Source organism: Anolis carolinensis, chromosome 3 (genome assembly GCF_035594765.1).
Source record: "Anolis carolinensis isolate JA03-04 chromosome 3, rAnoCar3.1.pri, whole genome shotgun sequence".
Taxonomy (NCBI): domain Eukaryota; kingdom Metazoa; phylum Chordata; class Lepidosauria; order Squamata; family Dactyloidae; genus Anolis; species Anolis carolinensis.
In genome coordinates this window covers 248,091,433-248,235,611 of record NC_085843.1, presented here as the reverse complement: position 1 = coordinate 248,235,611, position 144,179 = coordinate 248,091,433, and the positions used below count along the sequence as shown (strand labels likewise).

Below are 144,179 nucleotides of genomic sequence, written 5' to 3'. Positions count from 1 at the left end.
AGTCATAGGGAGGAGGGAGCAAACTTGTTTTCTGCTGCCCTGGAGACTAGGATGCGGAACAATGGCTTCAAACTACAGGAAAGGAGATTCCACTTGAACATTAGGAAGAACTTCCTCACTGTGAGGGCTGTTCGACAGTGGAACTCTCTCCCACGGGCTGTGGTGGAGTCTCCTTCTTTGGAGGCTTTTAAGCAGAGGTTGGATTGCCATATGTTGGGGGTGCTTTGAATGCGATCTCTTGCTTCTTGGCAGGGGGTTGGACTGGATAGTGAGATATCACTATCTCAGCCAATTATGTAAAACATTTTAGATTTTGGAGTATTTCAGATTTAGGAATAAGAGATGCTCAACCTGTATGCACTTGGTGAGGACCGAAAAAATTAAAGTCAGCTGCAGAACTTTATATACACTATTTGTAATGATGCTGGACACATCTGCTTGGACCCTGGAAGGAACAGGGTGTTAAAGAAATGGTCCCCTTTGTGTGAAACAGCAAGACTCTTCATACATTTCAAAACAGATGGGCTTGCTCTTCAGCACAGTAGCACATTTCAGCAGGAAGCCAAATAGTTTGTATTAAAAAAAAAAAAACCTGGAATGGTGCTAAGACCACACATTAAGAACAATGTATTTCCTGGCATAAATTTCCAGATAATTAGACCTTCAAATCTTATTTATTTAATAAGTGCAATAAATAGGTAAAGATGTATGGTAACTAATGTTCAAAATTAGTTACCACACTGTTTTGATACATCTTAGTAGGAGATCCAAGTCAAACCGAATGATAAAATTCTAGAAACAAATCACCAAATTTAGGGTGATCTAGACTTTTCAGAATATTCTTTTAGTGAAGCAAGCTATCAATTTATTGGAATAAAAAAGCTAACATTTGAATGGGTATGCTTTTGCTTAGATTAATTTTGATCACAGGGAAACCACTTTGGAGGCATTTGGAGTTATCCAAAGTGAAGCTGCTGGCCACATCTGTCTAAATGGGGTTGTATCTCCTTCTAAAGCTTTGGAAGTAACTTAAAGAGGCCTAGGAAAACAGCCTATCTACAAAAACATGTATATTTCAACCCATTCTCCATATAAAGGAGAGGAATTTAAAGGGGATGAAAAGGCAAGGAAAGGTGGTGATATACTTTAGGGAGAAAAGACCAGTCTACATGAGCCATATATCCTGAATCAGGCCAAAAGTTGTTTCTGGGTGTCCACACGACATTCAAGGACTTCTGATTTACCCCACCTTAGCAGAAGTCTAGGAACATTCCAGGGCTTCCTTGAAACTTTGGTGCAGCCCCACACTTCAAGGTTGGTGTGAAAAGTTGGCCTGGTTTGAATTCGAACTGGTCCAGCTGTTCTCATGGGCCAATTCTGATATCCTCTTTTCCTTGTGTTCTATGGGAAAGGGGGGTAATTAGCTTTTCTGTTGTTCCTCAGCACAACAGCAGCCACAGTGCTCCAGAGAGTTCCTGGTTGTCACTGAGTGCCTTAGCTGATGTGTACAAAAGGCACCCATATGACTGGGGACAGGAAGGGGAGTCACTTCCTCTTTTCCCCAGCAAAGGCACCCAGAGATAGTAAGAAGCTCCCTGGAGCTCTGCGGCCACTGGTGTGGCAATAAACAATGAATCAGTGACCATCCAATCGTATCAATCCTTCTTCAGCCCACGTGGAGAGTTAGGCCACCACTGCAGTGCTTCAGGAGCAGGGCATATGAACAGCTGCTCAGAATCTAGGGCTGGAGCAATACTTCAGACAAGCCTAGGATTGAGATGCTTATGTAGATGAGCTCTAAGAGGTCTTTCCAACAAAGGAATGCATTTATTATATTGTATTCCATTGCACTACTGCTAACTACAGGACTTTTGGCAGAAATATATCAGACATTATTCCTTTATTTCCACTATTCCTGGAATTGTAATCTGGCAGACAAAATGCAACCTTTTGTGGTTGGACTAAAATACTTGTGTATCTTTGGCTTTTCTGGTCAGAGTATATGGAGCAGCAGCTCAGCAACATCTGTAGAGTCAACATATTCTGGCCTAAATTCAATTTTTAGTACCAACTAGCATAGACTTATCGAAGCTATAAACCAATTCTTATGTAAATTCAGTTGACTCGGTGGATATGCTCTAATTGATAGTAAGGTATAAGTTTACTTACACACACACACCTTTTGCTGATTTCCCCCACTTCATGTTATATGTACCTGTGTCAGCATTCTCAATGATCTTAGTTTGAGAGACAGCACTGAGAAATACCTTTTTCACCTTTCAGTAGGTATTAGATGCTGCTGACACGAACTTGCCAACCAGAGACCCATTCAGACTAGGAAATTATAGCAATATAGTTCCTTTTTAGCTATCATGGCAACACAGTGCTTAGTTTTGGCATTTGTAGTTTCGAAAGGTCTCTTTTGCTGATAATTCTAAATACGGCTCACTAAACAAGAATCCTGGGATTCCACAGGATGGAACTATGGCAGTGAAACTGGAATCATAGTGCTATAATTGCACAGTATGAAAAAGCCTATGGACTTCTATGAAGTTCTCATACAAAATTTTTTTTTAAATTGTGTCAGAAGCGACTTAAGAACATACTTCAAGTCACTTTTGGCGTGAGAGAATTGGCTATCTACAGAGACATTGCCCAGGGGCAGGACCAATTTATCATTGAGGCTGTTGAAGCCACCGCTTGGGGTGCAGCCCTTGGGGGGCGCTCTCTAGGCAGCGGCAGCGACGACCATTCGGTCGCTCGCCGAGGAACGAGGAAGTCCTCGATCTTCTCATGAGATTTTGCAAAATCTCAAAGAGATCTCGTGAAATATCGTGAGATTTCTGCAAGATTTTGTGAAATCTCATGAGAAAGCGAGGCCTTCCTGGAGGCCTTCGTAGTTCCGCGGCTGGAGAGCGTGCCGCCGCCACTGCCCCAAGTATGTTGGGGGGGCTTGTAATTTTTTTTGGGGGGGCATGGCCCTAAGTTTGCTTACATAGCGAAAAAACCTAGGGCCCCTCTGCCCAGGGGATGCCCAGATGTGTCACCATCCTGCTGGGAGGCTTCTCTCATGTCCCTGCAAGCTAGAGCTGACAGAAAGAAACTCACCTCATTTTGCAGATTCAAACTGGCAACCTTCAGGTCAACAACCCAACCTTCAGGTCAGCAGTTCAGCCAGCACAAGGGTTTACCCATTGAGCCACTAGTATACAAAAAACTTATACATATGAATTCACTCCCTCCAGAACCTTTCCCCAACAGTCTGGTAAAGTGAAAAGCAAGGAACTTTTTCTTGTAAAAGACACTTTTTGTCATAAATACATAACAAAAGGATGCCAGTTTCAGGTAAACAATGAGGCAGTATAGCAGGTAGTGGTAAAGAACAGATATTGCCCCTTTCCTTTCTCAATCAATATGTTTCTGTAAAATCCTATGATCCTTCTCCTAAACACATATCCTTGAAAGAGAAAATGTGCCACTTGCATGGTCTATGTTATGTCTGTGATCTCAGGTCCTGAAATTATAGGATTATTCCATACTTTTATATTACAAATGCCCCCTTTCATGAGGGGTGCAGTTGTAAAAAAAACCTTTGCATATGCAAAAATAGGCTAATTCTGATAATGAGTAGGCAAGACCTTAAACCAAAGGTGTTCCATTTGCACTTCCATGTCAGCAAAAGATGGTAAGTCTGGGAAATTGCTTGAATGCCATTTACTTGAAACCTCTGCTGCCTAATTGTGTTTTCCCTATAAGCCATTTTATTGCAATTCTATATAAACAGCTCTCTTTGTTTATAAGACTTTCCGAGTTATTTTGAATGGAATGTGCCTGAGATCATTCAAATAAATGTAAAACTCTCCTAACCAAAATCATAATCTCTTCTACTAGGAGGAGATTTAAAATCTGCAAAATAATATGCTCATATTATGAATGTAATTTTTGTAATATTATTGAAAATCATCTTTTGGTAATTATTGAACCCACAGTTTGGTGTACATTTCAATTACATCATTAGAACTAAAGCTTGTTCTAAAGCCCTTTAAAGTTGAAGCAGTCTGTGCTATGAGAGGAACAGTCATATGTTCAAGCCCTGGCAGAAGTATTTGCATTTGCTTTAGTTTAAGAGAACAGTAATTGCATTGAGTTCCTTTGAAGAGAGGAGTTAGCTACTCCAGGGACTTTGGGGGGGGGGGGGGGGGGGAGAGAGAGAGAGAGAAAATTCAGCTCAGAAGCCTGAGTAACATGTAGTGGGTAAATCACTCTATTTGCATTAAGGATGATAGCTTCAAGCCAGCACACAGTTAAATGTGCTTAAATTCCATCAAGATCAGTTTGCAGGATTGAAGTCCACAGTTTTCAGTGAGTAACTGTCCTCTTTATATATTTTTCAGCAGGTTATGTGTATTTAATTTATTCAGGAAATACTGGGTGTTTTCCCCCCAAAGGTTTTCCATTCTTAGTCAAATAGCCATTTTTCAAAAAGAAGTGATAACCATTCCCTATGTTATCCAAAGTGCCTGTGTGCACACATGCACATATGCATATATATGGAGCTACCCTTTAAAATGTACCTGTTAAAACCTACATACAAATTCAACTTAAGAACAAACCTATAGACCTTGTTTGTAACTTACATAGGACAGCCTACATAGCTTAGCTGACTAGGACACTGGGAGATCATGGCTTGAATTTTTGTTCAGCTGTGGAAACCCTCTGGATGACCTTGGGCAAGTCACATTCTCTCAGACAATGAGAAATATCCTCTGAAGACATCTTGCCAAAAATCAGATGATAGGGTCATTATAAGTTGGAAATGACTTAAAAACCCAAAACAACAGTGGGTTTTTGCTTCTAAATTGATATGAATAGGATTGCACAGTCAAGTAAGTAAACTCATGATTGCAGTGGAGAAAAGCGAAAGCCACAAAACACCTCATGTGATAATCTCCTCTGTCAAAAAGGAAATCTGTCCTACCAACTCCTCATTTTCTCTGGAGCTGTGATGTCTCTCAAAAAATGAGGGTGGGAGAGTCCTGTAAAGTCCTCTCCCTCTGTGCTGTTTTTGGGAATTGCGCATGCGCGTCCGCCATTAACGAATTAATTTAGAAAATAACGAATTTTCGTTAATTTCGATTTTTTTGGGGGGCCAAATTCGGAAATACCATCAGAAACGAAAAGCTGCCCCCCTCTAGTTTTGAAACGAGTTTAGAATCAAATTTTTCGTGTATCGATCAAGCCTAGTATGTATAATCATAATAAATTTCTTTTAAACAAACCATAAATGAAACAAGATAATAAAGGCTAAGCATATTTTAATATAAAACTCTCTATTTAAGAAAGTTAGGAATCTAAACCACAGATGTCCTTGTAAATAACTGGAATATATTAGTTGGTACCTCAGTTTTCTTAACTGTCAGCAAGGAATTATGATACGAGGAATAATCCAGGTATGCGCAACATCTTGTAAGATTCAGACCCCAGTCTAGGAATATTCTCTCAGTGCAGAAGAAACAAACATATCAAACTGCTACAAATAGAAAATGTCATACACAGAAATTCAATTATAATCCTGTTATAAAATAGGATATTGCCACAAAAAATCCATTGCTTAGCTTGTACAGTACATAAATTGCTGACTGAATTTGTGCAGAAGATGTAGATGAGGAAAAGCTACAACAGTAATTCTGAAGGCAAAAAGTTTTTTTTTTGGTGTGGGGGGGATATTAGCATGGCAAAAGAGGGAGAAAGAGATGGATTTGCCTTATCTCCCTTTTGTCTGTGATATTTTGAAAGAAAGTCATTCAATAACTGATTCAGTCTGCCCAGACTATCAAGAAGCAAACATTCTCATAACTGGGCATTGGACAGGTACAGAAAAGGGCCGGAGAGTTCAGATGCTGCAAATTCTGATGTTACAGCATCCTTAGCAAATGCTACAAATCACCATCTGATGTGATTGACTTCTACTGCCTAATGTTGAGGATGGACCTGAATATATCTCAGATATCTGAAATTTGGGAAACATGGGAGTAGAGTAGGTACATGTTTAATCCCTATGTTAATTTAGGTTAATTTGGAAATAATTTCAAGCATGGTACATCATAGGATCATAGAACCACAGAGCTCCACAGGCAATTCAGTCCAACCTCCAGCCATGCAGAAACACACCATCTAAGCATACCTAAGAGATGACCATCCATCATTTGTTTAAAAACCTCCAGAGAAAGAGATTTCACCATGCTCCAAGGAAGCATATCCCATTGCCAAACACCTCTAACCATTAGGAAGTTCCTATAAATGTTTGTGTGAAATCTCTTTTACTGCAATTTGAATCCATTGATCCTTGTCTTAGTGTCTAGAGTAGTAGAAAACAAGCTTGCCGCCACTTCAATATAGCATCTTCCCAAATGTTTAAACAAGGCTATCATGCCCCTCAATCTTCTTTTCTACAAGCTATAGACTTTAAATCAGTATTAGAGATACTAATATTGCCAATGCTATATTGCACTTTGTCCATTTCAACTGTGAAATTACCTTCCCCATTTCGGCCCATTTCGGCACATGTTGCACTTTGCCTGGGTTCTATGAATTAGTCTCCAGTGTTAATATTGTATGTTTTATGTTGATTTTAATGATTGTTTTTACTGTAATTGATGTTTTTATTGGATAACTGTTTTATTGCTGTGTTTTGATATTTGATTGTTTTATCGGGCAAGGCCCCATGTAAGCCGCCCCGAGTCCCGTTGGAGAGATGGGGCGGGGTATAAAAACAAAGTTGTTGTTATTATTATTATTATTATTATTATTATTATTATTATTATTATTATTATTATTATTATTAGAGATGCAGTCAGCCTTCTACATTAGTGGGTTTGACATTTTCAGGTATGATTATTCATGGATTTCATTAAATTGTTCTATTTAGGAATTTTTCAGTGTAAGTCTATAGTCAGTTTTGATAATAATAATAATAATAATAATAATAATAATAATAATAATAATAATAATAGTATTTTGTGTTGTCAAAGGCTTTCATCGCCAGAATAACTGAGTTGTTGTGAGTTTTCCGGGCTGTTCCAGAAGCATTCTCTCCTGATATTTTCCCCACATCTGTGATAGGCATCCTCAGAGGTTATGAGGTAACTCAATAATGATTTTATTTCTTACCTGTCTCCTCATGGCTCGAGGCAAATTACAGCATTGCTAAGAACACATAATCATCTAAAACATTCTATAAAATACACATATTAAAGCATATTTCTACAATATACATATTAAAATACACAAACCAAAAATTAAACACAAGGCATAAGTTTAAAATTTGTGATTAAAACTGGTTGGGTTTTGTCATAGTTCATCATAGAGTTGGCAGAAGGACTCAGAAATGGTTGGAGAGGGGTAAAAAGATAGGCATTTATTTTCATGGGGGTCCTATGCTCCTAACCACAGGTGTTTCAAATGGTTCATGAAATAAAAGTGTTCATAAAAATTGTCTGGACCACTTTAATTTTAATTTGTATCACTTTGTCACAATTGAGAGGCTGGGATGGTATCAAGTTATTCTGTCTATACAATGGACATGGTATACATATCTGTGTACAATATGCACATAAATCCGCACTCAAAAATATAAATATTTGAAATGATCTATGAGACTTTGCTGCTACTGATAATTAAATAGAAAGGGACAAGGATCAAGATCAGACCTCAAACATGAATAGAAATTAAAATTAATGCTCCTACATAAAAGCATCATGGCTCCATTCATCATTTTATTATGTTTTCATATAGTCATATGTTGGCTCAATATGAAATAAATTTGATTCTTTTAGCATAAAAAAGGAGATTTCAAACAAGGTGGTATGTATGAATTATAGAATAGTGACTCTTCTGAACAATTATATTCCTTTCCTATTATATATTCCACTGTAGCACTTGATGTCCAAAAATGCCTTTTTCCATTTATAATAAGAAATATAATTCTTCCCTTTCCTAGGCTTATTTATTATTATAAATATATATGTTACAATTATGCTTAGGAGAATAGCGAATGTAGATTTTTAAAGGCCAATGTGATGATATAATCATAACAAAATGTAAAAAAAAAATGGTAAAAATTTGCACAGTATTTTAGACCCAAGATATATATGTTTGAGATATTCTTCATTGTTACTGTTGATTCCAGAGGTGAAACTGTTTAATGTTTAATCATTAGGTTACATACATACAAACAATGAATAATGAGCTTTGTATTTATGCATAATAAACACAAAATAAAAGAGTACCTTTCCCATCTCATGCAAGATTTTACCTATTCATTATACTTCTTTTAAGCCTCTTGGTATTAGAGAATGATCTAGCAAAGATGCAAATTTACCTCTTTATTGTAGTACTGTAATGAAATATAATATCTCTGGCAGCAGTTTCCTGGCAATACACCTCAATGTTCCAGATATGAAGAAAATGGACAATGTTGCTCCAGAACTTTGCAAGGTTCTTGCAGAACCTTGATATAGACCAGGGGTCCCCAAACTAAGGCCCGAGGGCCACATGCGGCCCATCAAAGCCATTTATCCGGCTCACACGGCACAAAGGCAGAAGGGGGGTGGGCTAAATGACCCAAGGGTTCTCTTCTTCGCTTCCAATTATTATTATTATTATTATTATTATTATTATTATTATTATTATTATTATTATCAACACAACGACGTTGTATGGCACAGCAAACAAGATAGATATGCTGGATTTCGTTTCGCAAAACCACAAGTCGAACACTTCCCAAGTGTCTAGGACTGTGTGATGTATTTTCTGATGATGTGTGCAGATCCCAGTAGGGTGGCCTTTTGCAGTTGGCAGATCGTAATTTTGTCAATGTCTATTGTTTCCAAATGCCGGCTGAGATCTTTTGGCACAGCACCCAGTGTGCCCATCACCACCGGGACCACCTGTACTGGTTTCTGCCAGAGTCTTTGAAGTTCAATCTTGAGGTCCTGATAGCGGCTGAGTTTTTCCTGTTGTTTTTCATCTATGCGACTGTCACCTGGGATGGCAACATCAATGATCCAAACCTTGTTCTTTTCCACAACTGTGATGTCTGGTGTGTTGTGTTCCAGAACTTTGTCAGTCTGGATTCGGAAGTCCCACAGTATCTTTGTGTGCTCATTTTCCAATACTTTTGCAGGTTTGTGATCCCACCAGTTCTTTGCTGCTGGGAGGTGGTACTTGAGGCATAAGTTCCAATGAATCATTTGGGCCACATAGTTGTGCCTCTGTTTGTAGTCTGTCTGTGCGATTTTTTTACAGCAGCTGAGGATATGATCAATGGTTTCGTCGGTTTCCTTGCACAGTCTGCATTTTGGGTCATCAGCTGATTTTTCAATCTTGGCCTTAATTGCATTTGTTCTGATGGCTTGCTTCTGGGCTGCATGGATCAGGCCTTCTGTCTCCTTCTTCAGGGTCCCATTTGTGAGCCAGAGCCAGGTCTTCTCTTTATCAGCTTTTCCTTCAATTTTGTCAAGGAACTTTCCATGCAGTGTTTTGTTGTGCCACCTGTCAGCTCTAGTTTGTAGTGCGGTTTTCTTGTACTGGTTTTTTGTCTGCTGTGTTTTGAGGAGTTTCTGATTTTTGACTTCAATCAAAGCAGGTTCTTCACTTTGCTTGACATATTCTGCCAGGGCATGTTCTTCTTCTTTGACTGCTTGATTTACTTGTAAGAGTCCTCTGCCCCCTGATCTTCTAGGCAGATATAGCCGGTCAACATCACTGCGAGGGTGCAGTGAATGATGAATGGTCATGAGTTTTCTTGTTTTTCTGTCCAAATTGTCCAGTTCCACCTGTGTCCAATTTATAATGCCAGCAGTATATCTTATGACAGGTATGGCCCAGGTGTTTATGGCCTTGATGGTGTTGCCTCCATTGAGCTTGCTTTTGAGAATTTTTCTGACCCTTTGTGTGTATTCTTTGCTGACCACAGTTTTCACATGTTCATGCTTGATGTTGTCCAGCTGTAGTATGCCCAGATATTTATAGGCCTCTGGCTGGTGACACTTTATTGTTTGGCCATTGGGCATATTTATGCCCTCACTTTCAATGATTTTTCCCTTCTTCAATGCCACTGTCGAACATTTGTCCAAACCAAACTCCATGTTGATATCAGTGCTAAAAATTCGGACAGTGTTGGTCAGAGACTGGATTTCAGTTTCCGTTTTCCCATATAGCTTCAGGTCATCCATGTACATCAAATGTGAAATTTTGTGAGAATTCTTAGATATTTGATAGCCGAGATTTGTTTTTTGTAAGATTGTTGACAGAGGGATCATGGCAATAATGAAAAGCAGAGGGGACAATGAATCTCCCTGGAAAATTCCTATCCTGATGTTGACAAGTCCATAGCTTTCATTTCCAACAAACAGTTCAGTTTTCCAGTGCTCCATCATGTTTTCAATGAAGGTGCCAACGTTTTTACAAATCCCGATGGCGTCCAGGCACTTGATGATCCAGCTGTGTGGGAGTGAGTCAAAGGCCTTTTTGTAGTCAATCCACGTCATGTGAAGATTAGCTTTTCGGCTCTTACAGTTCTCCAGAATCATTTTGTCAATCAATAACTGGTCTTTTGTGCCCCTGCTTTTCCGTTTGTTGCCTTTCTGTTCATCTGGCAAGATGTTTTTTTCTTCAAGATAGTCTTGAATTCTGTCAGCTATGATGCCAGTCAGTAGTTTAAACATAGTGGGCAGACACGTTATTGGCCTGTAGTTTCCTGGTGCTGCTCCTTTTGTTGGATCCTTTTGTATCAGGTATGTTCTTCCAGTTGTTAGCCATTCACTGATACTTCCTTTCTGCAGCATCTCATTGAATTGTTGGGCCATTTTTCCATGTAAACTAATCAGATGTTTGAGCCAAAATCCATGAAGTTGATCACTACCAGGCGATGTCCAGTTCTTGACTTTTTGCACTCGTTTGCTGATCATTTCAGTTGTTATTTCCATCAGTTCCATTTTGTTCTGTGAGAATTTTCCTTCAAACTCCTTTATCCACCCAGCGTTTTTGTTGTAGTTTTTATTATTTTCCCAAAGTTCTTTCCAGAACTTTGTTGTTGCAGTTTTCTCTGGCTTTATGGTTACTGTGTCTGTTGTTTGGTTCAGACTCTGGTAGAACCGTCTTTGGTCTGATTGAAACAGTTGATTTTGTCTGTACTGGATGATTCTGGCTTCATACCTTTCAATTTTTCTGGCTGTTGCTGTAATTTGTTCTTTCACGATTTCCAAAGCTTCTTCAATTTTTCTGGTGTTCAGCCAGTACTTTCGGATCAGGTATTGCTTGATTTTGTCATTCTTCAGTTTCCTCTCTTTCATATTTTTCAGGTTACTTGCATCTGATCTAAGTTTCTTGATTTTCAACTCTAGCCTGACCTTCCACTTTGGTTTTCCAGTCGATTTTCTTTGGGGCTGCCTTGGTTGTAGGAGCCCAAGTTCTTCTGTTACTATCACTGCTGCACTGTAGGCAAACTGGTTTGTTTGTTCAATTGATGTTATTTGGACAGTGGAGAGTGCTGCATTCACATCTTTCATGAGAGTCGCCAGGTGTCTCTTGGGCACTGTTTTTAGAGTTGGGAGCCGCTGTCTTATTGCATTTGCTGCAGCATGAGCCATGATCTTATCCTTGAGCTCTTGTTGTCTTGCTGTCAAGGTTCCTGGTGGTTCAACAGATGTTTCAAGTGCTGGTTCCTCAAATTCTTGCAAAAGCGCCACACTTTCTTCTGGTTCAATCTGTTCCACCATTCCAAGTGTTGCTGGAGTCTCTGCTGCTGTCTGTGCTGTGGTCTGATGGTAATCTACTTTGCAAATTTTCTGGATTTCTTCGAGTTCAACTTCACTGAACACTTTGTTTCTGATTATGAATCTTCGTTGGTCAGCCAGTCGGGGTTCTGTTATCTGTGAGTCAGGGTACTCTTGTTTCCATAGCTGATGCATCCTTTTTTGGTAGCCACGCCTTTGAGGTTCAGATTTGTAGTAGCATTTCATAATTGTGCGGTTTTCTGGCATTGTATATTTTTGCCGCTTCTGTGACTGTTCATTTGGGTTTTGATGATTCCGTAGCCCACTTGTCGATGGATGTCCAGAATCAGCAGCATCCACCGCGGTCCTTTTTATCCTGGGCGACGACCGAGCCAGTATAGACTTCGTTTGGGTTTGATTCTCCATAATGCTAATGGGTTAGGTGCTCTTGGTTGTGCTCCTCAGCTGAGGCCTCTCTGGCTTGGTTGGACCTGCCGGTAGTTACACTACCGCCAGCACAGCCCTCAGTCATCATTGGAGCAGCTAAGCCCCCCCACCACGTCAAGGTGGCACTTGCAGGGGGTTTATTATTATTATTATTATTATTATTATTATTATTATTATTATTATTATTATTATTAACATTGAGGCTGGGAGGCCATTTGTCAGGGGTGCTTTGCTTGTGCTTTTGGTGCCCAAGGACAGAAGGGGATTGGACTCAATGGCCCAAAGGGTCTCTTCCAACCCTATTTTTTATTATTATTATTATTATTATTATTATTATTATTATTATTATTATTGTTATTATTATTGTTATTATTATTATTATTATTATTATTATTATTATTATTATGACACAGCAAACAAGATAGATATGCTGGATTTCATATTATTATTATTATTATTATTGACACAACGACGTTGTATGACACAGCAAACAAGATAGATATGCTGGGTTTCGTTTCACAAAATCACAAGTCGAACACTTCCCAAGTGTCTAGGACTGTGTGATGTATTTTCGGATGATGCGTGCAGATCCCAGCAGGGTGGCTTTTTGCAGTTGGCAGATCGTGATTTTGTCAATGTCTATTGTTTCCAAATGCCGGCTGAGATCTTTCGGCACGGCACCCAGTGTGCCCATCACCACCGGGACCACCTGCACTGGTTTCTGCCAGAGTCTTTGCAGTTCAATCTTGAGGTCCTGATAGCGGCTGAGTTTTTCCTGTTGTTTTTGTCAATGCGACTGTCACCTGGGATGGCAACATCAATGATCCAAACCTTGTTCTTTTCCACAACTGTGATGTCTGGTGTATTGTGTTCCAGAACTTTGTCAGTCTGGATTCGGAAGTCCCACAGTATCTTTGCCTGCTCATTTTCCAATACTTTTGCAGGTTTGTGATCCCACCAGTTCTTTGCTGCTGGCAGGTGGTACTTGAGGCATAAGTTCCAATGAATCATTTGGGCCACATAGTTGTGCCTCTGTTTGTAGTCTGTCTGTGCAATTTTCTTACAGCAGCTGAGGATATGATCAATGGTTTCATCTGTTTCCTTGCACAGTCTGCATTTTGGGTCATCAGCTGATTTTTCGATCTTGGCCTTAATTGCATTTGTCCTGATGGCTTGCTCCTGGGTGCAAGGATCAGGCCTTCTGTCTCCTTCTTCAGGGTCCCATTTGTGAGCCAGACCCAGGTCTTCTCCTTATCAGCTTTTCCTTCAATTTTGTCAAGGAACTTTCCATGCAATGTTTTGTTGTGCCAGTTGTCAGCTCTAGTTTGTAGTGTGGTTTTCTTGTACTGGTTTTTTGTCTGCTGTGCTTTGAGGAGTTTCTGATTTTTGACTTCAATCAAAGCAGGTTCTTCACGTTGCTTTACATATTCTGCCAGGGCATGTTCTTCTTCTTTGGCTGCTTGTTTTACTTGTAGGAGTCCTCTGCCCCCTGATCTTCTAGGCTGATATAGCCGGTCAACATCACTGCGAGGGTGCAGTGAATGATGAATGGTCATGAGTTTTCTTGTTTTTCTGTCCAAATTGTCCAGTTCCATCTGTGTCCAGTTTATGATGCCAGCAGTATATCTTATGACAGGTATGGCCCAGGTGTTTATGGCCTTGATGGTGTTGCCTCCATTGAGCTTGCTTTTGAGAATTTTTCTGACCCTTTGTGTGTATTCTTTGCTGACCACAGTTTTCACATGTTCATGCTTGATGTTGTCCAGCTGTAATATGCCCAGATATTTATAGGCCTCTGGCTGGTGACACTTTATTGTTTGGCCATTGGGCATATTTATGCCCTCACTTTCAATGATTTTTCCCTTCTTCAATGCCACTGTCGAACATTTGTCCAAACCAAACTCCATGTTGATATCAGTGCTAAAAATTCGGACAGTGTTGGTCAGAGACTGAATTTCAGTTTCTGTTTTCCCATATAGCTTCAGGTCATCCATGTACATCAGATGCGAAATTTTGTGAGAATGCTTAGATGTTTGGTAGCCGAGATTTGTTTTTTGTAAGATTGTTGACAGAGGGATCATGGCAATAATGAAAAGCAGAGGGGACAATGAGTCTCCCTGGAAAATTCCTCTCCTGATGTTGACAAGTCCATAGCTTTCATTTCCAACAAACAGTTCAGTTTTCCAGTGCTCCATCATGTTTTCAATGAAGGTGCCAACGTTTTTACAAATCCCGATGGCGTCCAGGCACTTGATGATCCAGCTGTGTGGGAGTGAGTCAAAGGCCTTTTTGTAGTCAATCCACGTCATGTGAAGATTAGCTTTTTGGCTCTTACAGTTCTCCAGGATCATTTTATCAATCAATAACTGGTCTTTTGTGCCCCTGCTTTTCCGTTTGTTGCCTTTCTGTTCATCTGGCAGGATGTTTTTTTCTTCAAGATAGTCTTGAATTCTGTCAGCTATGATGCCAGTCAGTAGTTTAAACATAGTGGGCAGACACGTTATTGGCCTGTAGTTTCCTGGTGCTGCTCCTTTTGTTGGATCCTTTTGTATCAGGTATGTTCTTCCAGTTGTTACCCATTCACTGATACTTCCTTTCTGCAGCATCTCATTGAATTGTTGGGCCATTTTTCCATGTAAACTAATCAGATGTTTGAGCCAAAATCCATGAAGTTGATCACTACCAGGCGATGTCCAGTTCTTGACTTTTTGCACTCGTTTGCTGATCATTTCAGTTGTTATTTCCGTCAGTTCCATTTTGTTCTGTGAGAATTTTCCTTCAAACTCCTTTATCCACCCAGCGTTTTTGTTGTAGTTTTTATTGTTTTCCCAAAGTTCTTTCCAGAACTTCGTTGTTGCAGTTTTCTCTGGTTTTATGGTTACTGTGTCTGTTGTTTGGTTCAGACTCTGGTAGAACCGTCTTTGGTCTGATTGAAACAGTTGATTTTGTCTGTACTGGATGATTCTGGCTTCATACCTTTCAATTTTTCATATCTTTCAATTTTTTTCACCCCTCCGCAGGTGCCACCTTGACGTGGTGGGGGGGCTTACCTGCTCCAATGATGACTGAGGGCTGTGCTGGCGGTAGTGTAACTACTGGCAGGTCCAACCAAGCCAGAGAGGCCTCAGCTGAGGAGCAGAACTAAGAGCACCTAACCCATTAGCATTATGGAGAATCAAACCCAAACGAAGTCTATACTGGCTCGGTCGTCGCCCAGGATAAAAAGGACCGCGGTGGATGCTGCTGATTCTGGACATCCATCGACAAGTGGGCTACGGAATCATCAAAACCCAAATGAACAGTCACAGAAGCGGCAGAAATACACAATGCCAGAAAACCGCACTCATATTATTATTATTATTATTATTATTATTATTATTATTATTATTATTATTATTGCTTGGTGGCCAACTATAGTCCGGCCCTCCAACGGTCCGAAGGATTGTGAACTGGCCCCCAGTTTAAAAAGTTTGGGGACCCTTAATATAGACACACAGGCCTGTAGTCAGGATTTTGATTTGGCGGGGGGGGAGGGGGGGCTGAGTGTGAGTGAGAGAAGATCTACACTAATCTAAACATGCAGTACTGGAGCTGGAAGGCAGAAAAACTAGTGTTTTCTTTTCCAGAGCCTGTTTTGATTCATGTGGCATCTCAACCAGCTACCTGGGGAAACAGTAGGGCTTAGTCATCCTAGAGCAATTTTGAAGAACTTGGGAAGAGGAAGAGGTATTCCATAACTATAAGAGACACCATTTTCCACCTATTTCCCACTGTTCTTATTTCTGGAATTTGACCTTGCAGTTTCATCATAACTAACAGATAGAACAGATCATTGGTGTAGTTTGTCATAAATGAAAGAGCCAATATGATGTAGTGGTCTGAGTGTTGGGACTACCCTGATTTCCCAAAAATAAGACCTAGCCCAAAAATATGCCTTAGCATTTTTTTTTCAAAATTTTGAGGATATTTGAAATATAAGCCCTACTTCAAAAATAAGCCCTACTTTCATTTAATAAAAAGTCAGTATCCAAGAAGCTGTATTTAAGCCCTAATTCTTTCTGTGATTTCCTAAAAATGTCCAGACTTATTTTAAATAAAAGAATGGTATAATTCCTTTATATAAGCAATTGGACAATTTAATGCTTGAGGGATTTTTTAACAGAGTAATTGTAATTATGCATATTTGCATATGTTTTTTCATAACAATATCACTTGTTTAACCTATTGGTCATATATTTAAATACACAAATAAATGAAAATTGAATTACAGTGTACATTGCTCCTTTTAAACTTTATCTCTTAAAGATCAAATACCAAATATAGTGAGAGCTTGTTGAGTTTTTGAAATATTGTCCCCTGCAAAAGTCAAAACTCTTTCTTGGAGGAGAGGCTTAACTTTGTGTTCTTTGATGATGGGATACTTTCCAGCCTCATTTAGACAAGTACAGCCACAAACGTTGGAGCTAAATATCAGGCCAAGCAATTTGCACCTCATAGAGATCCAGACATTCCAAGTCTGCAAAGAGAAAATTGCAAAAAAAAAAAAAAAAAAAGCCTAATCAATTAGTTAAAGTAGTGAGCTCATCTCTTTCTCCACACCTTCCACCCATATCCTAATGGCTGTCTTCTTAGCATAACTCTCCACACTTCCTCCAGGCTGTGTGCATTTCAACCCCACACACAGAATGGTTATTCTCAAAAACTTTCAATTTCTTGGTGGTTATTTGCTTTAGTTGGTTCCAGTGAGCTAGAAGGGCCCAATCTGGGTGAAAGATATTTGTCTTGGCATCACAGTGGATTGTCTTTAATAAATTGTGTTTGGTCTGGCACAGACCTGGCTTCTCCATCTGTTTCTGATGTTGGTATAGTTAAAGATTTGACAGACATGTCATTCACCCCCACCCTGCCACGTGTAGGGCAAAGCTGGCTTCCTTCGAGAAACCAGGAGTGAGTTCCAATTATGCAGGAGCTGAAAAAGTCAAAAATCATTTTTATATTTGTTCTTAACTCTTGGTTTATTTATGCCCAAGGTTAACAGAGATCTCTTTAGTTGTAGTCTTCAAAACTCGTGCTACTCCTTTTTTGTTCACTTTGATGTTCTGTGTTTTTATTTATTTTAATTGATATAAATGTGTGTATACAAATGGCTTTGAAATTTGAAACCTAAAAGAGCTCAGAAATCAAAGTTTGGATTCCTTTTTGAAAATTATACAGTCAAACCTTCTAGCTATAGAAGATACATTCCCAGTCAGACCACAGTTACTTTAAACTGCATATATAATCAAACCCATTAAATTATCTATCTTGACACTATGGTAACTTTTGGCAGAAGCATAGATGAAATCACCTTGAGAACCTAGAAAGTGCCTAGAGAGACCACTTTTTCCTTGGGTGCAGGTAAGTGAAACTATAGGTATGGCTTTCGCAGTTACAGGAGCTTTACTGTATATTGTTTTCCTGATCAAGAAAAATAGCCATCTATGTAGGTGGCAATGGTGATAAATGCTCTTTCTTACCTTTAATTACTAGGCTTTATCGATCCACGAAAAATTTGATTCTAAACTCGTTTCAAAACTAGAGGGGGGCAGCTTTTCGTTTCTGATGGTATTTCCGAATTTGGGCCCCAAAAAAATTCGAAATTAACGAAAATTCGTTATTTTCTAAATTAATTCGTTAATGGCGGACGCGCATGCGCAATTCCCAAAAACAGCACAGAGGGAGAGGACTTTACAGGATTCTCCCACCCTCATTTTTTGAGTGATCTTCTTCCAACTTGGTACAGTGGTAGAACACATTTAACACTGATAGCTCACCAAAATTTGGAACGTTTCCCTTATCCTCTGATTTTTGGCGAATTTTCATAGCTTTTATAATAAACTATTTTTTAATAATTGCAGAAATCTGTTCCTGGTTTGAAAGTCTTATTTCCTGTTAAATTGGGTTGTCTTTACTGTGAAAGTCATTGTTCTACTTCAGAAACTTTGTTTTTGTGGCTGAAACTTTGTTAAATTGGTGTGTGTGTGATATATACTGTGTATATATATATATAGTCCCTGCATAATGTGTGTGTGTGTGTGTGTATATATAGGTAAAGGTAAAGGTATCCCTTGACGTTAAGTTCAGTCATGTCTGACTCTGGGGGTTGGTGCTCATCTCCATTTCTAAGCCCAAGAGCCAGTGTTGTCCATAGACACCTCCAAGGTCATGTGGCCGGCATGACTACATGGAGTGCCATTACCTTCCCGCCAGAGCGGTACCTATTGATCTACTCACATTGGCATGTTTTCAAGCTGCTAGGTTGGCAGAAGCTGGAGCTAACAGCAGGCACTCACTCTGCTCCCGGGATTTGAACCTGGGACCTTTCGGTCTGCAAGTTCAGCAGCTCAGTGCTTTAACACACTTCGCCATCGGGGCTCATGTATATATAATATACATACACATACACATACACACAATGTGGAGAATATGTGGAAAGGTAGATAGATAAGTTGGGAGCCACAGCGAAGGCACCTTCCTGGGAGCAAGGTCTAATAATAATAATAATAATAATAATAATAATAATAATAATAATAATAAATCCCTTACAATATCCAAGATGGGTACCATTATTGGCAGAGAAAGCCAAGCTGTAGGAGTTGAAATCCAATCATTTATCCTCCCTATAGAATCAATTTTATATGCATTTTTAGCTACAGAAAAGCTAAAATCAGGACAGTAAAAGAACAACACCCAGAAAATGGGAATTCCAGACAGGAAACAATCAGGGCCAGCTAATACCTCCCAACAAAGGATTCCCCCAGGTAGGAAGCAGCCAGGCTTTGAAGCTGCAAGGCTATTCAATGCTAATCAAGGTGACCAATTGCAACATTCACACTTGCCTCCCACAGACAAGAGTTCTTTCTCCCACCCTGGACCTTCCACAGATATATAAACCCCACTTGCCTAGCTTCGCACAGACGTCAAAACCTCACCGCCGGGCCCCTCTCTGTCTCTCTCGGTCTCTCAATTCCCGGCCTCACAGAGAGACACCAGGCCTGAGCTGAGGCGAGGCGGCGGCGGCGGCGGCCATTTCCCCCCTCCGTCTTCCTCCTCCTCCTCCTCGGCCTCCTTCCCCCTCGCCCCCTCCCATTGGCTGAGCCCATGACGCCCCTTTTGCTGAGGGGCAAAAGGAAAGGGCCTGAATGGTGGGAGTTTGGGTGATTTGCAAAAGCTTTTTTTTCCTAACGAAAAAAACGACGACATAACGAAAAACGGCCTCTCGCGATTCGAAACCGCGATATCCAGACGTGTGGACAACCAATGCTTCAAAATTGCTTCAAAACAAACGAAAATAACGAATTAATAACGGTTAACGGGGAAAACGAATTATTTGAGCAAGCCTATTAATTACATCTTGGAGTGTGATTTTGTCCCCTCAGCTTTTAGAAACAGGATGAGCTAAGGAAGTGTCTTCCATGTAAGGCTCATCTAGACAGATTTTTAAAAAAATCTTTCATTTACTAATCTAGATCAGAAATGTAGTAGTGCACTTGGATCAGATTCCAAGATTAGTGGATTGATAGTGAGGAAATTCAAACAAAATATGTCATATCTGAACCAGACTACTTATCCAAACCCTTACTTTCTTCAAAGCTGTTGTGCCTTTTCTTCCTGTCACCACTGCCTGTACTGATATAGTAGTTACAGCATCTTATTGCACCAACAGTATTCTGAGGTATGATCTGACTCCAACAAGAATTTCAATATATCGTAGGGTGCAAAAATGCTATGTCTGCAAGTTTGTGGATCCAAAAACAAGGCATTCTGTAATACCCAAGCACCCTAAGTGGCTGGTTCAGGTTCATCTGATGCTCTGAGGTTTTGGGGCCAAAGCCTGAAACTTAGAAAAAAATACGGGTGTTTTCATTAAGTGTTGTGCATTAAGTACCATTCACAGTTGCTCAGAGCTTGCTATTCAGACATATACAAAGAACATATTTTCCTGATTGGAAATTAAGACAGAAATCTAACTAATGGAGTTGCTCCCAGATCAATGTGAAATCAGGCCATTATTCATTCTTGCTTTCTTAGGAAAATAGGAAAAGGCATATTTAATCTAACCTGCTTGCTTTTATTCAGGAAGTAGCTGCAGAGCAGAGGGTGATCTCTGAAGCCACAAAAAATGCAAGGTAAGGAAGAAGTTAAACAAATATATGAAGAGTTTTTGCAAGTTAGAGCAATAACTCCATTAATCATTCCAAAATGCAGCAACATGTTGCCCTCCCAGCTGAGTTGGAAACTTGCACATAAGCCTTTCCTCTTTTCTGGATGTAAGCCCACCAAAATTGTATCCTTGTCTCCTAATTGGACAAGACTTAAGAAAATTGGAAACTCAGACATCTGATAATCCTAGAAATAACAAGAGTAAACAAATATATTTACATACACTGGGATACAAGTTGAATACCCCTTATTAGAATACTTATATTTGCATATATGTACATAATGAGATCTCTGAGGCCGCGTCATGTCTGGTACCAGTCAATTTTACTAACATCGAGGAGGAATTTAGCACTCTGGAAGGCCAGAGAAGGAAGAGGCTGGAGGAGCAGAAGGTAGTCAATAGGTTAGGTGCTGAAGTGGCTAGGGAGGGGGAGGGATTGTTATCCGGGAGAGCGGGACAGGGGAGGGATGGTTGGAAGGAGACCAACAGAGTCTTTCAGAGGACAAACAATGCGTCAACCACTGAATTGTTTGGACAATCGCTGAACACTCCCTGCAATTCCCAACATCTGTTACGAACTAATAGGGTGGCAGTGGAAGTTTCAGACTCAACATTGAATAGAGGCAGATGGACATCTAAGCGTGCGGTCCAGAGATCTCTATCACAAATTCTATCCGTAAGCCGGTCGGAAGTGAAGATTGAGACTATTGACTGGCTTCGTAGAGATTACCAATCCCGGAACCGCTCCTCATGCCTTCTTATTGGACTGGAAGACAGACTGTTAGTGGAGGAACTGTTTTCACTCATGCCCAAACTACAACTATGGGGCATCACTCTTAGAAGGGTATTAGTAGACCCATTGATTCGTCCCTTGGTCAGTGGGCTGAACTCCAACACACAAGATCTAATAATCTCAAACAATGGGACCGAATGCTCGCCGGTGTTGGCCCCCCTGTCAGAGTTCCACTTTGAGACTCCCTCCCCAATTCTAAGTCATGCCTGTTCCACCTCCCAATCCCGCCCTCAGACATTACCTTTATTTAGCCCCCTTTCAATGTCAACTGACGCCATGTCAGATGATTCCTTCTCTCTCCTACCAATGGAGATGGGCTCCTTCCTTAAACAAAGTAATACGTTTGGAGGCTTTCCATCTCAGGGCAGTTGACTAACTCCTTTAGAAGGAAATCTTAATCAGCCACTCCATCAAGGGGAAGAGGGTTCTCACGGGTGGGGTACCATTGAGGTGGTCTGGGGGAGGAGGAAGAGCGGTCACTTGCGACCCAGGGAGAAGCGCAACAGAGTTTTTGCGACCCTGGAGAGGAATAGGTGTGGTAGTCTTCAGAACAGACCCCTCGGCCTTAAGGTTCTGCTTTTGAACGCCAGATCCGTCAATGGAAAGACAGCTGTTATCCAGGATTTGATCCTGGATGAGGGGGCGGATCTGGCATGCATCACCGAGACGTGGTTGGACGAGCTGGGTGGGGTGAATCTCACCCAGCTGTGTCCACCGGGTTTCGGGGTGCATCAGCAGGTCAGGGCTGGGGGGCGGGGAGGAGGAGTTGCGGTGATCTTTCGGCAGTCCATCGCCCTGATCAGATGCGCCGTTCCGCAATCGTCGAGGTTCGAGTGTGTCTTCCTGAAGGTGGGAGCCCAAGACAGTCTGGGGATTCTGCTGGTGTACCGTCCACCCCGCGACCCAGCAGTCTCTCTGTCCGAGCTAGCAGAAGTGGTCTCTAATGTGGCCCTTGTCTCCCAACAACTTATAGTTTTGGGGGACTTTAACATTCATGCCGAGACCACATTGACAGGTGCAGCTCAGGATTTCATGGTTGCCATGACGACCATGGGGCTGTCTCAAGTGATATCTGGGCCCACACATCAGGCAGGTCACACGCTGGACCTTGTTTTTATTGTGGACGGTGGGATAGTCAGAGTGGAAGAGCAAAATATTCTTCCATTGTCATGGTCTGACCATCATCTGATCTGTTTAAGTTTCGCCGTGTCTTCTAACCTCCGCAGGGGTGGTGGACCCACTAAGATGGTCCGCCCCAGGAGGTTGATGGATCCGGATGGACTCCTGAGGTCTCTTGGGGAACTTTCTGTTCTGGAGACTGGCGATCCTGTCGATGTCCTTGCTGATCGCTATAACAGGGAGTTGGCAAGGGCACTGGACACGATCGCTCCCGAATGTCCCCTCTCGCTGCGTAGAGTCACGTCGACTCCTTGGTTCACTGAGGAGCTGGCTGTGATGAAGCGCACGAGGAGGGACTAGAGTGCATCTGGAGGAAATCTCAGGTTGTGTCTGACCAAGCACGGGCTAAAGCCGCTATTAAGGCTTACTCCGTGGCTTTGCGAGCAGCCAGGAAAGCTTTCACGACTGCCCGCATAGCGTCTGCGGCCAATAGGCCTTCGGAGTTGTTCCGAGTTGTTGGGGAGCTCCTGTGGCCTCCTGAGGCCCGGGGGCTTCTCGATGACTTGGCAACTAGGTGCAGCGATTTCGCGCACCATTTTGCAGGCAAAGTTGCTCAGATACGCCTTGAGCTAGACTCCAGTTTAATTGTAGTCCCAGCGGAGGTAACCGAGGTACCTGTCTGTTCGATCTTATGGGATTCTTTCCGGCTTGTTCTTCCTGATGACGTCGGGGGGATTCTTGGGTCTGTGAGGGTGACCACCTGCACTCTGGATCCTTGTCCCTCCTGGCTGGTTAAGCTGGCCAAAGATGGGTTGTTGGATTGGTTTGTGACCATAATAAATGCTTCTTTGGTTCAGGGGTCAGTTCCATCCTGCTTTAAGCAGGTGGTAGTAAAACCACTACTAAAAAAGACCTCACTTGATCCATCTGTTTGTAACAACTACAGACCAATCTCCAACCTCCCGTTTTTGGGCAAGGTTCTGGAGCAGGTGCAAGATACTTCACTTCGGCAGAAAAAATGGAAATCAAAGATACAGAATGGGGGACGCCTGGCTTGACAGCAGTGTGTGCGAAAAAGACCTTGGAGTCCTCGTGGACAACAAGTTAAACATGAGCCAACAATGTGATGCGGCTGCTAAAAAAGCCAATGGGATTCTGGCCTGCATCAATAGGGGAATAGCGTCTAGATCCAGGGAAGTTATGCTCCCCCTCTATTCTGCCTTGGTCAGACCACACCTGGAATACTGTGTCCAATTTTGGGCACCACAGTTGAAGGGAGATGTTGACAAGCTGGAAAGCGTCCAGAGGAGGGCGACTAAAATGATTAAGGGTCTGGAGAACAAGCCCTATGAGGAGCGGCTTAAAGAGCTGGGCATGTTTAGCCTGCAGAAGAGAAGGCTGAGAGGAGACATGATAGCCATGTACAAATACGTGAAGGGAAGTCATAGGGAACAGGGAGCAAGCTTGTTTTCTGCTGCCCTGCAGACTAGGACACGGAACAATGGCTTCAAACTACAGGAAAGGAGATTCCACCTGAACATCAGGAAGAACTTCCTCACTGTGAGAGCTGTTCGACAGTGGAACTCTCTCCCCGGGGCCGTGGTGGAGGCTCCTTCCTTGGAGGCTTTTAAGCAGAGGCTGGATGGCCATCTGTCGGGGGTGCTTTGAATGCGATTTCCTGCTTCTTAGCAGGGGGTTGGACTAGATGGCCCATGTGGTCTCTTCCAACTCTACTATTCTATGATTCTATGATTCTATGATTCCAGGAGTTCCTCGATGACACTGATTTTCTGGACCGCTCTCAGTCTGGCTTCAGGCCTGGGCACAGTACCGAGACGGCTTTGGTCGCCTTGGTGGATGACCTCCGCAGGGAGCTGGACAGGGGGAGTGTGACCCTGCTGGTTCTCTTGGACAACTCAGCGGCTTTCGATACCATCAACCATGGTATCCTTCTGGGGAGGCTCTCCGGGATGGGGCTTGGTGGCACGGTTCTGCAGTGGCTCCGGTCCTTCCTGGAGGGTCGTTCCCAGATGGTGAAGCTGGGGGATACCTGCTCGGACCCCTGGCCATTGACCTGTGGGGTCCCGCAAGGGTCTATTTTGTCCCCCATGCTATTCAACATCTACATTAAACCGTTGGGAGAGGTCATCCGGAGTTTTGGAGGGTGTTGCCATCTCTACGCAGATGACACGCAAATCCACTACTCATTTCCATCTAACTCCAAGGAAGCCCCTCAGATTCTGAACCAGTGCCTGGCCGCTGTGGCGGACTGGATGAGGAGGAACAAGCTGAGGATCAATCCTGACAAGACAGAGGCCCTCCTGGTCAGTCGCTCGTCGGATCGGGGTATTGGGTGGCAACCTGTGCTGGACGGGGTTGCACTCCCCCTGAAATCACAGGTCTGCAGTTTGGGGGTCCTCCTGGACTCAGCGTTGACGCTTGAGGCTCAGGTGTCGGCGGTGGCCGGGAGGGCTTTCGCACAACTCAAACTTGTGCGCCAACTGCGACCATACCTCGTGAAGTCTGACTTGACCATGGTGGTGCATGCCTTAGTTACCTCTAGACTGGACTACTGTAATGCGCTCTACGTGGGGCTTCCCTTGAAGACGGCCCGGAAACTACAATTGGTTCAGCGCTCAGCGGCCAGATTAATAACAGGGGCGAGCTACAGGGAACGATCTACTCCCCTGTTTAAAGAGCTCCACTGGCTGCCGTTCACTTTCCGGTCCCAATTCAAGGTGCAGACCATCATCTATAAAGCCCTAAATGGTTTGGGACCCACCTACCTCCGTGACCGTATCTCCCCCCATAAACCTGCCCGAGCCCTACGTTCATCCGGGGAGGCCCTCCTTTTGCCACTGCCTTTATCCCAGGCCTGTCTTGTGGGAACGAGGGAGAGGGCCTTTTCTGCTGTGGCCCCCCGACTGTGGAATTCACTGCCCACTGAGATCAGGCAAGCCCCCACCTTGTTAGCCTTTAAGAAAGATCTAAAAACATGGCTTTTCCAATGTGCCTTTGGGGAGTAAATGTAATATATCACTCTTGTTATTCCCCTTGGATTCTATCCTTTAGACTGCTCCACCATTTTACATCCCTGTTCCCTTATTTGTACGTCTCTCTCTCTCGAGTTTTTAATTAAGTGTTCATGTGGCCTGCCCTGGTTTTTATTGTTTTCTCTGATTTGTGTTGTAATGTATATGATTATTTTTGCACTGTTATATTGTGTTATGATATGTTGTTTTATTTTGTTATATTGTATGGTGTCTGGGCATGGCCCCATGTTAGCCGCCCCGAGTCCCCATTGGGGAGATGGTGGCGGGGTATAAATAAAGTTTTATTATTATTATTATTATCTTGGAGATGGGGCCCATTCATAGCCTGAAACATGGAATTTATGTATATTTCATACACTCATTGCCTGAAGGTCATATTTTTTAAAATTATGCATGGAAACAAAGTTTGTGTACCTTGAACCATCAAAGGCAAAGGTGTCACTGTCTCAGTCACAATTTTGCAATTTCAGATAAATGATGTTCAACCTGTGTTTATTTTGACTAGCTATCAGTTCTATTTCTTTCTTTTACAATAAATTATAACCAACACAATGTGTGCCTTAAAAATACTATTTTTTCTATTGAAAGACAACAGCAAACACAACCTCCTGAAACCTGCACATGACTGATATAGTGGCTGATACTTACAGACATTCTTTATAACTTGTCAGATGACAAAATCATAAATGCTAATCTTGCAGCTCAAGTTCATTGAGTTTCAAGAATGGAAATGTCCTGTAGGCTTGAGTAAGGGTTTCCTGTCTCCCCCACCCTTTTATAGTATTTTTGCAAGCATCAACCTGCATAGCCCAAAATGTGGAATTAGCAGGCAGCTACACGGCTTAATAAGAATGTGTTGTGCACCTTCCAAATTTGCCAAGAAAGAACACTTTTGATTCTGCCTACTCTGTGCTGTAGTATTGGGGGACCTGAGGTGAGGGGCAGTCTGGTAATTTGTAAATCTGTTATTTAGGAAGGTAAGCAGATAGGAAGGTAAGTAGAGGCTATCTTGATAAGCAGGCAAAGAACTATGAGAAAGGAGCCTCCTTAAGCCATGGGAGTGTGGAGCCACATCACACTGTAGTAGTATAGTAGTTGAAAGCAGCTTGCTTCCTTCAGAGAATAGATATGTTACATTAGTCTATGGGAAACATGGATCACAGTGAGTTACTGGGTCAAATAGTGCTGTCAATACCACCACCTATATGTTTCACACCCTGAAATGTATACCGCATAACACCACCCTCCTCATCCAACATTATTAGGGTGATGGCATTTCAGACTAGCATTGGACATGAAAGGTGATTAATGATTACTTCTTAAACAGGGTACAAAATTTTATGTACAAATGACTTGGCTCATCAATGTCATTGTGACACTCTAACACACAATCTATATTTACTGAGCATGGGAAGTATTAAAATAAAAAATGGGGACTTCAATTTCCTTGCTCTTCCTAAAATAGCAAATATCTGTATTCCCTTTTAAAGAAAAAAAATAACAAGTTCTTTGAACAGTGTTTAACGGTTCCAGTTAAATTGGCTTGACAGTCACTGTGGCTATAGCCAAATTGTTAGAACCTTTTAAACATCCATAGCAAACAACCACACACAATTTCCTAAAATGCATCTCCATTCAGCTACTTGCAATTCTAAGTACACTTCATAAGGTTACATACCTAACATTTCCATATCATGCTATTTTTGCAAAATGTATCCATCTTTCCTCTCTGTTCTAAAATATCTATTGTGGTGGGGTTTTTTTTTTACTTTAAAAAACTCTCACACCTAACCTTCCCTGGAGCTGATGCATTTGAATTGTTAGGTTCTCTGTCTAGTAAACATTGTGTATGGATTTACTCACTTAAGATTTATGATGTCATTAGTACCTGAGAAAACTTTTCAAGGTCCTCAAAGAATTGAGACACATTGGTTCAAGAGTCACTACAATGTGGGTTTGTATTACATTCTACTTAAATGCTTTAGATAGCTGCATTAGTGAGTTATTACACCCTGGGTTGGGCGTGATCCTTTTAGACATAGCTGCATACAGTGCAGCAGCTTCTTCTTAGCTCCCTTTATATTTCTCAGACTACTTTTAGAATTGTTCTTAAGCAAATCAGTCACATTTTGCAAGGGCCTTCCCTCAGAGACTTCATTTCTCATATTTGGTTGAAGTCCTCTGTAAGGATCTACAATGGCTGTATAAATTATAGATACATGTCTTTAAACTGCAGAAATAAATGAATGCATTGTTTACTATAATACAAAATGTGCAATTGGAAAAGTACTTTTGGATTACTGTTTGGTCTGAGTCAAAGTCACTTCCTTAGGAAATTAATAGCAAAAAGCTTTTAGCATCCGCTTTTTCATGTGGTTAATTATTTTCTTTACAGGTTTATATGTGAATTTAATAGGGATTTCACAATCTATAACCCTGATATAAAACTGGAGAAAAGAAGCATCATTCAACTTTATAGCTAAGCTTCAGGAGCTCTAGAGATTGGTGTGCAGGAAATTATTCTAAACAGGTCTATCTTTATAAGAAGCCATGTGTTTAAATCAGACTTATAATGCAAGTTTACGCATGTCTACTTAGAAGTAATTTTTATTCAGTTAAGTGGGGCGTGTTGTCAGATAAATAAATGTAGCATTGCAACCTTAATGACATAATGGGGAAAGAGGGCCTAAAAGTTGATATGTATATTTTCAGATTAAAGTAAATGGAATTCCAAATATAAATCAAATACAATAGGTGAAAGGGTGGCTTATTTAAGTGTGATTATGAAAACCACACAAATGTCAGTGGTTGGGACTTCAGAAGATCAAAGCTGGACAAGCAGATACTATGGTATTTGTTATTTACTGTGTGAGAGGCAATTCAGCTTATGCTCAAGATGTTTGCTTGGATAGAAGGTGATAAAAGTTTCAAGCTCCTCAGATCGCTAGATTGTCTTTTGTCTGTTTATCTTCTTTCTGGCCTGTATTTTAGAGCTTCTGTTGCTATCTTTCCCCTCTCACAATTTTCTGAGGAGGAGAAAGTGTATTGCCTCTATGCCATGTGAACATAGCTCCCTACCTCAATACAGTTCAAACCAGAACTATTCAATTCCTTCTACCTTAATTGTTATACCCCTGGGCAGTGAGAGCACTGAAAACCAACACAGAGACCAATACAACATAATATCTTTATTGAAGCAAATAAAGTTCCAAAAGAAAATAAGCAGAAAAGTTGAACAAGCAATTGACCTTTCAGGAAAGATCAGAATTAGTCCAATAAGTGAAAGTCTTATGTCCAATATTAAGGTCCAAAGTCCAGAAACCGAAACACACTCAAACTCGACTTGAGTATTAAGTGGGGAAAAGGAGCAAGGAAGCACAGATGAGTTCTCTGGAGTAAATGTCCAAACACAAGATTTCAAGGCAAGGCATGAGCTAGAGGTACTGGAGCTGAAATGCAGTCCAAACTTGGGCAAGAAGGTAGACTGGCGTCCGGTCTACTCAGGAGTAAGCGCACCGTCAGACCGCTTGGGATTCAGGAGCTAGAGACAATGATGCTTCTCAGTAAGAATTAACGTTGACACCACAAAGGAAAGTTTCCAGTGCAATACTTTTATTGAAGCTCATAAGCACCCCCAAGCCAGGTGCCTGACTCCCTAATTCTTCCCAAGAGAACTGAGCTTAGCCATAGTCACCACGCTCCGCTAATCTGGCGCTTCTCCTCAAGCTTTGTCTCTGCGATCTCTCTGCTTTCAAAAAAGCCCTGCGATCAAACACTAGCCCGTCAGGAGAATCTGAGAGAGCCAGCACTGTTTCAAGAGCATCCTTAATTGACACTGGCTCGGAAATGTCAATAGAAGGCATCTGGAAAGGAGTTGAATCTTGCTGACGTGGGAGAAAACCAAAGTCTTCTTCGTCCTGGTCAGCAATGGCCACAGGGTCAGGGGCCAAAGGTGCCTAAGGTATCACATTAATGAAGATTCGCTTTCTCACATAAGTCATTCATTTTTCAACATCTGTTTTAGTTTGTATATAAAGTAGAGTCTCACTTATCCAACATAAACAGGCCGGCAGAACATTGAATAAGTGAAAATGTTGGATAATAAGGAGGGATTAAGGAAAAGCCTATTAAACATCAAATTACATTATGATTTTTCAAATTAAGCACCAAAGCATCATGTTTTACAACAAATCGATAGAAAAAGCAGTTCAATATATGGTAACATTATGTAGTAATTACTGTATTTACAAATTTAACACCAAAACATCACAATGTATTGAAAACACTGACTAAAAACAACATTGGCTACTAACTAATTGACTTCAAATAAAGAAAGAATTGCATAAAATGAACTTACAGTAACAACATTGTCAGAAATTAAATCCATACAAAGTTAATCCTTGCTGCCTAGAGAAACAGCTGTGGATCGGGGCACAAGGCAAACTCTGTTGGATAATCCGAAATGTTTGATAAGTGAATGTTGGATAAGTGAGACTCTACTGTACCTTGCAATCAGCCTCTCCCTGCTCCCTTCTCACTCAGTGCGCTGCTGCTCTGCCTGATATCAGAGCAAGCACCCGGGGGGGGGGGGAAAGGGCAGGTGTCATGTCACTGTTGGAGATGGCCATGGCATGGAATGCCCACCCAGTGGTGCCAAAACATGTTTGGTGCAGCTGAGCAGTAGGAACTCCCTCCCTCCTCCAAGATGGCTGAACGAATCCCAGTCAGGACTCCAGTTGGGTGTGATCCAATGTTCGGCATGCCAGATTAAGCCCATTTGGCAGGTCAGTGTAGAAAGGCTCACACTTGCCCACACTGATTTTATTAATAACAAATTTCAAGAGTGTGCTTTTATTTATCAGCAGCACACATCTTTGAGTTTCGTTTCTCTTTTCATGCAGGTCAGCATTGTTTAATACATATGTGGATATGGGTCAGGATCATCACATATGAAAGTTTCAACCCTCCCTTCCAACCAAATCTTAAATAAAACTAGCTGACAGGTCTGATTTCAGCTCCCTTTTCCCTATGCATGATTGTCCCAATCTGGATTGTGGCTATGTTCATTGACTTGTACAAAAAGAAGCAAGTGCTTTTAAATGGCACACTGTGTCTTTAACATAATGCATAGTTGCTTTGAGATGTTCAGATTGCTCATTGATTCCGTAATCTGAAATATGACAAGCTGCTGACATCAAAGAGATGAGCTATATGCCCATAATTCTGTTGTAAACTGTTAGACATAAGAAAATGGAAGAAAGGAGAAAATATAGAATCAAAGCATTTTCTTCCACTTTTATTCTTAAATACTTAACCTGAGGTTCTCATTATATCTCTTTGGCACCTGTACTTTTGTTATTCTGCATGTCACAACTAGAATCGTGAACAATAGCTAGAAATTTCCCTTCCTTTAAGGCATTCAAGTTAATTACTCTTTTAATAAAACCTCAGGGAGCAGGATGGAGAGGGAAAAAAGAAATACTTTGAAATTGTAACTGGTGGGGGAGCAAAGTTGGGAGAAATTTGTAGCTTTTTATTAATGACAATATCTACCCCTCCCTCAAGAAACAAGTTCTTGATCAAGGTGGGTGGTAACCTTCTAGGATATGTTGGTTGGATAAATATCACAAAGGGTGATACTTCATTAGCCAAGCTATGAAAGAATATTACCGCTATGGATGTAAAGTTCAATTTTTCAGTTTGTGTAACTAATGCTGTGGGTAGGCAAGAAAAAGAAAAGCAAGAATAGAAATAAAAAAAAAACACCCACAATGAAGTGGCTTATGTAAAAAAACCCAAACTATTGAACAATCTAAATACATTCCAGTTTCTGTGGAATAGTGAGATTTGATGTTTTTAACAGTTAATATTTTATTTTTTTTTACTAGGAAAGTGAGGAGTAGAGGGGAAAGGGAGGGACAAAGCAAAAGTTTGGGGATAGTAGATTTGTTAGTTGCATCTTTACAAATGTCTAATATGTTGCAAGGAGAAAACAAAGAGGGTGGGCTTTTTTGGTGGTATAGGGAGTCCTTTTACAAAGTTGTCATTATTACAACTAACACACATTTCATAAAATATTGAACATTTCAACAATTTTCATTTTAAGTCCTTTGATTGTATCTTCTTTTGTCTTCTCCCCTTGTCTCCTGGTCTTCATCTAGTCTTTTCCAATTCTTCTTCAATGAAAATTGATCTAAGTTTTTCATAGCAGATTGTTTCACATTAAATTGTTTCAGTAAGATACAGTATTTCAATCATTTTAAAATTGAATCTGGCTCATAGTTTAATGATAAAAAATATCTCCATTCTCTACCAGTTATATGACTATGTTTATATTCTAGGTCTAATGCTAATTACAGTTTAGTCACCTGGGTGCTCTCTGTTTTACTCTCAACTATTACAAATTGTGGAGGTGTCTATGGACAACGCCGGCTCTTCGGCTTAGAAATGGAGATGAGCACCAACCCCCAGAGTCAGACATGACTGGACTTAATGTCAGGGGAAACCTATACCTTTTATTACAAATTACAAATTGTTTATGAAGCACTTGTGGCTTTTTGCTGCTGTAAAAAGAAATTTGGCCACCTTCTCTGTTGAGATCAGACATAGATAACTATGGTACCAATTTAAAGTTCTTCCTGACCTGTTGGTGAGTAAAGAGGATATTAACCTCTGTCTATCATCTTTGTAGATTGTACAGATAAGAAGCACATGTGTTATAGTTTAGACTTTTTTCTCCCCACAAGGGCATACCTTGTGTCTATATTCAGTCCTTTTGAATCTACACTCTAGCATGGCTAATTTGATTGCATTATATCTGGCCCAGCTAAAAGCTAGTCAAAAATTTTTGATATTTGCATTTTTCAGATATTTAGCACCCCCAGAGAGTTAAAAGTATTACTAATATATACAAAGGAAATTCTACAATTTTAATTTGAAGTGTTATTGAGTTATTTGATTTTTTTTTAAAAAAATAGTAATTTTATGGTGCATCTACACAGTAGAATTAATGTGGTTTGACACCATATTAAGTATTAAATGTATTATTAATATCTACAAAGGAAATTCTACAATTTTCATTTGAAGTGTTAGTAAGTTATTTGATTTTTTTAAAAAAAGTAGTAAGTAATTTTATGGTGCATGTACATAGTAGAATTAATGTGGTTTGACACCATATTATGTGTCGTGGCGGGAGACTATGGAATCCTGGGATTTATAGTTTGATGAGGCAGTAGGATTATTTGGCAGAGAAGACTAAAGACAGTGTCCCATGATTCCATAACATTGAGTCATAGCAGTTAAAGTGTTGCCAAATTGGATTAATTCTACAGTGTGGATGCACCCTTATTAAAAATCAGAGCTGGTTGCTCATCTTCAAAATAAAATATGATTGGAGGGAGGCCAGTTCTCAATATTTAATTTTTTAGATATTCTGCTTCCAAAACTCTAATTGGTCTTTTCCCTTCATGTGTAATAAATCAAAGAATACTGTGACCATATAAAATGTATGAAGTTTATTTATAGCTAATGATGAATAAACATGATGCAAATATTCTGCCACACCACAAGCATGTTTCCCTAGCTTTCCTCGCACAAACAAAGGGAAACTAATAAACAATTCCATAATCCAACCTTTCCACATCCCATTCATATGTGCTATCCATATTTTTCACATTGCATTTTCTTCATGTTGAAATGACATAATGAAAAGGTACCCATGTTGTGTGTGGTTTTGCAGCCTCTCCAGCTATAAAGATAATTAGTACCAAATATTATTCCTCGGGACTAATCTAAAACACACAGAAGAAATAAAGCAACAGATATAAACCCATATCCTTTAGCATAAACAGTACAGACAAAAAGAGTTGGAGAATTAAACTAGCACAAGTCAAGACATTAAGACATACATTCCTCAGGACTAATATAAAACATACAAAAGAAATAAAGTGACAAATGTATTCCCAAATCTTCTATTGTAAACAGTGCAGACAAATAGAGAGAATTAAACTGGCACTAGTTAGGACATTAAGGCATACTTTTTACTTAGGAATGTGTTGCAGTGTGATGATTGCTTTATAAAGGTAAAGGTAAGGTAAAGGTTTCCCCTGACGTTAAGTCCAGTCGTGACCGACTCTGGGGGTTGGTGCTCATCTCCATTTCTAAGCCGAAGAGCCGGCATTGTCCATAGACACCGCCAAGGTCATGTGGCCAGCATGACCGCATGGAGCACCATTACCTTCCTGCCAGAGCGGTACCTATTTATCTACTCACATTTGCATGTTTTCGAACTGCTAGGTTGGCAGGAGCTGGGGCTAACAGCAGGCGCTCATTCCACTCCCGGGATTTGAACCTGGCACCTTTCGGTCCGCAAGTTCAGCAGCTCAGCACTTTAACACACTGTGCCACCAGGGCTTTATATTTCAATATAAAATCTAATTTTTGTGCATACACAAAGTGAAGGTTTTTTTAAAAAAAACAAAAAAAAAACCAGTATGGTTGCTCATCAAGATGCAAGCACCCCTTCCAGGGTTCCTAATAATCCATTTGACAAAACAGGAGTCATTGCAATTTCCAGTTTCCACAGCAGCTTTGCTACGAAGCCCACCAGCTCCCATCACACACTGTAGAAGTACTTCCATGGCGACTCTGTGACAAAACTGCTGTGGAACCAGAGTTGGTGCTGAAAAAACAGCAAAAATTACAACATGGGAGGCTTCCATGATTGCATTGCCCTCAGCGGGGCAAATCGGGCAGCAGACGCTTCCCCCATGTGATAAAATAGGGGAGAAGCCGGGATGATGCGGGGTGTGGGGCAACAGATTCCTGGGGAACATAGAAAGAGCCTCCTCGAAGACTGAGTGAATCCAGTTGGGCGTCCCCCGGGCAACGTTTCTTGTAAACGGCTAATCTTTCCAACCCAAAATCATTGCTTTTAAACTTTTAACAGATTCCCTTGCCCTTGGACATGTACGACAAGAATCGCCACAATCCACGGTGATTCCGGTGGCATGACTGAATTAAACCTCAAGTGTCTGATACTAGAGGAGGTAGTAGCAGCAGTCCACCCTCTGCCTCATTTAGTCTCTGGCCATTTTCTTCTCGGACAGAGGCATCAGTACACACATTGTTATATGCTCCTTAAACTGGCTTATTGCCCTCATTTCTGCAGAGTATCTTTTCCCACTGGCTTTACTGAAGTTTCAACTATCAATCCATTTGATTTCTGTATATGGAATGAAAGGAAGATTACCAGGGACCAAAATGGTTTGGGCTGTTGCTGTTACCTTTTGAATACAATAGATATCAGGGTGGTTATAGTAAATACAGTTTAAAAGATATGCAAACCTCTACAATAGATTCTCAGTGAACCAGAACTCAAATAACCAAAATTCTCAAGCAACAAGCAATGAATTTTGTAAAGAAATAATACTTTAAATAAAAATATATATGTATAATACAGTAAAACTGTGTTACATTAACTTAAATTTTAAAAGTAAAGACAAAGTTATTTTAATTATTGTATTTTAACATTAATATCAAATACAGAGTTTATTGTATGGTATGATATGATATGGGGTATAGTATTAGTTAAACCTATTTTTAATCATAACTCTCAGAAACTATATTTATCTGTCATCTATCAATCCCCATGAGTGTCAGATAACTGAGAGTCTAATGTAGCAGATCGTCATACTATAATTCTCAAAAAATAAACAAAAACAGCAATGCAGATGACAGCAAAATTAATCAAACCCAAAACAGCTATTATACTTTGAAAACAAAACTAAAAACCTTCAATTGGTTGACAATACACTGCCATTTTAATAGTAGATGCCACCCGTACACCCCCACCCCAAGGCCAACAATACATTCAATGTTAAATTAAGAGGGAACATCCATAGTGGCTAGAAGAGCAACAGCTGCCTACATAACCTTTTTAACACTAGCACACAAAATGGGAAATACAGAACCCCCAAACCTATTGGTGGTAGATTTTTCTATTGCACCATTGTTCAAAATTTAATGTTGTCAATTTTTGTCTCATGCCCAGTTTTGCCTGTATTGTTTCATGTGATAGATTATTGAGACACTCAAGTCAACAAATAACACATAGGAGTATGTAAAACTGAAAATCTAACCTGCTGCGAACAAACAAATATTTTCACTTTCTTGATCATGCTAGGTTGGATCACATTACAACTCAAGCAATGCTTTCTGGAGGTCCCTGGAAGTGAGCATTCAGAACAATAATATTTCTAAATTCTTTTGCAGTCTTAAATGCACATTACATTGAATTTATGCAATATTTAACACATGTTTTGGGGATAAACCCACTATATTAAGCAATCTAAAGTAATGTATAATACTTCCTGGGCATTTTGCCATTCATTTCAATAGAAGAGAATCTGCTATTACAACAAATACTTTACATTTAATGATAGCTATTTCCTGTAATTAAAAACAGTAACTTTGGAATTATAATGAAAAGTGGAAATATGCATAATTCTGTTCAGTTTCTGAATTTCTACACCCTCTTCTTGTTTTCCTGTATTCTCTTATGAGATCACTAAGCTGTAAGATAGAGGAGGGCAAAGAATTTGAAGCTCATTCTGTAGTAATGCCAAAGCATATGCCACAATCAAGACTTGTAAGCTCTCCTGGACTCTGCTGTTCCTCACACGGAAGCTACTAAATCACTTTGGGGCTTTTGACTCTAAATTGACTCTTATGTTGAAGGCTCCATGCAGCCAAGAAATCAAAGAGAAATCAATTGGCACCAACAACCCCCCTGCTTGTCAACAGCGGCAATGAAGGGGAGTTTCTTAGAAGATGAATCTCTTGATGATCCTCTATTCCACAAGCAAAAGCAGAAGTTATCAATTTCACTGACCTTCAGGGATGATTTGTGAGTTTCTTGCAACACAGCTGCAAAATACTGCAGACAAGAAAAAAGGAAGGGATGTCTCATCCTATAATGGTGAGGGATTATTTGATTGAGGAAAGAAATGCTCCTTTTTTGCTTTGTATTGAAGCCAGGAGGATTAGCTGCTGCTTTGGTTAGAAGAGGAGGAAGAAAAACACATTCTTCTTTTGTGGCTTCTGCTATGTCTATATAAAAGAAAATTGTAGATTAAATCTGATGTTAGTTTGAACTATAGTATCCTACTGAAATCAATGGGATATGTGAGTAATGATTAACAAGATTAAAATTGCATTCTTCTAGAAACTTTCTACTATAGTACACTTCTTTCAAAACATCCAATGTGAACTTTTCAGTGTGAAAGCTACAAATCTGAACCATTTGTCTATCTGTTTTCTTTTCCAATCCACACATGGGAAAGCAAACAACAAGCAGGAAAGCAGATGATGCCACAGATTGCAAACTTTAGCTTTAGTTTTGCAAGACTGAAGTACGACTATTGCATTTGGGAATTTTCCCCAGTCTATTGGAGAATGGAACTGAGCCTACACTTCAGTCACTTCACACTTTCTTCTATTTTTCTTCCGAAGTCCCTCCAAACCATCTGGCAGGCATCTTCTGCTTTCAGAAGAAAACAGACAGGTTGATTCAATGTGAAAGGTTCATTTGTTGAAATATACTAACAGTAAGCAGGATTTACTCAATGACCTCTCACTTCCCCCATTTGTTCAGTGACTCAGAAATTTGTGGCCAAAAACACAGAACAAATCTCATTGTGCAACTTATTTTGCCAAGGCACAGGACAGTTTTTAAAAACTGATCTTGTTTTATAACAGGTTTTCAAACAGTTCTGTTAGCAATTAGCTGAAAATATGGGCTCCAGTCTCATATGATTATTCATTGTTCTACTAATGTGAACATGACTGTTCCTGAAATGCAAAGTATCCCATAAACAATTGGATGTTTATTTTCCAAACAGATGCAAAATTGTGATGGCTCCATATGCACAGCAAATTCAGAAGATGTGAGAGCTGGCCATGTGGTTAAGCCATTGAATGAATGGTCTAATTTGCTGCCAGATTAATTCCCAGCTCAGGATACCTCTACCTCTTATGGCAAAGCATCTAATCACATGATCAAAATTAAGACTAGCAAGAATGTTTGAAAAATATTTGTAAAATGGTTCAAAAACATGTTTCTCAAGCATTGAAAAACACTGACAAAAAGAAGCCTAGAATGAAGAAAATCTTCAGTGTGAAACTTTTTCTAAGCTGCACACACACATATTGCACTGGAAATAGTACTTTATGCACAGACTGTTTCTCATGTAGAATTTTACCATTTTTGTCCCTGTGATGAGAAAGTCCTTGAGAATTGTACAGCTTTTGAAGACTATTTGCAGATCAGGATGTATTCTGTGAAAAATCCACACCTGTTGTTTCGTTTTGGTTTCTGCACAAGTGAAAGATGATAACCGTCTGTATAGGAAACTAACTTTCTGCACATAAAATAAACTTTCTGCATAGGAAATACAATTTTCCACAGGAAAAATATCTCAAGGCTTTCTCACATTTGAGAAACCTCTTCCCCCCAAGTAAATATTTATGAATATTATTTCGATCCTCAGCAGATTGATGAAGGAAGGAAGAACTAACATTTTAAGGGAAGTAATTCATAAAGAACTTATTTGTTTGAGCTTCATGGATCCCTGTCAGCACATAATAGATATAAAAAAGACTTGTATGAGCAACAAGAAATACACATATGCCAGCCATATATCTATGTTTTATTTTAGAATTATGTTATGGTGAATAGGTGGGTAAATTATGGGAATACCATAATTGTGATTTCTAGATTGCTCTAAATTCTGTCCCATAGAAATTCATTAAAAATACTTGGAATTGACTTGACTCTGAGGAAGAAGCTTTCAGTACTAGTGACTTGTTGTCTGTTTTCTAAATGAATGCCAAAAAAAACTTGACTCAAGCTCACAACTGAAGCCCCTTTCATACAGCTCTATAAAATCCCACATTATCTGCTTTGGACAGGGTTATATGGCAGTGTGGACTCAGATGATGATGATGATGATGATGATAATAATAATAATAATAATAATAATAATTATTATTATTATTATTATTATTATTATTATTATTATTATTATACCCTGCTCCATCTCCCCAAGGGGACTCGGGGCGGCTTACATGGGGCCAAGCTCGGGCAAAACAGACAATATAAAACACAACAATAACGCAAATAACACAGATAACCCAGTTCAAAGCAGATATTGTGGATTATCTGCCTTGATATTCTGGGTTATATGGCTGTGTGGAAGAAGTTAAAGGTGGGCTATGATTGACAAACTCAGCATGTCTAAATATGTGGTTAATGCATCTCTTTCTAAAAGCATTAAGCTCATATTTAAACAAGTGACAGTCTTCTTTTGTACAAGTGTACAGGTAAGTATAATAACTGGAGTATAATGGCTTCTAAAAAGATCATATTCAGAGCAGGCTTTCAAGACTCCTGTTTTGTGCCGAAATGCACTGTGTATTGTTAGATGCTTAGAGACGGGCTTTGAGGTCAAGAACTCTGTCACTTATCCTCCTATTAAGAACATTTATGTTGCATTTACTTATTTGTTCTGACAGGTGTTTGGCTGGAAGGCAGTTATTGAGGTAAACACTTTTCCTCTATAATACTCAATATTGAATTACATCGTAATTCACAGGTTGGAAAACATTTATCAAAAAAGAATTGTGCATTTTGTCCTGTTTCCAGAAAAGAGAGCCAAAGTACTGCTTTGCAAAGAGTGCCTGATAAAAGCTTTGGGCATATTTATGGTTTCATGAGATGGATTGTAAAATAAAATTTTAATATAAATAATGATTGTCTGGAAATTAATGTTAAATACATATAACAAATATAAATGGGCGATTTCTTTGTCATACATTGTGTCATTTCCAAGCTAGGTTTTTTTGATTTCTCAGCAGTAGTTAACATATCCATTATTTTGATTAAGTTGGTTATATGGCACATCACATAATGACATAAACAAAGATTTCAGATATCCATCATACTGGTCAAAATAGTCAAGAGACATGGGATGTTGTGCATTACATGTAGTCTCTATGTTTCAGTATTTTAGTTTTAGATTTCAAGATTGCAATAACAGATATATATTTATTTATTAACTATTATAATATTTGTATTTTACCCTTTGTTGGAAGATCCCAGTACCATATACAATAAAATAAATGTAAACAGTTTTAAACATTTAAAAATGGTAAAATAATGCAAAGACTAAAAGCAGATTAAACTATTTAACACTTTAAATGGGACATTTTAAATGCAGTTGAAGCAATTTAAACTACTCACAATTTGGATGAATTCAATCAGTATTACATAACTGTGTTTGTATTGAAATTTATAACAGTAAGCACAGTGAACTAGAACAATAGCCAAATAAAAGAAACTAGGTAAATGCCTACTTGTAACCTTCTTTTGAGTTTTTACTTCTAGACCAAGCGTTTACCCATTCATAAATGTGAGATATACTGGTTCAAAAGCATTGAAAAAAGTCTTGTGTGATAGCCAAAATTGCCACTGAGAAAAAAAAATGCTGATGGCTTCTTCAACAGAAATACTTCCCTATGAAGTTTGGGGGGTGGAAGTGATTTGCAGGGATCCTTGCAGTTGGAATGTTGTAATTCCTCAAATACAATTTTTTGCTCTCTTTTAGATTTCTGTTGTATTTTCTATTCATTTCAAAAGAAGGAGAAAATGGAAAGATCTTTTGTGGATCTTTTGTAGATTAAAATCTTCATTTGCATAACACTGAACCCTGAAATCCTACATTAATATAGTAGAGCATAGTACACATAGGATTGAATTCACACACATACACAACAATCTCAGTGTAGCACACTTTGTTCTCTCTCCTAACATGTCTTCTTTCCCTCCCTCCCTCCCTCCTAGTCTCTATCTTTTACATATACATGCACACACAGTAGTGCATAGTCCATGTGTGAAATAAGGAGAGGAAGAGACAAACAATTTAAATGCAGACTATATTTCAAGTTGAATTAAGAGATTGACTTAGGAAAAACATGAAATAAACGTAATTATAGAATCTCCATCTCAAAACTGAAAAGTTATTGGGAAGTCTACATTTCTCCCCCAAAATACTGTTTCTTGCTCAGAAAAGGCAATTTTCTGCTCAGAAAAATTCTGCCATTGGGATTTATTGTGCGCAAAATTTTTACCCAGTTGGATTGCACAGAACACATAATGTTTTACATAGGAAGCAGTATTTTTGTTTTATGCAGGAAAAAAACACATTTTTTTGGAGAAAATGTTATTTTCTAAACAGAAAATGTTGTTTTCTGAGCAAAATAATAATGTGCGAATTTTCTCCACAATAAGTTCTGAACTTCTAGAAAATGTGGCTTTCAAATACATTCTTGCAGCAGGAAGAAAATGGCTAATATTACTCATTGCTTCTTTTGTAATGAATTGAACCCCTCAATATCTGAGCTGGTCACTGTAGGCAGATGAAAAACCTAATAAATACTTGTGTGTGTTATGATATAATTTGCGTTATTTAGTTTATTTGGCTACACCTGAAGATAAAAATGAAAGATAAGCTTATGGTGATTTTAGTAGTATAATTTCCTTTAGTATGCCTTTAATGGAAAAAGCTGGTGAATACAAGTTCTAGTAATATAGTTACCTCCTTCTGGGATCCTAATTCCATCAGCTGTGGCTCCGCATATTTTGATGACATTTAGTTTCACTTTTCAAAATGTATTTATTAACTCAATATATCAACTTTGATTAAACTGAAATTCCATTTTTGTCCAAAAATCTCAGAGTGACATACAAGAAGCCAAATCCATTTTATCCATATAACAACCCTGTAAAGTCAGTTAAGCTGAAGAAACGTGTTAGCTCAAGGTCATCCAGTGAGCATTAATGGCTGAACAGGGATCTGATCCCAGATTGCCACATGCAAATCCAATGCTCTAGCTAACCTCTGTAACATGTTTCAGACTTCATAATGGTTCTTGATGTCTGTATATTCAAAATGAGGGAATTGGGTTTCTCTTTTCAAGGTTGAACTTTTGAGATCTATATCTGCAAACAAACCTGTCAAGAATAAGAATGATTAGCAACTCAGAATCTGAGGACCTTAGATTTGATTTCCCCACTGGTCAAGGGTCGGTCATTTGCCATTGTCAATCATTCCATAGGTAAGCCACCAGTCTGCGATAATATACAACAATTTATCTTACAGGGTCAACCTCTCTCCTTCAAATTAACACCTGTGAGAGGTAAGACAGTATTAGTAGCTTTGAGGTCCTTATAACTGATTTTATACAAATTTATCTCAGAATTATAGCATCATAAAGTGCATTCATAACATCATAAAGGAAACCAAGGGCCATTCCGTGTGCATCACTGCTGTCTGCTTATAGATTTTTTGCGCTGGCCACAAGAGAAAAATAATAGATCTGCACAACTCATTGAATACAGGATTTATGCATATGTAATCTGCACTTACATACATACATACAAATCACTAGTGTACAACAGTCAATGCTTGTTTCATATGGAAGCCAAATCTTGAATACTGCAGATCATTGTCCCATGATAGGTAATTTCTTATTTGAAAACACGAAGAAAGGCCTTTCAACAGAATATTTTATTAATTTATTTTTATATTTGTATCCTGTATCTCAAGATTTCAGAGCAGCATACAATAAAATCCACCTAGTCAAAATCAGTTCACAACACTGGAAACAACAAAAATAAAACAATACAAAGCAATAATTTAAAAACATTACATTCCTTAAATCCTACCTGAATTATATCCAATATTTAACTGAGCTTTTTAAGAGTTTTTACATATATCTTTTGTTTGATTATTCTTATTTTAGATTTTCAGTATTATTAATTTGTACACTTAATTGTCTTCATTTTAAAATATTTTAAAAGGCCAAAAACACATTAACAAAATAATTAACATTTAAACCAAATAAAATAGTTTAAAGTAAAATAAGCATGCATACCCACGTACATGAACATTCAGGAAAAAAATATTCAGCAAACACAATTACTCCAATGGCAAAATGCAGTAGGTTCTTTAAATAAGAAGCTTTTTAGGCAAAAGAAGTCATAGCACATTTCTCTTTCCATTAAATAGGAAAATTAAAATATGTGACAAATGGACTTCGCAAGGTTACAAATGTTGTGCTAGATTTTTTGTTTTCCCTTTTTCTTATGTCAAAAGCTTCTAAAAGACAATTACATATATGTTTAAAACAAGGAAGCTACTTTAAATAACCCAATTCTGTGTTTGATACTGTCCATGGATAATACCTCCTCATAATACCAGAAATAATGCTTAAGAACGATGTAAGGCTGCATGGTGAAATTTGCTGAAACTTTCATGAGACCATGAACATAAGATAAGAAACGAGTTTGAACCATTAATGTGTGTCTCACAAAGTTAATTGAAATCGAAAATCTTAACATATTTAGAGCATGTGCTGCCTATAAGGGAGTATTCTTCATCTCAGATGTTAAAAAATGCAGTCCTACCAGAATACGTATCTAAAACTGTGAAATACATATTTTCTTTAACATTTCTGATAATATTTTATGTGAACAATGACCTGGGATGAGGCGTTTAAAACCAGGCCTAGATTTCTCCAGATTCTAGTTAGTGTGCAATGCAAAACAGAACTACATTATTGTAAGGATCTACAAATTTCGGTTAGTTATTATGCCACTTTTATTTATTTCCTAGGCTGGCTTCAAATGTACAAGACAGACTACAGTAGTTCCATTCTGGTAAAATTTTTAGTAGGTCCATACTTATAATAATAATTGCCTTATTTGTGTTTTATTCAGATGTAATAGTACTATAATATTAAAGGGATTCAGGACTTCACCCACATCAAGGTTCAATTCTCTCTACTCCTGCCATTCATAGACTATTCATAGGAGGCAGGGAAGCATATGGGAAGCCTACTTGTGTAGGTGTCTGAATCAAATGCCAATGGTACCAAGTTGTAGTGATAATCCTAAACTTTAACTTATTAACAAGTCACTTATTAAAAAGTCACTCTGACACATTTTGTTGCAAATGCACTTTTGGAACAATTGAACTGAAATGATAGAGGAATTATAGGTACAAGTGCATCATATTATTTTGCCCAGTAAAATGTTTTGGTAAAGCCACTCTAATAGAGCATAGTCTTGCAAAAATCTTATCCATTTTCATAGAAACATTGAGCTGGAAATATTTTGTCACTGTAAAGCTTTCCTTGGAAAAGCATTACTTTCATAAATAAAACTACCAACATTTGTTAAAAGTGGAATTTTTGTATGTGCTTCCTGTACCTACTATGAGGTAATTGGATCACATGACACCTTGTCACAGTATTTATTCCAGTAAGCAAGTATTTTCAGACACATTAATTACAAATCTAAGGATTTGTCAAGGATTCAAATATATATATTGCTAACAAACAGAAAAGGCCCTATTTTACCTCAGTTCAATCCACAATGGGCAACAGCTGTGCACTGAAAAGTGATTATTTTTTAAAAAAATCTTTAGTCCACTCTCACATAACCAACCCATCATATGGACCCAATTGTAGTACTGGCGCCTCACATAGTTTTTAGTGGTGTGAAGAAGCAAAACTTAGGTTGGTTACCACAATAATTTTAAAACATCCCTGTGTTTGGGAATGGCATGTCTGCCAGGAACTGACTGCCCTCAAGTATGCAGTTGAGCATTAAAGCAGAAGTCTAGAGGCCAGCTTGTTCTCTATAGACAGTAGGAAGCTAAATATAAATGAATTGTAATGCATATTTAGGAGATCTGAAATGGCACAAACATAGCCAAAAAATATTGGATCTCAATGTACAAGCTGGGCTTCCACAGGAAGATGAAGACAGTTGTCATGGGTAAAAATGAACATCCTATTGAGGCAATCTGGATGACTGAAAGGTAAGCCTGATTAATCTGAAGAATATATTAAGGACTTTCCAGACAGCCCATATCCTGGACCCTGTCAAAAATTTGCCTGGGGCTTCGACAGGGTCCAAATGACTCCTCATATAAAGGAAAAGCAATTTGAGACAAAGCAGGTAAATCCTGCTTTGTCCCAAATTACTTTGATACTCCATTAGACCCAGGCCTTCCTGAAAGAAAGAGTATAGGGACTATGGGGACAGACTACTGTCCCCACAGCCCAACTTGCATCTTTGGGCCCCAAGAGCACAGAGAAGCAAAGAGGGCACCCAACCCCTCTCCCGGAAGCCTGCAAAAAGGCCTAATAGTGACCTGATAAGTTTTCCTTGATTTTAAGGCTTTTTTGGGAGAAGGGGGGTTGGATGGCCTGGAAGTTACCGTGCTGGCATGTAGACAATCCCTGGGAAAGACTGCTTCTTTTGGGTGCATGTGGGGACAGCAACACGGGTGAACATGGGTTACTTTAACCCAGTTTCGCCTGCAATAAATTGCTGTCTGGAAGCGCCCTAACTTTATTGTCAAAGTTAAGAAGCAGACTATAGTCATTTTCACACAAGATTGTAATAATGTCATTGTGGTTGTTTTATACTACTTATGAGGTTGAATGAATCTCCTTAATGTGGGACAGAAAGAAGAAAAGACCCATTTGTTTAAATGAATGCATATGATAGCCATTGCACAGTTTGCATTTTCGGCACAGATTTTTGGGTGACATGTGGACAAACAAATAAATGAAATAGTTTCAGTTCTTCATGTTTTATAATGATCTGCAGTGTTTTGAGCAACATAGTAATCTTTAGTTAACTCAAAACTCTTTCCTTATCTCTATACTAACCTACAAATGTCAATACTATGTGTGTCCAGTATGCTTTGGAATGGAGGAGTGGAACTATGTTGTGAACTCTTCTCCTATGTCAACTGAAAACTGCATATATACTGTATATTTGTAAATGTCATAGACAACAGTTTGATTATGTTGTGATAGACAACAGTTAATTATATGGTCTGCAATCCGGGATGGTGCTAAGACTTACCATACCAGAAAATGAATGTTCATAGTAATAATTTGCATCATAAATAAACAAACTATTTATTGTCAATAGCTTCCAATAGAAATAAAGTCTTAAGGATAATTACAAAGACTTTAGTTCTAAACTTCATTTAGCACAAAGAAAAAATTCACAAACACAGGAACTTGCCTCTCCGAATAAACTGTTAAATGCATATCAGAATTTTCTTCTAAGTATCCATGATTGTCTGATTTTTTTTAAAAAAAATGTTTATTTGTTTTAGTTTTGATCATGCTGGGAAAGGAAAAAATATCTGAGGTCCCACCTATACTGCTCATTTAATGTAGTTTGAAACAAGTTCCAAACTGCAGCAGCCAGATAACAAATTCCCACAAAAATACATGGAAGATAGGCCTTAATGTGTGTCAGTGCTCTTTGGTTGTATAATCACCATCTGGGCCCAGGGTTTATTATTTAATCATCTGCACAGCAACACTACTTTCTTCAACAGATGTTTGAAACTGCATGACATGGCCAGTGTAGTTGTGCCCTTAGTCTCCCTTTCTAGCCAATATGCTTTCTGATAAACATTCCTACATAAACACACATTTGTAATTAATAAAAGGTAAAGAAGAAAGTATAACTGCAGCACAATCCTGACTATGCTTACTCAGGCCCCTTCCACACAGCTATATAAAATCTACATTGAACTAGATTATATGGCAGTGTGGACTCAGATAACCCATTTCAAAGCAGATATTGAGAATTATCTGCCTAGTTATTCTGGGTTATATGGCTGTGTGGAAGGACCCTCAGAGTCAAACTATATGTTACACTTCATTCATAGCATTTAGTAATTGCATTGACCTTAAGTAAACATGTTTATGATTTCCCTGTATTAGTCCATTGTTCGCCTACCAGTCATTACTTGAATTGGCATTAACTTTGGTGTTATTTGAAAATGTGGCCTTGCAATGAAAGACACATATGGCCTGATTATTAGATGCTTGTTCTTCCTCTGTAGGGCCTGGATCCTGTATAGCAATTTCCCCTCTTGTTCTCTTTCAGTCTCAAGTTACTGTTTGCTGCAGGTGCATCAGCTGCTTTTGTTGGCATTCCCATTGTTTTCGATGGTGTCAATGTGACGGTTCCTGCTTCACAAGTCTCTCTTGTAGTTCTTGATGTTTCCGAAATATATTATATTTCATGAGAGGATCCAGATGGTCTGGAAGCCGAGGAAGGACGATAGGGTCTCCAACACATTGTTTATGAGAGAGCATGCTTTCAGCAATTTCTGTTGTATGGGGTGTTAGCTTCTTGTTAATTCCACACTTGAGATTCAAACTAAGAAGCTCTTGCCAGAAAAAAATGCTTCTCATACAAATGTTCCAGCATGTGCTAAGCACACAGAGAATTCAGGAACCAAAGGCCAAATCCTATAATCCGAATTACTGTTGCTAAGAGACATCTGAAGGCACCAGTTTGCCATTGCCATGGAGAATATTCTAGAGCTGCCAAATGCTTTACCAAGGACATGTGTTGCTTTTATGTTCTTGTTTTCACTCCTGTGGCCTGACTATTCAACCTCTTTTATGAAGCTAAGAGATACGTCCTGTACATAAAAATTTTCATGATTAGGCCCATAGAAAAGAAACTGAGAGTTATGATATATTGTGGGGAAGGGGAGGCAAAAACTAGCTGAAAGTCTAATGTAAAGAACTTTATGATATGAATTAAACTACCTTCACTTTCAAAACTTAGCACTGGAATATGTAAAGTATAAATAAAGATGAAATTAAACCCTATAACATACATGAAATGTGCTACGGAGCTCATGAAACATGCAAACAGTAGAGTAGTCATGCAGTATTGCTTTTGCTGAGTTGTATATGTTCAATCTGCAGTTAGGAAATTTTAAAAAAGTTTTCTGCTGCCAACAAAACAACAACTTACCCACAAATATATAGAAAAAATGTGTCAGGGATAAGAAAAAATGTGTATGTATTAAAATTACCCTACACGAAATTTCTTTCAAATCTATTAGAACATTATAAGAAAAGTGGTCAAGTGGTCTTCATCTGTAATGTAAGAACATAACTCACTTCCAAAGAAAAGCTATAACTTTTCCAACTGTGTGTCCATGAGTCTTTATAAACCAAAGAAAAAGAAAAAGATTTAGAGACAAGCTAGACACAGTGCTGTATGCTCCCTTGCATTTAACATTAACTTTGTAGAAATGCAATTACAATGTACAGAGAGGGGATATTTAATCATTTCCTTCTGTCCTGTTGTTCTAATAGAAATCATTATGCAGAACCTACTGTTTGAATTTGTACAAATTTCTCCATTGGGACCAATACATAAGTTGTTTTTGGATTAGAGATGAATGAGATAACCCTTCTGCCAGAATGGAAAAAAATGTGAGCAAGAGAAATCATTTCAGGGAGATCATGAAATGGGATGGTAGTTCCCTGCCATCCCTAGATTATAATCTGTTAAAACTTACCTTTAGCTTTAGAAGATACATTGGTCTTGAGGAGAGTACAGAGTGGAAGGGAAAGGGTGATTTTGCTTGTTTGTTTTCTTAATCTTTTCTCCTTCGTTCTCCGAATTCCACAACTTATCAGGTCTTTCTGGCCAATGTGACTTAGATTTCGTAGTCTTTAAAAGAGCTGTGATGAAAAATGATTACCAGAAAAGGCTGGAAGTCAAAATTAGTATGCAAATATCATAATCAAAGCTTGGAAAAGCTCCAACCAAATCTATGAAGGACAGCTCCAATGAGAACTGCCAGTTTCAGTGATAACTATCAGAACCTCTCAGTCAACATGACAAGCTACTGTTGATAACATTAACTGTAAGCTTCTGGAAGACTTGACTAAAAAGTTGCTTTGGTAAGCTCCGATTGATACGTAAGAAACACCTTATTGGAACAAGGCAAACATCTACTTAGCTGTTTCCCAGTTGTGGCCAAAGAAATACTTGTGTGAAGCAGGAAAACAAATAGCCTTTTGCTCCTTTCCTAGCAAATGGAATTCAGAACCAAGTTGCCCCAGATCCTCAACATAGCCATCATGACCCATGATAATTTATCCTTCATAAATTTGTAAAACCCCAATATAAGGCATTTAATTTTCTTGTCATCATCACCTCATACTAGAAAATTCCACAGTTGAACTATATGCCAAGTGAAGAAGTCATTATTTTTGTCCACCCAGGATCCACTGTTCAGCTTTATTGGACAACCCCAGGTTCTACTTTCTCCGTATGATATGCAGTTAAACATTTCATTCAAGAGCAATAATTACTAAGCATTTCCTAGAAGTTATTGTTGTTAAATAAATAATGAAATAGTCCCAAAAACTATAAACTTATGGAGACTTATGGATCCTGATGGATTCCTGAGGTCTCTTGGGGTTTCTCCTGTCATGGAGGCTGACGATCCTGTCGATGCCTTGGTGGACTGCTATAATAGCGAGATGTCCAGGGCAATTGACACGATTGCCCCCGAACGTCCCCTCTCATTGCAAAGACTCACTTTGGCTCCCTGGTTCTCAGAGGAGTTGGCAGTGATGAAATGCTCGAAAAGGAGACTAGAGTGCCGCTGGCGGAAAACTCAGGACATCGCTGACCAAGTATTAAGGCCTACTCCGTGGCTTTGCAGGCAGCCAGGATGACCTTCATGACTGCCCGCATAGTGTCTCCAACTAATAGACTATCTGAGTTGTTCTGTGTCATCGGGGAGCTCCTCCATCCTCCTGAGGGTGGGGAGGCACCCGAAGACTCGGCAACTTGGTGCAGCGAGTTCGCAAACCATTTTGCAGACAAAGTCGCTCAGATTCATCATGACTTGGACACTAACTTAGATGCAATGCCAAGAGAGGTAACCGAGGCACCTGTCAGTCCTATTTTGTGGGATTTGTTTCAGCTTGTTCACCTGGATGACGTGGATGGGATCCTTGGTGCGGTGAGAGCAACCACTTGTGCCACGGATCCTTGCCCCTCTTGGCTAATTAAATCGGCCAGAGGAGGGTTGGGAGGTTGGTTTGTGAAGTTAATTAACTCCTCATTGACTCAAGGTAAATTTCCATCTGCCATAGTGAGGCCTATTCTGAAGAAGGCCTCCCTTGATTCGACCATGTTGAGCAATTACAGACCAATCTCGAACCTACCTTTTTTGGGCAAGGGTGGTTGCTTCTCAGCTCCAGGGTTTCCTGGATGACACTGATTTTCTGGACCCATCTCAGTCTGGCTTTAGACCTGGTCATAGTACTGAGATGGCTTTGGTCGCCTTGGTGGATGACCTCCACAAGGAACTGGACAGGGGGAGTGTGACCCTGCTGGTTCTCTCGGACATCTCAGCAGCTTTCAAGACCATCGACCATGGTATCCTTCTGGGTCGGCTCTCCGAGATAGGCCTTGGGGGTACTGCTCTGCAGTGGCTCCAGTCCTTCCTGGAGGGCCGCTCCCAGTTGGTGAAGCTGGGGGACACCTGCTTGGACCCCTGGCCATTGACCTGTGGGGTCCCGCAAGGTTCCATTCTGTCCCCCATGCTTTTTAACATCTACATGAAACCACTGGGAGAGGTCATCTGGAGTTTTGGAGTGAGGTGTCATCTCTATGCAGATTACACCCAACTCTATTACTCTTTTCCACCAAACTCCAAGGAAGCCCCTCGGATACTGGACCAGTGCTTGGCAGCTGTGATGGGCTGGATGAGGGTGAATAAGATGAAGTTTAATCCTGACAAGACAGAGGTCCTCCAGGCAATCATATGTCTGACGGGGGTATTGGGTGGCAACCTGTGCTTGACAGGGTCGCATTCCTCCTGAAGACACAGGTCCACAGCTTGGGGGTCCTCCTGGACTCATCACTGAAACTTGATGCTCAGGTGTCGGCGGTGGCTGGGAGGGCCTTTGCACAATTAAAACTTGTGCGCCAGCTGCGACCATACCTTGTGAAGTCTGACTTGGCCACGGTGGTCCACGCCTTAGTTGTCTCTAGATTGGACTATTGCAATGTGCTCTGCGTGGGGCTGCCTTTGAAGACGGCCCAGAAACTTCAATTAGTCCAACGTTCGGCAGTCTTGTTTCTAACTGGAGCCCAATATAGAGAGCGATCAACCCTCCACTGGCTGCAATTCAAAGTGCAGGTGATTACCTACAAAGCCCTGAATGGTTTGGGACCCACCTACTTTTGTGATCATCTCTCCCCCTATGAACCTGCATGATCTCTTCGTTCGTCGGGGGAGGCCCTCCTTCCGCTTCCTCCACCATCACAAGCATGGTTGGTGGGGACAAGGGAGAAGGCCTTCTCTGTAGTGGCCCCCCGGCTCTGGATCTCGCTCCCCGGGGAGATCAGGCAAGCCCCCACTCTGATGGTATTTTAGAAGAGCCTGAAAACCTGGCTTTTCACCCAGGCCTTTGGTTAAGATCGCCCATCCCCATCATAATCATAACTATATTCCTCCACCTTTCCTGCATTGGTCACACTTCTTCTGGTTACTTGACATTAGCTCAGGGCTCCTCTCATCCCAAATTGACCTCAAACGAATCTGTAGCACTTTATCTATGTTTTGAGTTTACTACCTATGATGTTCACTTTGCTAATCTACTATTACAACATCACTGTTTTTAAATTCTATGTTTTTAATAAATGTGTTTTTATACTTTTTGGTTAATGTGCAAATATTACAATTGGTGCATGTTATTGTTTATTGATGTATTGTATATTGTTATTGTTTTGTATTTGATATTTCTGTGAGACACTCCGAGTCTCCTCCGGGGGAGCTGGTGGCAGGATACAAATAAACCTTTATTATTATTATTATTATTATTATTATTATTATTATTATTATTATTACTATTAATGTTCTGGAGGTTGCCCCCAATTCTTGATTATTCTTGGAAGGAATTATCAAGATGGCACGGAAATAGAAGAACACAAATTCAGTCCAAAGATAAAGCCAGTAACTTTAATGTTTTGAGCAATTGTGTTAGAAGAGGTGTTCTGTCGAAACATTAACAGAAGTCCAGATACATATTATACACAATGTATTTCATTATCTATAGTAGTAAAGATACCAAAGTATATTCTTGTCAATTGCTTGTAGCTTGCATGAGTATGTTTGACTGAGTTCTATAGATTTGTGCTGCCTTAATTTAAAATTGTCTATTTCTAAATGTAAAACACAATTCTCTGTCTCTAATTCACTTTTGATGATTTATAGACATGCAATAACTGACAGCATTAGACATATACTGATGATTTCAATTTTGATGTCCTCAGGATTGACTTTAAAAAGCCAAATAAAGGTCAAAGAAAGCCATTAGATCATTCAGTTGTCATACACTCTCCTAGAACTATCTCTCATGCATGTTCTCTATACTCCTGAAAATATTTTTTGTATTTATGAAAATGAATTTGGCTTAAATGCATAGTTTAAACATAAAGTACCAGTTATCAATTATAATAAACAGAGCAATAGTCTATAAAAACACCGTGGGTGGGATTCAAGGGAAATTCACTAACATTTCAGTCACACAAAGTTTTCAACCTCCTTCCTAGCATTCTCCCGAAGTCTTAAAGAAGCAGGGACATATATTGAGGAGAATTATTGTATGCTACAAACCTACTGCTAAACAGTGAAGGTAAACACTGACAGTAAAGTGTGTGGGTTCCCTTCAGCTGAAAAGGCGAGCTATTGTTCCTGAAAGTGTCCAAGGGCACAGCTACACTGTAGGATTGATGCAGTTTGGCACCACTTTAACTGCCATGGCTCAGTGCTATGGAATATTGGAAATTGTGGTTTTACAAGGTCTTCAGCCTTCACAGCTTAAGAGAGCTGGTGCCTTGCCAAACTACCAATCCCAGGCTTCCATATCATTGAGCTGTGAAAATTAAAATAGTGTCAAACTGCATTAATTCTAGAGTGTAGATGTACCCCAGGAAAGACAACTTCTGCTCTTTTTGCCACAAAAGGGGTATTCTATGGAATCTGGACAGGTAAAGGACTTCAAAATTTGTCTTGATGGGGCCACAATTTGCCCACCTTTGAAGTGTGCTTATTACATCAATTCCAGGTAAGTGTCCTCGTTGAAAGATCCTTTTTCTCCAGCTTCTCAAAATGCAAAAAGCATTCCTTCCATTTTCATATTCTGCATTTAAGATATGCCTGGTCACAGAGATTGGTAACTTAATTATCTCTGGATAGCATTACAGTAACATGCTCTACATAAGGCTATCCTTTAAATGTGTCGAAAGCTATAGCTAGGGCAGAAATGCAGTAAATTGCTCTGCTTGAACCCACAGCACTGTTCCACTTTGTTTTGTTTGTTTTTTATTTCAATGAAAAGTATTAACTTTGATCTAAGCACTAGGCTACTTGAGGCTGAGTTATGTGAACGGCCACTTTCTCCCATGAACTTGCCTGGAATTTGAGTTCTCCAATAGAGGCCCTGGAGCTTTTTCACCCAAGAAGCTGGGTTGGTGGATTGAATTATTTCTGTAGCAGTCTGGGTCAATACTTGTTAGGTTTATTAAGGGCTGCCCCAAACTGGGTTATTATGAAGGTGTTTTATTCTTTTAAATTCAGAATTACCATTAAAAATTAAAACAATAAATAAATCAGACTTGCCCGCTATGGTGGCAAGTGTCTTTTTGTCAGCTGGTCTTGAGCAATGTCTGATTTTTATGTTGTTGATATTTTTTCATCCTACAGCCATTGCTGCTACTATAATTCTATTATTGTTAGATATTTGGATGTGAAATTTCATTCTCTAAGAAACTAACAATTAATTTTAGGCAAAAACTGAATAGCAATTTTCTTCTTGCTGTAAGAAAACTATGAAAACTGTGCTGTCTGCAAAGATTATTTTGCAATTTTGGGTTTATTCTGCACATAATTCACACGTGGTACATTCCAGGCTGTATGGATGTATTCTAGCAGTATTTTTTTCCTGACATTTTGCCTGCATCTGAAGACAGCCACAAATGCAGGTAAAATGTCAGGAGAAAATGCTGTGGGAACATGCTCATACAGCCCAGAAACCACACCACATTCCAGTGATTCCAGCAGGGAAAGCCTTTGACAATACTTTGTATAGACTGTCTTGAATGGTACAGGTTATCAACTACACCAGAATTCTCCTAATCAAAGTCTCCTCTGACACTCAAAAATCCTGTTTTTGAACATTTTTTTAAAAAAGGTATTTTTTCACCCATATCCTTTCAATTATTGTATGAATTACTTATAAATCACCCATGATGTGAAAAACACAACAAAATCCACATGAAACAGTTACTTTTAAATTACTCTGAATGGCTCATTATTTTCTTGTTGCAAGATGAGGGTAGAGAGAGGAGATTGTTGCCTACCGTATTTATAAAGCTTATTTTCATGATCTCACATGAGTCTCTTTAAATAGTAAATTTTGTGTTTTATCTAATGACAGGAAAATCTTGTGACCTCTAGAGTTCAGTGAAGATAAGAACCTGCTCTGATAGATCCCATATCAGAAGGAGTGAGATATTTTCACTTGCTAGCATTATCAACCACACATACATACACAGAGGCGCACACAACAAAAGATCAAAAGTACCAGCCAACAGATGATCTCTTGTTGAAGTGGATGATCAGCCCATGAAGAAATGTGTACAAATCCCTCTTTTGTATTATTTCAGATCTATAAAGTGAAAAAAGACTAGCTCTTTTTTGACAGGAGTGACCACAGAGCAAATATCAGAGTTGGACTAAGATATAGAGGCAGGAAACCAAGAGTTAAAGGTTAGCAATGGGTTATAAAGAAGGTAGCTCACTGCTCATGAGTGCTGTCTCTGTGCAGAGCTATTCTGATGCTCTAACTGAACTTTTATGTATCCCTGTAGAGGGAGAGGGATATAGCAGTACAGGCGTATTTTTTTGGTTTTATGATGAGGAGCGAGCCTATTGGGTAAAGAGCAGATGGTTTATGTGTTCAGAGGGAGTTGTTCACATTTGTTCACACCTCTGGCAGACAGACAGCTTGCTGTAGCTCTAGTTTATGGGAATTGCAATATGACAGAGTATTCACAAGGTTGTTTTGTTGTCGATCTGCTTCTAAACTAAAGCAGAAGAAATAAAGTCAATAAAAATTCTGTTATTTTCCTCATTGTTTAGATCTATATGGAAAGGACATCAAAGTTACCCATCATGCAAAGATTAATTAGACTACTACTACCCTGTTTCCCCTAAAATAAGACATCCCCAAAAAATAAAACCTAGTAGAGGTTTTGCTGAATTGCTAAATATAAGGCCTCCCCCAAAAGTAAGACCTAGCAAAGTTTTTGTTTGGAAGCATGCCCGCCAAACAGAACATTACAGCATGCAGGATCAGTAAACATACGTACCATAGATGGTTGTACATAGAAATAACGGTAGTAACAAGAAATTATTGATAGGATTCACAGTTTGTCTGGTTATGCTGGTTTGTGATGACAACTACTGTACAGTATATAATCAATGTTCATTTTTTTGTTCAACAATAAATATGAATTCTTCTTCATGGAAAAATAAGACATCCCCTGAAAATAAGACCTAGTGCATCTTTGGGAGCAAAAATTAATATAAGACACTGTCTTATTTTCGGGGAAACACGGTAGCACAACTGATACATTAAGATACACAGTGTTAAAGAGTTGTATGCAAAAAATATATAATGATATGCTGTTGCTCTCAGGAGCATGAAGGTGGCCCAGTTTCCAGTTCTGATTCAGAGTCCCCACTCTAGAGGTAGAGAATTCCACAACCTTCCCTCAAATGAATGTTATTTAGATTCCTCTGCATAGCCTTGTTTTCCATACCAGATAGTCTGGGAAATTCCATTTCATTCTCAAAAAGGGAATTCCTCCAAATAAGGCCAAAACAGTATGCTACTAAGGAGGATATATATATATATATATATATATATATATATATATATATATATATGCCTGGAAAAGCAAAGGCAATTGGTCTAGTTCAAACAGACAAGACAGTCTGGTGTGATTAGGCTCATGAACAGGCAATGAGAGGCCATGAGCATAGGCATGACAAGTCTTTGAGTAGCTTCTCTCACAGATCAAGGAACCCAGTCAGGATATGATCTTAATATTAGGTCAAGAAGTTTCCTACTATCACCTCAGGTCACCTACCTCCTACTGGATAGATTGATGGTACAGTAGAGTCTCACTTATCCAAGCCTCACTTATCCAAGCCTCTGGATAATCCAAGCCATTTTTGTAGTCAATGTTTTCAATATATTGTGATATTTTGGTGCTAAATTTGTAAATACAGTAATTACAACATAACATTACTGCATATTGAACTACTTTTTCTGTCAAATTTGTTGTATAGCATGAAGTTTTGGTGCTTAATTTGTAAAATCATAACCTAATTTGATGTTTAATAGGCTTTTCCTTAATCCCTCCTTATTATCCAAGATATTCGCTTATGCAAGCTTCTGCCGGCCCGTTTAGCTTCGATAAGTGAGACTCTACTGTAATTTCCATTCCTAACATTGTCAGAGTGGAGGTATGGAGTAGCAATTGTCAGATTAATTAGTCCCTCCTATAATTGCAACTTGGAAAGTAGAACTGTCTTGACTGTAGCAGAGACTTTAAACTCTGAAGTCATTATAGGCAATTGAAGTATACACTCTCAGTGCTTCATAATACTATACCTAGCAATTGATAGCAGTTTCATGCACTTGATGTTTGACAATGAACTGTGTTATTTATAGGATGTACATATGGAAAAAGGAAATGCTATTTTTCTGACACATCTTCACAAAACAATAAATCCCTCTACTCAGATTAAAGAGCCAACATAGCTTACATTTTGTATTTGCAATTCTGGATAACACTTTTTGCACCTAATACAGTGAACTATGGTTCATAAATATCTCTGATGCATCAAAGAAGGACTTTTTTTAAAAAAAAATTATGCAAGACAGTAAAACCCATTTGGAAGTTATCATTCAAAGCTGCCTTATCATTTTATGCATAGCCTTGTGATGCATATTGAGTCAAATGATCTAACAGGTTAAAGTCACATGCATAGGCCAGCAAAGGGTATACAATGTTCCCTCACTTATTGCTGGGGTTAGGTTCCAGGACCACCCGCAATAAGTGAAAATCCGTGAAATAGGGATGATATATTTATTTTAATATTTATACATTATTTTAGTAGTTATACACTATTTTAAGTCTTTATCAACCAATTGTGTGTTGATAAATTGCCCCCTTTTCCTGTTGCCGCTTTGGCTCATTTTCTCTCTCTTTGGCTTCTCCTTCCTCCCTTCCTTAGGCTGTAATTGTAATTTTTTATGATTTATAATAATCTTTTAGAGTTTATTGAAAAACCGCAAAACTGCGAATCTGAGAAAAGTGAACTGTGAAGTAGCAAAGGGAACACTGTATTGTAATTTAGCAAGTAACTATTAGGCAAAGCTTATATTTGATAAATCATTAATTATAACAGGCTGAAGTCAAATGCATAAAAACAGTACTAAGTGAAATGACCTTAGGATTCCTCAGAATTGCAGGTTGGATTATTTGTTTTAATGTTCACATGATTCAAGAAAAATCCCTAAAAGGTGACAGCAACCCCCCCCCCCCCAAAAAAAAAAACAAAAAAAAAACAAATGCATCAATACTCGTAATATTTTAAAATATATCATAGTGTTTCAAGAGTTTTTTGAAATGTTCAAACTTTTAAAATGAATATCTGTATGGTAGGAGATATGAAATCAATCACAGTTATAGTGTCAAATTTGTATATGTTTCATTTAGATATATAATGCAAAGCAGATGCGGATATTTAATTCCTGAAAAACAAAGGCATTTTGGCTTTCAGTGCTGAAAGATTATGTCCATACCTTATCAAGAATGATAAGGTATTTTCACACAACTGTTGTGGAATCTGAAACCATATATATATATATATATATATATATATATATATATATATATATATATATAATGCATTAAAAACATAAAGAACAAAAGGACCACCAAAACTTTTTTCCTTTACATATTTGAATGTATTTGCTTACCAAAAAATGTTAATTCTTAAAGTGGAATGGATGGTCAATAGTGAAGGAGCTACAACATCTGTATCAGTATTAGAAGAAACTCATTCTTTTCCGTTCTTAAGCACCAAAAAGAAGTGACTGTTTCTGATTGTTCTGAGAATCTGAATTAGCCTCAGTATTTTATTAATTTTGCCCATGGACATAATTATCCACTAGATTATCAATACAATATAACCTCCATATTCATGAGACTGGCATTTGTTATTTCATATTGAATGAAATATATTCTCCCTATGAATTTTATGGCTTCTTCAGCATGTTTGTGTAGTACTTTTGTGCCAGAAGTTCTTAATTTCAATTATCTACAGCTTTGCATAGCCATTTGAAGTCCAGAAATGTATACCATAGATAAAGGTGTCATGCTGGTATTAGCTGTTAAGGGATAAGCCATACTAATTTATGTATATGGGGGGAGTGTATCTTAGAATAAAAAAAACATAGTATATGTTGGAAGAGGACATATGTAGAGGACATTCTGGAATACATAGTAGAAGTGTACATTTCAAGTAAACCCTGTGCCATTTTCAGTGTCTGGTTTTCCAGTGCCATATTCTGATTTTTTTTTTTTTGTGGGGGCTCCTCGAATTCAGGAGGGCAAAATGCTTTTTTTCGATCCAGCAGCTAGAAGATCCATTTTCGCACTGGAGAGATCAGTCCCATTGATGGCAATGGGGAAAATTCCCAGGCTCCCTTTTCCGTCATTTTTAGGGCTATTGAAATAAAAATGGCCAAATGTGGAGGATACATTTACCATTACAAGCCTACCAAGTCTCAGAACATTTGAGTTATCCACTGATTTGTAGGAAATTCTTTAAAAAATTGAAATAAAATCTCCTTTAAAAAAAACGTGGGGGAATCTTATTGAGATTCAGTAGTACCTCTCTTGCTCCCTCTGGCTTTTGCTCCCCTGAACACCTGGCCACTTGACCCGACAGCCATATCTATCTATCTATCTATCTATCTATCTATCTATCTATCTATCTATCATCTATTTGTGTGAGAGAGCTATATTTATTATATTATATTATATTAATTTTTATATTGGGGAATAGGTTCAGGCTTCTTATGTTAGAGAAGAAGCGCACACATATAGAAGAAAGCCACAAGAGAAATACAAGAGTCAAAGAGGTGAGGCAACAAATAACTTTTCAGTTTCAGAGTATAGGTCTTTTTGCCCAATGACTTAATAACAAAGCATGTGAAATGTTGCCTTTTGCTAGGTTTGAACCTGTGATCAATTAGTTCATTGAGAAAGAGAGAGATAATAGATCCTATTCATTCTCTGTGTACCATTCATAATTGTATTTAGCGCTATCATATGTCCTCCTGGTTGAGTTTTCCTTTTATTCTAACCTCTGGCTTCTCTTCAGAGAAAAGATGATCTAACTACCAAATCTTTTTAGTTGTCTTTTTCTATACCTTTTCCATATTTACAGTATCTCTTTCAACAGGACATAGAATCAGGAATGTACTCAGTTTTCTTGGTGTGTAAAGGAAATATGGACTTTGTGCAGTAGGATTATGATACTTAATGTCTTGAGATTCTTCTGGAGGAAACTAACAAACTAAAGGCAACAGTTTTCTGCTGCAGCAGTCATCTGCCTGAATATAAAAAATTAAACAGTAGACTTAGTTAATATACCAGTTAAGTGTTGTTAAGCCATGCATAATGGTAAAGTAGAACATTCAGAAAGCGGGTTGTATTTTAGCAGTCACTACAAATGAACTATTTTAAAAGTATTTGAGTCATTGTAGACAGAAGACAGCAAGGTGAAAGACTGACCTCCTCTGGCTGATTTGAAAATAACTCTCTGCTATTCTAGGAATATAATTCTCCAAATATAGAGTTCTGGCAGAATGAGGCTTAATACATTAAACCAATCATAATCTGCATATTTGTTTGGCTTTAGAGGTCTAAATAATTGTTTCAGGAAATGAAATCCTTTCTAATATATTTTGCCAATATTTGATAATCCTGCTTGCAAATTTCAAGAAAAGAAAGGAAAGAACACATTAAAGAAATGTTGAAATACTCATGGGGTTCAAATAATTAGCACAGAATATGCACACTGTCTGAAAGATTTAAAATAAGTCAAAATCTACTGTGGACATTTGAAAAGATTGTTAGTAAAAACAACATGGTAGTTAAAACATAGAATCTCCTTCTAGTTCATAGGTACAAATTGAGTGGAAAAGCTTTAGTCTAATTTGTGAGGTGCAACAAATTAGAAAAATAGACTCAGGATCAATCATCTAACTGGATTATGAAAAATTATAATTTGCTGCTAGCACTCAGCAATAATCTTCTAAGTATCCTTAGCAGTCACCTATTTTTATTTGGAACCCAGTGAGTGGTACATGTACTATTGAATGTTGACTCAACATACTGTAAATTATTGCCTAGGTCTTGGGTTCAATCTTGAAAAATAGGTCTATGAGGAAGTAAGAATGTAAGTGCATTAAAACAAGACCCCCGTTGTGTATCTAAAAATATTCAATTTAACCACTCTTGAGAAGGAGTTGACCAATCAAGAGGTTGCATCACAGTTACAAGGCCCTGTCCTGTGTCTCAGTCAAATGCACATTTCTTGGAGGTGGAATGCAAGGCAAATATCCTGAAGTTATACATTTGAAAATAGATGAGTCAGGTCCCTAGCAGTAGACATGCCATAACTCTTGGAACAGAGATCAAAACCTTTCATAAACATAATTGTAGCAGTTTTGTAAAGAAAAGCAGGTTTAATGCTCTCATATTACAGATGGAAATGTGCCATGTGTAAAATGTCTGAGACACTGGAGGAAAGAACTCATATTCTCCATTTACCCCATGGCAGGGCTATAATGTCAACTGAGAACTTGCATCAACAAAGGTTCTTAAAGTACTGCATATCTCTTTGTGATACTTATATTGCCATCAGCTTTTCACATGTAAAAACACATATTCTTAGCTATCTTTCCAGCTGAAAACCTGCCCCTGACAGTCTCTCAGATCTCCAGGACAGGTTTCTAAGGGGTCTGTGAGAGTTGCAAGAGGAAGGGTGTGCCTTTTCATCACATGGAATGGTAGGATTTCCTATTGGTCTTGGCAAGTAAAGTTGATAATGGAACTCACAGCTATACTCTCACTTTACAATTTAGCTCTGGAAGGTCTGGGGTTTCTTTTGCTGAAAGAACTCATCACATGACATCAACCTCTAAAATATGAAACACAAGGTCACTGGTAGTCTGCTACCCATTTCTGTGGATTTTTTTTGTTTGTTTCTAGAATATGGCCTGCTGAAATGTGATTGGCCACTCCTAATGGCTTCCTGAATCAGAAACTGTTGTATTTATGTGAATTTGTTTGGGAGGGCTACAATTGAACCCCAGTTATAGGTTATATCACCACATAAAATATTATTTTAACTGTTGTTAAGTTGACTTTAAGCCCTTTTGACTCCATGAATGACAGACGTCCTAGTCACTCAATCATCAACATCCCTGTTCAGATCTAGCACTCAAAATCATGGCTTCCTTGTTTGGATCCATTCATCTGTAATGTGGTCTTCTGTTTCACTACTACTACTACTACCACCACCACCACCACCACCACCTACCATTGTTGTCTGGTGAGTCATGTCCACTCATGACATGTTCAAAATAGTTTAGTCATCTTGATTTCTACAAATAGTTCAGGCTTGCTTTCTCTTGGACCCATTTACTTATGCTTTGGGAAGTGAAGAGTACTTGCAGAATACTCTTTCAGCACCACATCTCAAAGGAGTTTATTATCTTCCTAGTTTTCTTCAGAAATTGAAAATACAATGGAATAGACAATTTTGACATTGGTTTTCAATTACATATTTATACTGTGACCTTTCCTTTGCATAGTACTCATTCTAAGTCTGCTATTTTCTGCTAGAAAATTTGTGTGATCTGTATCATAAATTGTTGGTTCTCCTTCCTTCACTTTTGATGCCCCCTTCCCCTGAGTTTACATGTTTCCATATGGTACATTCAACATAAAAGGTAAACAGAAAGGGAGATCTAATGGACCCTTGCCTGACCCCCTTGCCAAATGGGAAGCATTTTGTTTATGGAGAAACAGAAATTATACAGGCAGAGAAATCTAGCTAGGCTTAGACAAGCATGAGCAATCTAAGGTAGAAGAGCTACTAAGTCTAAGCCCTCAAATGTCATATTAGTACAGCAAAAGGAGGGGAATGCTGTAAAGAACAACATGCAAGGATTAGGACAATTATATTCTGGCAGCATATCAGAAAATATGATTATTTGGAATACAACATATGTAGAGTCTCCCTGCATCAGCCCAAGTCCTTCTTTGGAGAGGACTCTTCCCTCTTTGTGATATCTGTTATTTATAAATGCCTATAATCGCAGCATAACTATTCACTGGAGGTCTAGGATGAAAATGGGCAAGAGAAATAAGAGGAATATGCTCTTGGCTGAAAGGGAAGAGGAAAATGACAATAATAAAAATAACTGGAACTGGTACTGAATGTTGAAAATTTCAACCAAATGCTGTATCATGTTAGCAAAGGAAAACAGTCTCTTTGTAGGACCCCACTGGTATTTCCAGTTGTGCAAGCAGTAGCACATTTGTACTCATGCTGTTAGGCACAATACCAGTTGTACAAATGCATATAACCTATGGCTAGGGTCCGATGATTACAACATGAAAAAGTAGAATAACACAGTTTTTCATTAGAATTTTTCAGCAGATTTTTTAAAAAAAAAAAACATTTCTTTTCCCTCCTTATAAGAAGTCAATATTTCAAGGGCATCCTTGAATTCAAAGATAAAAATGTAGACTGAAACATTTAAGAGCGAGTTTTTAAATAGTTTCCGTAGAGTGATGGAGAGCAAAGAATGTAAAAACCAAAAGCTACTCTTAAACAGAAATCTTTCCAGCTCCTACCCTATTATGCCATAAAAATCCAAGACCCTTTTACACATTGGTCCTTTTAGTATTTTAGAACTGTACTTAGGAAAATCTCTTTAACACAAAATCACTTAGCTGTTCTTTTTATTATTGCCAGAGTAAGGAACACCTCCCTTTAATGCACTGAAGATATCTGAAGGAACGCACTGAAGTACTGCACTTTGATGGCAATCTGCCTTTTCCAATCTACACCTAGTAAACTGCATGCGTTCACTAGGCCGAGGTGGCCATACGTGTTTGCAGCACAAACTGCCCTTGCTCTGAGTGTTAATTTAAACAAAAGCTTAAATGGTTCCCAAAATAGAACAGATGTTCTTTGGCTCTGCAGTGAATTCCAAAAACGTCAGAGTATGACCCCCTACTACTAAAGTTGCTAACATGTCTGGATCCAATTTAAACATGTGTAAACTATGAAAGACCAAAAGCAAGGACCCTGCTCTTTAGAAATATTTGGCCAGAGGGGAAAGAACCCCAAAGTAAACTGCATTGCCCAGTACAGCCATTTCACATTTATCTGAAAGTCCAGCAGAGCCTATAATGAACCTTAAATAATGAGGCCAGCATAAGCTGGAGAAGCTCTATTTGAATGTATGCATTTTAAATATATTGTAATGATTTTAATATTTAAGCTTCTTTCAGTCTCCATTGTCAAGGGAAAGTGTGAAATAAAAAAGGTCATCATCACCAAAGAAGTAAGCAGATGTTGCAGCATGCACTTATCTAAAGGCCTTATCACAAAGACAGTCCCGCTTTGCCTGTCTTCACTGAAAAAAAGGAGGGGCAGCGAGGCAAATCCATCATCCTACACACAGCTCCTTCCCGGCAACACTTCTCCCAACACACGTGTGAAGCATCACCTGGGTATCAAGGTGTCCATCTCTCACTGGACTGCTGGGGAAGCATCCTAGGATGCTTAAAAAGCCCCATCTGGTAAGGTCATAGATAAAAATCATATGCTTTCTTGTTGCAGCTGAAATTAAACACCTTGAGACCCCACTGATTTCTGTGGAAGAGCTAAAGATGTGCTTAAATCACGCCAAATGACGCTCCTAGTTACAAGGCTATATGTCATGTGAGATCTTGCTGAATGTGACTTTGAAAATATAAAGCATAAATATGTGGATTGGGACTGTCACCCATCCCATGAAAAATCCTCTAACTGTTTTCCTTGGAAAATGATATGCTATTGGCACCAACTGAAGCTTCTCTGGGCCTTTGAAGATTTGGTATCAGATGATCCAGCTTGCTATTGAGTCCATTACCTATAGTTTGAAGGAAGTCATTGTTAGCTTGAAATATGAATTGGTTCTCATAGATAGATAGATAGATAGATAGATAGATAGATAGATAGATAGATAGATAGACAGATAGACAGATAGACAGATGCTATGTAACAGTATGGGTCCTTCATCTAGCATACTGATTTTTAAGAGGCATTTAAGTGTATATTTAAAGATATAGCCTAAAGCGATTCCACCTTTTATATTATCCTGCAGAGAACTTAGCTGTACACTTTGAAGGCTTTTTTGCAATCCATGGTCAGGGATTTAGCTGTGCCTTCTGTAGGCACCTTGCAAGGTAGTGTATGGAAAGCAACTGGAATTCAATTGTATATGTATGTTTGCAGACTCTGCATTTTTAATACAGTAGAGTCTCACTTATCCAACATTCTGGATTATCCAACGCATTTTTGTAGTCAATGTTTTCAAAACATCGTGATATTTTGGTGCTAAATTCGTAAATACAGTAATTACTACATAGCATAACTGCGTATTGGACTACTTTTCCTGTCAAATTTGTTGTGTAACATGATGTTTTGGTGCTTAATTTGTAAAATCATAACCTAATTTGATGTTTAATAGGCTTTTTCTTAATTCCTCCTTATTATCCAACATATTCACTTACCCAACATTCTGCCGGCCCGTTTATGTTGGATAAGTGAGACTCTACTGTACTTACAAAACTGTCCAAAGGAATTGCACATGGTCTTGCTCTCTCTGCATTTATCTGTGCCATTTTAGTTATCTTGCTTTGCTTTATGTAAAAGACTACCTCTTATATAAAATGACAAAATGGAAGGGATGGGGTAGATTTAAAAATAATAATAATTATGGCACAGTAACTGTTTATTTCTTGTGTGGCAGAAAAGCACATGGGTTTGAACTAAATTTTAAACTATATGGACCTTCAATCACATTTGAAGTTTACCTTACCACCTTTTTGAAAGCTAAATATTCGGAATGTTTCACATTGTGATATTCATGAATATTTTTCATTAAATTGTTCATCTCTCTGCAGGAAAATACTTTTGGTGTTTGCCTCCTGCTGCATATTCTCATCTAAAATATGAATTTGCCATTAAGCCACAGACACTTGCATTTTGGACATTGACATGAGAATTCAGTATTTCAAGACTCCAAAATCAACAGGAATCAAGCACATTAGAAATTTATATTACAAGCACGAAAAGGACAGCAGTGAAAATAGAGGAAAATCTCCTATTTTAATGGCAGTCTATAAATATTTGGGTTTAAGCAGATCAAATGTTTACTCAGAAATAAGTTCCAAAATTGTCAACAGGACTTCACTTTGTAATGTGCCTTACTATATATCTGAGGGTCTGATGCATGTCAATGTGCCTGAAGGTAGCATTTTTTCCTTCAGAAGCCCAGACAACCTTTTTTTTCCTGCATTCAGAAACCTAGACAACAGAAAATTAATTATGAAAAATATCTGCATTATGAAATGTTTGTGCAGATTCAAATGTCTGCTTTCTCCCCCCAACCCCCAATGACATAATTACATTTGTAGTCAGCAATCATGGAATTATAGAGTTGGAAGAGAAACAGACCTCCCTAGTACTGAGAAACTCATCAGTGAGGATTTTTTCACATCCTTAATCTTATCCAAATTCAGTCCTAGATAAAAAAAAGAAATCAGGAAATTTCACTGATTCTTCTGAAAAAGTGAATTGGATTGAACTTCTCATATATAATTAAACCAGACATAGACGCCTCACCAACACTGAATTATAATAGTTAGTGTAGGCTTATATAATGCAGATTGATCTGAATTGAACTGGATTAAATGAGTTAATCTGCATTCTGAAACTGTATTATATGGCAGTGTAGCTAGGGCCAGAATGTTCTTTTTGGACAGGTGAGAAGGCGTCTCCATATTGTTTCCTATTATTTATTCGCTTATCTGCTTGTCTGTTTATCATTCCTATTACTCTATCTATCTTTTCTTCTGCAGTTTTTTCTTGAAATCTCACATAATAGGATTGTATATTTTTGTTTCAGCGATTCCATGTGGCTAGGGTTAAAGTTGTGAAAATCCTTACTGCTGAGTTTCTCAGTCCTAGGGAGGTCTGTTTGAGATAAGGTTGCTGATGTCTTGACACTCACAGACCTGGCATGAGTTGAAGAAAGGAGGTGAATTGTCAGAGCTTGTACCACATATTATACTCAGCAAAGGTGTAGGCAGGTTATGGCAGGAACCAGCTTTCAACTTATTTTTCCTCTTTCAAGAGAATTTGTTACCATCTATTCAAGATTGCTCATGTATAAGATTAATAGTCCTACAGACAGGGGATGCAATGTGTCTGCCTTGAGTGCCCCATTAGGAGAGATTAGAACTATTCTGCAGCAGGAGTATGTTGATGCATGCATAACTGTATCCTATCAGTAATGTTGCAGACAAGGAGGTAATTATGGGGTTGAGCAAAACGAGGACATTGTCCCTTGAAAAAGAATTCTGTCCTCCAAAGGAACATTTCCTTCAACCTCAAACTGTCTAGTATAAACAAATGTAGGACACTGAAGAGCTCTAGTTCACACCTCAGGTTCTTATATTTGCATGCTTTCAGTAACTTTGCCCCTTTTCTTGGGCTGTCTAAACTGTACAGTATTTTTACATGCTCAATTCTTTCACTCTGCCTTCCTCTCCAGTGTAATGTTGGAGGCTGATTTATGCCATGTATTTATTACTGCTTTCTTCCTCCTTTCCTCAGTCAATACATTTTAAAAAGTAGCTCATAACTTCAAAACCAAATGACCAAAAAAAAGTAAATATTTGCCCAATCAAAAGAAAGAAATGGCAATAATCTCTCTCTCACACATCCAAGCCACAAATCCAGCCCATATTTATAATAAGCATTGAACACAATATTTATTTATTTTGAAAGAATAAATAAAAGCCAGCCACATGTCTAAACCTCAGTGCAGTTTTGTATGGACCATGATTATCCAATAGCTTTTTAAGAAAGTTTTCTTTAATCAGAAACAAACCCCCTCCTGAGTCTCAAAGGTCATCGTTTAGGAGGCTCACCTGACCTGGCCTTTGTATAAAGCAGATGGCTCTGCTTTATGGCAATTAGTAAGCAGGAACTATGGTGTCTGATTATATCTTCTGATTTTCTGTTTATATGAAGTTATGTGAAACTGAAACCTCTTTGAAAGGCAAGCTGTACTGAACCTATTTAAGGCTATTTCATTTCTAATTATAGGACTGATAAAGCCATTTTCATGCAAGAGCAGAATCTTTACAGACACGGTCAAAGTTCTGAACACCCCACAATTGGCAGGTGGTCTGATTGTTTCAAAGGCTATCACTGTCCATGATAACCTTTACAAGTGGTCTGGGAATCCCATTTTGATAGGAAAGAGCATCCCTTCATGATGAAATCTGAGTAATCTGAGCTTTAGCCTGTATCCATTTGCAATTTCTTTTTTTTCTTTCCTTCTTTACTTTCTTTTCCTCCTTCCTTCCTTCTTGGAAAATAAAGTAATTTAATGTCTAAGGATCACTATCACCCCCAGGAAGAGCTCTTTAAAGTGAGTAATAGTGACTTTTTTCTTTCTTTCTCTTTCTTATCACACTTGTCCTGGTTTCATCTATAAAATATTGTCCAGGGAAGAAAGGTTCTGGTCATGTTGGAGCACTGGTGTGACCCCAGGGGTTTTTGGAGGACCCAATTAGGGCTGGCCCTCCTATATATGCCTGTGATCTGAACAAAATAGTAACTTTTCTTCCCATTAGTCTGTTCACATTCTAAGCCCAGATGATTTCAATCATGCTTACTTTGAAAATGATATTTCCAGTTCTAGGCATGCCTTGAAAGCAGAATGGAGTAAATCATGTATGGGTGGATGGGGGAGTGAAATGATTGACGTCAAGCACAATACCTATGAATATGTGACTTAATAGATAGGTCACATTTTAAAGAAATATCACATATTTATAATGGATGTTCTTAAACAAAAAAAAGTCTAGGTGGTAATAATTTATAAGAGACAATGTAGTTATACTGTGTTAATTTTTGAAAAATTAGTCTGGCCCCCTAGGCAAAATTCCAATGTCAAATTTTACAATCAAATAATTTGGAATATAATTTTCTTCCCTCTTTCAGTTCAGGTGTGTACATGTTTGGAACTGTTTCTTTTGTAAGTGGGATGGGGGAATAGGGGGATTGTGGGTGGGCTTCCACCCCTTTCATCACCTGCATCAAAATAAAATTGCAATAGATAGAAGTCTGTATTATATCAGTCATCTCTATTAAAACCACTTTGTTTATTCATAACACAGATCATGGATTGTTTATTTGTTTGTTGGTGGCTTCACTCTATGTTGAACTCCTACCAGCAAAAGAAATCCTGTTACTATTGTTCTGACAAACATTTAGAAAGGAAATGACTTTTTAAAAGGTTTGCACTATTGTTTTAAATTATACTGTACTTAACTGCTTTTTTATCTCTTCATGTGTGTGTTTTAAGTTACTCTTACGTTGTTGACTCTATTTTAAAGTTGATTTTTGTGTATGATTTTAACTACTTGATTTTATGTTTTTTTATTTTATTTCTATTGTAATAATTTTACTTTATGAGCTTCCTTGTGTCCTTATCATGGGGAAAAGGTAGGTTTTAACTGTTAGCTGGCATTCCTTGCAGTATTAATTATGTTGTAAGGTGTTTATTGTTTTGTTTATAAATCTGATTAATTTCTGTCCCACTTGTCTCCCAAACAGGAGTCCAGATTGATAACGGAGCTGAACTAGAAAATGGCCTCATTTGGTAATCTTATGTACAAACATGGAACCTGTGCTAAAATCACAAATGCACCCTAAACCCATCTTAAAAGCCAGGCAGCTGCACTGACCAATGGAGTTCTGTGGTTCTGGTCAAGCAAGGCACTGAAAATGACGTTGAGTCTAGTCCTCTTCCACCAGCAAGCAACAGTGTGACTACTATTTATCACACCATGGCATGCTTGCAGTCAGGGCTCATCCTTCAGGGCACACTCACCAGTTCTGCAGAAATACCTCAGTTGTTCCAAGCTGCCTGACTTTTATAGGATGAATTGTACCTATATCATTATAGGCTTGTTTCCCATTCAAGTTCTTGGCCAAAATTAACAATAATGGGCAGACTGCTGTATTTGCCATTGTTCCCATAAACACATATGAAGTTGTGTTTATAAGCATGGCTTTGTTTGGTTTATTGTTATTTATTTATTTCTTTACTTACTTAAATATCCATACTCCATCCTACCCTATGAAATGTTAGAGCAGCATACAAGCAAAAAAGGTTTAAGCTACTTTTTAAATCTGCTCCCTGTGAAATCAAACATACTGACTTAATTCACTGTGTATACATTACATTTGTAAGCATATATTACATTTGTGAGCACCAAATATTTAAATTTTAAGAAAATAAGATTCAACTAAATTCTGGTACAATTCAACTGACTGTGTTTCTCATTTTGCCTGCCAGTCTTCATATTCAGATACTATCAATTCTGTTCAGTAAATTTGTATAATACGATGTCAGGGAAGCATACAGTGAGATCATTCCACATAAAAGTTTCTGAGTTTCTTGTAAATGAGAGGAGACAGGGCATCCCACACCGCATCATATTCATATTAAGCACAGTCAAAACCATGCTATTCTGAATGCAGTCAGCAAGATGGTTTGTGGAAGCAGTCAACCAAATGCTTTTCTTCTGACAGTGACATCAGGAATTTCTTTGAACAACTCTTACTTGGAAGCTAATGGTAGAAGAAGAGAAAGTAGTGTAAGTCATGCATTCTCTCCAGCCTTATATACTGTATCTCAAGTCAGTATGAAATGTGACTTAAAGATGGCCCACATCAACACCACAAATGAGAAGGAGCACAGCTACCAAACTGTGAAGAATTTCTTTCAGTGCTTGTTAAGTCCCACCAGCCTGTTTCTTATTAGGTAGATAAGATTAGAAGCATGCAAAAAAACTGAATAGAATATGAGCAAATATTTAAAAACTGAGTAAGGCAAAAAAAAAAAAAGCAAAAGGAGGAATGGTAGCACAGAAGTTTTCTCAAATGTTTATTTCATTTGCAGCTTCTTACACACAAGGAAATCATTTACTACTTAGTGCATACTTCCACTATATTGTCCTTGCTCTCTTTGCCAGCTGGAAGGTTTCATCCAGACCTATGGTTTGTAAACATACATCACTGTGAAACAATTAAATCTCAATAAAATATGTCCTTTGATATCTACTGCACTTTCTACTAAAGTAGGAGTATGCAAATGGACTATTGAGTTTACCTGGAACCTTTCACATCACATAGATGCTCTTAATGAACATGATTTGTATGCAATAAGCATTCAATGTGACTGCATAGAATCCTAGAATCATAGAATTGTACAGTTGGAAGAGACCTCACGGGCCATCCAGTCCAACCCCCTCCAAGAAGCAGGAAAATCTCATTCAAAGATGGCCATCCAGCCTCTGCTTAAAAGCCTCCAAAGAAGGAGCCTCCACCACAGTCCGGGGCAGAGAGTTCCATTGCAGAACAGCTCTCACAGTGAGGAAGTTCTTCCTGATGTTTAGGTGGAATCTCCTTTCTTGTAGTTTGAAGCCATTTTTCCATGTCCTAGTCTGCAGGGCAGCAGAAAACAAGCTTGCTCCCACCTCCCTATGACTTCCCCTCACATATTTGTATATGGCTATCATGTCTCCTCTCAGCCTTCTCTTCTGCAGGCTAAACATACCCAGTTCTTTAAGCCGCTCATCATAGGGTTTGTTCTCCAGACCCTTGATCATTTTAGTTGCCCTCCTCTGGACGCTTTCCAGCTTGTCAACATCTCCCTTCAACTGTGGTGCATGGCAAAATCTGTATCACAAATGATAAGGCAGATAGCATAAGAAACTCAATTCTACACCTGTTACGTCCTTTTATTGTTTCAGTGGCTGGTTGAATGTGTGCCATGGCTAAATTAGTTTGGGTTTGCAATCTATATGCTATTGAAGCATAACACTGATGTGATTCTGGCTTATGTAGGCAGATGTATATTCTCCTCCCTCACAATTGAGGGCAGCCCGAAACTTTTGCTTGAATGATTAACTGCAGTCTGTGGCCATTTTGAAGAAGACAGGGACACAAAATGACCAACTGATATGCTGGGAGTGAAGGTGAGGAAATCTGGTATGTGAGCACAACTCCAGGTCACTGGTATGTGCTGCCGAAGTGAGCACCACTGGTAATTATGCCATCCCTGTCTACTGCACTAATCAGAAGCACTGGTACTTGTTACTATACCCCATGGCCCTGTCACTAGACTACATATCACTAGCCTACTCATCTGGAGTACATATCAGTTTAGTCCAGGGAGAGTGCTATTACTAAAATTATGCTCCTCACTACATGGGGAAGGGGAAGTACATATGATCCTATATAACACTTAGGACTTTAGAACACATATAGGCCTCAGAGAATCCACAGTCTACAGCTTGCAAAAGCACTGAAAAATTTTGAATGGCGATAGACTATAATTGTTTACAGGGTCATGAGATCTGAATTATTATTGGCCAAATTTCCAATTATGTCATGAAGCTTTCTCCTTCTCTTCTCCCTGCCAGCTTCTACATGGATGCAAAGGTAGCATCAAGAGATACAAGAATAAGTGACACTCACTATTTTGAGAGTTCACCCTTTTTACAATAGGCTAGAAGAGAGCTGAGTCAGGCTCACAAATATTGATTGATGGGGCACTTCCTAAGTAAGCAGAAACAACTAATAAAGATGACCTTAGTGTACAATTTATGTGCTTCTAGCTACTCAGCCACTTACTCTACCAGTCAAGCAAAGAAAAGGCAAAAAGAGCTTATGCTGTTGGATAAAAATATCATATTGTAAGTGATATGATTTTAATTCATTTTGATAAGAACAAGAGAAGATGACATTCTGGCATAAATGAAACTATTCCGGAGAGTAGGTTATATCTACAAAAACTCATTCTAAAATTAAAACCCATTAGTCTTAACACTGCTACTTTTTGAAAAATATTTTGGAGAGGGAAATCCTTATCATGTATGTATTTTATTTTTAAGCAACTACATCTACCTATATTTGTTCAAGATTAGAAAAGAATATTTCTTAAATACATAAGGAGTAAAAAATCAGCTGTGTGCATTAAGGGCTTGGAATTGGTCAGCAAATTTACATATTATGATTTTTCTAACTGTTGAGAAGCTGTTTTCCCACTCTCTTTTTCTGTGAATATGTGGCTCTTATAAATATGCCAACTTGTGAAAGTACATATTTTAGGATGAGAAAGTTCAAAATATATTCATGGCATCAGAGGTATTTCTGGAAATTTATGTATATGTTTGCATCTGCTGAATTTCACTGATGTTAATCTAAATCGACCAAGATTTGCATTCTTTCAGAACACGCGGGGTGTCGCTACCAACAGGTGAGAGCCAAATGAATTGCCTCTCCCTAATTAAATTTTCCTTCATTTTCTAAATGTCTAGCATTGCAGTAATCTAAAATGTTTGTTGATTATTTAGAAATACAATTTAGGCATCTAAAGAAAAGGGGCAGGCAAAGTTACCAAGGAAATGTATACACAACAAATAAAAGCTTTCTCTATGAGAAGTCAGTATCTCATCTCTTTTGCAATATTAGAAATTTGGATCACAGAATCATAGTTGGAAGAGACCACATGAACTATCTAGTCCAACCCTCTGGCATGCAGGAAAAACACAATTAAAACACCCCAACAGATGGCCATCCAGCCTCTGTTTAAAAGCCTCCAAAGAAGGAGCTTCCACTACACTTTGAGGCAGAGTGGTCAGGATGTTCTTCCTAATGTTCAATTGGAATCTCTTTTCCTATAATTTGAACCAATTGCTCAAAGTCCTAGGGCAGCAGAAAACAAGCCTGCTCTCCCTCTTCCTTCTAGAGAAGGAAAATTTATTGTAGGGCAGAATGCTTATTAACTGGGAAACAGTGTTCCAATTCTTTCCCCTTCCCATGGTTAAACTCCTGTACTTACATCCAATTTGTTCTTGATTTCTCAGCAAAAATGTAGGCAAATGGTTTTTGCATCTGATGCACAAATACACATTTTTGTACACTTCTTTAGTATATGAAACACTGTACTAAAATCATGCCCATCCGTGAAATAAGACATCAACAACTTGCCAAAAGTAATCTAGATATAGGATGTACAATAAGGAATTAACACCATTATTTAAAGGGTGAATCAAGAGGAAACCTGGCTTAATTTTCTGTTTTTGATCCTCCTGTATATATTTTCCTTAGAAGGTATAGCTAGCTCAGGACTTTGCTGTACTGGGGTTGGAGGTGACATCAATGACTTGGGGTACTTAGGTCAGTGAGATTGGTGCTAATATAAAATCATAGAATTCTAGAGTTGAGAACGACCATAAGGGCCATCCCCCTACGATGCAGGAAAAGCACAAAGCACCCCCCCCCCCCCAAACAACTGGTCATCCAGCTTCTTCTTATTTCTACAATTTCTAGCTTGATAATATTCTTCTTGAATTGTGTTGCCTATGACTGCGCACAGTATTCTGGATAAGGTCTGATCAAAGCAGAATAGAGTGGGACTATGACTTGCCTTGATCTCGAAACTATAGTGTTATTGACCTAGAAATACATTGGCATTTTTAGCTGCAGCATCACACTGTTGACTCATGTTGGGCTTGTGGTCTGCTAAGACTCCTAGAACCCCTTCACATGGACTGTTTTCATAGAGACTGCTCTTGAGCCATTTCCAGGATCTACAGATCCATGTCTTGACAGCTGCAGAGATTGTGTTGTTGTTTTTCAACTCCCCCCCTCCATGAGCATTTGCATATTTCCAGAGCTCCCCATCAATTGCTTTTGCTGTGTGGTGGCTGTGCTGTCAAACTGCTTTCAAATTGCATTACATGGTCAGTGCAGGTGAGACCTGTGTTTATGAATATAATTAAGGATTCTTCTGTCTTTCCTCTCATTAACTGAATACAGTTTTAACACCATTGTCTTCCCAATTTATACTGAATAAATTGCAGCCTGAGCCAGAGCTTGGAAAAGTTATTTTTCAACTTTAATTCACCACTTACCATATTCACTAGGGGATTCTGGGGATTGTTATTCAAAACTTTTCCAAGCTTTGACTATGCTGTAGTGTCTGCCAGCTACTTGCTCCTGCCTTCCTGCCTGGACCATCTACTGTAATGTAAATTACACTTGTTACAGTAAATGCAAGGTCATATCCTGTACTTTTTTTTAAGGAAGAAAGAAATGATTTGTAGTCTTGCCCCATGGGAATGTTGTTAATATTCAGTCTTATATACTATACTAAGATGCATTTCATTTTGTGAGATTATTATTGCCTATTGAGGTTAACCTGCAGCATGTATAATGCAAAATGACAAATGCATTCCCCAAACATTTTCCCCTGAGTATTTTAATAAGAATAGGGATGAAATATATACACACAATGTTAAAATATGTAGTAATAAAAATGATAATAATATTTATTTTTTCGTTAAATGGGGGCCAGAGACTAGAAATCTAGCCAGTCATTTCTATAGTAACCTAGACATTACATGTAAACAAGAAACTGTAAAACCAGTCATGCTGATCAAAAACAACTTTAATATTTTGCCTACAAGGCATTTAACATTGGGTTGTATTTCAGGTCTGTAACCTATGGAATTTTTTATGGCTGAAGGGAGTAACAAACTTTTTATGGGTTAAACAAGGGAAAAGATGTAGAAGAAACAAAGCAAAATAAAATACTACAGAAACTGAATGAAAGAGGGTTTTTTAAAGAACTAAAATCTAACCATTGATAAAACAGGTCTTGTGATATTCAGATATAAAGGAAAAATATCAGACAGTGGTTCACTGGAATTATCAATGCTTTTTGCAGTGCAAAAGGTTGGCTCCCAAGGTGATGGGATAATATTTCACCCACTAACACATTCATAGGTACCATTAATTCCGGACAAGTCCTGATTAATGGAGAAGACACTCAAAATTCTGGCAGACACTACTAGGAGTTTGAAGTATGACCTGGATTAATTTTTCAAGGATGGAGGGAGGTAAAAGCCTACTTATTTAGCAGCATGTGTGTGGCACCAAGTAACATTAGCTTTTACTGCAGACTAGACAGTTTTGTCAGTATTTCAGCACCTTCAGAGCAAGCTTATGAAATGAAGCTAGTGGAGTTAAAAGCTCTGCTAAAATACAGTGCCCTGCTCACTAGTTTTAGAAACAAATGTCTATATACTCCCCTAATCTTCACACTGTGACATCTTACCTCTTTGTAGCCATTCCCAATAGTTCTTTGCTGATCAGTATTTTTCATACAGACTTTTATTTGAGACTTCTCTGACTTGCTCTTTGCCCTCTTTGCCACCACTTCTTTGTTACTTTATAGACCAGTTCAGACATTTAAAAGAAGCAGAATTTTCAGCAGCTCAACTATACTTCTGATGTAATGTGCACTTTGGATCTATGATGAATATTCATCCAATTCACAAGTTGCAGCGGAAGTCAGTAAAGAAGCATAACAACAAAATTGTCTGCTTCTCATTTTGGCTCTAGCGACAGCCATGAATCTCAAAGATCCTTGGTGTCCAGATGTCATTTGTATCATAGATTCTATATTTCTGCTAAAAGCTGGATGAAATGGTATTTTGAAGCAAAATGTTTGTACTTCGTTTGCGGCAGCTTTCCTCCTGCAAGTTATGTGTCGATCAAAGTATCAACATTTATTTTGGGTTTTCGCTTCGTCTGGATATGAAATCTGGGTGGGATTTTTTTGGTTGATTTTTAAATTGTTAATTGCTTTTTAAAATAACATTTATATTTATACTTTTATTAATGACTTTGTATAGTTTTAATCTGTACTGTTTAAAAATATGATATCAACAGCCTTGAGTCTCATTGTTTGGAGAAAGCCACTATCAGGAGAAAGGATATAAATGAATAAAATAAAATAAGGATTGCCCATCAAATTACACAATATAAACTTCCACTTCTGTGACCATTAACCATCTTTCCCACTTGAGTAATGATTGTGCTAAAGAAAATTCAAATATCTTTTCACCCACTTTACCACATCTTTGATTCAACTAGATTTTTTTTGGGGGGGGGTGGACTTTGAATGTCATTTTAACAGTTTCTCAAATTGCATCTGTATTTCACCTTTTGTATCCACACATAAATATTCAATTGCATTATTATTGTTGTTGTCGTTGTTGTATCCATCTTATTTTAATTTTATGTGTTTATTTGTTAGCCACCTTGAATCCTTTGGGAAGAAAAGTGGGATAGAAAGAAAAATAACAACAACAATTACTACTACTACTGCTGCTGCTGCTGCTGCTACTACTACTGAATTCAGTTCTTATATACATGATACAATATTGTTGCAGTTTCAATATAGATCCAGAAATAATATTGTGACCAAGGACTTTATCACATGAGGCTGGAAAATCTTAATTGCAGTAGAATGATAGTATCTGTTGCTGGTAATTATCAAATGGGCTGCCTGTATGCTGTTGCCACTTTCTCTTCCCTCTGTTGCTGCAGCATTGATGGGTGAAACCCATCAATGGCTCTCTTTTCTGCTGCCTTCCCAGTACTTACTTCAGTGTGACACGTCCCTTCCACTTCTATTCTGATATGCCAAAGGTTATGTGGCATCAGTAGGTGTGATTCTCCTCTCCCCCTGTTCCCCTTCACTAATCCCAAGCAGGCTGTTTGTTTTCTTTTTTCCTTCCGACCCCCCAACCAATATTGCCATAATTGCCACATTGCAGTGAAATAAAAACAAAAACTGAAAAGCACACTAGGTAGGGCATAGGTCAGGAGTGCAGAATTATGGAAACTTTTAGAAGACAGATCACAGGATCACTGACTGTCAAAGTAGTGCTGTTGCATTAATGCAGAGAGATGTGATACTGAGTGCACTAAAATCAGTATGTTTCCATTCCCTACCCTAGCATAGTGGTGTGAAAGAACACTGGTGTGATAAAGTCCTAAGAGAAAACAAAAGCTGAAATCCAGTATCCACTTTCTAAAAAGTAACCCTCACTAAACTAAATGCCGATATTTTTCAGTATTCTTCACTATTTCCAATATTTTAGTAATAGTAATGTCTTTAAGGCATACTGAGATAACAAATGTGAGGAGCTTTTCAACATAGATTCTATAGTTAATGTGATGTATTTAGCTTTTTAGCCATTGATTTTATAATGGAAGAACTGCTTCATTTCCACTCCTTCTACATATGTCAAAATACCTGTAATTCCTGCTTCCCTTTGCCATAAAGCTAATAATGTTTTTTTTCTTTAATGTGTTAGTAAAGTAGGATGAAATGGAGGGGAAAAATACAAATGATACACCCAGCCTCCTATGCATTACATTTACCATCATCTCTGGCATATGTATCTATTTGACAGCACTTAGGTATACTTCACCTTGTTTAGACAAGGTTATTTAATGTGCTACCTGCTTAATGCTGTACAGTAGGTTAAATACTTGATAGCATTATACTATATGGATGGTTCGGCTGTGAGAATTCTCAGTGCTTGTCTGACCTTTTTCCCTCAGATATAAGTTACCAAAAATGTTTAAAAATCAGAGGGATATTACCTTTTAGAGGTGGCCTGCTTTAGAACATTTTAGGCTGACAGAAGAAACTCATTCATTCATGCCTGAAACCTAAGTTAATTATTTCATTAAAAGGCAATATAAAACCCTTCTGTTATCAAGTGTTTATACAAATTTTGGAGCTTGATGGTTAAGGGAAACATTTATCCTGTAGCCGATCTGATCTGATGACTTGAACTCAACCTCCATTTAGTTTGGGAGATAATGGTTTAAGTAAAAGGCATGATCCAAATGTTATTGTCAAATTTTCTCCACTTAGATTAGCTTTCCTTGCCTTCTCAATTAAGCTTGTTAATATTTTATGCAAATCCAGATTCTTTTGTTATATACAACATTCTATCCATATAATTTGTCTTAACCTTATCATACAGAACCTATTTATTAATTGCCTGAAAATAATTCTGCTTGTTTTTATCCTTCTATTCTTGACTAGTTCTTGAATGTACAGTTCTTTCACTAGTCTGGTGTTTTATTATTTTACTTCTCACTTTTGAATATCATTGCTATTTTTATGTCATGGTCATATTGTAATCAGGGTGAAACTCCCCAAAACTGAGTCCAAGTAATTGCAAGTCCAAGCTTGTATTCAGAACTGCAGTAACAAAATTGTTACCTAGAATGAAGGGTCTATTACAGGTCTGTATACAGTAAGACTGTATAATCTTTCCAGCAACATACATAAATGCCACCCTAGTAAATGTTAAGAGACAGATAAAGTGACGATTATTAGTCTTGCTAAATACAGACCAGTAGCAGATCCATGACTCTAGGTTTACAAATGTTAACTGCAGTTACACTTGTTTAAGTGCAATGCTAACTGCTAGCCTTAGTGTTTTCTAACAATATGCTCTTCTACTATATTTTCTACCAAGAGTATATCTTGTTGTTCAGCTTTTCATGGTCCAACAACTAGACCATGACAAAGATGGCATTTTCAACCCTTCCTATCAGTGATTGTACTTGAAATAATCAGAAGTAGTCTTTCTGTGGCAAGTCTCAGATTTCGTTGTTGGCAGGAGGGGATGAAAACTGAATCCAATTCTTAAGCTAGGCTACAGCTTCAGGTCTGGGGAAAAAAAACCTTAATTATACTGACTTAACTAAACCACCAATCTAAAATGCCAGCATAGCCTTATTAGGCAACCTGATCAAAGGGTCAAAATATACTTTTTGACCATGAAAGCTGAACTAAACATGTTAGAGGAACTTGTCAGACACGGCTGTGTAGTTATATGAGCCAGTGTGTCTTCATCTTTCTCCTTCTTTCTAACAAAAACACATTTTTTTCTGAAAGCATTTTTAGGATCACAAACTCCTTTTAAGACTTACCTTTCACTTCCTAAAATTCTTATATCCTGTAATTCTAAGACTGGTTGTACAGTACAAGAATGAAGAATCATTCTCCATCTCATAGTAACCCACATACTGTATTTCATAATTTAAATAATGCAATAGAATTCAATATTTCCTTGAATTCATAGGATTTGAGATATAAAGACTGAAAAATCTGGCCAGTGTTTTTTCCATTGTTATAAATTACAACCAACTAATTGCTTATAAGCACATTATGTTTTCCCTATCATGTTGTACCCCACCTTGAGCCATAGGGAAAGTTGAGGAATATATTTTTAAAATTATACTTTATGCAAATTCCTTTATTTTCCCTTGGCATAGGCACTTAAAAGCTGATTCTATTCTGTCTTCATCATGTCTTTCTTCCCATTTCCTTTCTTTTTTTCTGTTAGAATAAGACATTAAGATGCATTGTGCACATAGTCTGTCAAAGCCACGCTTTGTAAGAAGTAGATTACTCTTGTGTGCTTCCCATATATTTTAATATTTCTCTATAAGCAAATATACAGTATATATTTCTAAAGGAGGAGCTGTTCTCTTCTACTATTATAGCAAGGGGAAGATTGATCTATTCCACTCTTCAAAAAGATGGAGGTATGTTGAATGCATTAATATATGTCTAATGGGAAACCAAAAAAGATTCAGAAGTCCAGTCATCTCTGAACAAGGACACATTTGATCTACATGTAACAGGAGTATTTTACAATCTTCACACCACCAGCTTGCGTTGATAGGCAGGTGGTTTAGACTTTGAGTTGGCCCTGGAGGAATTTAGTTTAACTGAATACATCTTCTTGCCTCAGAGATGAAAAGCCACTTGCCATCCCACATGCTCTCTCTACGGCTTTCTTGCACTGCTGTCAGCCATTTCAGTATCTCTGTCTGTCAGAGAGGCAAAGTCACATTGGTGCTCTAGGCAAGGGAAGGTGTCAAATTTTTCAAAATGGCTAAAAGTGTACAAAGAATATATTACACTGTAGGACAAATATTCCAGCGAACGCACAAACATATCCCACTGTGCAAAGGTCAGTAGCTCTACTTTGTTCAATCATCTTTTGCAAATGTTATAATTTTAATATACACTACTCAGCAAGATAAGCAATATTGTCACATTCTTAGAAGTCCACTGATTGAGAAAAATGATATCTTGAGAAAACTAGGCTTCTACTAGACAACTGGATCAGCTTGGAGACAGTTACCGATAAGCTATTTCATGCAGTAGAATTTCCTCTTTGGTTTTCAAACGGGCTTATACATCAACTGACTTCTACTTGTCTCATGGAAAGTGTCGCCTATTAAATGTAGTTTTTATTCAGTTATGTTTTTCTATATTTTATCTACCAGCTATTGTCATCAACAGGATTCCATCCACAAAGAATCAATGCAATTATACAAAACCACTTTTTAAAATAACCACTCTAAAGCAGAGTTCACGGTTCAGCAGTGGAACTCTCTGGCTTGGAGTCAGTTAATCAAAAATCAAACAACTGGTACTCTCAAGCAACTAGCTAAAAATCAAACAAATAATACTTTAAATAAAAAATAAAATAAAATGTTATCAGAAATGTAAGTCTGTCTTCATTTGTCTTGCTCTTAATTGCGGAGTGTGTAAAAGCACTGAGCTGGAGACTGAAAGGTCCCAGGTTCAAACCCCGGGAGCGGCGTGAGCGTCCGCTGTTAGCTCCAGCTTCTGCCAACCTAGCAGTTCGAAAACATGCCAATGAGAGTAGATCAATAGGCGGGAAGGTAACGGTGCTTCATGCAGTCATGCCGGCCACATGACCTTGGAGGTGTCTACAGACAACGCCGGCTCTTCGGCTTAGAAATGGAGATGAGCACCAACCCTCAGAGTCAGACATGACTGGACTTAACGTCAGGGGAAAACCTTTTACCTAATCGCTATAGTTCAATATTAATATCAAGTAAATACAGAGTTTATAGTATGGTATAGTATAGTATGGGGTATGCTATTAGGCCTATTTTTAATAGTAACTCTCAAGCAACCAGAAAAATCTACATTTATCTGGCACCTTCTAATCCCTGTGAGTGCCGATTAGCTGAAAGTCAACAATAGTAAGCCTGTGTTCTCCACATGAAAAGAGCACACTAGTTCCTCACCTTCACATGAAACCAACATGTCTGCTGTACTTGTGGAAGTTCTGCATTCATGTTAGTGTACTGTTTTCCATGGTCTAAATTATGACGATGGAGTCTCAATGGCTATAACAGGCATTTCTCTTTTCAAATGTTGTTTTTGTGGTCAAAAGCAATAGTGGGTCATGTAGGGAGCACAGGCTTACAAATACACCTAGTTAGGTCTCCAGTCTAACTTGAATATTCCATATACTTTACACATTATCTTTTCTTCTCCCCATTTCAGTCTTTTTCTTTTCACATTTCATTTTGCAATTCCAAGAAGGAAATAAGACAAAGAATGGGAATCTTTATTTTGTTTTCAGATTGAAAGCATTTGTGTCTGTTAAATAGCATAGTTATAAATGTTGCTTCCATTTTGACACAGATATTTCAAGCTGCTTTTTAAAAATGAATTATTACCACAACATCTACTTTCCCCTTGAGTCCTGGAAACAAAACCTTCTTCTAAGAGGAGTATTAAAATATGCACTTTCAAAAAGTAATCATGTTAATGTTTTCTTCCCAATATGGAAGACTAATTACCACCCCAGTTTGGGGAATAGGTCTGTGCTTCGTTTTGTATGTGTGTTTGTGTGTGTCTTTCATATTCATCACTAAAATTGATGAGCAGGAACTTATTAATTAACATTCGTTACTCATCAGCTTCATCTGGGACTGATATTAGGAAGGACTGAAATGTTGATAATTAATTGAAGATAGACATTACCCAGAAGAAGAAAAAAGAATAATCTAGGAAGAAGGGAGAAACTCTCCAGGGATCCCAAAGAATTTTGACCATTTATTTCTCTGCTGGTATGTTGCCCTTGAGATTGGAAGGTTGTGCTATTTGGACAATCCAATCCTGCTATTCTTTTTATCGTCACTTTTTCCTCATCAGGGCCCTCACCTCTCTCAACATCTCTGCCATTTCTCTCTGCAGTAACCAAGGACTTTGGCCATTAACCAGCAGATTGCTTCTGTCTTCCTGGAGGTTAGAAGTCAATTTCTTTCCTCTCAGAAATGCCACTCTGTGATTATCCTTAAGAACTTGGGTAAATCAATTCCAATTTAACTTGTCTTAATTTAAGAAAGGATGAGCAGGGAAAAGGGGAACTGAAAATAAAATTAAGCATTACATAGAATAATAGCATAGTTAGTGGGGGCAGTGTGAATTGATCATCTAGAGCCACCTTAATCATTAACTGGAGTGGGTGGGGGCAGTGGCAAGGGCTCTCTCATCTTGAACTGCATTTGATTTTCAATTTCCTGTTCAGCACCACCATCTTCTTATTCTTAATCATTCTTTATAGTATTTCTGGATGGACTGAACTGTGTTTATGCAAATATTTAATAATATGTTCCTAGAGTCAAAAGAAGTTTAATGGAATTCAAGAGGTTCCCTTTCAAATATCTCTTAGTCTAAAATTAAGTCATTCTGGCAGGATCAGAAATGTAGAAGAAGGCACCATTGTTATGGCACCAGGTTTTGGGAAGACCTTGGGCAAGAGTAGTGATGGCTAGAGCTATTATATGACTTATCACAAGGTGCCATTCTATTCTCAATGCTAGTTAACATCTAGATGAAACCAGAGCCATGGGGCAGAGTTATATTAGTATGCTGATAACATTTAAATGCATTTCCCCATGTCTTCAAAATAGCATCAGATAAAGACAGTGTGTCTTCTCTGAATGAATACCTGAAGGAGTTAATGAGCTGGATGAAGAAAAAGAAATTGAAACTGAATCCAGACAAAATGGAGATGCTTACAGTTGCAGGTCCAACTGTGGAGTTGGAGGTGTGTCAACCAGTACTACATGGGGATACACTCCCCCTGAAAGACTATGTTCACAGTTTGAAGCTACAGTAGAGTCTCACTTATCCAAGCTAAACAGGCTGGCAGAAGCTTGGATAAGCGAATATCTTGGATAATAAGGAGTGATTAAGGAAAAGCCTATTAAACATCAAATTAGGTTATGATTTTACAAATTAAGCACCAAAACATGGTATACTACAAATTTGACTGAAAAAGTAGCTCAATACGCAGTAATGTTATTACTGTATTTACGAATTTAGCACAAAAATATCATGATATATTGAAAACATTGACTACAAATATGGCTTGGATAATCCAGAAGCTTGGATAAGCGAGACTCTACTGTACTTCTAAATCTGACACTTCAAATGACATTACAAATAGATATGGCAGCAAGAAGTGCTTATCATCAGCTTTAGTTGATATGCCAGTTACATTCCTTTCTAGAGCTGGAAGACCTAAATATGAGACATGGGGTTTTCTTGGAAGACTGTTCAGAAGCTTCAAATGGTCCAACAGGTGACAGCCAGATTGCTCACTGGAGTGGCTCACCTGGATTGCTCACATGGAGCACACAACCCCCCTCCTGTGCCAACTCCACTAGTAGCCAGTCTGCTACCGAGCATAATTCAAAGTGCTGGTTTTAGTCCATAAAGCCCTAAACAGTTCTGTCCCAGCTTACCTTTCCAAATGTATCTCCCTCTATGATCCACCTCAGAATTTAAGATCTTCTGGGGAGGCCCTGCTCTCAGCCTCACCTTCTTCGCAGGCGTGACTGCAGGGGGTGAGAGACAGGGCCTTCTCAATGGTGGCCCCTCAGCTATGGAACTGCCTCCCCAGTGGGCTTAGATCAGCCCCCTCCCTCCTGACCTTCACACATATACATATCGGTAAATAAATGACACATCAAAAACCAAACAATTAAAAGCTTAAATATAAAAACATCAGTTAAAATTACATAATCCAAGTCATATTCCAGGGCTGTTCCATTCGTCATTATATTATTTCATAGTTTCTTCTTGCACTGTTCAAATTTACTAGCCAAAGGCTTGGTCCCAAAGCCATGGTTTTTTCCCCTGAAGGTCAGGAGGGAGGGGGCTGATCTAATCCTGCTGGGGAGGCAGTTCCATAGCTGAGGGGCCACCACTGAGAAGGCCCTGTCTCTCGTCCCCTGCAGTCACACCTGCGAAGCGGGATTGTGAACCCTGGACTCCCATGCTCCAACACCTACACTATGCTGTGCCCTTTCTGGTGCCTTATTTCTTTTCTTTCTTTTTTTCAAGAGCTATGTAAATGTCTACATTACTGAAGGAGAGCTTAAGCCTTGCATTTTTAAAAACTTTCATAAAAATGTCTGATTAAATAACATTTACTACTTTGAATGTTTGTCTAGATACAGTCTACCTTACACATTCATAGAAAACACAGCAATATTTCAATCAAGAAAAATAATGTATAAACAACCTGGCATTAATATTTAGCAAAGTTTAATGACAAAACCAAATTGAGATACAGTAATTAATAATACTTCACATTTCAGCAGGAAACAAACAAATAAATTACATGGCATTCTACAGACAGGATTTTATTCTTTTCCTAGAAACCCTTTCAACATGTGTTGCTTTTAAATTGTGTGTAATTTATTACTATGTTCAATGATGTTCACTGTCCTTCCCTACAGTATCATTGTGTTTGTACTGCCACTTATTTGTATTGTTTTAATCTTTATTTATGTTGTAATATGTTTTTGCCTGAAATAAATTAAACCTTCTTATGAATCACATTGGAATGTAAGTAATTTGAACCCAGTGTTCAGTTCCATTGCTCAATGTCCACAAAGTTAACTACCATGTTTAATTGCCCAAAAAAATGAATACAAAGCTATTTTTGTTCAGCCTAGATGCTGTCCCATTAATTTATATGATAAAATATTTGAACAACTGATGCGATTTTAAATTTTAGGTACGAATCTGATTTGTTTAAAAGAAGAAAAAATGGAGTATCATACTATTAAAGGAATGAACAAATATATTTGTACAAGGATGAATTCATACATGTATTTTCTCCAAAGGCACCTGGGCTGCAATAAAATATGGAATAATGTTTAAAATTGAGAATGGAATTGTGTGTGTGTGTGTGTGTGTGTGTGTGTGTGTGTGTGTGTACGTATTTGTTTGAGTCCAATGCACCATTGAATGTAACATTCACTTCAATTTTCAAAATTATGAAACCAAAAAAAAAAAAGCTGCTGAATGTAATGTGCAGTGGCAAAAAGCAGAAAACTGAACAGTGAAGGACTAGTAAACTATGACTTACTTCCTTGGAGTTTTTAATACACAGCATAACTTGACTTACTGAAAGTAAAGGGTGTCATATGTATCAAGGCACTACTTACAGCATGAGAGAATTTCATCATTTTCTCTTATAAGAAAGACAAAATGATGAAATTCAATTTTGCTCTTTTATAAGAAAGAGGGAGAAGGAGGAAGACAGCAACATTTCTCTGCCCTAATGTAGAGCTAAAACTGCACAGGGATATTAACACAACATATGTCCCATTGCAAAGATAATACATTTGTAAGGTTAATATTTGAGACCTCTTCATATTCAGTGTAAATATGTCTGTAGACTCTTTGCTCAGGAATCTTAATATAGTCAATTTTCCAAACTTGGGAGCTCTGTCACTATGGTGCATTTACACCATAGAATGAATGCAGTTTGACACCACTTGTACTGCCATTGCTCAATGCTATGGAATCATGGGAGTTGCAGTTTTACAAGATCTTTAGCCTTCTTGGTCAAAAGGGGCTGATGCCATATCAAATTACTTCTCTTAGAATTTCACAGCATTAAGCCTTGGCAGTTAAAGTGGTGTCAGCCTGCATTATTTCTATACAAACTATCATACTCTGTGCACAAATGTCTAGAATGCTGCCCAGACCCAGGTGGGAGCAAGGTTACAGGTATACCACATCCCTAAACACAGTGTTAGCAGGAGAGTCATTAGACAAGATTCATTGATTTCATGGCAAAGAGCCATGGCAGTTCAAGTAGTGTCAAACTGTGTAGATGCATCCCAATGAAACAATCTGTTTCATTTAAATAGCTTAATATAGAATGGTAAGGGAACTCTTATATTGTTGCTATTGTTTAATGTTCAGAATTTATTGCAAATATATTCCAAATTACTCTGAAATCTAGCAGTAGACAAAGAGGTGTAGCTAGAGGGAAGGTGACAAATAAAAATATCTCCCTGACACAGAATTTTTCTGCCATTCTACTTATTTCCAGAATTGCAATGAGTTAATTGTGTAAACAAATTTCAAGGTATTACTCTGCAACATTAGAAATTTGGGGACTAAAGGAACATTTCCTTTGGAGAAAGATCCATAGCTTTGGGGAGGGTAATGCTTTTATTTTCTTTTTTCCTGTAGATATACCTTACATTCCATTCTTTGGCCTACTTCTGAAATGTCCATTCCTTGAATTAAGTTCCTTACCATGACTTTGCTCCAGTTTTGTGAATTAAGAACAGGTTTAGATGATGTGTTATGAAAAATAACTTTAAGAAGAGAGGAAAACCAATAAATCTAAAATAAAGTTATCTGTTCAAGCCCCTCATCATTTTCTTTAACTATAACAACACTCTAAGTGGACTCTAGAGTTTTTGAAATTCTAGCTGTTTATTGATCATGGACACTGACCAAGAACACAGTATCTTTTATTTTCTTTCAACTATGTCTCTAGAGTGGCCTAACATTTGAATTTTATATGTTGGCTGGCCTCATGAGAGCCTAAACACATTTTAGGAGGAAAGACCTGTGCCAAATGTGTTCACTGTATAGAGAGGTTTTAGGTCAATGCAAACAACGGAAGAAATACATTTATGAAAGCTTTGGTCTAAAGGCAGTTGGATTTCCAAGCCTAATAAAAATTAGAAAGAAACACTCCAAAATAACAAATGCTGCCATTAGGTGGCCTGGATTTCATCATGATTTAACAGATAACAAAATCCCTCTTTGTATTATTATATTATAATGATTTCCATTAAAAATGGTGTCCATGTGCATCTACTATGGCTTGGTCATAAAGTAGCATGCATGTCTGGGAAAAGCAGATGGAAATACTATTGGTTAATGATTACAATTGGGACTCTTAAAGGATTTTATTTTTCCAAGCCACCATCTCTTGCTCTACAGTAGATGGTTTGTGATATTTAAGGTAGACTTTTGGGATACTCACATTAACTTCATTTAAAAGTGGAATAATATTGATGCAATTAAAGTTTTCAAGCTCAGATCCTTAAATAACATAATTTTTTACAACTTGAATCATAATGATGAGCCCAGTAAGATGACTATTGACTCTGACTTGAAATAGCAAGCAGGGTGGCCCCATCAATGAAACAGAATATTAAAGAATGAGTACATTTTTGGTGGATGATGTGCTATAGAAACACAGATAGGTCACCATGGTTTACAGTTACATTGAATTAACATGTTCCTTGGTCATTCACTTTCTGTGACCAGACAGGACTGTGCTATCGTTTCTAGGGAGAAAAGTAATTTCTAGATTAGATGTCTTCTTCTGTATGAGGTAAAATCAAATTCATTGAGATAAAGTGTTTAAAAGCAAATGTTTGACTCCTGCATACCAACTGAATATGTTCCAGCCTTTATGGCAATACAGATGTTAGTGTACTAACTCCAATATATAGTAGGTCTTCCACTTTTTTGGAGGTTAGAGGCATAGGACTCTAGTAAAAAGTGGACTATTTTTCTACCTGAGAAACCATTTCTCTAGGAATCTCTAGCTCCTCCTGCACAACACTACTATCAACTTTCAGTGGAGGACCTTCAATTACTTATATCCTCCAATGTGACTCTATAATCATCTTTCGGTGTCCTTCTGGACAACCTAGAGATATGTAAATAATATGCAAATAATCAAATCTGCAAAAGTTAAAATCCCAATTGTACAGGGCTAACTGTGTAGTGACCTGAGAGTTAGAATAATCTGTTCAATAACAAGATTGCCATTTTGAATTAGAGGTACTTAGTTAATATGCGTATGTTATATTGGTGAATCCAAAACATGATTTATTTGAACCTGCAAATTTGACCCTGACTTCCATAACTGGATAATATATATAATTAGATTTAAATTTAAGATTAACTGTAATTTAAATCAGGCAGTCCAAACTTATATACCATCATTGGACCTCTTTATAATACTTCACTTAGCCAAAATCCAGTTCATCAAATTCAAAATGATAACACCATACCAAACTAAACAATGGTTGGAATAGCAAGATTCACAATAATCTAAGATAAACCCCCTCCAGCATGAAATAAATCCCACCCAAAAATGTGAATAGTCTAGACCAGTGGTTCTCAACCTGTGGGTCCCCAGGTGTTTTGGCTTGCAACTCCCAGAAATCCCAGCCAGTTTACCAGCTGTTCAGATTTCTGGGAGCTGAAGGCCAACACATCTGGAGACCCAAAGGTTGAGATTCACTGGTCAAGACTAATACAGATAGCCCCTTCAAAATTTCCTACTTAACCTCAAATATGGTGATTGGAAAAACTTTTACCTTCAATGGTATGACAGAAAAAAATAGACTGAGAAATCACATAATAGGATAGCAATAATCCTCATGAAGACCATATAAAGCCAGAGTAGTATAGAGGTTTGAGTGTTATATTAGAACTACAAAAGACCAGGGTTCAAATCTTCATTAAGACATAGGAACACAATGGCTGACCCTAAGCAAATCAAATTCTCTCAAGACCTCATGTTTACACAGGCCACAAATCCCGAATCAGACCAAGGTCACTCCTGAACATCAACATGGTGTTAAGTTATTACTGATCCTTAACATAGGGTAACACTGGATAACTTCATTTCACCAGAAATCAGGGAATGCCCTGTACTTTGGGGTTGGTGAACGGTTGGATTGGTTTTAATTTGAACTGGGCCACTGACCACACTGACTAATTCCATCATCCCTTTCCCTGTGTCCCAGTGAAAAGGGGGGGAGGGAGCTTATCTTTGCTGTTGCTTTGACTTGAGTGGATGGTTTTGACTCAGTCCTATTGCCACAGCAGGACAGAGGTGAGTTGTATAACGACTCTCAGGGCCAGGCTGGAGTATTACCACTACAAACAAGCCCCAGATTTTGTGCCCTGTGTACACGGGCCCTATGTCTCAGAGAAAGAAAATGGTAAATCCCCTCTAAACAAATATTGCCAAGGAAACCTCATGAAAAGTTTGCTTTAGAGTTTAGCAGGGGGTTTCCATTAATCAGAAACAATTATGTACAACAAACAACAGCTTCCATATTAGCTGGCCTGAGTTGTAAAATATTCAGCAAAGCAGTCCTCGCAATCCTATCACATTCACAGCCATAGTGGGAATGCAGAGAGAATCTTCTTTTTGTCTCTTCCCAAACACTATAGCTCTCTTCCTAGGGAGGCTAGATTGATTCCCTCCTTTCTCTGCTTTCATTGGCAATGGAAGAACTTTCTATTCCCGCAAGCATCTGAGAAATTATTGTTTTACATGTAGGAACGTTGTTTTAGTGTGCTCTACTATTATTGTTCTGCTTTTAATATTTCCCTTAAGCTATTTAATAGTTTTAATATTTTACACCTTTCATTGTATTGATAGTTTTATGCTATAGTGATCTTGATTGTTATCTTTATCTTGTTTATGTTTACTTCTATGTGCTTTAATTTGAACCATCAGCCCTTTGTATCCATAGATTCAACTATCCATGGCTTGAAAATATTTCATAGAATATTTTTCCAAAAACCTTGTTTATGTCCATTTCTTTGTAAAGTAAAATATTTTAGTGTGCCATTGTCCATGAGGTCACGAAGAGTCGGAGACAATTAAATGACTGAGCAGCAGCCATTGTATATAATGAGACTTGAGTATCCATGTATTTTGGTATCTAAGAGGTTGCTGGATCCAAAACTCAGCAGATACGAAGGGTAATTCTGTAGGTCTTTTAATATGTTAATATGAATAATTTACAGTTATTTCACATGGGGTTAGAATCAGAATCTAGCAGGAAAATATGGTATTTGTCCTCTTTCATCAGCTTTCCACTGAATGGAAGAAAAATCGCACTTATAAATATGTACTGCATATGTAATTCATAATCTGCACTTATCATATGGTACAATTATAGAACAGAGAATTTATTTCTTCATACCTTTAGTGTAGGAAACCTGTGGCTTTTGAGGATTGGATACATACAAACCAGATCACACTCACAGTTCTCTCCTTCATGTATCTATTCAAATAATCTGATCACACAGCAGATGGATAAGGTTTCCCCTTGACGTTAAGTCTCGTCATGTCCAACTCTAGGATGTGGTGCTCATCTCAATTTCAGCAGATGGACAACTCCTAATTTGTTTTATGTTCCTCTAAATCACAGCTTCTGGATCAGGACTCTAAATAGTGTTGTCATACCTGCCCCCACACCTTCTCTCATGAGCACATGTCTGTCTTCCTGCCTTCCCTTAAAAATTCCATATATATTAAGGAGTTGAGACTCAAAAAACCATAAGAAGCCCTGCTCACTGTCTCCCTTTAAAAAAAAAATTGGCAAATCTTGTGCTACTGCACATGTTTGTAACCTCCATCTCAACAGGGAAACAGGAGACATTCTTTCTGTTGTACTGTTCCAACATTTAAACAAAAAATAATAATTAAATAACACAATAATGAGAAAATATAAAACATGAATCATTTTACTTGGGGGTATTTCTCTCACTTCCAGTGGAAGTGTACTGCCAGACGATTCAAGGAGAACTGATTGGTAGAAAAGCGCTATCCCCTAAATGCCTTGAGGGGCAGATGATGAGATGCATGCACCTGGAAAGCCATGCTTTTCATGGGCATTCATAAAAAAGCTACAGGTGAAGACAATTTGGCATCCATTTTACAACTGGCTGCACACTTGCATACAAGTTCCTACAGGTTACGTATGAAACGAGCAGGTCATCATGCAAAGGGTGTCAGAGATGGGTTACTTCCTTTTGTGATAAGGTCCCAAAATACCATGGGATGGAGCTACACCCACAGAAGTGGTATCCAGGTGTATAATTGTGCAGACCCTGGACAGGAATTAAAGGGACAAGTTTTATACAACTGTATTCATGGACTAAAAACTAAAATATTGCCACATGCTTGCTAGATAGGACATGCTGGTTCTATGTTAGTTCAAATTCTCTCATTAAAATTTTATAGGAAATAGTTGTGTGAAAGCCAGTTTCATCCCATTCCAGCCCCCATCCAAGTTACTCATTCATTCTGCTACATTTCGTAATTGTAGCTTTTTCCAGTATAGACCACTATAATGCCACAAACTATGAAAATTTTCAAGCAAAGCAGTTATTGTCAAAAATACTTACTATCTTACTTTTTGATAATCCACATGGATGATCCATGTATTTTAGTATAGAGCTTGACCTTTCTATACCATTGTGTAGGAAGAATCACACTCGATAGAGTTTGGTCCACTCAAATAGAAAGCAGCGGTTTTCCCATTTGAAGTTTTGATCTGCTGTTTGACCTTTGCCCCAATGAACTTTTCCTTTTCTTCTAATAAATTAAAGGTAATAAGGTGAAACTAATCAATCAGACCGTAAAGACATATGGTACCCTGATTCTGGATGGTAAGTTTATATGATGGGAATCTACAAATTAGTTGTGAAAATAAAAACATTTAAAAATAGATCAAGGAAAGATAATAGCCTTTACAATAAACAATATACTTATTCATCCTCAAATCCATTAATCCAAACTTAAAAGTGAATAGAGATGTCACAAGCAAGCCAGATTTCATTAAACTTCCCAAAAAATCCCCCTTCTTTCTTTTTAAAAAGAGGCCAATTGAACTCTAGTAACTATCCCACAAAATGCTGTTATCTAGAAACTTATGTGTCACCAGTAGATAAACATCATTGGGAATTTAGTTACCCTTGGTAGGGAAACTTCTGGGCCTATCTTTGGTTCATAGCTAGGTCAGGTCAACTAGAGTTTTCTTTGACCTGAACCTGATCCAAACCAAAGAACTGAAATACCTGACCCACTCACCTCCATGGATAATGAAAAACTTAAATATATTCACATAATATTGTAAATGTGGATGCATGACAAGCATTGTCTTTTTGGAAATTTGTCCCAAGAACACCTGCTTTTGTTCATAATGACCTGAAGAAACTAGTCTTCTGGCCGGAAAAGCTAGTTTGTTTATTTTATTGAGTTAGTCTAATAAAAGTATGTTAAATGCATCTGAATTTGCAGGCTTTTTGCTGGTAATTTGTTTCTCAAACCTCACTACCTTAGTGTCTCTTAATGCAATCTGAAACCACTTACCATCACAGTGATTTCTGAGAAAAGGGAAAATAAAGACTGATCAAAATAAATTCTTGGTCATCTCTATCTTGATGTAGAATATAAAGTTACTACTGCATTACTGCATTGGATTTGGCATTCTGTATGTTTTAACCGTCCAATGCTGTCAGATTACATCCTATCGCAATGCAATGTTAATTTAATGAAAGACCAAAATAGTCATTGTACTGAAACATGCAATTAAACTATAGCTTATTTTGATAGGTGAGTTGAGCTTAATTGAATTAAAGACAAGTGAAATTGAGTTTGATAGAACTGAAAGAATAGTGGGAAGTGAAATATTGTATAAGATGGATGGCTATATTGGGTCTCTAAATGAAAATGCCTATATGACTGTAGTATTTAAGTACCTTATGAATATAGCACTTGATCTGAAACAGAAGGTAATCATACCTATCCAAGAGAACAGATCCCGTTCTATGAACACCTATTGTACACACTTCAATGTCCACAACCATTATGTCAGACTACAGAGATGAGCCATTGAAATCCACAAAGATGTGAACAATTTTAAGAAAAAGGAAGAAACAATGAAAATGAACAAAATCTGGTTATCAGAATCAAGACAATAAATAATGAACACCAGTCAAAAATAGGAGGACTCCAGACAGCAAGCAATCAAGTGCCAGTTAACACCTGCCAAACAGAAGATGCCTCCAGGCAATAGACGCCAGGCTACCTCTATGCAGATACCCTCACTGATTATCCTTGCAGCTTCATGACTACTCAATGCTATTCAGGCTTGCTAATTGTAACATTCAGAATTGCTTTAAACAGGCAAGAGTTCTTTCTCCCACACTGGACATTTCACAGATACTTGTTTCACTGCCAAAGGAACCTCTGAACATGCCAGCCACAGATGTCGGTGAAACATCAGGAGACAATGCTACTGGAACATGACCCTACAGCCTGAAAAGGTCACAGCAACACAGTGTATCGACCTCATTGGTGGAACATGGAGGATCCTTCTCCAGGAAATCTTGATTCTTGGGCAGGTACTTATGGGGAGAGGTACTCCTCAAGTACCAACCTCGTAAATCATTTAGGACTTTAAATGTCATCACAAGCTGCTTGAATTCAAAGTGGAAATATGTTCCCAACCAACATGTGTCTATATGATATTCCAATCACAGTCAAGCTGCTGCATTTTGCACTTGTTGCAGCTTCCAAGGCTTCCCCAAAGGCAACCTAGCATAGAGAGCATTACAGTAGTCTAATCAGAATGCTCCTCATGACATGCACTTTGTGTCTAGGTTATTTCTGTTGTCTGTATTCAGTAAATGCTATTGTGTACCAAAGAATGACCTTGGACCTCTAATGACAGGAGTGGATCTAGGAGCACTCCCAAGTTCCCTTTGGGGGGGGGGGGATCTAACCTCATTCAAAACAAGCTGTTGTTTGTGTTTACCCAATTCCAGGACATGAGACTCACTAGTCCATAGAGCCTGCATCTTGGTTCAGCTTCCGTTTATTGACCCTCATCCAGCCCATTACAACATCCAGGCACTAGTCCAGCACCTAAATAGACCCAGATGACTCTGATAACACAGAGAAACAGAGCTGAATGTTATCATCATATTGGTGGCCCTCCACTCCAAACTCTCTTATGAGCTCCTATAGCATCTTCATGTAGTTATTGAATAGCATAGGGGATAAGATGGGACCCTGTCAAACCCCATAGCTTAACAGGGGTCCCATGATGTTCTTCTTTGGAAATGGTGCTTCAGGCGGGAGCAAAATAACTGTAGAACAATGCTCCTACTCCTATCTCACAACGTTGATGCAATAAGGTATCATGATCAATGGTATCAAAAGCTTCTGAGTGATTTGGAAAGATCAACAGTGCAGTATTCCCAGTTTTTTTTCCAGAGTAGGTTATCAACCGAAAAATAAAAGCTATTTTAATGTCATATACTAATCTGAAACAGACTGAAATGGGTCCAGATAATCTGTTTCCTCCAGGAATGCCTGAATAGTTTAATGGTAGAAAAGTAGATCTGTTCATGTGTTTTCCAAAAGTGAAATTGAAAAATGAACATATCAAAATGAATAGAAAGAAGTCACTGGATGGTAACTTCATCCATTCATTAATATGGCAACCAGATTTAGGGTGGGTTTGAGTGGATAATTGAAATTCTAATATATGGTAGGTGCAAAGTGTAGCAGCCTTTCTCTGCCATCTGCTAATGCAAAAGACATATAGGGAGAATGCATTTCAATGTGTTGAAATTTGGCTATATAGTAATTGTCTATATATGATTTTCCCCACTAACATAATATATTCACATTTGTGGTCTTTACATTTGAGGAGACAAAAATCAATGTTAAACTGACTGAAGAAGGATGATAGATGATAAATATTTCTAACTTATTTCAAGCCTTTAAAAATTTCTTCAGTTCTCAGAACCTCTTATTCTTTTTACTGGCAAACTCACTTACACAGTTTGAACTTTGTTACTCCAACTGTTGCAGCGAGGAAAATATTGATTGACAGTGTACAGCAGACTCATAATCTCATCTGCTTTTGATATGTATTGCCTTAAAAACAGGAAAATGTTTAGCTGTATTTTCATTTTCCTTTTTCTATTTAGCATGATTGCTATGCACAGGACAAATAATGTATGAGCTAAATGAAAATACTCCCTTGGAAAATTAAAAAGGGCATTATTGCAAGATACATATGTCCAAAGCTGAACTCCCCTTTCATTAGTGTAGCTGAGTAATAGCAGTGACACCTTGAAAGGGAGAATTTAAGTATATTTATTTTGCCACTTAATTTAGTGGGCATACGATAAATTCCAGCCTGTCTTAACTGAAAAGCTTGGCCATATTTTTTAACTATATGTTTCTTTTTCCTGTAAGGATATTGCACTCCTTATAAAGTGCAATTACATCATCAAAATATTAGCAGCAATTTTAAAAGGTTAGAATAAAAATCAAGGCGTTGAAAGTCATTGCTTTGGTTTGCAATGGAATAAAAAGACTACCACTGGAGTACGTATGCACTATTATAGAAAATCAGTATTATTTTTAAAATGTCAGCATTATTGAGCACACAAGGGACAATTTTTTACACAGTAGGTACCTACAGCCACCGTAATCTACAGAGCCCTGTTTCTTTTCATCCCTCTTGCTGTGAATATACAGGCATATGTATAGTGTGGTACTATTACAAGAAATGGAAAGTACCGGACAGCGCCAGGCCTAGGAAATACAGACAGGTATGTATTACAGAATGAAGTAATTACATTGACATTAATGGAATGTATGTGAAACTACACCAGAACTAAAGATTTGAAGACTGGAGATTAACATCCAATTACCTGGAATAAAACCCATATAGGCTGTAAACCCCCACACATTTGGAGACAGGCTCCCAAAGTCAAGCTAAACACAGTTGAATACGTCAGATGAAATTTGAATATCTTTGTTGCAACTGAGCATGGAATGATCCATATACATATTTTGGCATTGACGTTTTCATCCAGTATTCAGAGCTCTAAGGGTTCATCTACATTGACTACTTAAGTCAGCTCAGAAGTTCTTTGGCAGAAACCAGTTTCCCTATGCAGATGAATAGATTGTCATTTCTGGAACAGAATAATCCATTTTCAGATTTATTACACAAGTGAGTGCAGTTCCTGCCCACTCCATTTTTTTAAAAAAAAACTTGGGGATACCAGAGCTCCCCCCCCCCCCCCATGCTGCTACTCTGGAGGAGAATGGAGGCACTGATTTTGGAATTCAGATCTCTGAATGAGAGAGAGAGAGAGAGAGAGAGAGAGAGAGAGAGAGAGAGGCAAAGAGCAAGAGGGGGAAAGCAGGAGGCTTCTTTGAAGTGTTTCTTGTACTGTGTTCGCAGTTACCTAATGGAATTCAAATTCACCCAGAACACAGCAAAAGATGAACAGTTACTGTGTTTACATGGGGGATAATACAGAAAAAGCAGTGTGAAGGGAGGCGGGAGAGAGAGGATGTGTGGGATAAGGTCCATTCTCTCCAGAGGTATACAATGTGGAAAAAGAAGTGGAAGGTATTTAGGGTTTCACTGGCCACCTAATGGCCAGCCATGCCTGTGAGCATTTTTGTCAGCCCTCCTACATTCCAAATTTTACAATGCGCATCAGCCTGATGGGTGTCAACAAAGTGTTTTGCATTCTGCACAGGCTTCAGCCCCCCCCCCCCCCCCCAAATTCTCAGAGTGGTCTCTGATAAAGCCTTACATTTATTATTTAAACTGTTATTTTTATTCATATCATGATCTGATCACCATGCTCAATATATCCCATATTGGGTATTGGGATAATGATACAAAAGGTTTGCTAGGGTAGACCCTCTCCCGCTCAGACTCAGCCCGCCCCCCGAACCAAAATCCCAGCCCCTCCCGAAACAAAATCCTGGCTACAGGCCTGATTCTGCAGAGCTGTTTTTGCTGGTGAGGTGGTTTACATCATGGCTGCATTGCAGTGCATCAGGGCCCTATTTCAGGCTTTTGCCTGATTTTGTTTGATGTGGTTTAACTTCCTTAATCCATGCTGCAGCACATTTTGGCAGCATGCTTTGTATAACCACTATTATATAGTCAGTCTAGATGAGCCCTATGTGAACTTCCCAATTTTCCTATAAGCTCATCTACATTTCTAAATAAATAGTTGTCATCAGCTGAGACAGTACTGAATACAGTATGTTTTCATGTCAGGGGTCTAGTTGTAAGGGGATGAAATGAGAGTACTGTTTCCCCAAAATGACTTCTGCCCCTCAATGAAAATTTCCTTCAGTCTCCAAAGTTTTATTATTCCAATAACTTAAGACATCATTTAAGGATTTTTAGAAATGTACACTGTAGACATTCAAAGTAAAGAGGAAGCAAAATCACAAAGAAAATGCTAACACAGCAAATATAATACTAATGATTTCTATGTCTCAGCCTCTGCAGTAATAGATATTTGTGGACTGGACAATTGTGGACTCTTGGGGGGGGGGGGTAATGCTCCAATTTTGTCCCCTATAAGATGTGATAGACTGAGAGACTGACAGACAGACAGATGGACAGACTAGAGATGTGGGAGATGAAAGGAGTGTTTATTCTTCAGCTCCTAAAACCATATACCTTTATCCCAGTTCCTTCCCATTTTCTTCCGGTTTGAACACATAATCTATATTGCTGTTTCAGATCTAGCTCTAATTATCACTTTTAACAATTTATGGCAGTGTTCTTGGCTACAAACCAGCCTGTCACATGCACAGTGCAGACATTGGCCTACTGTGTATTTCCCCCTCTTCATTTGAAAGAACCGAACATTCTAAAGCTCTTTTGTACCAAACTTCACACAATTTGGCTGACCCCTGGTTCAAGTACACGGAAAGGACTAATCTTACACTGCATATAAATGAGACTAGATCCCACTTGGCTGCTTTTTTCAATGCACATCTCAGTGTTTCCTCATTTACATTTGGCATGTGCTTTATATACATAAATTAATTAAATATAAGAGCAGAGGGATGGACAAAAGCTTTACACCTGAAAAGATTTATTTTCTAGCTTTGTTCATGCTACCTATCAAACTTTCTGTCTCACTTGCTCTTAGTTTTTCCCTTCTAGCCTCCGTCTGTCCTGTAGTCTTTTATATTTACAGTATATCATTAATACGCATTTACCCCACGGAGACAAAGCACTTACACATTTGCAACAATTCACTCTGTCCTAACTGAATAAAGAAATGGCATGTATATATTCCTATATATTAGCTATATATATATATATATATATATATATATATATATATATATATATATATACACTATCTATCTATTACTTTTATAAACAAGAACCAAATTTTAAAGGGTGATTCAGTCTTGCTAGCAAGAGAGTTCCCTTTGTTTCCTCACACTGTACATAGCTGCAAACTTGGTTGTAAAGATGTAATAGAAAACACTTTGAACTGTGGTTTGTATTTTGTATTTGTGCTATTGGCGTCACCTTAGTATCTTGTCTAATATGGCTAACATGTTCAAACATTCAGACTTATCTGTGTTAGTCTTGATCAGTAAATAAAAGGATATTGTAGCAGTTTTGAGTTTAACTCAAAAGATGTTTCTAGCAAAAGCTTTTGTAGACTAAATTTACTTTATCAGATGCATTTCAGATTTCACAACAGCACCTTTAAAAAAATCATATTTTTGCCCATTTTATCACAACTCCTATCTGGTTCTCAGCCAGCATCATACTACGCCCAAATACTCCTTCCACCATTCATATGGTTATCTACTAATTTTGGCATTAGAAATGTCTTTTCTCCCAACAATGTCTGTCCTATGACAACCATCCATAACTCCATCCATAATTAAGACTGAACTTGTCTCCTAATCACCATACCCACAAATTCTGTAGTTATTAGGCTTGATCGATCCATGAAAAATTTGATTCTAAACTCGTTTCAAAACTAGAGGGGGCAGTTTTTCGTTTTTGTTGCTAATAACGAATTTGGCCCCCAAAATTTTTCAAAATTAACGAAAATTCGTTATTTTCGAAATTAATTCATTAATGGCGGACGCGCATGCGCGGTCGCCCAAAAACAGCCCCAGGGGGGGGTCGGGGGCTCTCCTGCTCTCATTTTTTCAGCTATACTGATCAAATTTGGTACAGTGGGAGAACAAAATCCACCCTGCTTGTTTGCTAAATTGCAGAGCGTTTGCCCTTTCCTAAGATTTATTGCACAATTTTATAGTTTACTGTGCCCGGCCACGTGTTGCTGTGGTGTATGGGAATTCTTTGTTAGGTAGGTGGAATAACAGTGAATAATAGCTTTGTAGCCTGAAAGCCTGGCCATTTTCTTATGGGAATCCTTGTTTGGTGAGGTGGAATAGAAAGGAATAGGCTTGCTGCTTGGAAGGTTAGGTACTTGCCTTTTAGGGGGGTAGAATTGTAATGAATAGCCTCGGTGGTTCAAAGCCTGGGTGCTTGCTATCTAGGGGAATTCTTTGGTTGGTCAGATTCAGAGTAGTATCACTGTTTCAAAGCCTGGTCGCCTTTTTCGAAGGTCAATCTTTTATTGGTCTGGTTGAATTGCACTGAATATCCTTGCAGCTCAAAAGTCTGGCTGTATTTATTATTTTGTATTATATATATTACTACTAAATATAGAAAGCACGGCACATTGCCTGCTGTTGGTTTTGGCCTTTTTTTGGTGTTGTGATGTGTGATTGTGTTGTAACATACTGGAGGCAAGAAAAGAAAAGAAAGAAAAAGCCACAGCCGGCAAGGCCCGCACGTTGAAATATTGCCCAGGGGGGCCGGCCACCGTTGGCCGGCACGCTTCCCGAAAAGGAAGAAAGAGTGGCCGCCCCCAAGGAGGTTTCCGTGCCAAATCGCACAAAGGGTTAAAGAACGACAGCCGAGAGAGAAGAGAGATGCGGTGCACCGCGGGAAACACGACCACGTAGGCCGTGAGGCAGCAAAAACAAAACAAAAGAAAGATACACCCACTGGCGGCGAGGCCCGCACCTTGAAATACTGCCCAGGGGGGCCGGCCACCGTTGGCCGGCACGCTTCCCAAAAAGGAAGAAAGAGTGGCCGCCCCCAAGGAGGCTTCCGTGCCAAATCGCACAAAGGGTTAAAGAACGACAGCCGAGAGAGAAGAGAGATGCGGTGCACCGCGGGAAACACGACCACGTAGGCCGTGAGGCAGCAAAAACAAAACAAAAGAAAGATACACCCACTGGCGGCGAGGCCCGCACCTTGAAATACTGCCCGGGGGGGCCGGCCACCGTTGGCCGGCACGCTTCCCTGAGACAGAGAGAGAAGTAAAATACCTGGAAATGTGGGCGCAAGCCCCTCAGACGTGTCTTCTGAACGTCTGCTAGTGAACTGTGGTCCCAAGCCCCACTGACCAGGGGGGCCGGCCACCGTTGGCCGGCCCCATGCGCACCACTGAACCCACATGGGGAAGGGTGTGTATTCTTCACGTCTGATAGTGAACTGTGGGCCCAAGCCCCACTGACCAGGGGGGCCGGCCACCGTTGGCCGGCCCCACGCCCACCACTGAACCCACATGGGGAAGGGCGTGTATTCTTCACGTCTGATAGTGAACTGTGGGCCCAAGCCCCACTGACCAGGGGGGCCGGCCACCGTTGGCCAGCCCCACGCCCACCACTGAACCCACATGGGGAAGGGCGTGTATTCTTCACGTCTGATAGTGAACTGTGGGCCCAAGCCCCACTGACCAGGGGGGCCGGCCACCGTTGGCCGGCCCCACGCCCACCACTGAACCCACATGGGGAAGGGCGTGTATTCTTCACGTCTGATAGTGAACTGTGGGCCCAAGCCCCACTGACCAGGGGGGCCGGCCACCGTTGGCCGGCCCCACGCCCACCACTGAACCCACATGGGGAAGGGCGTGTATTCTTCACGTCTGATAGTGAACTGTGGGCCCAAGCCCCACTGACCAGGGGGGCCGGCCACCGTTGGCCGGCCCCATGCCCACCACTGAACCCACATGGGGAAGGGCGTGTATTCTTCACGTCTGATAGTGAACTGTGGGCCCAAGCCCCACTGACCAGGGGGGCCGGCCACCGTTGGCCGGCCCCACGCCCACCACTGAACCCACATGGGGAAGGGCGTGTATTCTTCACGTCTGATAGTGAAATGGGGGCCCAAGCCCCACTGAGTAATGTGTCAACCAGACCATAGCAACACAGTCTGTAGCCGTCGCCGACACAAAGGCACACTCCATGACAGCAAACCGTCAGCGGCCCTGGCCGCACCCTTCCCGGGAGGACACAAGCTAGCTGGCATTCCACAGGGAAATCGTGGACATCATGACATCAATAATGATTGTTCTAATACCACAGTAAGATCTTAATTGTTATTACCCGGGCCATCTTCCCGGAGGGACTCTGAGCAGCTTCCATGGGGCGTGGCCGTCAGCAATACAATGTGAACAATTACACCCCAAAATTTTATATTTGTCAAAGGAAATGTTGCATCAATAACACATAAAATAAGAAAGCTGTCACAGCATTACCTGATTAAAAAACAGAGGTGTAAAAACAGGGCTCTGTGGCCGAGGGCTGAATAATTGCACATAGATGAGGTAGTTTGAGAGTTAAAAATCAATAAAGTGCGAAATACTCTTTGCCTGGAAACCAATTCTTCATCTGCCAGCGATCCACCCCACAGTCCTCGAAGGCTTTTCGGAACTGGAATGTTTTACGGCTCTGATGTCAGGTTAATGTTTCTATGGCGTTGAACTAGAGGGAAGACTTGTGTGTGTGTCTGGTGTTATTACAGGTAAATGACCAAAGCTGGGTTGAGAAGGAAGCCAAAGGGAACCACAGAGATGTATAACTGTCAACAGCATGGATTGGATGAGGAGGGTTTGACAGACCTTTACTTTATTCTTGCAACATCTCACTGTAGGTGTGGACTGTGGTCTGCAAGTTAGTAGAGGTTTTGCAGAGCTGTGTCCACACTACACAAAAAAAGAAAAGAGACTTCATGCAAAAATTGGAGGACCGCATACTGGCATTGTCATCGCAATGCCGTAGTCCAGAAACCTGCAGATGTCAGAGCTTGACCGTTAGGAAGGCAGAGCGTGGGAAAAAACGGCACTTTTAAAAAGAATTCCTTTTTGAAAAACAAGACAGTGCCTGGGAGTGTTAGAAGATCCAACTGGTCCATCCTCCATGTTTTATTGCCCGTCCGATTCAAGGAGGCAGTGATCTTACAGGCATAGCATCAGGATGGCATGGACTTGAAGGAAGTGACGCCGTTGATGTCCAACAGGAATTTCTTTTCTGAATCTGTCCGAGAGTTCGCCATAGATAGTTGAAGACTACAAGTCTTACTTCTGAGTGTAAGACTTTCTGCGGTGAGATTCCACCCTCTTCTATCGTCCTACCAACAAACTGAACCAGCGCCCAAGGGTCACTAGCAGCCGCAAAGGCACACGCCCTGACAGGCAAAGGGCACCGTCCTCGGGCGCGGACAGAGGGCGAGGGGAAACTTAGGCGTCTGTCCCTCGGCAACAGCGTCGACAACCGCCTCTCAAGCTGATGGGACAGTGGAAGAAAATTTAGAAAAGTGGTGGACAAGGCCGAGGTGTCCCGCTTTCAGCGGTGCGGTGATTCCACCCTCTTCTATCGTCGCTGCCAACAAGGCAGCAAGAAGCACTTCCGTAGCCAGAGGACATGCGCCCAGAGGTCACTATCAGCCGCAAAGGCACACGCCCTGACGGGCAAACGCCACCGCCCGCGTGCGCGGCAAGATAGCGGGGGGAACAAAAGGCGGCCGTCCCGCGGCCACAGCGTCGAGTACCACTGCCTTTAAAGGCGTTTGGAAAGTGGAAGAAGAAAATGTTAAAAAGAGGTGGACAAGGCCGAGGTGTCCTGCTGCGGTGCGGTGATTCCACCCTCTTCTATTGTCCCTGTCAGCAAGCCAGCAAATTGAAGTTCCCACGCCACAGAACCTGCGCCCAGAGGTCACTATCAGCCGCAAAGGCACACGCCCTGACGGGCAAACGCCACCGCCCGCGTGCGCGGCAGGAGGGAAAGGGGGACCAAAGGCGGCCGTTCCGCAGTAACAGCGTCAATCACAGCCTTTCAGGGTGATGGGACCCAAGGTTTACATTCTGAGAAAATAGTCCAAATTTAATGGTGTTCCACTGTCTTTGACGATTCGACCCTCTGAGTTATACCAACAAGCCAGCAAAATGTGGTTCGCACTCGACGGAACCTGCGCCCAGAGGTCACTATCAGCCGCAAAGGCACACGCCCTGACGGGCAAACGCCACCGCCCGCGTGCGCGGCAGGAGGGAAAGGGGGACCAAAGGCGGCCATTCCGCAGCAACAGCGTCAATCACAGCCTTTCAAGGTGATGGGACCCAAGGTTTACATTTTCAGAAATTAGTCCAAATTTGATGGTGTTCCTCTGACTTTGACGATTCGACCCTCTGAGTTATACCAACAAGCCAGCAAAATGTGGTTCGCACTCGACGGAACCTGCGCCCAGAGGTCACTATCAGCCGCAAAGGCACACGCCCTGACGGGCAAACGCCACCGCCCGCGTGCGCGGCAGGAGGGAAAGGGGGACCAAAGGCGGCCGTTCCGCAGCAACAGCGTCAATCACAGCCTTTCAAGGTGATGGGACCCAAGGTTTACATTTTCAGAAATTAGTCCAAATTTGATGGTGTTCCTCTGACTTTGACGATTCGACCCTCTGAGTTATACCAACAAGCCAGCAAAATGTGGTTCGCACTCGACGGAACCTGCGCCCAGAGGTCACTATCAGCCGCAAAGGCACACGCCCTGACGGGCAAACGCCACCGCCCGCGTACGCGGCAGGAGGGAAAGGGGGACCAAAGGCGGCCGTACCGCGGCCACTGCGTCGACCCTAACTGCTCAAGCCGATGGGACAGTGAAAGATGAAACTTTAGAGAAGTGCTGGCCAGTGGCCAAAGTCTAGGTGTTGTATTAATCCCCGTGGCAAAACGCGTCCTCAAACGTTCAGATGGACAGATATATCAAAAAAATATGACTCTGGCGTATTCCTTCACCTTAAATGAATATCCGAAGTATCCTCATCAAATATATCACTGCTCTTTCTGTACAGGAACTCTTAGGATCTGGAGAAGTCCAAAAATTCATGGCTCATGAGGGAAGTAATGTTTGAACCCAAAAAATTAAAAAATTGAATTGAACGAAATCCGTAATGAACCCAAAGAGGATGCATATCCTACCTAGGATTTCATGGAGTAATTTCTTACCAATAATCCTTCTACCTCTAGAGCGTCACTATTGAGGGAGAGAAAAAACTTTGTGACTTCAGACTACAGAGATGGACCAAAAGTAACTTTATTAAGTTCTACAGGGACATATGAAAGAAAGTTCACTTTGTTAAACATAATGTCAATCCAAGCGACATTTCTTCGGACGCCTACCTTCACAGCAGTGTGTGAGAAAACTGTCTGTGAGTCCTCGTGGACAACAACATAACAATGAGCCTACTATGGTTTGTGGCAGATCAAATATCCAATGGGCTTTAGGCATGCATAAACTGGGGAATATCGTCGTCTAGATCCAAGGCAGTCCTGTTCCCACTCTACTCTGCCGTGGTCAGACCGCACCTGGAATAATATGTCCAACTTTGCGCAACGCAGATAAATGGAGATGCGTTCAAGCTTGAAAGTGTATAGAGGATTCCGACTACAATGAAAAAGGGTCTGATCAAGCAGTATGAGTACAGGCTTTATTAGCTGGTAATCATTGTTTGGCCTGCAGAAGAGAAGGCTGAGAGGAGAAATGTTAGCAATGTACAAATATGTGAGGGGTAGTCAGGGAGGAGGAAGCAAGCTTATTTTCTGCTGACCAGAAGACAACAGGACGGAGCAGTGTGTTCCAACAAGTGGAATGGTGATTCCACCGGAACATCAGGAAGAACTTCCTGACTGTGAAGAGTGTTCTGGAGTGGAACTGTCTCCCCCGGACTGTGTTGGGGCCTCCTTCTTTTGAAGCTTTTTAGCATAGGCTCGATGGCCATCTGTCGGGAATGCTTTGAATGAAACTTCCTGCGTGTCTGCTGGGGGAGAACTCGATGGCCCATGAGTTCTATTCCAACTCTACTTTTCTATGGTTCCATGATTCAATGATTCGGGAAACGGCGCCTTGTGATTGATGAACCCGAAAACAACAGTGGGCAACGGTGAGTGATGATAAAGACGAGAAAGGAAGGAAAAAGAGAGAGGAAAGCATTGTAGGTTAGAGGAGAGAGTTGTTTGACAGAGTCCAAAGGGGCAACCCCACCCCTGGCCACCCACCAAATTAGCCAAAGTTACTCTGAAGCAGAGCTGATTAAAGGAGAACGATTGTTCTAAGAGCCGTCGGTGTCAAAATCCAAATCTGGGAAATTCAACACGGGAAGGTTGGCCTTCAGGAAAACCAGTTTCTCAACAGTTTGCGGGTCCAGCAAGCTGCGGTGGGGCGTGACTACATCTCCCGCTAGGCTGAAGACCCTTTCGCTCTGCACTCTCGTGGGAGGACAGCTGAGGAACTGGCGGGCTACGTGTGACAGGTCCGGCCACATGTGTTCGCGTGAAGCCCAATAGGCCAATGGATCACAAGAGATTATCTCAGGAGGCTCCTCAAAGTACCTGTTGACCGAGCATTCGGCCGAGTCTACCTTTTGAGCAGAAGCCAGCAAAGAGGATTCTTCAGAGCAGGCTAGTATGGCCACCGTCTCTGCAAAAAATACGTTTCCTGGTCGCTGCTGGAGATCCGTATCCCTTCGGCAAACACCTCCCGGCTCCGCGGGACTTTCTGTCTCGCCACTAGCGCTAGTGCTGGGGGTTACAGGCATTTCCGGAAGAGGGGCCGCTGTGGCCGTTTCCTCCACCCTGGCAGCAAAGACCTCCCTTACAAGGTTAACTAGTTGGGCCTTCCACACGGTAAAGTCTTTTGGGCAGACGTTGTACTTTAGCCGGGGATCACACAAGGCCGCCAGCATATGGACTTTGCTGGAAAGAAGTGGCTCAAGGCGTTTCCGTACAGCAAAGGACAACCTCCTCACCACCTCCTGGGCCGGCGGTGTCAGCGGTCCAGCCAGGGAGTCCATTGTTCGACCGGCCCCAAGCCTTTCTATGTGCCTCCTTAGCCTCAAGACCATGGGCACTGCCTGGCTAAGAAGGGCTTTGGAGTCCGAAAGGGTGTCAGTGGCATGTTTGAATGGCTTTAGTATGTCTACTAGCTGGGAGATGGTGTCCCACTCTTGCTTATTTGGAACAAGTTTGCTAACTGGCGCAACCAAAGTGAGCGAGATGCCGTGTACCGCCTTCTGCTGCTCGACCATGCGTTCAAGCATTTTAAAGGTTGAATTCCACCGAGTTGAGACATCCTGGAGCAGCTTGTGCTGCGGGAGGCCTTCAAGGCTCTGCCTCTCTCTCAGCTGCCGGGCTGCCTTGATGCTCCTGTGGAAGTAGCCCGCGATCTTTCTACAGCGCTCAATCAGCAGGGAGATGTTTGCGTTGCTGGCTGGCTGCTCTTCTGGGCTCTTTAAACCTTCCTTGACGGTATTGTGAAGCATGTGGGCCATGCAGGACACATTCTGAAACCCGGCACTTTCAACCGCTTTGATCATATTTTTCCCAGCGTCAGTCACCATAAAGCCCCTCCTCATTTCTTCTGGCCTATACTGCATCCACTCCCCCATAATGTTTTCCAGAGAGCTGCAGATGGTCTCTGCCTTGTGATCTCGATCAACAACCTCCAACGCGAGGAGTGCCCAACGATGGGATGTATCCATACTGCCTTCCTTCTCCCACCAATGTGCTGTGAGAGAGAGGTAGGAATGGCCTCCTCCCAAGCTTGACCAAATGTCAGAGGTAAAATGGATGTGTCCTCCCATGGCGCTACGCAACATCTGTGAAATGCGTTCCTTACAGCCCTCGTACAAGCCGGGAATTACTTTTCTGGAAAAGGTGTGACGGGAGGGGATTTTGTATCGGGGGCACAGTCGTTTCATAAGGCGTACGAAGCCTTCTTGTTCTACCAGGCGGAAGGGATGGTGATCAAGGGCAATCATCTCTCCCACAGTTTGGGTTATCTGCTGGGGTGTGAGTAATGTTTCCCCCGTTTTCTTTCTGGGTAATGGAATGGCCCAATCCTCCAAGGTGGACTGTGTCTGCCTTCCACCATCTTCACCAGGAGAACTATGTGTGCTAATGCTGCCACTGGAAGGGCTTGCAGTTCCCCCTCGTACCGATACGGAGGGATGGTGTCGCTTCAAGTGAGAACTCAACCCCGAGGTCGAAAGATGTCTCAGGTCTCTGCCTCTGCTGATATTTGTCCCACAGTGCCTACAAACAGCCAAGGTAGCACTCTGAGAGTGCACATGGAAATGGTCCCAAATATAAGACCTAGGCCTCCCCACAGCCACTGTGGGGACGCCCACTGAGATAGGAGTCGTGCGCACCCTTTCGTCAGCTTGAGATACTTTTTGTTTGGATACTACAACCTCCTCTACCTCCTCCTCACTGTCAGTAGCGGGTGGAGGGGTGGGGTTATCTATATCCTCACTATCCACCATCTGTAGTTCCAGGACGGCTAAACCTGTATGTTCCATTGATCGTCCTGTGGTCTCAGCTCTATAAGACAACTGGCTCGGTGTGGAGGGCTGTGTACTCTCTGCATGCGAACAGCCGGCTTCTTCATCAAGACCACCCACTCCCATAGTTCGGCGTTCCAGACGGATGGGACCCACCCTTACTTTTTTGGCCCCCCACAGTGTCCTGGCTGTGCCTTTACCACTATCAGGACTTGCTCCCCCAGACCCGCGTACAGCTGAACGTTTCATGACAGCAGGAGTGTTTTCAGGAGACAGATGGGGGGATGGAAAGGTGTCGTGGAAGTGTTGAAAAATATTTCTTGTTTCTTGATTGGCAACGTGTTATGTTAACTGCCGCAAAACCGTCTATGTATTTTTTAGCTAATTTTATTTTTTTACAAGGGGATACCTGTACTTTCTAGTTCTGCCAAGGAGTAAAGGGAGCTGCAGTTGTTTTTGGCAAAGTTGGCTTTTGAAACACACAGGAAGCGACCCTTTCACGGAGAGACCGCCCTATTAGAGCAATGAGAGGCCAAAAGTGGTTGCCTTTTTCCCCAAAAAGGAGTTTTGGAGTTCTACCCAGGAATAATGGGAGCTGCAGTTGTTTTTGGCAAAGTTGGCTTTTGAAACACACAGGAAGCGACCCTTTCACGGAGAGACCGCCCTATTAGAGCAATGAGAGGCCAAAAGTGGTTGCCTTTTTCCCCAAAAAGGAGTTTTTGGAGTTCTACCCAGGAATAATGGGAGCTGCAGTTGTTTTTGCCAAAGTTGGCTTTTGAAACACACAGGAAGCGACCCTTTCACGGAGAGACCGCCCTATTAGAGCAATGAGAGGCCAAAAGTGGTTGCCTTTTTCCCCAAAAAGGAGTTTTGGAGTTCTACCCAGGAATAATGGGAGCTGCAGTTGTTTTTGGCAAAGTTGGCTTTTGAAACACACAGGAAGCGACCCTTTCACGGAGAGACCGCCCTATTAGAGCAATGAGAGGCCAAAAGTGGTTGCCTTTTTCCCCAAAAAGGAGTTTTGGAGTTCTACCCAGGAATAATGGGAGCTGCAGTTGTTTTTGGCAAAGTTGGCTTTTGAAACACAGAGGAAGCGACCCTTTCACGGAGAGACCGCCCTATTAGAGCAATGAGAGGCCAAAAGTGGTTGCCTTTTTCCCCAAAAAGGATTTTTTGGAGTTCTACCCAGGAATAATGGGAGCTGCAGTTGTTTTTGCCAAAGTTGGCTTTTGAAACACACAGGAAGCGACCCTTTCACGGAGAGACCGCCCTATTAGAGCAATGAGAGGCCAAAAGTGGTTGCCTTTTTCCCCAAAAAGGAGTTTTTGGAGTTCTACCCAGGAATAATGGGAGCTGCAGTTGTTTTTGCCAAAGTTGGCTTTTGAAACACACAGGAAGCGACCCTTTCACGGAGAGACCGCCCTATTAGAGCAATGAGAGGCCAAAAGTGGTTGCCTTTTTCCCCAAAAAGGAGTTTTTGGAGTTCTACCCAGGAATAATGGGAGCTGCAGTTGTTTTTGCCAAAGTTGGCTTTTGAAACACACAGGAAGCGACCCTTTCACGGAGAGACCGCCCTATTAGAGCAATGAGAGGCCAAAAGTGGTTGCCTTTTTCCCCAAAAAGGAGTTTTTGGAGTTCTACCCAGGAATAATGGGAGCTGCAGTTGTTTTTGGCAAAGTTGGCTTTTGAAACACACAGGAAGCGACCCTTTCACGGAGAGACCGCCCTATTAGAGCAATGAGAGGCCAAAAGTGGTTGCCTTTTTCCCCAAAAAGGAGTTTTTGGAGTTCTACCCAGGAATAATGGGAGCTGCAGTTGTTTTTGCCAAAGTTGGCTTTTGAAACACACAGGAAGCGACCCTTTCACGGAGAGACCGCCCTATTAGAGCAATGAGAGGCCAAAAGTGGGTCCCTTTTTCCCCAAAAAGGAGTTTTGGAGTTCTACCCAGGAATAATGGGAGCTGCAGTTGTTTTTGGCAAAGTTGGCTTTTGAAACACACAGAAAGCGACCCTTTCACGGAGAGACCGCCCTATTAGAGCAATGAGAGGCCAAAAGTGGGTCCCTTTTTCCCCAAAAAGGAGTTTTTGAGTTCTACCAAGCACTAATGGGAGCTGCAGTTGTTTTTGGCAAAGTTGGCTTTTGAAACACACAGAAAGCGACCCTTTCACGGAGAGACCGCCCTATTTGAGCAATGAGAGGCCAAAAGTGGGTCCCTTTTTTCCCAAAAAGGAGTTTTTGAGTTCTACCAAGCACTAATGGGAGCTGCAGTTGTTTTTGGCAAAGTTGGCTTTTTATTCAGAGACCCTGGCACGGAGAAAAACAGCCCTGCATGAGGCAAGGGCCAAATCACCATTGCTGGCCGTGTGGGAAAATTGCAAACGCCAATCTCGTGAGGAAAAAAACACCCACAGGCCCTTTGCAAAAAATTATAAAACCAACACCCAACACCCAACAGTTTACCCACACCTCCAAAACTCACCCACCCAAAATTTTCTCCCGGTCTTCAGCCTAGCTCAGCAGCCAAGGAGGCTGTGACGCAGCAAAGTTTATCCCTGCCTGCCTGCCCAAACTCCCTTCCACCCTCTTCAGAAGCCCGGTGCGAATGAGCCACGAGGCAGAGTGCAGCCTCTTTTCATTCAGTACGTCCTACCAGCCCCTCCCTCTGGTTTAACGTGCTCTCTGATTGGCCACAAGGTGCCAACAACAAGCTAGGTCGCCCCAGTGCCATTAAACAAGTTTGGGTGATTTGCAAAAGCATTTTTTAAAAACGAAAAAAAAGGCGCCATAACGGAAAACGGCCAATCGCGGTTCGAAACCGCGATATCCAGGCGTGTGGACAACCAAGGTTCAATATTGCTTCAAAACTAACGAAAATAACGGATCAATAACGGAAAACGGGGAAAACGAATTATTTGAGCAAGCCTAGTAGTTATATTACAAGTCACACACACCTGTTCAGTCATACATCTGATGATGAAAGCTTATAGTGCAAATTTTCTGCCCAACCCAAGGAATATAGATATCTGACACAAAACATGGAATAAAATAAGGGCAATTTTATTAACTGTTACCTATTTAATTGGTTTTTGTGATAAGCAAATTTAAATGGAGGGGGGCAATTTGCTGCAGGAGTGGTTGGAGCCATTAATCTCCCCAGATGAGATACCCCAGCCTCTGCTTGCCAAAAACACCATAGCTCCTGAGAGGAATCTTTAAAAGTCTGGATTGCTTCCAGGCCAACTAATTAACTGGAAGGCTAGTTAGAGGGTGTAACCCACCAGGCTGCCAAACCCCTACTGATGTCTAAGACCCAGAGATCAGCCCCAAGAACCTTCCCCCCATATTCCGATATACCCAAGGGCAGTTCCAAATTCCTATCCTACCAAAATGGGCCAGAAAGTGTATCACTGGTTGTATCTCCCTACACCCAACACCTTCCATGGAGACCTAGTCAAGACCCCCTTAGCCAATTGTACAATTTCCCACAAGAGTGTAGGGTAGGCGGGAAAAAACCCCCTCAAAAGTAGGGCAGGATTCCTTCTTGACCCCATAGTGATCAAATCTATTACACCGTGTAATGTTCAATCATGTTTGGGAATACAACTTCAATTCAGGATAAGATAAATGTACAAGAAGTGTGTGTACTGAGTAGCAATGTGTAAGATTGAGTGTAAATGTTAGTGATAAACTAGGAGTTCACCTATATCAGGCAATTTAGCCCAGTGTAAATACACTCCAGAGCAATTCTGAATCTGGGGACATTGTTTACATAGTCAATGACTGCAGCAGCAATGCTGGGACAGCATGCATCTTACCTCCTCTAAGAATGGGGCAGTCACATAATCAAGAAAGAAAGAAATTTGCCTGATCATGAAGACACATCTGCAGATGTCAGAATGGGGTGCTAGCATTTTCAGAAAAGGGTATAGATCAAAGGAGAGATTGCCCCCCCACTCCTTTGTGCTGGTCATGTGTGATGCCTCATGGGCCTTGTAGTCCCGCTCCTAGTGTCACTGTGGCAGATGAGGATGAAAACATGGGGTTTTCTCCGGATCAACAACAGCCGGAATCTTTCCAGATGCCTGATGTTGATGTTCTCGCCCCAGAGCCAATTAAGACAGACCTTGAGCAGCTCTCACCTCCCTTCCCTAGGAGACAGTCTTTTGCTGCAGACAGGGGAGTGAAAGAGCGGGTTCGCAGAAGCTCGAGAATTGCAGCCAAACAAGACACTGATTAGCCATGTTTCCCCTGGGAAAATCCAGGGAGTCTCACATCTGGAGAAAGCTGGGTTTCGTTTCCCGTTCTCTAGGGAAAGAGAATGCTGGACACCTGTTTGGCGGGAAAACGAGACCCAGATATAGGTGCCTGGCACGGTTGATCCGGTGCGGAGTCAACAGAGCAGCTTCAGGAGTGAAATCGCGTTCCAGCCTTGTGTGGACTTTGTAAAGTCCGCAAATCCAGTTTCCTTGCCTTGCTCATTCAAGTATTTCAAGAATTGCCTCGCTTTGCTTCTAGCCACAGACCTTGCTTCAAGAATCAAGTCTTGCCCTCGTACCTTGTTGTGGACTTTTACCTTGGACCCTGAAAGACCCCGGACATTTCCCCACACTATTGCTTGGCAATAGTGTGTGTTTCGGTTTGGATTTAACTTTGAACTCTAATATCATTTATTGGACAAAACATTTCTGGACTATATTTGACCTCATTTGATAGGTCTGCTTCTGGACTATATTTTCTACTTGTTTTTATTACTCTTATATATTTCCTTAATAAAGATATTAGATAGTTTATTGGCCTCCGTGTATGGTTCTTGGTGCTCCGCTGCCTTGAGTGTGACATCATGTGAGCACTGCATTCTAATGTAAGAAGAAACAACCGTGATGGCCACAAGTTCCATGGCTAAGTAGAATCAGAGACAGTGGTATACCCTTTTCTTCACTGAGGAGCACAAGGAAAAGGTTATGGCACCATCCCATATCCCATTTGGACAGTGGATCAGGCTGATCCACTGTCTTTATCACAAGATAAAGAATTGAACCCCCCTGATAAATTTATCTTTGTGAACATAGGTTAATGTATCTGCAGTTCAGGAATTATCAAAGAAGGGGTGATAATTAGTGGGGCTTGCTAACACAATCCTGTCAACATTTATTTAAAAGTAAGTCCTGTTAAATGGAGCAATTTCAGGCAGAAGAATCAGAAGCTATTTCTTGTCAAAAAGATGACATCATGGAGACTGGCAAGAATCATTGCCAGTTTGCTTCAATAATTTTATGGCAGCTACTTGGCAAATCAGTTTAAATCATGCAATCATGCAATGGTAGCTTTTTTAAACTCTCTGCCTGAGAGACTGGAATGCTTTTAAACAAAGAAGAAAGAATGTAAAGATAAGGTAGTATACACTCCAAAAGACCACAAACACACAATAGAAGTATAGTATAAGTACACACTGTCAAAACAATTTGCATGTCCTCTTAATATCAGAAGCTATAGTAATGTTATTGTAGCCAACCAACAACCCTCCAAAAAAGATCATTAGCATTTATTTGTTGAATTGTTTGTTTACTAGGCATGTTAGAAAAAATAAACACAATGTGGTAAAGCTTATGTAAGCGCTTCAGGGCTAGCACCTTTGTTCCATAACGTTAGTGTAACTTAAAGATAAATCTTAATCTGAAAAGCAGTGGAGTTGATACAATGCTTACCTACAGGGACTGCATTCACGGCCAGTGAACTTTGGGGATCATGCTCTAATTTCATATCAGAGTTTCTACTAGCAACCAGAACAATGCCCCAGTATCCATGTGTTCTTATCACCAGACAGACATTCAAGGAGATCTCTTTTCTTATGTAATCACCCATGTGCTAGCACTTTCATGAGTAACCCAGCCGGAAAAATCACCGGTGGTGGAGGGGGGAGGAGGCAATTTGGGCAGTGGATGTAGAAAGAAAGTCAGTCCTTTAAGAGAGCTGCACATAACTCTTACTTAATGATGACTGAGTTTCAAGGTGAAACAAAAGAGGTAAAATATCAATTTAAGGGGACATTTTAGTGGAGTTTTGAATATGTAAGCTTCTGCTCTCTTCATTGGGCAGAATGAAATAAGACAACAAAATTTACATATGTTGGATGACTGGAGAACATATGTATTATAAGGCAGGAAAACAATCTTATTGACAGATACATTTCCATAATGGAAATAGAACAATACTGGTGAGTAAAGAGTTAAAATAGCTTGGAAAATTTTCTCCTTGATTTATTGATAAGTCACTTTTGAACTTGAGTAGAAAAATGCTATATTGTAATTTGGTCATTGTGGGGAAACATTGGGCAGTAGATCACATAGTTCTAACCCATTAATCTTCATGTTCGTTCAGAATCTCAAAAGCTGTTTCCCTTCAACAATGTCATTTTATTGCTGGCATTATTTGTACTTTACCATTCATTTAGTTAGTTATGTTGTGTGTTATTCAACATACGCCATTTCTAGAAAGAGAGGAAGAGAATGCACTGTGGTGTTTAGAATGTTGGACTAAGAATAAGTAAATCCACCATCAAATCCCCACAGAGCCTTAAAACCAACTGAGTAACCTTGGACAAATCATACATATTTGTTACGAGGAGAAGAGAAGATGAAGGGAGCCATGTACGCCAACTCAATCTCATTGGAGAAAAGACAGGATATTAAGGTAACAAATAAGGAAATAAAATCACTGAGAGGGATATGGAAGGAGGTTTGCAAGAGCTACTCAAGTGTGTTAAGCAGGGTGAGAACTACAGTTTTAGTTTGAAGCTTTAAAATGTTTTTAAATTGAAGTTATCCAAAGAAAAAAGTTAGAAAACATAAAAATTCAACATCTGGTGATCTCAGTAGAACAAATCAGCACTCTGCTGATAATATATTGAACCAGAAGAGTCCCAGAAGACGTTTTAATTTTGATACTCCAGACTGCCCGATTATCTGTTCTATTTTTAAAGCCTAGTTGGTTGATTCATGTTCTTCCATGCATTTCAGAGAGCTAGTGTATTATGATCCAAGGTCTCATTCTACTTTAGTTGAATAGATGCAAATGCATATAAATACATGTATATCTGTGCAAGGAAAACAAAGAAAATCCTCAACCATGCAAAATAATATATAATTTATATTTTCACATATTTTTCTAATGTTTCAGAAAGCTTGTTGCATTGTGATTGTTCATATTTCTAAGATTTACCTAACACTACAGCTCTTTCTTGAAACACTCTTCCAGTTTCTTCCAAAATGATACATTTGAAAGATAGTGTATGTTTCTCTAACTCCAGCATGAATCCTCTTGAGGACATTTTGTTCTGAGACCCAAGGAATCCAGCTGCCAGAAGAAGGTACATTTGTCAAGAACAGGGCAGTGTACTCAGATAACTCAGTTCAAAGCAGATAATGTGGATTATCTGTCTTGATATTCTGGATTATATAGCAGTGTAGAAAGGCCCCTTGTAGAAAACAAGAAGAGGGGCTGAAAGAAAATTTGATCTAATCTAGCTCTTTTATTTTCAAATGACAAATAACTATTAATAGCATTTGTAAATCATCTGATTTTCTGTCAATTGAATTTTCCCCTGAATGCACACACTTAAAAGAAAACGGACAAGATTCCATAAAAGTGCAAGGCAATGAGTGACTGAAAATGGAAAAAAAATGTTCAAAGGCAATGCAGATTTCCTTGTGACAGTACTCCTCATGCATTATGAATGAAAGGAGAAGGACATTGCCATAATCAGATGTCTGTTCAGAATTGCCTAGCAGTGAACTAGCATCCTTGGCAATTCCAGTATGCAAATGTCACCTAACCTTCAATATACCAGAACTTTGTCACAAAGAGTACATCTTTAATTGAAAGCAAATAATGCCCTTAAAATGTTGAGCCTGAATAAATCTCTTTCTCCTATCAAGAACTATGTGTCTCTTAAAGAACAAAACACCTGCATAAAATCACAATTGAAGAGCACAATCAATCCCTCAATCTCGGCTTTGTTTGCTTTTGTATTTTCAATGGCTTCTGCAGTTTTCAGCCCCAAATCAATCATTTGTTAAAGAAAGAGATGTGCAGCTCTGGGTGCCCCAATGGAATACAGATAAGCAGGAGAGCCACTGTTTCATTCAGGAGGTTTAATTTATTTCAGTGAACTACATAAGCTGAGCATCAGAAGGCAGTTCAGGGAGCAGACTTTCCACAGCCTAAATAAACTCTGTGTCTACCAAGAAAACACATCTCCCTTGTAACTCCTATACTCCCCCCCCCCCCAGTAAATCATTAGTCTCCAATCATATCATTTAGGGACAAGTAATGCTGTTATATATCGAACACTTGTGTATTCTTACAGTTTCTTAATGCCACTACCCTGCTTTCTAGGTATTCAGCTCTGGTTAAAAAAAAACTATTACATTTTTCATTTATCTAATGTCATTCAATTTACCAACCTCAAGAACCAGGATGAATGGAAAGTGTGTCTGTAATAGGGTTTGCATTGAATCTGACTTGATTACAATATTTCAAAAATGAACAACCTGGAGCATATCTTTAGGTGGGATTTGTTTCCAGTTTCTTGTCTCTCGTCAAGTTCATGCCTCCAGTCTCCTTTCCTCCCTTCCTTTTCTTTTTACAAAAGGTTTCCTTATCAGAGTATGCATTCCCGGTCATCCCCAACCTGAGCTGACAAGCCTATCAATAAGGCTAACAACTTTGAAACATTATGACTATTGCATAGGGCAGCTGTTCTAAACTGCAGAGAGTAATCACTTGGCCGTTGATATTTTACGTATACATTCAGCTTCATTGTTCTATAGCCCATCTTGCATGGTCACTGCTTATTGGGCTAACAATTAAAGCCCTTAGAAGCTAAAATGATAAGGAGCAGTTCATGACAATGAAGAAGCTGAGCTGCTGGCTTCAGGATGTAGCCCCCTTTTTTGCCTTTCAGATCTGTGTGACAGCACAGCAGGCCAACCAAAGAGAGCTGTAAGCCTGGATTATCCCAAGCTTCTATGCCATTTTGGTAGCCAAAATGACACTGCTGTTTTTAAGTAATTCTACATTGTTTAATTTGACACCATTTTTTTCCTTACAATGCTCTCAAATAGCACCTGTGTTTTGAGGGAATATAATGTAATTTTCTGCAATCTCATAACATGCCAAACTCTAGATTTTAAAACTGATTATATTCCAATAAAAAGGAGGGACTGGATCAATTTAGGAATTACAAGTCTTTGATTTCAAATGGCTTGCGGGTCAGTCTGTTCTTTTATACTTGAGAAGAAATGTATGATTTTAATTAGTTAAGTAGCAAGGGAGCAAATTTCATACCTATGATTACATTTCCTAATGGGTTTCTTTTCCATAAATTAATTTTCTTTCAAGCAACAAGAAAGTCACCTTGGTGATGTACCCTTCTATCATACAGCAACATTGCCTAACATTGCTGAATTACTCTAACAAAACTCTCCAGGCAGTGTGTACACTGTTGTAATTGTAAGTTGCAAATAATTTAAACAGTAACTCTTTTTGTCTTCTGGGATAAGGCACTGCAAGGTAATCACCAGATATAAATTTGACCAGTCTGGGTCAAATTTATTTACTCTTTATAAGTGCATCTGACAGAGATATATACTACCTCTAGCAGTGAGTCCTTCAGCAGTTTTTAAATGGTTTGCATTAAATCATTGTAACTATTCAAATCCTTTCTGAGAAAATTTCCCTTTGTTCCATGATTTCAATTGTTTCCGTTCTCTCAAAGCAGGAATTATTGGGGCATGAATAGTCATGTCCCATGGCCCTATGTGAGTGCCACTATTGAAGTTTCATATGCCACCCCATTCTACCATCCCAACTTCTATGCTGTATGATGTTTTACTTGACTGATGAAATCCATCTTTTCAGAATAAAAGCTTTATCTGCATTCTTCTCTGATAAACCTCTTCAGTTAGGCATTTTCACTGCTCAAGCAGACATGGTACGCCTTTCCCCAATGAAAAGGAAGAGAAAGCTAAAGTTGTTTCATCTTACTCATTCTATTTCTGAAGATGTAAAGTAGGGATAAGGCATGATGAACATATAGGCAAGAATTAGGAATTGTTAGTTGCCTGTACCTTCCATCTTTATCTAGTCCTTTGCCTTGAGAAATTAAAAAGGATGGGCTTCTCCAACTGATGGTTCAAAACAAGAACCAACTTTCACCTCTCCTTTTGGAAAGAAGCAGCTAACATCAGCTCTCCTGATGGAGAAGTGAGGAAATGTGTGCATATATATCCACACACACTTGTGCTCAGCTTTCCTGTTCCATCTTCTAGCAGCCAACCCAAGGTAGTTACCACCACCCCCAAAGAGATGGGCCTGGGTAGAAACCAGCACTTCCTCTGCAGGAAACTGGGGAAGAGAAAGGAGGGAAATACACAAAATTGAATATGTTCTTTTTAACACCTCTACAAGCATTGCTTACATGCCAAGAATTCAAAGGGGAAAGACCACTCAGTTGTTTTGTTTGGCAGAAGTTTTCCACTTGCATCCAATGAATAAGGATAAAATTCCCAAAAGCTTACACCAAATAAAACTTCATTTTAGTGTGTCACAATGCACAGCTTACAAAGAAATAAATACCTAAACAAGTGTCAAGCGTTATAAAGTCTTACTTCCTTTTAAGTGTGCCTCTACTTGCCATCCCAAATTCAATGGGGAATATTTCCCATAGAAAGTAGTGGTTCTTTACCTTGAAGCCAATCCATATTGATGACTCCTTAACCCTCTTATTCCTATTCTGTCTGGAGACAGAAAGACCCAGGCATGTTTTAAGCCTGGCTCCAATGTTCTTATATTCACACACACACACAACACTTAACTGCAGCTAGAATCCTATAGGGTAATTATGAATGTGTAACTTTATGCACACATGACTGTTTTGTATTCACAGTGCTTGCATAGACCCTAGCTTAGGGGCTATGTGGGGATCATAAAAGTTCCCCAGTTTGCATTTACCAAAAAGCAGCCAATGTGATTGTTGGGGACCTGTTCTCTCATTAATCTGGCTGAAGGTTCCATCATCTCTCACAAGAGCAATCTCCTGCATGTGAGGAAATTGGGACTTCTGCCCATTGAATCGGGCATTGCTAATGAGAGGGGCTGGGATTGTCAGTTAACTGCTTACAAATCAAGAGGGGAACAGACCCATATCAGCTACAGCAGCTGCCTCAAGTATAGATCAGGAGGACTGGAACAGGATTCACTGCACAGCATACATAAATTCACAATAGGATTCTTGCTATCCTTTTTATTCCCTTCACCCCTTTGTTGAAAAAAGTGCTTGTTGAAAAATTGGTAAAAGTGACAAAAGAGGAGGGGATTCAGAAAGAGGGACAGATGATGAAAGACAGAGTGCATAAATTACAGGAAATGCAGAAAAGGTGCATTTTCAAAAACTGGGTCCCACAGTACAGAAGACTATGTGAGCAAATGTCCCTGCAACCAACAATGGAAAAAGCCAGGCAGAAAATGTGGCCTCAAATGCAGATGGGGCGGATGAGTGGAGACAGTATGTTTCGTATGAGGACAGAACAACACCAAAATGGAAAATGACCAAAAGTATGGTACTGCAGTATAGTGAAAGATACACATCAAACATGCAACTACAGTCAAAATTAATTTGAATTGCTATACTTTATAACATTACGAAAACCCTATTATCAATTGCAGTCACAACAGCAGCCACAAACTGAAAGTCTGGTCTTTCAGGAAGAGTAGAAATGCATCCAGACTTGGTCAATCATCCTCCCTCCCGCCCATGGCCCACGCACAGCACCTGCATCTTGTCTGTATTTGGATTCAGTTTTTTGGCCTCTGTCCAATCCATACGGATCACAGATAATTATTTATTCCCACCCACCTGCAGTTTTTTTTCTTTACCCAAAAGGATCTGGAAAGATCTTTTCCTGCATATTCCTCTCCTTTCCTTCTTCCATGGGTTTATACTTTTTGAATAAATTAGAAGAAAAACGTAGGCTGCAAAGTTATGCACATTTAGGTGGGTGAAACATTTCTTGAATTTTGAATAGACCTGAATAGAATTAAAAAGTTTTAAAGTGCCATGTTGATCACAATAAAAATCCTAAAATGTAGAAGTGGATGGATAACAAAAAAAAAAAAAAAGATATCGGCAGAGAAGAGAAACTTAATGAATGTGATTTGGCTAGAATTATAAATGCTCAGGAAGGCCACATAGCAATTAGAGAAGGCAACGAGCAAGTATCTAACTAAGCTTTTATACCATGCGATGCACTCAAAGCAAGGTCAGAATATTGTGGATACAGGTTTTTTTTTAATATAATCGAAGGGACTATATTAAATGTCCTACCTATGTTTGTGGGGACAGGAATATGATTGTGGGTGTGCCCCTCTTTACAAATGTAATATAAGACCAAGAAGCCTCAGAGATAACAGACTATATTAGCTTTTTTTATTTCTTTCAGAAAGTAGAAGTAGTTAGTATCTTCATAATCTTTTCAATGGTTATGGACAATTACGAGCTTACAATATTTGAGTTCAGCATGTTTCTCTAAAGTTAGAATAATGACAGTGTAGCACTGCAAATTACACAAACATTCTTCAAAATAGGATCTTGGTCATTGTACTTTTATATGATTGGGAGATGTATTTGTGTGAGGTAATAAGTGTATGTATGTGTGAATGAGTGAAAGAATCTCTGAATCTAAGGACCTCATCACATTGACAAGAGATAGTGGGGGGATTTGCCAGCCTTTGAAGTGAATCTGCAGGAATACAGGGCAATCCTGTTGCACCGCCTCATCCACAGTGACATTTCTCCATCACACATGGAAGTGTCACCACGCTGCTTTCCCCCCTGTGTTGGCCCCATTGCTCCCTATGGAACACGGAAGCCTCCCGTGTTCTAGGCAAAGCATCGTTGGATGCTTGCACCAAAGTTCATCTGCGGAGTCCTGCTGGAAGTGAGTGTGCACCATGTGATGGGTGACATGGGGCTCCATAGATGAAGTGTGCTACAAGCATTCTATGATGCCTGCGAAGATCCATGTGAGGGGGTGGACTTGCTACCAAAGCAGTACAATGACCAAGGAGTTGAGCAAGAATTCCCAGCATGACCCTTCAAGATTGCCCCTATGGAAAACAATGGGGGTGTTACAGAACAGCACCTTGATGGACCATCCTACTGAATTAACTTAAAGGACATCATAGTTGATGGTATCAAAAACCACTGAGAATCCATCAGAACCAACAGGGACACACTACCCCTGTCTAGTTCCTTACATAGATCATCCACCATTACAACCAAAGCTGTCTATATCCCATAACCAGATCTGAAATGGATAATCTGCCTCATCCACAAATCTCTGGAGCTGAGAAGCCAATACACTCTAGCATTTTGCTCAAAAATAGAAGGATGGAAACTGGCCAATCCAGAGCACCAGTTTCAACCTTCAGATGGAATTATCTCTTGACCAAAGTATGAATGGCATAGAGACACTGATAAATGTATTAACCATCTGTCTATTTAAATTTATTGAAAAAGAATATCTGAAATGCATGATGGGGACTGAAGAATCAGAAGCGTAATAAAGTAATAATCCCCTCCATTTTTTTGTTTCTCCATTGCAATTATCTTTCCCTCATATATCTATTGACTATTACAGTTACAGATTTATAGCTTAGACTTATGGGTCGTTAAATGCTTTGTAAATATTTGGTAATATTATGTAGTCATGATTATAGCATATTGACACAATGAATAGATGAGGTCTGTTCAACTGATGATTGAGTCATAAGTAGGATAACATTTTCAGCCCTGTTATGCAAGACTGTGACAACCAGAAGTCGGGCTCTTGAGTCAGTTTTTTTTTGGTCATAGCTTCATTTGCTGGTAGGATACTCAGTTATGTATTCATAACTAAGTAGCAGATAGAATAACAGAATCATAGAGCTGGAAGAGACCACATGGGTCATCTAGTCCAACCCCCTGCTATGCAGGAAAAGCACATTCAAAGATGCGGATTATCAGCAATTATCTAAACACACAAACAAGAGAAAGAGATAAATCCTTCTTTTAAAATGTATGACACCAATTTATATTTGTCTTTATAAATATTCATTCTTTACTTTACTTAGGCAATCCCTCGTTGTTCGAGTATGATGGCTTTCCAAGTGTAGTGGTGGTGGATACATAGGTGACTGTGGAGTCCTAATCTTGACCCGAATGTTTTTCCACAGTGAGGGCATCAGTTTCCAGGTGAAATGCGATCCCAGTCAGGGTTGGCTAGACATGCTTTCCTCTTGGCAAGTTTCTCCATTCACCCTCCATTCATACTTCCTCAAATTCCACATCACTGCTGGTTACAGCTAATCTCCAGTTAGAGCACTCAAGGGCCAGGGCTTCCTAGTTCTCTGTCTATGCCACAATTTTTAAGATTAGCTTTAAGCCCATCTTTAAATCTCTTTTCCTGCCCACCAACATTCTGTTTTTCTTTCTTGAATTGGTAGTAGAGTAACTGCTTTGGGAGAAGGTGATCAGTCATTCGAACATGGCCAGTCCAGCGGAGTTGAGGGCGTAGGAGCATCGCTTTAATGCTTCAATGCTTTCACTCCCCTCGATGAAATGCTCATTCCAGACCTCACAGAAACAAAGTCAAATGATGGTTCAATATCAATATGGGAATAGCCAATGGGGAAGGCACCAAGTGCCACAAATAGTTCAACAGTCCATCTGTGTTCTAAATTTGGTCTTTTTTTAACAACTATTTGATCTGTTTTTAGCAACCATTTGTTGCAATGACCATAAATATATGCATAGAATTAAAAGAGCAAGTCTTATGTGACAGATAATACAAACCCAGATGGAGTGAAGTTTGGCTAAGTATTGCTAGAGCAGTCTTCCCTATCTCTAAAGCTCAGTGTAGTGACTTGCCTTATCATACTCAGCCCCATAACCAGCCATCTTTTGATATCAGCCATGTTGCTCCTGGTTTACTAGAGAATTTTTGCCCGAGGCCACCCAGTGAGCTTATACTAAATGGGAACTGAAAATGAGGTCTTTGAAGGTCAAGTCCAACACTGCACCACTTACCTTTCATCACATGTTTTTCTTGATGACTGGGCCTCAGAAACAGGAACATTGATTTAACAGATTAGCTCGCCATTCACTCAATAAATAAATCCTTAGCAAGCTGTGTATTGACAGGTTTTCCCAAGAGAACAAGGGAGGATCATAAGTAATATCTATTTACGGGATCAATTTCTATTGTCTAAATATGCGTGTATCTGTACTTCAAAGAGCTCCTCAGTTGATCTGAGAATTTTCAAGCATTGCCCATTTGCAACCAAAGAACACTGTGTTAACCAAAAACCATTATTATTAGAATTTTTAAACAAAGAAACACATTTATTTTGCAGATACCAAACATAATGACAAATGCTTGACTTTCTTTATAGAAATATTATCTTGAGTATCAGTTTAGTAATCAGTGGGATTAAAGCAACTTTTTTGTATGTGCAAAGAACTCAAAAGGAATTGTTTTCCACTGTTTCCTTTTAGAAGACAAACTGCTGCACAAGCAATAAACACATGTGCTGAGGAAAAAGGAATAGGTCTTTTAAAATACTGCTCACTCATAAAGTAAGGTCACTTCTGTTTTGAAGGTCGCACACTCAAATCCAGGAGGAAGACATATTCCAGTCCCCCCCTCCAGATTTGTCAACCCGATTTGAAAGCAGTGTTGCAATTGTCTATGCTGTGTTAGCAGGAAGTAATATGACACACCACTTCTTTCTCCAGGGCTATGATAATAATAAAGATATATCTATAAATCAAGCCAACAATCTTATTGAGACTTAAAGGACAGAAGTTGGTGCATTGAGGCAGACAAGAATTTAACCGTTTCAGATAAAATACATTTCCCAGTCTCTTTCCTATCTTTGTCATGAGACAAAGGTATCAAACTGTGTGCACTTGCTATTCGATGAATGACAGCTTATGCTGCCACTTTGACCTTTGCGGTATTTTTCTGACAGACTGGCTATTTCCACATAGGTTTGTGAACTCATCTACAGAACAAAACAAAAATTGAAAAGCAAGCTCATCAGAAACACTCAACACTACTCTCTGTTTAAATACTTTGTACTCGTATATTTCAAAAATAATATCCTTATATGTTGGACACTATAAACTTTTTCAAAAGTGCAGTTAACAAAATATGTGCAAGCTAATCTCATATAATGTTCTAAAATGCAAGAGTTCTTGCATCTGTAAATGTGAAGGACTTTGAACAATACCAATAGACAAGAAAAAGTGAGGTTACTGATTTTTTTCAAATCTGCGTTAAATGATTAGTCATCTGGCTAATAGATACAGTATTAATTCAATAAATAAAAAATGAAGTATATCATTACATACATTTCTTATTTAAGATATCAGCATCTAGAATGCCATATATGTCTGTTTTACATTGTATTATATAGGCTTCTTGGTTCACAAACACAATTGTTCCCGAGGGGATATGGGGGTCATAATTCAGCTGTAAACTGATACTATGGTTCCCGCAATTCCCAGCATATTTGGAAACATCTTTCTATGGCCACAATACTTGAATATGCTATAAATTCTGAACTAAATATATACCTAAATATTAATATATGTTATATTATTTTTTATAAATTTGAAGCACCTAGAAAAGGATGAGAAACCAGCAAAGGTTTCTCAAAAACAATAATGTCAGTTAATGTTATCTTTTTCTTTTGACAGAATTATAAGATTGCTAGATTAGGGAAATGTTCTGTATGTAGCATATCTGGATTTCAGTAAGGCTTTTGACAATATCTCCCATGATTTTCCTGCAGACAAGCTGGTAAAATGTGGGCAAAGCAGTGCTTTAGTTATATGGATTTGTACTAAGTTGATAGACCAAACCTTAGACAAAATTCTATCCCAATATGAATAGAAATGTAACGTCATAAAGAAGTGTTTGCTGATTGCAGTTTCTGGATTTTTAGAATATGAGTTTGTCTTATATGACTGTGCAGTGAAGAGTAGCTGATACTGTAGAGTTCCAGTTATCCAACTTCCAGTTATCCGACCTTCCATATTATCCGAAAATTGTATTGTCAAAATAAATGGGATTCAGAAATATTCTGAGAAATACAGAGCTCAATGAAAGTCACCTGAAGTCAACAGTGATACTGAAAATCTTAGCCACACTGACATTTGGCATTCAGTAGCATTATCTTAACAATTTGTGTGTTATTTATCCTTAACATAGCTACTGTTACCTATTTGTGTGTCTTTCATTCTTGGCCCAACAAAACCATCTCTCAGAAAGAAAGGAAAAAGGATTCCAGCACCTCCTCACAACAAATGGAAGAACTGGTGCTCTGGGCCACTGATATCTACTCAGAGTATCCTATTGCAAATGTCCCAAATTTTCCAGGAGGGCTTAGAGGATCCCTGAGCTGAAGCGTATCTGCCTCTCAGGTGAAGCCAATGTAGAAAATGGCTTATGCGGTGCTGAACCAAACAAAAGAAGTTGATGTGTTCAGGTGTCACTTATCATCCTTCCAAAAGCTATGACACTGCACAAGCAAGCTGATATATGAAAATTTTATTCTCCTTGTATGTTTTCAGCCTTTGTTCTGACCCAACAAACATAGGCACTATCTGGAGGCTTATTATATTGTTTCACTCATCTAGAATATATAAGTAGGCATTGGACGAATTGGGTTTTTCATTTCATCTTTAATAAGAATTTAATAAAATGGTAAACTTCCTCACATTTCAGATAGACAACACTTGATATTTAAAACAAATGTGAAAGAAACAAAGCATGAATGCCCTAATTTTTAGAAGTTGAGGTTTGATTTGCCATGTAAGTAACCATGTTAGTGAGGAATTAGAGTTACCACATCTTTCCTTTAACATCTGTATGATGGAGTGGCCCTGTATTCCTATTGGTCATGCAGCACCATTTCAATTTGACTGATGTATTTCAGATTTTAAGACTGAAGAAAGCAAAACTGACAGATTTTCAGAATCACTATGGAACAAGGATGATGACTGTGTGGTGTTTCAGATGTTCTTAGAATGCAGCTCCCATCACCCCTCACAATATTTGCTATGATCAGCTACTCCTGATCAAAGCTGCAGTTTAAAAACACCCAGAGGGCCACACATTCCCAGTCCTTTAGAGACATCCCAACTCATAAAAGCAAACTTTTCCACATTTCAAAGGAGTTCACATTAAAGAATGTAAAGGAAGACAAATTCTTCAAAACTTTTATTTGCCATTGTACATAGCAATAAACTATTTCAAAAGCATCAAGTACAGATACTAGCAAATATAGCCTAAAGCAAAAGTGACTGTACAGCATTTCATTTGGTTTGTAAACTTCTGGTTTTTATTGTTGTTTTAAAGAAAAAAGCCAAAAAATAAACATCTGACAGCAAACAAATTTATTTTATTTCCAGCTATGTTCAGAAATGATGAGCAGTAGCTGAGCAGTAATGTAGAAGAGTAGCATAGTCACATGAGATGAATGGACACTACTAAAATGGATCGAGCCTTCTGCAGCCTAGGAAAGATCCTCTTAAGTATAAAATCTGCTCAAATCATAACACTCTATTTCAGAATTTCAAAATACTTAATTCATTAAATTCATTAAATTAATTCCAGTTGCTATGCCTCACCCACCTAATAGCTTATAATGCGTTTCCTAGAGGCTTACAAGATGAGAAGTGTATTGTTATAGGAATGTGCAAAATCTTCAGAAGTTTTGTAAATTGTAAGAATATTTGTTAAAACTGTACATCCGAAGCAATATCCAACACATAAGCATGGCCCTCACCCAAAACTTTAGAAGTAAAACTCAATACATTTTTGTTTTTTTTCCTCTCAAAGTCAGCTTCATTTTCATGACAATAAAGCAAAGCCAAAAAGGCTCCAATTCTTTTGTAAATGGCCTCTTGCCATTAGGAGACGGAAAAAACGGATAAAAAAGAGTTCCCTGGGAAGAAGCACAGAACTCTGGAAAATGTAATTTGGGAAGATGGGGAGCCCTATGCCAGAGAATTCAAAATATCCTGCCGTAAACTACATTTCCCAGAATGCGTCAGTATCAGAAAGCTCCAAACAGGATAAGGGAGAGAAAGATTTGCCCCTTTGTAACCAGTCTGAGTTCCAATAAATTGGCTAATATTCTACACTTTAATTTTTTTCCAGGATTATAAATGTTATTTCCTAATTAGTTCTATCATAAAAACATGGGCAAAGTTTATTAAACTTTGTCTTTGAAGGAGGGACATCGTGCTATAGCACAGTAGTTTTTCAATGAATATTTCATCATTGAGTCTCAACCAACTCAACGTAGTTTGTGCCACAAAAACAAAGTTTCTGGAGGAGAACAACTACTTTCAAAGTAAGGACTACATCATTAAATAGGAAATAACACTTTCAAATTAGGAACATATTTTCTTTATTATCAAAAATGTTAATAAAAAAATTGTCAATTCCTCAAAAATCTGTGGATAAGTGAAACATTCTGAAATTTGGTGGGCTAACAGTGGTAAATGTGTTCTACCATTGTAACATGTTTCACCCCAATAGCTGTAAAAATGAAGGAGAAAGGAGCCGCAGAAGCTTCCCTAGGTGCACAAGTACTATAAAAAAAGTAATAAATTTTGTTACTCTCATTATAGTAATGAATTTTTTTTACTAAGAATACTTTAGAAACACTTTAGAAATGAAGCGCCAGTGTCCCATTTTATAATGGCTTTTGAAATTTTTGTATCTATCATGCATGCTTAATTATTACACAGTTTCTCCTCCTCTAATGATTTTCTATTGTACAGTATAAAATGGTGTATATGGGAAGGGGGTTGGAGAGAGAGAGTTGCAGTTACCTCCTTTGTGCTCCTTCAGCATGTTTACTGCTCACATAGTGCTATGTATGTGGATAATTAAATGAAAAGTTTTCTTCAATCTCCATTTTCTCCTGTCTTGGATTTTGTCTCTCTCGCACACACATTCTGTTCTCCTCCCACACACAAAAACATTATTTTTTATTTAACTGCCCCCTCCCCCAAAAAGAAACACACACACACACAATCCTGTCCTCTATTTTCATACAAGTTTGTATCTGCAAGTTCATATATACTAGTAAATTTCTGCAAGTCTGGAGCAGAAATTATCTGAACTGGCCCTGGAGGCCACAAAGGCACAAGTAGTGTTGTGACTGTGCCTTCGGGGATTATGGTTGATGGTGATGGGATTCGAAGAGGAAAAAAAACCCCTCATGATGAGGGTTCACTGGAGGAGTTGCGCAGGAAGCGACTTAGAGAGCTATATGGGGGATCTTTTGAGGAAGATTCAGATGGGGAGTTTGGGGAAATGGATGCTGAGGAACAGGTGGTGGCTGGGGAAGTGGGCACTGAATGGGCACAGCCACCAGAGATGTCTGGGGATTTGGGGCCTATGGATACTACTGAACCTGGGGTTTCTGCAGGAGCTGATCCCACTTGGGATGCTTGGAGAAGGGAGGATGGTTCTTTAAGTGTTCATGGGGCTAAGTGTGGGCAGGATGATTGGGACTCTGACGAATTGTTAGGTACTCCGGATCCATGAGCTCTAGCTGTGTGGAGTTCGGACTCTGAGTAGATTTGGGACACCTGGTGTTTGGGTGTGAGTGTATGGTCACCCAGGAGGAAGGGGAATAAAATGGGAATGTTTGGCCACTGCACTTTGCGTGTGGCAAGGTGTTGCTGAGGCGCCATTGGGATCTCTGTGTTTCCGTGAAGACTGGACTTGGACTGTGATTCGGATGTAAGTTATCTGGGACTGCTCTGCAGCAGAGGGATGGAACTGTGTGGGTTTCCCTGGACTGCATTCTGATTACTATTTCTAGCTGCTGATACCATCTGGCTTGGCTCTCGCTGTGTCTTATTGTGGACCTGGTTTGGATGACTGCACCCTCTTCGGACTTTGGATTGAATTTGACCTGGCTTCTGTCTACGCCCTCTGACTGACGACTACTCCCGGCTTCTGACTACTGGTTTGCCTTTCGGAATTTGCTGCTGCCTCCTGACCTGACCTTGGATTCTCCTGACGACAGCTATTCATCATCCCTTTGAAGCTTTCGGCTTTATCTGCACTGTGGAAGCAGTTTACTGCTCTTCTAGTTTGTTTGTTTTCAAGCCAGTTTGCTGTTTTTCTTTTGGGAACTGTCCCTTTAAATCCGCAGAGCCAGCTGTCTGTTTGCAGAAATGGTTTGAAGCCAAAAGAGGCTTTTACACTTTCAGTTATACTCTGCAGTTTCTGGAAGGTTTCAAGCCTTCGTTTATTTTGTATATTTTCTTGCAGTCAACTCTATTTGTTCTCCAAAGATGAATTGAAGCGTCTTTTAGTTTTTATTGAATGTCAGCATGGGAAAATAGCGTGGCTTGTTTTTGAGTTATTTTTGTCCAAACTACTCTTGAAACACTGATAAGTGAAGTGTTTCAAGGATACTTTCTGTGTTTATGTTATTTTTGGCTTATCTTCGGAATAAAGTCTGTTTTGTTTGTTAACTGGCGTCTGACTCTTGACAAGTAGCCACAATGGCTGGGTGGAACTAGGCTGAAATCTGACTTGCTTGGACTGCCACCTCTCTTCCCTGTTGCTATTGCTAGATGGCTGCAAAGTTTAGAAGAGCTCTTGATCATCATGGGTGCCCTGAATTAACAACAGCAGAAATGCTCATGTGACCAGAGAGAAAGAGAAGGCAAAGATCACAGAAAAAGGGGGATGTTGGTAGTGTCCCATATGGACTACAAACTAGTCCACATTGGGTCCAATTGTGCTATCTACATTGTACCTAAAGAGTGGAGTTGATTTTTCCTGTTTTCCTTGGTGCAGAGCAAAGCCAAATTACCCCCAGTTTACTTCACCACAAGAACTGGAAATCTCTGGACATCATGCAGACATCCAAGAGTGACTTCTCATTCTCTGAGAACTATTCAAGAAGTGTGGACAAACTGTAAGATCCCAAATGTATTGTACATCCCTACAAATTGGAAATCCCAGAAACAAAAGAAAAGAATATATTGCACGGCAGTCTCGTTCTTTGAATAGAGTGGGTTATTAGACAAATCCCAGAGAAGTATAAAAACAGAAGGAATTATTAATAAAGATACGGCATGTTTTATTTTAATAATCAAACACCAAATTAAATCGATTGCCAGAAAATTAAATTTGAACAAATAGAACTGAGTGAAGAAAACTCATGATAAACTGTGGTGGGAAAATGTCTTAGCTGAAATATTAAAAATGGGTATTGCATTTCATCAGGTCATTCTAGATGCATTTAATTGTCCACTTGAAAACTATACAGCAATTGAAACCATCTGTAGTAGTGTAGAAATGTTAGGAGAAAAGAAGGTGTAAAAATTCAATAACATTTTATTAAAAACAAATCCCTTCCCTGCATAAGGAATTACACACTTATGAATAGTCACAGTACATGCCATTAGAAGCTAAGAAACAAATGCTAGTTCAATTTTAGAAAAATGGAAAGTTTGAAAGTAACTCCACAGCAAGAACAGTGAAATCCTTGAAGTTGATGAATAGGAACAGAATTAAACATGTTCAGCTGTAGGTTGGTGAACAGCTAGGTGATATTTAAGGACATTCAAAATTAAGTAGCTCATGGATGGAAAATGATCGAGCCAGAAATGACAAACAGGCAATAAGTGTGTATATCTAATGTGTAGTCGATTGTCAGCAGGACTACAAACTCCACTATGCTTGGCAGCTTATAAGAAATGTTGGCCAGTGAATGCATATAACTCGAGCTATATATGTTGCTTGCATGTGGAAGGCTAGCATAAAGAGCAGACTTAAAATAAATTTATATTCTATGAGGATTCTGAGAAACAGTGCCATTAGATCATCTTTACTGTTGCAAACTAATGGTGTTAACATTGTTTAGCTTTTACATTAAAATAAAAGAATCAGAAGTTAAAAAAGAATATGCTTGGATCAGAGAGATCCAAATATTCTCTTATAAACCATGATCAGAACTCTTCCAATTGTTTGAGGATACCAATTTAACCTTTAATCAGTATATGTATGATTAATTTTATTCACATGTCATTGCTTTTTTTAAACAAAGTATCAATTAATGTACTACTTAAAAGGATAACCAGGTCTCATTAAAACAAGGCACTACTTTATAATAGCCTAACATTGTGAAACATGACTGCCATGAGAATTTAGACATTTATTACCATATATAGAAACATAAATTATGTTAAAGCTTTTTGAAGTATCACAAATGCCTAGATATCTCTAAAACGAGCTTAGAAATATGCCATTTAGCTTGCTTACAAATAAAAACATAGCTGGGAAAGAAAGGGGATAAGGACGATAGAGGAGAGATCTTGTATCATTGAGAAATGTATAAATGAGTTGTATTCTTCAAACAAAACATCCTAGAATTGAAATTCATAATTTCATTTATCTGCTGTTCTATGTTCAAAAGGAAATGCCACCTGTTTGCAGCAGATGGCAAATTACCATTAAGAGAGTGATCCCTTGTACTGAAGACACTGTTTGCTAATCCTGACATCAGAAGGTAATTCAGGTGCTGTAAGTCAAAGTGAAGTACTCTATGATTTAGCCTTTTATACTGTTTCGCTAACATCTAATGCTGAATTCTATTATGCACCTTTCTATCCATTCATCTTTATTATGGAGATATGTGCACATTATAGCAACTCAGATGAAACAAGTCTCAAATCTTGCAGCTCTTTTTGGTATGATAAATTGGTTAGCCTAGTGAATGCTAGCCCAACTAAGAAATTTAAAAGAAAAGAACATATAGGATACAATGAAAGTCTAGAATTATCTTGATTGTCCTGGAATATGACTTTTTACAATCCTAGATGAATGGGATGAGTTTTAGAGACATACTGGTAGATGGATTAAAGCCTAAATTTAGTAAAGTACATTTGCATGCTTTAACTTGTATCTGTCTTTTCTACCGAAAATATGTCATTCTTAGAGCAGATCCATAGAAATTGAACATTCTTCTTCTTCCTCCTCCTCCTCCTCCTCTTCTTCTTCTTCTATTTATTTATTTATACCCTGCTTTATCTCCCCTGAAGGAGACTCAAAGTGGCTTAACATGAAATCTTCAGCATAACAATTTAAAATATACAAATATGAAAACATTTAAACAGGATTAAATATAAACAGCATTTAAAAAATCCCAGTTAAAAACCATTAAAACAAATTCAAAGATAAAAATCACAGCACCACATGAAATGATCTTTAAAAGTCTGTCTGAATAAACAGGTTTTAGTCTGCCACTGGATGGACAGCAGGGAGGGGGCCATTCTGACTTCCCTGGCAGGAAGTTCCAGAGTCGAGAGGCAGCCATCAAAAAGGCCCACTCTTTCATTCCCACCAACCAGGCTTGAGATGGAGGTGGCACTGAGAGAAGGGCCTCTCCTGAAGATCTCAGCACCCAGGCAGGTTCATACAAGGAGATGTGGGGACCTGAACTGTTATCATATATTGCCATCATTCAGAAAAGAGATGTTAACCACACTGGAAAGATCAGAATCACTGTAAGACAATGCCTCCCAGCCCCATCCCAACAAGATGACCCAGAAGGATACCATGGTCAATTGTATTGAAAGCTGCTGAGAGATCCAGGAGAATCAACAGGGACACACCCTTCCTGTTTTAGTTCTCTTCATAGGTCATCCACCAAGGTGACCAAAGCTGTCTTTGTTCCATAAAGAGGCCTGACACCAGATTGAAATGGATCTAGATAATCTGTTTCATCCAGAAATTCCTAGAGTTGGAAGGCCACCACATGCTCCAGAATCTTGCTCAGAAATGGAAGGTTGTACATTGGCCAATAGTTGTCCATTACAGAAGCATTTGGGGATGGCTTTGTTCCAAGGAGGCATTGATCACCACCTTCACTGACTCTGCCAGTCCCCCTCTGATCTATTTAATCAGCCAGGAAGGGCAAGGATCTAAAATGCATCTGATAGCTCTCATCTCTCCAAGGATCCTGTCCATATCTTCAGACTGCATCAATTGAAAAGTATCCATCAACAGTGGACAACCAGGAGCCAAAGTTACATCCATTGGAACTTTGACAATAACTATTCAAGTCGAACAGATCTGAACGACTTTATCTGCAAAGTGCCTTAGAAATTCTTCACAGTGGGCTGCTGAGATGTCAGGGTTTTCTCCTTCAGAATGAGTATGTAATAGCCCTATGACCACTTGAAACAGCTCAGCTGGCTGGTTTCTTGCAGATGCAATGATGGCAGCAAGGAAAGATTTTACTGCTACCTCCATTGCCACAGAGTAGGCTTTCAAATATGATCTAAATTAGCTTTGAGTTCTCCACCAGTGTTGCTCTAGTTTCTGTTTCCCCTGCTTCATCGCCACCAATTCCTTGGAAAACCAAAGGGCTGGTTTGGCTCTGCTCCATGAGAGGGGGTGTTCAGGAGCAGTTGGTTCCTTCACCCTGGTTATTTCCCCCAAATGGAACATTAAAGAATGTATTCTAAATATGACTATGTCAGGATTCCAACCAATATTGACAATCACAATGTGATCCCTTAATTTTGACACATTGTGTTCTGTTGACACATTATTTCCTTGTTATAATTCTGTTCTACCCTTTTTTAAAGAAACCCAGGCTAAGATTCTATATTGCCCAGAATTGTTTAAGAATTCAACAAGGTGTACTTTTATACTTCTCACTTTTAATCTGCAAGATTCACAAGCTTACTGTGATGATCTCCCTGAATGGCTTCTCCCTAGCTACTGCAGAGTCAAGGGGATTGGAAAAGTACCTGGCCACAACTCATAGCCAGAAGTAGATCAATGGTATCAGCTACCAAGTTCAGCAGATGATGTCATCTGTGTGTATTTTCCTATTTGGCACAGCCAGATGCTTCTCTGATCAACTGCACTTTCCACCAGCCACAGAATGGCCATTCATGGTGGCTATCACAGCAAAACTGTGAGTTCTTGAGCTTGGTGGAAGGTGGAAAATAGTACCAAAGGCTTTTCTCCCACAAAAAAAGACATATATAGCCATAAGGTGGCCTTACATTTGTATTTGTTGCTATCAGGATATCATCCTCTGACTGGTATGTTAGCTGCTAATTTTAGGCTAAAACTGTAATATTCAAGACCATTTTGTGGGATTAAATCAGTCCTTCAAATCCTTCCAACATGCTTGTCATGTTACTGTAATGGTTCAGTTGTTTTTAAAATCCCAACAAAGCCTGTTGATGAGTGTGCAAATAGAAACTGGAAGTAAGCATCAGTGCAGCAAACTGTGCCATCATCATGCCATCCGTCATGAAATCATAATTCCTAAAAAATTATTGTCTACCCACAGAAACTAAAATTTCTATGTACTAGGCTGTAAAAATGCAGAATGCATTTCTATGTACTAGGCTGTAAAAAGGGAGCAGAATGTAAAAAAGAATGTATCTTCAGTTAAAAATGTTTTCCTTTATTTAAAACCTTTATAATGTGAAAAATGCTCACCCAGTCACTTTTTGTGGCAGCTGCATTCCCATTATTTTCACCACTTAAAGTGCAAAATGAGATTACAGGAAGAGGGGAGTGGTAAATTTAAATCCATTTTTGCAGCTTCTAAGTCTGTGTTAATGTAATATCATGGGATTTTGAGGTAAAGGACTCAATAGATTAATCCTAATCCTTCATCTTCATTTTTTTTCAAACATATGGGTCATTGGAATGTCACTGATGCTTTTATTCTAACTAAATCAATGGAATAATCAGAAATATAATCCCTAATCAGAGTCAGTTGCCTGCAAGCTACTCAAAAAGGCACTTTTTTAAATAATGAACCTGATGCTTTCGAAGCTTTAAAACAGCAACTAGCATTAACCCTTCTGAAGAACCAGACAAATGGCTGAAAGAAATATTTTAAATTTGGCACCTTGGAACTGAATAACTACATGACATGAAGGTCTAAAGAGGACAAAAAAGAGTGTTACATTTAGTGAAGATGGTAGACCAAATATCCTCCAAGATTTAAGTTCTATCAAAATAGAAAAGGGTATGCTTCCATTGAGACAGCTACTAGTACTATTAAACAAAATACCACAATTAAAGGTTTTCTTCTTAAACAATTTTTCTACAGAAAAGACAGAAGTTGGAAGAGTTCAGTGTGTTGGTGCACACATACACACTTTACAAAAATTTATGTTTGAAAATGGGTAATAATCTCAAACATGCTGCATCTGGAAAGATCTAGTGTGAGAGAGAATTGGCATCAAATGAACATATTATTTGTCTTTAATATGTACTACTGGAAGCCCTCATGTAAAGCATAGTGTTAATGTTGCCTATGATTCTAGATCGGCTACTTATATAACTACTTTGTGTGCATTGCAAGTAGTCTCTCCTAGCCCAATCCCCTCACAATCTGGATTTACCAGGCAAATGCAGTGAACAAAGGAATTTGCTTTGTCAATTGGGATGCAGTTGACTGTTTCCAATTCTTTTTGGTGAGTAATCTCTAGTGCGACAATCAGAAGTAAGATGTCTGTCAAAATTCCCCCTTGCACCAAAAAGTGCTCCTTGAGGTGGAAATAGAAACATCACTCAGCTGTGTCCTGATTTTTTTTAAAAGAGCATACTTGCTGCTCACAGCAGCTGCTGCCCCATAAACACAGATGAGGATCTATACATATTTCCTACACTATTGATTACATAGGGATTGTGAATATGAAGTGGTCATTAATACATAATTCCAGTTTTGCATTCATATAACTGTGATTGTGAATTTCAGCCATGGTTTATATTTGATAGACTGTTAAAGCAATATTGCTTGGACTTACTTTTTTACTGCTTTATTCGTAAGCTAATTGATAATGTCAGATCTCCAAGTGGTTTGCATCCAAAACAGATATTAAACATAAATTTAAATACTTTAAAACAGCAAATAATCAAAACATTAAAATAATTAAAAACATCCAACAATCAAAACAAAAAGGGAGCAATGAAAAATAATTAGTGGAGAAGGGATATTTACATAGACATGCCATCAGCAAATGTTTTCAAATAAATTACTGCTGTGTCTCTAAATACATGCAATAATTAAATTTAGGTTCTTCACAAGATCAACAGCAACAACAACATCCCAAAGCTTTACATGCCAAAATCCCATTGAACTCTAACAAGTGTCAAAATACCTGACTTTTCCCTCGTAAAACTTTGAAAATCAAAGACAACATAACTTACGGCCATTCCCTCTCTTGGGAAGGGTCTCATAAATTTAAAATGACACAGCATCTCTATCTATCTATCTCTCCTCTTACTTTCTTTGATTATCTATTACTATAGAGATGGATGACTCAGAAAAAATGGTTTAAAGGATTCATAAGCTAGAAAAGGCCATTATTTGCCTATGCCTATTAACAAAACTATACTGCTGATGAAAACCAAATGGGGCAGTTTCCCTGACTTTTAAGCTTTTATGTTACATTTTTATTTTTTGTACTGATTATGGAAGAGTTTACATGCTATGCTCAATGCAACAGGTATATTGTTTTCAGAAAACCTATAATCTATGACAGTTTTTCCTACAGCACAAGAAGTATATATTCCAAATACCTTTGGCTTTGATTTTGCCTGGACTTTACTTTCAGGTGCAATGGAAAAGAAATAAAATACAGGTCATACCATTCTGCATGTAAAAATCACCAGAAATCATAATAAGAAGACTGATATTTTGGTTCACACCAGTTCATCCATAGACAGGTTATGAAAGACTATGTGCAATTATCTCATATTCTCTTATTATGGGTCACATGCAAAATTACTCATAAATAGAACAATAAGGTTCAATAAGATGTTTTGGAGATTATATGTTTGCTGTGTGAAAAGCAGTTCTCCATCACCTATATTGTTTGTTCATTCACTGGAGTTCTGTTCCATTTTCTTCCAAATAAATAAGAAATTAACAATAAAAAGAATTCAAGAAGTACACTTAAAATATAAAAGAAATTAATATAAAACATACTTTTAAAAGATGCAATTATGATATGCATCATTGTGACCAAATCAGATTTCAGATGTAAAGGGCAGAGTTGATATGCTCAATTCAACTAGTACAAACACTCCTAACTGTTGCCAAAAGCATCCAACACTCTTAACCATTGCCAAAAGCTGGGCATCCATAGGCAAGATGTTCAAAATTCAAGGATGAGTCCAGGAGTACACCTAAACTGAGAACTTGAGTCTTTAAGGCAGACATGGACAAACTTTGACCCTTCAGGTATTTTGGACTTCAACAGTTAAAATTCCTAACAACCGGTAACCTGGCTGGGATTTCTCTAAACTATGGTTTAGGGATAGGATGTCTATTTGAAAATATTCCATTTTTTTCTCTGCTAGGCAAAACCTTGACAGATGTCAAGGCCACTTCTAAGCAAATTTCACAGAAAATTCCTTTGCATAACAAAACAGCATTTTCAGAACAAGAAAAATGTGCAAACTTTACACAGAATAAGTCCTGAATTGTGACTCATCTTTGAAACTGTGTCATAGCAGGTAGAAAATGGTCAAAGTTGCCTGTTTCTTCTTTTGAGAACAAAACTAGAAAATGACTATATACCATTTATGATTGGACCATTGTGTTGCATCTGCTGAATCTAAGCAAATTAAGAAAGAATTTGTGAGTTTATCTGAAACATCTTGGGTACTATGAAGCCTGGAATATCTGCTACTATTTCTATGTTTTTTCTCTGGTAGTTTATAAATGTGTAACATGACATTCCATTGTAAGCCTTGTTGCCCCTTCAAGAATATGCATGGTGATTTGCAACACAATGAAGTTGTGTCATGAATTTAGTATTAAATGTTACCAGAGAATGACACAATAGAGAATGAGATCAGGGGCTACTGTTTTCAGTGGTGAGCACACACCATTTGCCATTTGTGGATTTGCATTAGATCAACTGACTTATGAAAGTTAGTTATTATATATTATATATTGGAAGAGAACAATATTTTTAAAATACCTTCTGTAACTAAATATGTTGTGTTTTAAAATCCATATGGATTCCAGATGGCTGGCTGCTAACATAGAATGGACCAAACACAACAACTAACAAATGCCCCAATTCTTAAAACTGTTCATTCCCTCGGGATTATGTTGCTGGACTTAATAGCACCTAAGGGTCCTGTTTTGCTTAAAGACATTCAATTTGATATTAAACAAAAAGAGACCACACACATACTATTGCAATGACAACATTTTCCCCTTTCTTATGGGTATAGTGGGACTGCTGAATATTCCCTCAGTTGATTCATAAAGTCAAGCACAGAAATTTATGTAAATAACAAAAGAAAAGTGCCGTTTTACTTAATTAGCTAGGAAGCACTTTAAAAGCATATCAGTAAATGGGAACAATGTTCTCAAAATAAGGATTCTGGTACTGGATTCGCTCCTTTTTCATAAAGTCAGACACTGTATTTTTATAAGTTTGTTACATAAAAACCTTTTTTTTCCTGGGTGAAGGAAAGTTTTATGTAGAGATTATTAACAGCTGTTCGCCTTAGACATGACCAATAACAGGTGCAGTGGTATATTTTGAACATACCCAAAGCCTCTTCCTTGTCAAGTGATAAAAAATAAATCACTCCCTTCCCACATAATGAATAAAGAACTTGGGTCTAACTTCCACATGATGCTGATAAGGATCTTCATAGTTTTGTCTAATAATTGTTCTATTTAAGCATAGTTTAACTGGCTAAAATCCCCAAAGTACAACGAAATCACAGCCTATGCCATATGTCATGGGACATGAATGGGACAAGATTATTACTTATTATTTAATTTAGTTTTATCCCACCTTTCTCCCAGCATTGGACTCAAGGCGACTAAGACTGAGCCTATAAATATGAATATAATATATATATTTTAAAAATGTAAATCTTCATGTCCTGAAATGTAAAGATGAAATGCAATAAAATACAGTTAAAAACTAGCAGCTCATTCTGCAAAATCCACTCACAGCATCCTCAGTGGCCTGCCCCTCAACATTCACTAAATGCCTGACGGCAGAGGCAATTTTTCATCTACCTCTGAACAGCAAGCAAGATTTGCATCATCCTGAAGGTTACTGGTTCAAATCCAAACCGAGGAGAGCGTGGGTGAGCTCCCTCTATCAGCTCCAGCTACAGATATGAGAAAAGCCTCTCACAAGGATGATAAAAATATCGAAACATCTGGTAGTCCCATGGGCAACATCCTTGCAGACAGCCAATTCTCTCACACCAAAAGCAACTTGCAATCTCTCAAGTCACTCCTGATATGAAAAAAAAGTCATCCTGGTCTCTCTTCGAAGAGAGTTCCAAAGTCTGGGGAGCAGCCACCAAAAAGTTCTTCTCCCTTGTTCCCAGCAAACACAGCTGAAAAGGTGGTGGAACAGAGAAAAGGCCCTCTCCAAAAGACTGTAGTGTTCTCATAGGCTTGTACAGAGAGATATGGTCCTTCAAATAATCTGGGCCCAAGCTGTATATGGCTTTATAGGTCAAAACCAGCACTTTGAATTCTGCCTGGAAACGGGTTGGCAGCCAGTGGAGCTTTTGCAACAGGGGAATTGTACATCCTCTGCATCCAGGCCCAGATAATACCCTGTTTGCCACTATTTGGACCAACTGAAGTTTCTGAGCACTTTTCAAAAACAGACCCCAGGAAACACATTACCGTAATCCAACCAGGACCTAACCAAGCCATGTACTCCCGTGGCCAGCTCTGACTTCTCCAGGAACGGGTGCAGTTATTGTTGGGGGGTAATTTCCAAAAAATAAAAAGCATTCAAAATGGTAAAGCAGTAATAGTAGCAGATCAGAAGCTTCTAGAGTGCCAGGAGTAGAGTAATTGAGCTTAAGCAATACATGAGCAGAGTCAAGCTTAAAAAGTTATAAAACACTACATAGAATTAAATAGAAAAGTTAGCAGGTCCTAGCTATTTAACTAACTCACCATAGACATGTAAGTCTCTGTCCAGGCTTACAGAAGAAGAAAATGGAGGACTTGGAGACTTCTCATGTGCTGCTCAGATACTTTTATATAGAAAAAGGTATGTCCCTAACAAGCAGTCTAGCAGGCAAACAGAGAGGCCAATGGTGGAAGGGCTTTCCCCTTACAGCTAACTAATCTGCCTATCTAAGTCCTTGATGAGGACTTGTGTCAGACTGTGGTTGAGTTCCAACAGTTGCCTTAACTATGCAAAAACACTCTTTGTCACTGTTGAAACCTCCCCCTCTCCCCAGGTTCACTGCCAAATTCAGGGGACACATGACCTTCATCTAACACAGGCTGAATCCCTAGTCCCACAATGTCTTTCGACTGACCAGGAGAACCTCTGCCTTGTCTGGATCAATTTGTTCAATTTGTTTTCCTTCATCTAGTCCAGCCCAGCTGCGAGGCTCCAGTTTAGTATAGGAAGAGCTTTCTTGGAATTAGGTTGAAAGGAGCAGTAGAACTGGATAACCCATGCAGGAGTCATTGTCATTACCAGCACTTTGAATTCAGACTAAAAAATTATTGGCAGACAGTGCAATTTCTTTGAAACTAGTACAACCCATGATGATTTCAGGATGTCTAAAGTAATCCTTCACCACTGAAAGTTCCCCATTCCAGATATAGCTGCTGTTCCAGCTCTTTTAGAGAAATCAAATAAAAGAAGAATGTCTTTATATATTTTGCATGTTAACCTGCTACCTTTTACCTCTGGTGATTTAATGAAACTACTCCACCCACTAAATTCACATTAATGAGACCAAGACTTTGCTCATGGTTCCATTTACCATTTCCGCAATAAATACTGATCCTCAGAGATATACAATCAGGACATTTTGTTTTTTGGCTTGACTGATATTTGGTGCTGTTTAGCTTGGCCTCACTGCCAACTAAGATTATTACAACCTGATCCCTATCCCAGTGGAAACAGTGGAATGATTCCCATCGAATAACAGATCCCATGCCAGGTTAACACATAACAGCACCCACAGACTTGGCTGTTAAGTGCTTAATAAACATTTACATTATTTGCAACAGCTCATCCAGAAAAGGCTACGGTTAATGGCCCAACTGCTGTTTGGAGACTCCCTTCATATTCAGCATAAGAATGTTGCACTAGCATGGGTTAAGATGGGGAAAAGTGAGTAATTTTTTAAAGTAAAAAATTCTGCCATTGTGACATACAGTAGCAGGATGCTTTCTAAAAACCAAGTTACTTGAAGTCTGTTTTTTAAAATATATGTTGGCATATGCCAACACACTTCGGGAACTGGTATCCATGGGAATTTCTTTAAAAGATATATCAAATTAAATACGCTTTTCTGTCTGCTTGCCAAAGAATGGCCTCTTCAAAAATTTGAAAGAATGTTGTTCTTTAGAAAATTAAATAAAAATAGTCAATGAAACCTTAGAGATATCTGAAGATTTATCACTTTACAAAGAAATTTAGCAGAATGAGTCTCTCCTTGTGGTGGAATGATACAGCAGTGTGTGTGAGTGTATGTGTGCATTTGTGGAAGAGGGAAAGTGTGTACATGTATATATGTTACAGATATCCATGGGCAGGCATGTAGCCGGGGGGGGGCTTGAGGGGCTTCATCCCCCCCAAAAAAAATTCTCAGAGTGGTCCGCAAGAAGGCCTTACCTTTATTATTTAAACTGTTATGTTTATTCATATCATGATCTGATCACCATGCTCAATATATCCCATATGCATGGGGGTATTGGGATAACGATACAACAGGTTTGCTAGGGTAGATCCTCCCCCACCCAGACTTAGCCCTCCCCCTCCCCCCCCCCCCCCCCCGAAGCAAAATCCTGGCTACGGGCCTGTCCATGGGCCTTCCCATTCACACTTTTATTTGGGTTGTGTTGGGAAATTTTAATTTGTTGCATTTGCTGTTATGTTAACCATTCCTATTAATACAAAAATCATTGAATTGATAGGAAAAGAAGGAAACAATATTTTAATGTATACTATTGTGCACAAGTAGCACATTATATTACTGGACCCTTTAAAGGTGTTCTATTGGACATTTAAACTACCTTCCCCAGCCTGGCACTACTATGAGCCATACAAATCCTACAATCCTACTGCTGGCTAGAAATCAGCTGAATTTATAGTATAACATATCTGGAAATTGCCAGGTCAGGGAAATCCACTTAATATATTGTTAACTAAGAAACTTTGAATTTTGCCACTCATCTTCTGCATTTATTTTCCTCTTTCAGCTGTCTGCTACTTTTGGCATCATACAGTGCTCATTCACAAAACACAGTAAGTTGTGTAAGTGGGAATGGCATAAAACTTGGAAAACTTGCCTCTTGAAATGTCTAGCAAAGTTGTTTAAAAATAAGGTGGAGATGGAAAAGGGGTTTGGGAGGTGACAATCTTGATAAAATAGTGGTTTGAGGCTTGCAAAAAGATGTGCACTTCTTTTTAAGTAAATATACACATTTGCATTTGCAAGGCTTACGGGACACTTCCAAGATATAAAATGTGCCCAAATTAATGGTCACATTTTAAAATAGAAAATAATCTCAAAGCAACTGGACTTGCTACAAGTAATATCAGGTAATATGAATTAGTTTGGAAATGTTAGAATTACAACTTTATTCCAGGAAAAGTTGCTAATCACAAGTGGTTGTATTACTTCACTGCATTACTTGCCATGCCTGAATTTATGTCAGCAGGCACCATATTTGCTTGGGCTGATTCAAAACCAAATCCAAGAACTTTATCAAACTGTCTTATACTCTGCCTCTGATGCCCTTTGCATGCCGATTTCTACAGGTCTTATCAAATGACACATAGTACATTTTGTCAGTAGACCATAGGCATCCATATGCAAAGAACCAGCAGTAAGAGTACCTTTTGTAATATGAGATTCCAATCATCTCCATCCATCCTTTATTTCTCTGTGCATGTCAGAGGCACGACTTTTCATGTGTGATTGTATACCCATCTGTAATTTGTCTGTTATGCCAGTGTCATGTCCTTAAAGGCATGTTTTGGGTGTGGTCTTCCACTTAATTCTCCTTTGCTGAAATGGTCTGCAGTACACTTCCAGTGGCAATAAAAAGACCACAATTAAAGCCATAGATGTTTTCTTCTTTCCCTTATTTCCTGTAAAAAAAATTAATTAAAATTTCACAGGTCCATAGGAACAAAATGTTGGGATAAAAGAATAGAGTTATACAAGACTTGGCCCTCCTCAACCCCACCCCATTTTTTAAAAAGGCACAACAGTGATGAAGGGGAAAGTGGGGCATATTGGGAGGAGTCAAACATCTACCATGTGTTATGTCAAAGTGCATTATTTTATTAGATACAAGAAGGAGAGAACCTTATTAGATACAAGAAGGAGAGTACTGATGGGATTTATATATATATATCCAATATGTATCCAGTCTTCATCGAGCCTTCAAAAGCCACAGGCTGCCTACTTAAAAATCATTTCCCATGGTGTGTATGATAAGGTCCCAAGTTTAGATCAAAAAATCTGGAAGGTCTTGCCTCAAATAAATTATTATAGAAAATACATGGGAGGGAGGGAGACCAAAAATGGAATGTGACAGCACTTATAAGACTATATGGGTTTTATTTTAGCATATTTAAACCCACTTTTTCACATGCAGCACAGTATGTACTTTAACTCTTATTCTGTTTATTGAACTGGATAGCATTAGAAGGTTTAGTACTCCTTTAAGAGGAGATTATGACTGCTCATTATGACATCAAATTCAAAGAAAATTGATACAAGATTTTGTGTCACATATTTAAAAGTCAAATTTATTATTAAAAATTAATTAATGATTGTGTCAATGACTCAGGTCATTCACAGACATTAATTATATCACTGTATACCACTATTAAATCACTCACTTAAGTGTAGTAGCAACAAAGTGTATAAAATATCAAACGCCATAACCCATATTTTGGAAAGATTGACTCAATAAGTGCATTGGTTGATTGCAACAACCTCAAGTAATGATAGAGACTTGAGAGAAAATTGTGTGCTAGCAAATTTCTAGACAACTCAAATGGATGGAATAGGTTGGATTTCCAAATCCATGAAGGGTTGGGATTAAATAAATCCTTTTCTAAAGCTTCTATGAGAAGAAGTGGGAAGGAAAGAGATTCAGAGAAAGGATTAAAAGGTTGAGGAAGTGAAGGGGTGCTGTAGAACTGTTGTTCTCCCAGAGCAGAGGCACATACTGGATCCCAGTGACAAAACAAAGAGACAGGCTGATGAAGGAGATTAACTCTAATGCATACACTCTATTATGGCTCAGCGCCTTGTACCTTTTGTTTGCACTCTGATTTTACTTGAGCCTATCCTGTCAATGCTTCTGATTGGAGAAGCTTGTCAAGACAAAGGTTGGATTCCAAAGGTAAGCAAAAGGGAACAACGTGGCTGTAACCCTTTCCAGTCTCCACCAGCAGACTGCACCACATGTAGTGACTCAGATTCAGAATTGGTTTTTAAATAGTACTAAATTTCTCTCTTTCTGTTGAATGCATGCACACACAGACATATTTGAGGCAACTAGTTACAAGTATCTGATTGTTTTTAATCCATTGGAAATGTGTTGGTTCTATACCAGTGGGATGTTGAATCCATTCCAGGTTTTATTTTAACCAAAATGTTGAACCATATTCACAAAACCACTTCTTAAAAAATTCCCTAGCATTAAAATGCAGATTTGCCAGTTACTTGAAATTACTCCCTCTCCATACACAGAAAGGATACACTTTCAAAATCTAAGAAAGTGTGTACTTTCAAAATCTAAAACAGAATAGCTAAAGCTTCCACAAGTCCAGATTAAGCTGTTAACTTCAGAGAG

General features: G+C 39.2%; 1 long non-coding RNA gene across 1 annotated transcript; it reads right to left on the bottom strand.

The window, feature by feature from the left end:
• Positions 1-31,925: 31,925 nt before the first annotated feature.
• LOC103280375 (uncharacterized) lies at positions 31,926-113,062 on the bottom strand. The gene is made up of 3 exons (XR_507320.3): positions 112,916-113,062; positions 47,874-48,039; positions 31,926-36,501 (listed from the first exon to the last, which is right to left on the bottom strand). It is a non-coding gene; the product is annotated as an uncharacterized LOC103280375 (long non-coding RNA).
• Between the last annotated feature and the right edge of the window lie 31,117 nt (positions 113,063-144,179).